Raw genomic sequence first — 113,407 nt, forward strand, 5'->3', positions numbered from 1 at the left:
TTGCAGGCAGAACCTGCAGGCCCAGCAGAGCAGACAGTGCTCTGCTGGCCAGCACAACCTCTCCCTTAGGAGAGTGAAAGCAAGACTGACTCACTACTAACTAACTCCTCATCTCCTTCTCCCTCTAGAGCAGGCATGTCCAAACTGCGGCCCTCCAGCTGTTGAAAAACTACAACTCCAAGCATGCCTGGATAGCTTACTGCTATTAGGGCATGCTGGGAGTTGTAGTTTTGCTACAGCTGGAGGGCCGCAGTTTGGACATGCCTGCTCTAGAGAGAGAATGGACAATCCAGTCCTTTCCCTGCTACTAGCACTGTCAAGTGTTGCTGCCACCTTGTGGTAACCAGGCACATTACATGAAACATAACAATTACATGGAATAAATATGCACATTATCAGAAGATTATGTAAGATACCTGAAATGACAGGAATCAGCACATAGGAAATGTTAGCAAGGTGCCAAAAGGAGTGGTAATGGCACTCTGGGTCATTACAGAGGCTCCCGCCCAGCAGTGTTGCTGGTGACGTCACCGCGGGCTTTAGCACTGCCCTAGCCGTTTTACAGCATAGGGCAGCACTAAAGCCTACCCATTAGTGCCAGTGACGTCACGGGGCTCACTGCTAGGCGGAAGCCTCAGCCTAGCAGTCCCTATAGAGAGCCTGCTACGTCAACGGATCTCCTAAAAATGCCTTTGCTCTGCACTATTTCAGCATTAAATGCTCCGATGCTCATATCAGAGGGGCTGCCTGGATGAAAATGGGGATATGTCCGTGTTCAGCTCTGAACCCGGACAACCCCCTTAAAGGGAATCTGCCACTGTAAAATGCAGTGCAATCTGCAGGCAGCATGCTATAGAGCAGGAGGAGCTGAGCAGACTGATATGTAGTTTTGTGGTCAAAGATTCAGTTAAACGTGTAATTTTTTCATTTAAATTCCTGTTGATGCTGAGTCTAGTGTGCAGTACTAATCAGGGATGGACCATACCTCCCAAGTGTCCCTCTTTTGGACCCATGTCCCTCTGTCCCTCTTTGATCCTTAAATGTCCCTCTTTTTGACCTGGGGAATTAGTGCATAAATGTGCATTAATACTTTCACTAAATTGCTCCTTACTAGACTATCTGTATGGTTTCTACCTGTATATTAGGCCATAACTTCATTATTTGGTGCAATTTGGACCATAAAATATCTATAATCCCATGAATTACTTGCTAATAATTAAATAGATATTGAAGCGCAAGAGAAAAAATTGTCCATGGGGCTCCACTTGCTGTAAAAAAATAAAGGAACTTATACTCACCTAACCGATCCCCGGCTGCTGCAGTTGTGACAAAGTCAGTAATTATGCTTTGGGCGGAGTTAGAGGCGTGGCCTAGCATGAAAAAAAGGGCCGTGATGCGCGCCGCACATATTGTCCCTCTTTGCCATTTTCAAAAGTTTGGAGGTATGGATTGACAGAAATAACACATAATATGCGCAGTCACTGATGGGACAACCCACATTTGCTGAATCTTTTCCCTCAAAACTATAGGGGTCATTTATTAGACAGAAATACGGCTGTATTAGGCGTATTTCTGGCGCAGACTGCGGCGCAAAGGTCCATTGCACTGCAATCTGCGACTTCTCCCCACTCATGCCAGGTCTAAAAAAGTGGACTTGGAAGGGGACTGCCCGGTAGGCCCATCTTATTTACCATTTTCTACACCTGTAAATATAAGACAGCTAGGAAGCGGGCTTACATTTAGACGCGGCAGTGGATCTGCTGAAGTTATGTATAGGCCGGCACCTCTGCATAACTGTGGCGGATCCACTGCCAGCGCAGGGCCCTATTGAGCCTGGTGTCTATAATAAATGCGCCCCTATATATTAGTCTGCTCAGCTCTTCCTGCTCTATAATATGGTGCCTGTAGCTGACATTGCCTGTTCACGGTGACAGGTTCCCTTTAAGTTTTACACTTTATCTGTATAGAAAGTTGCAAAGTGGTACAAATGAATAATGAGCTAATGTAAGAAAACTATTCAATTGGAAACTGTAGGTTGAAAAGACATAAAACACAGGCAACGAAACAGGAAAAGGAAATCAAATTTGCATGTTCACGTTACAGCAAAGTAGAACAATGGGCGCATTATTGTGTTTCCAAATATACCAGAGTATGTGGGGGTGTATGTCATGCTTCAGATAGCGGGCACAACATTCTTCAAAAAAACACTTCAAAATCTTTAGAGTTTGCCTGAGCCTATGTCCTTCTCTCTAAGACCAATATATTTAAATGGGTTGTGCAAGAATAGAGGGGGGGGGGGGGTATAAATCCCCCACTTGGCTGGACCTTTAAAGGGAAGCGTACTTACCTGTTTCTCGGCGCTGGCTTCCCGCTCCTTCTCCTTCAGGCCTGCAATGCTCCGCTTGGTTCCCCCGCTGTAAACACCTGGTTTGGCAATGCCGCAGCTAATCACTTGCCAAAGCGGTTACCAGATCCCTTTAAGTCATGTGACCATTTGTCATGACGTAAGGGGATCCAGTCACCGCCGCAGCCAGTGATTGGCTGCAGGAGATGTCAAACTGGATGTTGACAGTGAGGGGGCCCAGGGGTTAGCACCCTTTCTGATCCTGTGCTCCGCTGCTTGACTAATGAGCTAATCAACTCTCCTATATAGTTTTTCTGCTGACCTAACTTCCTTGCCTGTGCAATTTCATCTCTACAGATCTCACTAGGTCTCTCTAGCGTGTTACAGCCTGTGAGTGAGCTATAATTTGTTTGTCTGCCTGTGTACCGACTGCTACCTGTTTCCTGGTTCTTCTGCCGCTTGACTTGACCTGTGCCTGTTCACCGTACTGATCCTGTGCCACCTGCCCTGACCTTTGGACTGTTTCAGGGACGCACACGAACTCCATCCCAGATCACTGCCTATTTCTTGACTACATGTATTGCCTCTGTGCCACACACCAGTGTCTCTGTTCCGCGTGGGTCAGCAGCCAACCACATGAGAACTATTCCTAGAGATGGCTCCCCTGCAGCGAAGGCCAGGTCCCTTTATAGGGGCTAAAGTGTCAAAACCAGGGGACTGCCAGGATAACGCCTACAGGATTAGCCAAAAGTCAAACTGGCTAGTTGGCACAGTGCATCCACATTCATTGTCCATAACATGTACATTTTATGTACATTCTATTTTCCTCTCTGGGAGCGCCCCCCGTTATTCCTCTGGACCACCATCTCCTCCATTCAGTGGTGTACCGACATGTTAAGTAGCTTCCCTGCTCCCCTCACTGCTGTCATAGTGATCACATAGTGAAGCAGCTCAGACATCTTTCCTTCATTCAGTCCTACTTCTAAATTCATAGAAATATACAGTTACATCTCTCTAGACCAGGCATCCTCAAACTGCGGCCCTCCAGCTGTTGTAAAACTACAACTCCCACCATGCCCTGCTGTAGGCTGATACCTGTAGGCTGTTCGGGCATGCTGGGAGTTGTAGTTTTGCAATAGCTGGAGGGCCGCAGTTTGCGTGGAAAAGGAAATTGTGCAGGCTATATGTGAGGGACTATTTTCTATTCAGTGGACGACTGGGTTAATAAAAGCTAATTGCAGGGCATCCTGCTACCCGCCCACAGAAAAGGAAGAGCGTAAGGGAGTAAAAAAAAAAAAAACTTTAACTCAGAATTTACAATTAGGATATAGATGTATTTTTTTTTTAAACTGGACAACTGAGAACAAGAAGAACGAGCAAGAAAAATTATTCTAGAACAAAATGGTCCAAAATGGAAACCACATTGCAGTACCATAAAAAATACTGCAAGTCAGTGTTTACAAGCAGCTTCTGTGGTTGATGTGGTTTTCCCATAGATATCAATAAGGGAAATAAAAAAAATATATATTAAAATATATATATTGTAGGGATTCGCTCTGGTAAACAGGACAAGCAGTCGCAGTACAGAGGCAAAAAACTGTTTGTAAAGCAAAACTTCAGTGTTTATTCACACATAAGGTATAGCACAAAACACAAGTCACTTTGCTGTCTTGGTGTTTGTTCACACACACAAAAAGTTCATAAAGCAAGAAAGTCACCTTATCTCCTGGGTGTTAGTTCACACCCTGCTGGCAGTTCTGCCTCGTCACATCCATAAGCAGGCTTTAGGAGGCCTGTTTCCCCTACACCCGGGTCTCAGCACTTCAACTTGGCACAAGCCTCAGATCCCAACACAGAGAGATCCCCTCTGCTGATCCCAGCTGTCTTTTAAAGGCAGCTAGGTGTTTCCAAAATCCCGGGCCGGCGCCTGAGATCCAGTCCAGTGTTTGACCCCACCGGGCTGCCAATCAGTCCAGCAGCACACGCTGGGAGGAAAATACCTGTTTTCCCAGACAGTACCCTTCACTGTGTCACTATATACAGTCAGGTCCATAAATATTGGGACATTGACACAATTGTAACATGTTTGGCTCTATACACCACCACAATGGATTGTAAATGAAACAAACAAGATGTGCTTTACCTGCAGACTGTCAGCTTTACCTGCAGACTGTCAGCTTTAATTTGAGGGTATTTACATCCACATCAGGTGAACGGTGCAGGAATTACAACAGTTTGCATATGTGCCTCCTACTTGTTAAGCAACCAAAAATAATGGGACAATTGGCTTCTCAGCTGTTCCATGGCCAGGTGTGTGTTATTCCCTCATTATCCCAATTACAATGAGCAGATAAAAGGTCCAGAGTTCATTTCAAGTGTTCTATTTGCATTTGGAATCTGTTGCTGTCAACTCTCAAGATGAGATCCAAAGAGCTGTCACTATCAGTGAAGCAAGCCATCATTAGGCTGAAGAAAAAAAACAAACCCATCAGAGAGATAGCAAAAACATCAGGCCTGGCCAAAAAAACGCACTGGTGAGCTCAGCAACACCAAAAGACCCGAAAGATCACGGAAAACAACTGTGGTGGATGACCAAAGAATTCTTTCCCTGGTGAAGAAAACACCCTTCACAACAGTTGGCCAGATCAAGAACACTCTCCAGGAGGTAGGTGTATGTGTGTCAAAGTCAACAATCAAGAGAAGACTTCACCAGAGTGAATACAGATGGTTCACCACAAGATGTAAACCATTGGTGAGCTTAAAAAACAGGAAGGCCAGATTAGAGTTTGCCAAACGACATCTAAAAAAGCCTTCACAGTTCTGGAACAACATCCTATGGACAGATGAGACCAAGATCAACTTGTACTAGTGATAGGAAGAGAAGAGTATGGAGAAGGAAAGGAACTGCTCATCAGTGATGGCCAGTTCGCAGTGTTCGCCGACAAACACATGCGATGTGCCATCTTTATTCCCAAGCCCGGCGATGCAGAGGTAAGTCCTTACCTGTGCCTGCGCCGCGAGTCGCTCTGAAACACATGCGGTCACCGGGAGCAGGCAGTTCCGAAGATATGTCTCACCGAGGCCAGAAAGTAGGAGCCAGTAGTGCATATGTCCGCAGCAGTTGCTGATGGACACTTTGGTAGTTAGCATAGCTGTGAAAAGCTAATCCAGGACGGCTCTTACTGGGAGTAGCCATAGTTCTGGGCAGGTGGCTACTCCCCATGGTCCAGGTCGGGTTTTGACGGGTGGAGCTCTGTGTAGCTGTGTGTTTTTGGAGCCGAGTGAAAACCAGAGGATCTCTGCTGGGAGACAAAGGACAAAACAAGGTCCCCATCCACTCCGTGGGGAGTACGGTACTGTGCCCTAATCCTTCCTATGTGATTTGTTCAGATTCGGGACTGAATTGCTTTTTCTTTAAGTGTCGGCTGAAGTAAGCTGTCGCCTGTTGAATTGTGGTGTGCCAACAATAAAAGACATTTATTACTTTGATTTCCACCACTAAAAGGCTACTGTGTATTTATCCAAAGGCTACCATTTGGGAAATCCCTACTATATATATAAATATATATATATATACATACCGTATTTACAAAGCCAGATTTATATGAATTCATATTCAAAGCTTCTTAAAGGGGTTATCCAAGACTATAAAATGCTCCCCCATATGCCGGGCTCCTCACATTGAATATACTTACCCGGGTCCCCGCACCACCGCTGCTGCTTCTCCCTGTTTGCGGATGAAAACATCTGGTTTTGGGGGGAGCAGCCAATGGCAGGCGGTGATGAGGACGAGCCTCCTTAACATCGCGGGTGACACTAGGGAGGCTTGTCCCCGCCTGCCATTGGCTGCTCCCCCGACATCGGAAGCTGCAGCGGCAGTGTGGGGAGCGGGAAGCCAGGTAAGTATATTTATTGTAAGGGGCACGGCATATGGGGGGCATTTTATAGTCTTGGATAACCCCTTTAATGCAGATCACATAGCACAAGTGCTTGATGTCCGCCTCATGCATACAATGGGGGGAAGTGCATGGATTGCAATATGAACCCTTATTGCACTCGGGACAGGCTATCAATATCTGACCATCGGGGGTTCAACATTTCGCACCCCTGTTGCAGCTTGGTCCATTGTGTTATTTTGACACCTACCTCCAGCACCAAAGCTACTTCAGAACAGCAGATCAGTGGGGGTGCGGGTTGTTGGATCCTCGCTGATCAGTTATGGATGGCCTGTCCTGAGGATTGACCATCAGTAGTAAAATCCCCGCCAATCCCTTTAAAAATATTTTAATTTGTTTTAGAATCTACATTTCAGCACTTCTCAATAAGGATCCATTCACACGACCGTATTTTTGGTCCGCATCCAGTCCGAATTTTTTCAAGGATCGGATGCGGATCCGTTCTTTTTATTGGCGCCGCTAAAGATGCGGCTAGCACACCGTGTGCTGTCCACATCCGTATATCTGTTCCATGGCCCCGCATAAAATAGAACATGTCCTGTTCTTGTCTGTTTTGCGGACAGGAACGGGCATTTATAACATAGGGTGGGATCTGTGGATGGGGAAAATGCAGACTGCACACGGCCGTGTCTGTTTTTTGCGGATCTGCGGTTTGAGGCACGCAAAACGGACACGGTCGTGTGAATAGAGCCTTAGTCTCCAGGTCTACCTTCTGTAACAACCAAGAGGTTTATCCCAAGAATTTCGCCACAGAACCCAAAGTAATTTGCAGGACAGCTGCTTTTATTGTATTCTTGGTGTAATCGGAATCAGCTCCTCATTTCCTCAGATCCTGGTGCGACTGTGGTTGAGCTGCAGGGTAAAGAATGGACGAGGGGCAAAGCAGCCGTCTGTGCGTCTTCTCTGTTCTACATGTTCTGGGTCAGTGAAAATGGACCGTGTTTTAGATGATTGGCTTTTAGATGATTTGGTTTTAGATAATCGGGTTTTAGATCATCCTTCAACAAATAGTCGATCGAACTGTCCAAATGCTTCCTTTTCTTCTACGGTGAGCTTGGTTCCTTTGAGCCTAGGGTGTCAGGAGAACAAAGAGATAATCATTGGTTGATAAATTCAATGCATTATTGGCATCATCAGTTTTTAAAACCAGTGCCACCTGTCCTGCAAGACTATGCCCAGGGGTGCACCACCAATGGGGCAAGGTGAGGCGATTGCCTCAGGCAGCACCAAGAGGGGGGCAGCAGAAGGGGTATTATCTGTTTCTGCAGTATGGTATTGGGAAGCACAGTGGGCACAGTACGTGGCGCGGTATTACCCTATATGTTTTGTAGCTCTGTATGTAATGTTTTCCAAGTATGTCTTTGTAGTGTCCCACTAGGTAGGAGTGGGCACTACACAAGGGTTAATTGGGTCCCGTGTTACTTCTGCTCACAAGGGACAGTGATATTATATTTAACTATGCATTTAATGTATTTTTCTATGTGTTATTACATGTGTTTGTTTCCCCTGTGACATGCATAGCAGGCCTATTTGGGTGTAGTGTAGCATCCTAGACACTAGAGGGAGATAGGGAGCCCCTGGTATAAATGTCCAGGCCCAGACAGGGAGGGGTTAGGTCATAGTCAAGAGTCTGTGGAGACAGAAGTGAGAAGGCACCAGCCCGAGATATGCTGAGGGCCTCCTCCTGACATGCAGCTGGATAGTCCTGGTTCCTAGCTGCACCAGGACGCTAGAAGGAGTACAGCCTGCCTGGAGACCAGTAATCCAGCAAACACAGATGAGACACCCCAGTAGTAGGGACGGACCTCCTGGGAGAAGCAAGCTGAGGGGCAGAGGTACTTAAATATAAAGCAAGGGTCAATACTGGAGGAAGATTTACACACCAAGGATTCAAGCCAGCAATTAGGCATCCGGGCCTTGGGATCCAGCCGGCTATAATAGCTGAGGGGATAGAGCAGCATTGTACTGCAGAGCATTAACCGTTTGCCCTCCAAGTAACTTGCAAGATTTATGCCTGCCATATTGTGAAGTGAATCTGCTGGGCATTTGTGCTTCATCATCATCAACTGTAACTGCCTGTACAAAGTTGGACTGTTCTTCCAAAGTAAAGCAACGTTTGGTTTACCATCTGTGTACTCTATTAATCCTCCTGCAAATCGGTGTGCCACCGTTACAGGCACTGGCGTCACGATCCTTAAAGGGACCTTGCCTCAGGCACTCAAAATACCTGCAACATCCAGGGCACCTCATCCACCATCAGGCCTGGTCCCTCCATACAGAGTGTGCCCCAGAGGAACCGTGTCTACCTCTCCTTCACTGCCGCATGCCTGCCCAGGGTTCTCCTCAGAAAAGTGAGTAACCCTCGATTGCCCATAACCGTGACCTCACTATCGCAATACCCTGCAGGTCTGGCGTGCTGCATCTTTAACAGCAGGGCTGGAGGGAAGGGGTTAGGTTAAAAAATTGGCATTGGGGGGTTGGGGCGCCGTTTCAGTTTTCGCCTCAGGCAGCAGAAAGGCTAGGTGCACCCCTGACTATGCCTATGGATGACCTTGCTTCAGTGGGGCAGACAGACATGGTTGTTGACCACCCGTCCTTTATTTATTAGAGGGAACCTGTCACCATAACACTATGTTATAGAGGAGAAGCTGAGCAGACTGATAGATAGTCTTATGGGAAAAGATTCAGTATAACTTGTAATTTATGTATTTAAACCTTCTATTCTGAGGAGTCTTGTGGGGGGTCCTATCAGTGACTGACAGCCATATCTGCAGGACTAAGGACACGGCCACACGGTCAGGTTTCTGCATGCAATTTTGGAAGCCAAAATCAGTAGTGGATCATAAAATCACAGAAAGTGTACAGGACAGATACGAGTGCTGGTTTCACTGTGCACATTATCCTGCCATTATTGCATCATTGCGTGCACCCTCCTTTTATTGTGACATCAGTGCGTACCTTATTCCTGTTCTGTGACATCATGTACATTATCTCTTTACTGTGACATCAGTGTGTACATTATCCTTGTGCTGTGACATCACTGTGTACCTTACTCCTGTTCTGTGACATCACTGTGTACGTGATTCCTGTACTGTGACATCACTGCTTACCTCATCCCTGTACTGTGACATCACTGTGTACGTGATTCCTGTACTGTGACATCACTGTGTACCTTATTCCTGTACTGTGACATCAGTGTGTACATTCTCCTTGTGCTGTGGCATCACTGTGTACGTGATTCCTGTACTGTGACATCACTGCTTACCTTATCCCTGTACTGTGACATCACTGTGTACCTTATTCCTGTTCTGTGACTTCACTGCGTACCTTACTCCTGTTCTGTGACATCACTGTGTACGTGATTCCTGTACTGTGACATCACTGCTTACCTTATTCCTGTACTGTGACATTACTGTGTACATTATCCCTGTACTGTGACATCACTGTGTACCTTATTCCTGTTCTGCGACATCACTGTGTACATTATCCCTGTACAGTGACATCACTGCATTCCTTAGTCCTGTTCTGTGACATCAATGCGTACCTTTTTCCTGTTCTGTGACATGAGTGTGTACATTATCCCTGTACTGTGACATCACTGCGTACCTTATTCCTGTACTGTGACTTCACTACGTACCTTATTCCTGTTCTGTCACATCACTGTGTACATTATCCCTGTGCTGTGGCATCACTGTGTACATTATCCCTGTGCTGTGGCATCACTGTGTACATTATCCCTGTGCTGTGACATCACTGTGTACATTATCCCTGTACTGTGACATCACAGTGTACATTATCCCTGTACTGTGACATCACTGTGTACATTATCCCTGTACTGTGACATCACAGTGTACATTATCCCTGTACTGTGACATCACTGTGTACATTATCCCTGTACTGTGACATCACTGTGTACATTATCCCTGTACTGTGGCATCACTGTGTACATTATCCCTGTGCTGTGACATCACTGTGTACATTATCCCTGTGCTGTGACATCACTGTGTATGTTATTCCTGTAGGTTAGGTAGACCAATTATGAGCTTTTCTGAACTTGTTGATGGAAATTGTCATGGTAAAGTGGGAGTCCATACCAAGTTTTACTATTGGTCCCCATGGTTACTTGTTACTCCCCTGATGAGTAATGTATACATGTACACAAAAAGGGAATCGATAAAAGCTACAGTTCACCTAGTAAAAATCCAGCCTTCATACTGTTATATCTTTAGAAAAAAATAAATAATGAATAGGTGTCAGGATATGGGGACACAAAGTAATTTTTCAAAGTAAAGTTCATTTTTTTAAAGTAGTAAAACATAACAAACTACATAAAGCTGGTATAGCCATAATTGTACTGACCTACTAAATTAAAGGGGTTGTCCAGGTTCAGAGCTGAACCTGGACATCCCTCCATTTTCACCCCGGTTCATGCTCCGATGCTCTCCTTTGCCCTGCGCTAAATTGCACAGGGCAAAGGCATTTTTCTGAGTTCCGGTGACGTACCGGGCTCTCTATGGGGCTGACAGGAACCCCGGTGACGTCACCGGCACTGATGGGCGGGATTTGGCTCTGCCCTAGCCAGTAAAACGGCTAGGGCAGAGCTAAAGCCTGCCCCTCAGAGCCGGTGACGTCACCGAACACACTGCTGGGCGGAAGTTACCGCCCGGCAGTGTGTTATTGAAAACACAAGAGCCCGTGCCCTGCGCGATCTAGCGCAGGGCACTGGAGCGCATCGGAGCATGAGATGCTCCGATGCTAGGCTCAGGGGGGCTGCCGGGGTGAAAATAAGGGTATGTCCGGGTTCAGCTCTGAACCTGGACAACCCCATTAAGTTAACAGGTCACTTTGCATCAGGAACACCATACAAACGAGACCCAAAAACAGCAGAATTCGTTTTTTTCTCTCCATTTAATCCCAATAACAAATTTGTTTTCTACAGTTTCTCAATACAATTGCATAAACCATTAAATTATTTCATAAAAAAATACAACTCGTCCCACAAAAACAACCCCTAATAAGGCTATATCTAGAGATGAGCGAATCGAATCCCACGATCCGAATTTTAGGATAAATTCGATTCGCCTCGAAGCCGAATTTCCTTGTGCTTCGTGTTAGCGAATCGATTTAACTTGAAATAGTGTAAAAAACAAAAAAATTCATACTTGCATCCTCCATTTGCTTGCTCGCGATAACTGCACCGCTGAATGGCAAATATATTTTACTTTTGCCACTAATACATGATAAAAAGGGCTTTAGAACATATAACTGGCCCGCTGAATGGTAAATATATTTTTCTTTTGCCACTAATACATGACAAAAAGGTCTGTAATTTTCGCACTTCACCACACAACAGCTAATAAGCCCTTTTTTCCCCACTATTAGAAGCCAAAAAATACTTTAGAACATATAACTGCACCGCACAAGGGCAAATAAGACATATAAATATTTCCTTATAATAAACCCTGTTAATGGCTGTATCACAGAGCACTTGCACCCCAATAACAAGAACGGTTTGCTGGAATTACAGAGCTGTATAATGGCAATTTGGATCCCCAGTCAGTGCAGTAAGGTGTAATAGGATTGTTACTATTACCCAGGCTGTCACCTCCCCTACTGAAGCCTGTTCTACATAATGCTGTGGAATGATTCCCCTATCCTTTCCCTACACCTTGAATAATCTTTCTCTGCACTTTTAAATCATTTTTTTTAGCACAATGAAGTCTTTCCTAGAACTGTCCCTAGCGCCTGCTGACGTATCTCCCTGCACTAAGTATACTGGAAAATGGCAGAATCCAAGATGGCTGAGGCTAGGACATCACAGGGCTGGCTGGCTGCTGATTGGCTGCATGCATGGCATTGTGGGTGATCCCGTCTTCCCATAGTTCCTTGCTCTATGTCCTCACACGTGCAGCATCAATTTTAGGAAAAAATGTGATTCGTTATCACGAAGCGTGAGGAAATTCGGATTCGATGCAAATTCAATTTTTCCAGAAATTCGGATCGAATTCCACTTCGTCAACTTCGATTCGCTCATCTCTAATGATGATTAATTTGTCCAAACCAGACAACCCATACAACCTCCATATGATATGACATACCATAACTTAGATATAATGAGGGAATGCGTCTATAAAATATGGGGTCTCTAGGTCCACATCATCAAGTCAGGCCTAACAACTGAAATCATAAGTTATAAGTGTGGGGATTCGCTCTGGTAGGCAGGTTAGTGGACGCAGTATAGAGGCAAAGGACCAGGTTGTAAATCACTCTTCAGTGTTTATTCACACTTATACCATAACACCACAGTCACTTTTCAGGCTTGGTGCTTGTTCACACGCAGAAAAACTAAATAAAGTTTACCTGGTATCCTGGGTGTCAGTTCACACCCAGCTAAATGCTCAGCCTCAGAAAGTCCACTTGCAGGCTTTAAGGCGGCCTGCTCACCTGACACATGGTCTTCAGACCTCAGCACATAGATCTCCAGAGCTCCACTGTCAGAGGGAGGTAATCCACACCACCTGACAGTGCTGTCTGGTTTTTATAAGCCTGCCAAGACCCGGCCTGGAACGTGGTGGGTAGTCACCCACCCAGCACTTTGACTACTCCCAGTAAGAGCCGTCCCTGATCAGCTATACAGCTATACTAAATAGCTAGGTGTCAAACAGCAATTGCTGCTAACACATGAAAACTGGCTCTTACTCCACCAAGGCCAGGAACCTTGGTGACACATACCTTACGTCAACGATGGACCTACATAAGCAAGACAAGTTTTCCTTCAATGCTACCTGCCCATAATCAGCAGGTTATCAGGCCATCTTGAGCTCCCAGGATGCATTGCAATAAAGGCTAAAATGTTCTTAGGGCTCATAGAAGAAAGAGCTCAGGAAACGGTGAGCTTCTGCTTTTTGTCCTAATAGGTTGAGGAACACGTCTCACTGACCCCTTCCTTGGCTTTAGTACTTACCAGATAGCAGTAATAATGTTGTTGGTCTTCAGGGCCTCAGCTAGGGCAGAAACTCCAGTTTTACTGAAATCATTGTTAGAAAGTCTAAAATAAATTAAAACAAAAGTAAATTACAATAGCGGAGCAAAGTTTGTGTCAGTGAAGTCCTATATACTAGGACAACATTGAAGGATCAATACTTGCACCCTTGTGCATGCTTCCCAAGTTTGCAGGTGGTAAATTTTGAACAAATAAACCTCACCTCTGGGAACGCTCCAAGACACTTAAGGAAGGGGCTTACTCCGACCCCACCCATTTCACTCAGTTAAAATTTGCAGGGACTGTCCCTAATTTTCAGAGGCACTGGGACTGTTCCCAACTTCGCCTGTGCAACGTGTGCCACATTTATCAACAGGGCACATATGTTCATGGACATGGTCAGTTCTGACTTGGTATTGCATTTTGCCACAAAAATGGCCTTCATAAATAGGGCATTTATGCCGAGCAATGGCACACACAAAAGCCTACCAACCTTTTAAAGAGACCCTCCACCTCAGATCTTCTAGTTCCCAGGTTTCTCTTCTGTCATCCAAGATGGCTGCAGTGCTTTTCAGACTTACTTTACTGTTCATTTGGTAGTCCCAGATACTTTCTGTTGCCTTCACCATGTGAGCAGAGCTGGCCAATCCAAGAGCAGGGCTGAAAAAACAGAAAGTGTCTTGGACTACCAAGTACACAAGTCTGCGTCAGACAGTCTGGCAGAAGTAGACCCGGGAATCTGCAGATCTGAAGCTAAAAAGATGGAAAGAAGGGCACCATTGTTACAGATCAGGGAATGTGAAACCACTGTGCCAACTAACTGGTTTGGCTTTGGGCTAAACCCTAAAGGATGTTCTGGAGTGCCCCTGGTATTCACCCTTTAACCCTTATACAGGGATCAGGACTTCGCTGCAGGGAAGCAACCAGACTGCTACCTCCTGGGATAGTTTCGGTGTAATTAGCAGCTGACCCACTGGGGTCAGGGACTCTGGTGCAAGCACCAGAAGCCCAGAATACAGAGAACGCACAAAAACCTGATATAGTCTGAACAGTCACCAAGACTAGAATGCTGTTTTTTAGAGATCCGACCAATGCACAGTTAATGCAGTCACAAGAAAGACTTGTGGGCAAACTTGTGATGAGGCAATCACTTGGCAGGCAGGCTGGGGACTAGACTGGAGCACAGACAGGGTAGACAGACTGGGTTAAATTAAACATGAACTTGGACTTGAAAGTGCAGGGACACACTGGCAGGATACACACACTTAAAAACACGCTAACGCTGGGTTCACACCTGAGCGTTTTACAGCGCGTTCAAACGCGCTGTAAAACGCTCAACACATGAAAACCAATGCTTCCCTATGGCCCTGGTTCACACTTGAGCGTTTTACAGCGCGTTTGAACACGCTGAAAAACGCCCTACGCTCAAAAGAGTTCTTGAGCTTCTTTGGGGCGTTTTGTCGCGCGTTCCCGTACATAGACTTTCGGGAACGCGCGACAATGGGTGTTCGCTTGTCTCTGTATGCGCGATTGTAAACGCCGGTACAATCGCGCATACAGAGCGCTCCTTTCAGAACGCTCAGGTGTGAACCCAGGGTTACTGGTCATCCGGGAACCTAAAGCTCAGGCACTCTCCGGCTGGAGCTGATGCCTTAAATAACCAGGGAGCCTTAAGAGGGGTTATTAAGACTGGCGTCTAAAACACAGATCTTAATAAATGACCCCCTATGTTCTGTTCATTTCCCCTTAAGGCTGGTCACCGTTGCGCCCCCCCCCCACCCCCCCTTCCCCACCGTCTGCGGATGTTTTGATCCAAGCGACGGGGAGATGCAATGGCGGTCGTGCAGGGATCCGGAGCGACCCGTTTAAGTAATATATGAAGGATGGTGGAAGCCATTATGAATGATAATAGTGTATTATGCATTCTTTGACTGTTCATATAGCCCAGTTTCTGTGTAATGTATATGGGTATCTTTATTTTGTTACATACATATACAGACTTTATTCAGTCAGATAAAGATTTAATATGAGTATCCTGAATTCTTACTTCAATATCTTCAAGGCGTGGTTTTTCTTGAGACTCTCTGCAATTAAAATGGCATCACTATCCTGAAATAAATTTTCATCAAGCCTACAAAAAAACAAAACAAAACAAAAAAACTGCAAATACTGAAAATGTTTCTATTTAACTTGGATTTATAAGGGTCTTCCCAGGCTTTGATATTGATAGCCCAATTCCTGGTACTTCCACCGATCAACAGACTGAAGGGGCCGTGACCCTCCGGCAATAACCATTTCCCATTAATTGTTTTCAAGGCTAAGGCTACATGCAACATGTGCCACGCAACTTTAAGTCGCTGAAAAGTCGTGCACCATTTTTTTTAATGACAGTCAATGGTGTCGCACTGTGACATGCGACATGCTGCAATTGCGCCACGACAGTCGCAAAAAATTCATCCAACTTGGATTTTTGTGCAACTGTCATGTCGAAGTCGCAGCATGTCGTATGTCACAGTACGACACCATTGACTGTCATTACAAAAAGTGTTGCGCGACACATCTCGCAGGGTAGTTGTTCCCTTTTTGTCTTGCGACTTATTGTCACCGTGTAGCCCTAGCCTAAGTGTTGTATATTTTGTATATATTGTGCCTGGTACTGCAGCTGAAGCCTATTCAAGCGAATAAAACTGAGCTGCAATACCAGGCACAGCCACTTCCATATGTTCGGCACTGTGTCTGGTAATCGAAGGGACAAGGTCTTAAAGGGATTTTACAACAGTTTTTTACTGATTACTTATCCTCTGATCGTTGGGGGTCTAACACCCGGAACCTCCACTGATTGAGAAGGCACCGGTGCAATCACGTGACATCGTGTTCATCGGTCACATGACCTAGGCACAGCTCAGACCCATTGAAGTGAATGGGGCTGAGCGAGATACCAAGCGCAACGGCTATACCGCTATACCGGAGAGAATCGGTGGGGGTCGCAGGTGTTGGACCCCCACTGATCAGATACTGGTAACCTATCCAGAGGATAGGTCATCAATAAAGTACACTTGTAAAAAACCCTTTAAAGGGCTTTTCCTGGATTCCTATAATTTTTTACAAATATGCTCAGTGTCTAACCTCATGTATATCTTCCTCATACTTTGGACTTCATGTAAACTAATCGCTCTGGTTTGTTTCCATCCTGTATGTAGAACTTCCTATTTTTGTATTCAACCAAACCCATGATGCATTTCATCTACAGCTCCGCCCCTAACAACACCCAGCTAGTTTATAGCTCCTCCCACCAGAATAGTTACACAGACACTCCCCTATCACTGCTCGGCCCATGGACGTGACATCACAGGAAGTAAGGAAGAGCTGCATGGACATGGTCATGTGACCACAGCCCAGAAAGGTCTAAACAAAACCAAAGAAAACCGCAATAAAGCTGCACATCCAAAATAACTAAAATCCAATATCAGTTTTAGTAGAGAAAGACACAGACACATTACAAATTGTATACAATGAACACGGTGCCGGAAATAATATGACCAGGCACAGACATAGCTCACTCACTAAGTCCATGTAAAATCGGAGGCATACAGCGGTACGGTATGTACCCATAGACTTCTATGGCTGCCAGACTATGGCTCTGTAGAGCTTAGAAGCTTCTGGACATTGCTGGAATGGGATTGTATTAAAAGACCTACCAGAGTTCCTCCAGTACGGTGTTCTTCTCCAGCATGCCAGCCAGGGCCTCTCCTCCCACACTTCCTATCTTGTTGCCCACCAAGCTGGAAAAAAAAAAAGAAAGTCATCCAATACATTAGAAAGAAGCAGAATTACAGAATGATCATGACCTATTTATACGTGGTGTACAGTATCGGGGCATTGCTATTGCAGAGAGAGCTGCGCCCATTGCCCCTAGAGGCTCATTTGCATTTAGTAAAACATCATTTTTCTTAGCAATGCGGGCACATATGGACATAGGACCAACACAGCTGCCAAGCGCACATGTAACAGGTCAGCCAGTGTCCTAGGTACCAATCTGCTGACAGATGCCCTTTAAAGACAGTCCCATTATGACAGTCCCTGCTCTTTTTACTGGGAATACAATATTGTGAACTGATCTTACATGAATGTCCTCTTCTTATCTACAACCATATAATAATACGTACCTGAGCCATATCACAGATTTGTTATCCTGTAGGGCATCGGCGATAGCTTTTGCCCCAATATCGCCAACCTGATTCCCCCAGAGTCTGAAAGTGAAACATTTGATTACTGGTAAATTATATTATTAACCTGAAAACGCCAGCCCCATGGGCCATGGGTCGTCACTTACCCCAGATAGTTTATTGATTGGTTTTCACTTAGCCCGTCTGCTAGTATCTGTCCACCAACATTGGTAATACAGTTATTTCCAAGCCTGAGGGAAAATGGACAGGGTTTTTAAGGTTTCTGCCTTTTATAGCAGCGGTAGAGATGTATCCTGAAGCTCCTGGACCCCAGTGCATGTGCCATTGATAATACTGATGTGGCTTTTGGTTCTCCTTAGGCACCAGGGCTCAGAATGCTACCTTCACACCTCTATAGCTAGACCCTTGAGCTGACGTACCACATTGGACATAGAATACATTGAGAAGAAATGGTGTCATATCTACCAGTGCATTGTAAATACTGCATTACATACTGTTGTCCCTGACCTGGTGGATGAAGACTAGCTGCTCATCATATCTTCCCATAGAATACACATGGAGACAGCAAATTCTGATTTCTAACATTCCCACATTAATTTCAAATTTCTCAGAAGCATCATATACAGTTGCAAGAAAAAGTATGTGAACCCTTTGGAATGATATGGATTTCTGCACAAATTGGTCATAAAATGTGATCTGATCTTCATCTAAGTCACAACAATAGACAATCACAGTCTGCTTAACCTAATAACACACAAAGAATTAAATGTGACCATGTTTTTATTGAACACACCATGTAAACATTCACAGTGCAGGTGGAAAAAGTATGTGAACCCTTGGATTTAATAACTGGTTGAACCTCCTTTGGCAGCAATAACTTCAACCAAACGTTTCCTGTAGTTGCAGACCAGACGTGCACAACGGTCAGGGGTAATTTTTGACCATTCCTCTTTACAGAACTGTTTCAGTTCAGCAATATTCTTGGGATGTCTGGTGTGAATCGCTTTCTTGAGGTCATGCCGCAGCATCTCAATCGGGTTGAGGTCAGGACTCTGACTGGGCCGCTCCAGAAGGCGTATTTTCTTCTGTTTAAGCCATTCTGTTGTTGATTTACTTCTATGCTTTGGGTCGTTGTCCTGTTGCAACATCCATCTTCTGTTGAGCTTCAGCTGGTGGACAGATGGCCTTAAGTTCTCCTGAAAAATGTCTTGATAAACTTGGGAATTCATTTTTCCTTCGATGATAGCAATCCGTCCAGGCCCTGACGCAGCAAAGCAGCCCCAAGCCATGATGCCCCCACCACCATACTTCACAGTTGGGATGAGGTTTTGATGTTGGTGTGCTGTGCCTCTTTTTCTCCACACATAGTGTTGTGTGTTTCTTCCAAACAACTCAACTTTGGTTTCATCTGTCCACAGAATATTTTGCCAGTACTGCTGTGGAACATCCAGGTGCTCTTGTGCAAACTGTAAACGTGCAGCAATATTCTTTTTGGACAGCAGTGGCTTCCTCTGTCGTATCCTCCCATGAAATCCATTCTTGTTTAGTGTTTTACGTATCGTAGATTCACTAACAGGGATGTTAGCATATGCCAGAGACTTTTGTAAGTCTTTAGCTGACACTCTAGGATTCTTCTTCACCTCATTGAGCAGTCTGCGCTGTGCTCTTGCAGTCATCTTTACAGGACGGCCACTCCTAGGGAGAGTAGCAGCAGTGCCGAACTTTCTCCATTTATAGACAATTTGTCTTACCGTGGACTGATGAACAGCAAGGCTTTTGGAGATACTTTTATAACCCTTTCCAGCTTTATGCAAGTCAACAATTCCTAATCGTAGGTCTTCTGAGAGCTCTTTTGTGCGAGGCATCATTCACATCAGGCAATGCTTCTTATGAAAAGCAAACCCAGAACTGGTGTGTGTTTTTTATAGGGCAGGGCAGCTGTAACCAGCACCTCTAATCTCATTGACTGGACTTCAGTTGGCTGACACCTCACTCCAATTAGCTCTTGGAGATGTCATTAGTCTAGGGGTTCACATACTTTTTCCACCTGCACTGTGACTGTTTACATGGTGTGTTCAATAAAAACATGGTAACATTTAATTCTTTGTGTGTTATTAGGTTAAGCAGACTGTGATTGTCTATTGTTGTGACTTAGATGAAGATCAGATAAAGAAGAAAATCCACAGCACTCCTCAGTTCTGGTGAATAAGCTGGTTACTTTATTGGTAACAACAGCATGGGAATAGCAACGTTTCAACCATCTCTGGTCTTTATCAAGCTATGAGATCATATAGTGACATGTGCCTTTAAATAGTGACTCCATGGGTGTGTCTCCCATCAATAGAACAACAAAAATCAACATGTGAGATAACTTAAGTGTTTAAGATTCAGCCTATCAAGTGGCTGGGTGTAGTTAATTAAATCATTAACTTATCATTTATGCATAAAATAACATAATACTTACTGGTGGGGGAGGGACCATATGAAAACCGCACTCAGTCAGGAAGTGAAATTGCGCCAAAAACCGGCATGCTCCAATTCCATATGCGCCTGCGCCGAGTCCCCACATCCACAGGGGGAGGGATTCTAAGGCGGCCAATAGAAAAATCGGGTGCCTATGACGTCTGCTGTTGCCGGGGGCGGGGGGCAGATCCCAGTGAAGGGAATGTCCTCCGGCCGCGGCGCCAATCAGAGCACAGGCGCCGATGACGTCTATTGTTGCTAGGGAGAGTCAGCAGTCCAAAGCAAAGCTAGGATCGCGTCCCCTTCACAGCAACTATATATGCCATACATATAAGCAACTGGGGGAGAACCGGGGTGATGATAGCATATTTAGCCTGAGGATCCCATCTGGCTGGGATCGTTGTTTAGGCAATTCCAGCTGTCACTTGGGTACTCATACTAGGCTGTGGCCCCTACATGGACGTGACCAACACTAGGTTAGCCATCAGTCCCTAGAAGAGGGGCCACAGGCCGACATTCATACATCCCCCATCTGTGTACAGTATAAACCACAGAATTCCTTGAGTGTGTTTACTCTGTGAAGATCAGATCACACTTTATGACCAATTTGTGCAGAAATCAATATCATTCCAAAGGGTTCACATACTTTTTCTTGCAACTGTAGCACACTATACAGAAGTACTGTGCAGTATAGATATAGATAAAGCACTTGGGGTCAGATTTATTACTATTGTATTAGCTGCTGAATCATATCTGTCTCATCTGTCTACTTGTTTCTCTCTGCACTTTCTCCTTTTCCTCCCCCTCCCCTCCCCTCTCCTCTATGGGATGATGTAATATAACCCTTCAGTAAACACTTAGCACGTCTTGGTTTTAACAAGATAGATTTATCACAAATATCAGAGAAAAAGTTAGTTTAATAAAGGGGTGGAAAGAAAAGGATAGCTTATAACGCTAGTACAAGCCATTTTTCTCTCATATGATATATTACAAAGTGCCTTATATTCACCTGTTGTACTGATTTATGAAAAGTTTATGTGAAATGAGAGTGACCATTTAAAAGGGTTGTCCGAGTGTTTGATACTGATGACCTAGCCTCAGAATAGGTCATTAGTATCTGACCGGTAGGCACAGTCGCACTGAGGATCCTTGGGCCTAACAGAGAAAATTATTCTCAGGATCCATCCCCCAGCCAGTCCTTTGCTGTTGTTAGGGTATGACTCCGAGTACCCAGCCAAAATGCTGTTTAAGGAGGCCACGGCACTCCGTTGAGCGCTGCAGCCTTCTCACAGCTTACCAAGCACTGCGCCATCAACTGCATAAAGGCTGTGTTTGGCATCGCTGCTCAGCCCCATTAAAGTGAATGGGACTGAGCTGCTCCTAGACCATGTGACCGATGAGCATGACGTCACTGGCCTATAAACAGGATGCAGCGCTCACCAGAGGGCTGCAGCCTCTTCAAACCGGTGACCGACAGGAGTGCGCGGAATCAGACCCTACCGATCCGATACTGAACGGTCATCATTATGGAAATCTTTAAAGGCTATGTACACCTTTGAAGACAATTTTGTTACTCATTTTTGACTAACAATATTTTTTTCAATTGGCCTTCATTACAAATATTGAGCTGTTCTGTCACAAAGGGTAAACAGTTTTTTAGCTGTGTGACTGGTACTTTCACTTTTATCTAATAAACCTTATCTTTAAACTACTGAGAGGTCATAAACACCTTTTTAAGCCACATTCTTATCCATAAGATAAAAACTGAGCTATAATGAGTGTTTATAAGTTCAGAGAGCGGAGATAAGGAGTCCGTCAGCTCCTGGGCTGTACATCTCAGCTCTGTACAGAAAAAAAGACGCCTTTTTTTTTTTTTTGAAGACCAATTGAAAATAAAATTTTTAGCTGAAAATGAGTACAAGGCAATAATACAAAAAATATCCCCAAAGATGTACATGGCCTTTAAGTATTGAATATCTACTAGAGGTGTGGAATCCAAAAATGTAACTTTTACTAGTAAACACTATAAACATTGAAGGCAGTAATAGTTCCAATACATTTGAACTATAGGTGCCTTCGGGGTTCTTGCTTGGGTCGTGTTTTTAAGCTAGCATTGTTAACCTTTGTATTTGTGTACTGTTGTATTCTTTTTATGTGTTTACTAGTAAAAGTTACAGTTTATGATTCCGCACCTCTGGTTGGTATTTGGTACTGATGTGGGGAGGTTTACAGCTCGCACGGAGAGATTATGTGTTTCTTACTGTCTTTGTTCTTTACCTTAAGGACAGAAAGTTTTGCTTGTGCTTTAACACACGAGCGATGGAATTCATGGATTCATCCGTCAGTCTGTTGTTGAATAACCTAGAACGTTTAGAACTCTCCATTAATAGAATGAAGCAGAGGGGTTCAGCTTTGTTCACACCATGTTTGGTCAACATATAATAAGTTTGTCTAACATAAAAAAAGCCTAAAAAAACAAAACAAAGATATTCTGTTATATAATGTTCCTATATGGGCAGTACGGTGACTCAGTGGTTAACATGGTTGCCTTGAAGCACTGGGGTCCTGGGTTCGAATCCAACCAAAGACAACATCCGATAACGAAGTTGCATCTGCAGAAAAGGCTTTAATTTTCACAGCAGTATTGGAATTGGACCTCCGCTGATTGGTAAAGGGTTACCTTCTTCAATAAGTCACATTTTCTGCTTCATTGAATGGATGGACGTTGGCGTGTCCAGTGAGGGACATCAGAGAAGAAACGCCCTGCAGCCATTGCTGGGAGAACACAAGCTGGTGGTGGCAGCGTTATGGTCTAGGCAATGTTTTTGTGACATTCTCTGGGCCATTCATCCATGTGGAAGCCACTTTCAACTGATTTGGGCATGAATCCATCCCTGCAGTACACCGATACACGCTGATTGTCCTCCCTGGGGCAGATGGGATCTTTCAGCAGGACAATGCGGCATGTCAAACGGCTAGAAATGTCTGACATTGGTTGGAAGAACACGACCAGGACTTTCAAGTACTACCCTGGCCCCCTAATACCCTGGACTTCAACCCAATTGAGCATCTGGGGGACCACCTCGATCATGGTGTTCGCTCTATGCATCCTTCTCCATGAACCCCCATTGCAGTCAAAATGGCTCCAGATCCCTGTGGCAACCTACCAGGACCTTACAGAGTCACTCCCGGCCCGTCTGTCTGCTGTCCACGCTGCACACGGCGGAGCATCCAGAATTGTTATTCCCCATGTAATAACAATTCTGGAGCATCCATTCTTATGGCTTTGTGATGTGTTATTCCTTTATTATTACTGCTATAAGTTATGAATGAATTATTAGCAGTTTGTAATGAAGGTCCAGCTGGGTGTTACCAGTTGGAGTGCCTGTTTCTGCACAGTCTGACACTATCCAATCAGTGCTGCCAGTGCCAGACTGTGCAGGGACACCCCAATAACTGCAAGTAGCCACAGGCATGTTAGGAGTGGTGGCAGGTCCTTTTTAAGTAAACTAATACACGAATAGTTCCTACATGTCAGCCATGGAATCCATTCAGAGAACTTTTCCTGCGCTCTTCTCCATTACGTATGTGTGCTCATGAGTCTTCTCAATGCCAGTTTGCGGACCCAAAGCAGGGAAGCAGGGCTGACAATCGATATAAAAATTACTGATTGGCAGCAGTCTAGTCATGTATTACTGTACCTAACGGTGCTTGCTGGAGGCGACGCATTCCCTTTAATTACTATTACATTGTATATAGCACATTAGTTGTTTTTAATGCTGCCGGCTTCAATGTAAGCTAATGATTCATAATGTCAGTCACATCATTTCACGAATACATACGCAATCTTCTGGAAGTCCGGCCAGTGTAGCGCTTGCTCCATCAGTCTGCAGAGCCCACTGTCAGTAATGTTGTTGTCTCTCAAACTATAAAAAGACAATGTTAAAAAGTTTTTCTCTTACTTTCAGTTTTCATAAGTTTGCCCTAATGAGCCCTCTACAGACTACGGGCGCATTCAGACGACCGTAGTGTTTTGCAATCTGCACATTGCGGATCCTCAAAACACGAATACCGACACGTGTGCATTCTGCAATTTGCGGACCACAAATGGCCGCCACTGTCATAGACAATGCCTATTCTTGACAAGAATAGGACATGCTCTATCTTTTTTGCAGGGCTGCGGAACGGAAGTACAGATGTGGACAGCACACGGGGTGCTGTCCGCATCTTTCGTGGCCACGTTGAAATGAATGTGCGCGCGCCCATTCCGCCAAATTGCAGAACGGATGCGGACTCATTCATACGGTCGTGTGCCCTACTGGTGTGAGATGTCAATGTCATTGCCGTGAAGCTTAGGAAAGATGGCTGCCCCCATAATCATAGACAGAAAAACTAAATGCATATTTACAATCAGAAAATAAAAACACATTAGAAAAAATAATGTTTCATCATCTGGTTTTAGTTATTCTCTGACCTGTTAGATAGGTACATGATGTAATCTGTAATGAAGGTAATCTTCTTACCAGTGACTGTATTTGTGAGTTATAACCTCCCTTCTGATCCTCAGCTGTGTCATGTGACCAACACTGATTTTCTAAATCACATAGCATAACAGACGTCTTCCGCTCTACATGGACGTCGGCAGTTGGCTAAGGGTTAAACACCATTGCAAATAAATGTAGTTGCAGTTGGTGTTTTTACGTCGTCCTCGCCAGTTTCCCAAAATGGGGGCATGGTGAGGGCGGAGTGTTAGTGAGGATCATAGGCCTTGCCACATTTATCATCATTTATGCCAGACATTAATGTAAAGGTCATTGGAATTTCAGTCTGGGAATGATTTCATTTATGATGAGGTCTGTGCCTCCACCACGGGCACAGGCCCTGTTAAGACCAGCGTAGCACACACTAATCTTGATAACTCATGGACGATGGTTCCAAAATTATGACTTCTAAAATAAGACAACAGTGGGCACTTACTATAGAGCCTGGCACTTGTGAAGGCAAGGCATCAACTGCTCAATTCCAATGTCACCAACAGAATTGTGATCCAGCTGTATGCCAACTGGCTTCTTTAAATGCGTCAGGACATAAGCCAATGCTGTGCATTCTGCTGGACCGATCCCACAGTAGGTCATCTTCAAGTGATCAACATCTAGACCTTGCACGGCCTTCTGAGATAACGTGACATCTTGTAATTCATATATACTCTTTATGAGCCAGACGAATTCTGGCATAGCGTGCATGCTTTTATTCTCATCCTTCAAAGCAGGTGGTATGGAACGAAAGTGCTTCTGGATACCTTTGGTCAAACATCTTTTAATTGTTTTACGTTTCTTTGGAAGTTTTATTGGCTGCCATGAAGCAACCAGATTGTTGTAAAGCGCATCGGAGAACAGACCTGCCACAAATGTTGCTGTAATCTGCATGTTCCTAATCTCTATGTTGTGGAGCAAAGGTTTAATTTGTCTATGTAGGATCGGCTGTAGACACAGTTGAGAAATTCTGTGCACCCTTCCACTCGTCGGTTTCCTCTTCCACTTGAACAGCTTGTGGAGTACAGATGAGCCCACGTCATCGTTCATGATCATATACAATGCTGCAAAAAAGCACTGAAACGTAATGTGGATGAATTCATAATATTGGAGTGAAGCCCGCTTTTCATCAGAAAAGTTCCTTGAAAGAACAAGAAACCCTAAGGATAAGTCCTCATCAGCAACCTCTTCCTTAGCAATTTCATGGTAAGAAAATACATAGAGTCCTTGACAGAGACCATTAAGGGCCAGTTTCCCAAGGTGTCTGATCGAATTAACTTTTTCAGAGAGGACATTCTCTGTTACCTTCATCTTTGTTGATGAATGGAGGAGGAAATGTTTAAGCGTGAGAACATACATATCAGTCATGGTCTGCGGCGTTTGGCCACCGCAAGCGATCAGTTGCTTATGGCACTTTGAGACAATCCAGCAGAAGACAGGAATATTGCAAAGTCCATGCAGAGAAGAATTGGCTTTCACCAAGCTGATAATGTCTCTTGCCGTGTCTGGGTTGCTGTGGTGCTTCTTCATAAAAAACTGAATACCTTCTTCGGAAAAACCTTTTAAATGCATTTCTTTCCTTACGTATTTCCTTAGACTTGCGTTCACAGCATCGGGTCTGCTGGTGAGCACTTTTATACAATCTTTCATCAGATTTCCTTGGATGAGGTTGAAAACCAGACCTGCTATACTTGTCGGTTCAGTAGGAGAGCAATGTTTACTGTCATCTGTGAAAGCAAACTTGAACTCATCGAAACCATCGAATGTGATAAGGACTTGCTTTGGATGGTCAAGAATGTACTGGAATATTTGATCCTGGAGTTGATCTGGTGGCCAGCAGCACTGCTCAAACAGAAGTGTAATTAAAGATATTGGCTTGGTAATACAACACAACCTTCTGCAACTGAATGGGAAAACAAAGCTGAAGTTATGGAATCCCTGCTTATTGGCCCAGAGATGTTGGATTTGTTGAAGCAATGTACTTTTACCACTCCCAGCATCTCCGAGGATGAGAACTGTATCGGCATGGTCATTAATCAATCCTTGGGCATTAAATATACTCAGGAGATCCTGGTTTTGGGATCCTGGTATATTGTCAGAGTTGTTTGAATATGTCGGTATCTCCAGAACACTTGGTGTGTAAATGTCCTCCAAACGCATGTTCTCTGACCCATCATAAGTGCTAAGGAACTTGGACTGGGCAGATATTGTGGTCTTCAATTTAGTCTGGTATCCTAAGCAAACTAAACAAGATAAAATAGACAATTTCACTTTTTAATTTCCATATTTCTGTGCGACAAACTGCTCTTGTTTCTCCTCTATTTTAGTGGATCATATAGTGGCACTGTATTTTGGAAAATTTTTGATATGTCATTAAAGACATATCAAACGTTTTGATCGTTGGAGGTCCAGACGTTGAGATCTGTTCTGATCCCTAGAATGAAGAGAGAGAAGCACTCACATAGCCTGTTCGCTCCTCGCTGCAGAAGATGGACTCGATAGAAAGTCTATAGCTCCATTTCCTGCAGTGAGGAGACAGCACGCTATGTGAGCGCTTCTCTCTCCTCATTCTAGCGATCAATGGGGGTCTCAGTGCTTGGACTCCCACCGATCAAAACTGCAAATGAGCCTCTAGGAGCAACGGGGGTGTTGCAGTTACACTTAGTGGCTCTGTTCACTCTGCAACTGCCGCGCCCTCTGATACATGATCACACCTGGCCCTGTCAATCAAAATGCAGAGGCGCAGCAGTTGCAGAGAGAGCAGAGCCTCTAGGTGCAACGGCAACGCCCCCGTTGCTCCTAGAGGCTCATTTGCAAATAATAAAACATAATTTTTCTCCGCAATGTGGACACACATGAACATAGGACCAACACAGATGCTTTCAGCTGGCAAGTGCACATGTAACAGGTCAGCTAGTTTTACAGGTGCAAAGCTGCTGACAGATGCCTTTAGGCCTTAAAGGGTAATTCCCATCTTGGACATTGTGGTGTGCCCCCAATGTCTGATAGGATATACTTAGAAACGAAGCTCACAGAGGGCACATGGCTCAGCTATTTTTGGCACAAACGCGGCCACCGCTCCATTCACTTCTATCGGGCTTATGGAAATAGCCAAGCCAGCCATAAAAATGTATGTAGAGCGGCCACCCATGCATGGTGCACCCTCCAGCACTTTGTGGACTCCTTTCTAAGTATAGGTGTGGGACCTGCACCTATCAGACATTGGGGGCATATTCTGGTAATATGCCCCCTTAAATTGTTTTCCCTTTATTACAGTTACTAGTCAACGCCTATAACAAAATCTAGCACGTATAAATACATGACGGAATACTAATTCTGAGAACAAAAGAGGAAGTCAAGTTCTGTGGAGTATTAAGCAGAAGGATTTATATGAAAGCGCTGGCAGATGTGCTTTTAAGGAAGTCTAAAGGAAGTCTTTTGTTTTATTGTGGCACCAGAATGGGGTTTTCTGGGATCTTCTTGTAGCCGTCTTACTCTTACTTGTACTGTAGCAAAGAGAGGATTTATTTCTAATGTATAAATGTCGGGGCTGGACAGGATGAGGCTATGGTTGGATTTTGGCGATGTAACACACAGCAGTGCGCAGTTGAATTGTGGCCATAGGGAAGGAGGGAGGAACTGATCGAAAACATGTAACTGAAAAGCCCCCATATTGTTCATAAAGACAGAACAGGAGCCTAGAAAACCCCATTAATGAGTCCACTTTAGGGCTTAGCGAATCCATTTATAGGAATCAATTTGTTCATCTGAACGAATCTTACATCTGTGAGGGAGCCTCCCTCTACAGACAATTTTCTAATGTTGGCCGCGGGCACGATAATCTTGCGCATGCGTTGTTACTGTGTGCAAATTATCTGCCTAGTAAACTGTAGGCGTGATTGTGCACACACCTCTAAAATTCGTTTAGCGGCGCATCCAGATTAGTTGACGCAAATTCGTTTTGATATCACCACACCAGCGCATTCGCAGAATATGTGTCCATGTTAATCAGAGTGTCCAGAGCTGTGGAGACGCTCCCTCACAAATGTAAATTCGTTGAGCAAATTTATCCCTACTTTAGGTGTTCTCGCTATTGCATAAATTGTTAGGATCACCACCTGAGTTGCCAACCAAAGTTTTTCTATTTTCTAGACATCTTATTCCAAAATCATGAACAGACAATATTTTTACGGACAAATTGAAAAAACATAATGAATGATAAACTTTCCGTCAGGAGGAAGAGCTGGCTAGACTAGTGAGGAGACAGGTAGAACTTCCATCAGCTCCTGCTCTATAGGGCTTTTGGACCAGAAATCGGCTTGTCTGTGAAGAAGACTGCTCCAGGAAGATGGAAAGATCTAAGGGGCTGCAGAAACCCATCAAGCTATGGCATTTCAGACAGCAGAGTGGCCAGCTACCATGGCTTTACAGACCCTGCTGCTAGGTGAGTGAGAACAAGTTAAGACACTCATCACCATAGCCCAATTCAGGCAAACCTGTAAACCTACATTACATAGTGGACACCTACAGCCTCAGGTGCCAATCTATAGCCATAGTAAAATGGAATCAAGTGTCTTCAATTACCATCTAACCAGCCACCATACCTCATCATCTGGTGACAGAAACTGCACCTTGTTCCTACTAGTTGCTGAATGTACAGCAAGTTATCCTTTGCACTCAGCAAAATAAGACGTTTGATGTTCTCCTATATCTGCCTGATTCCTTCACACTACCTTTTCAATGCATTGACCCCCAGGGAGTGATGACCTAAGCGAGTACTCCATGACACAACATCATCACAGGGCCACTACCACTCCCATCCTCTGCACCAGCTCCTAAGGGGCTCACTCAACTTAAGCTTCTGTTTTTGAGATTCCCAATTTTGGCTAAAAAATGCAACGAATGTGAACTCAACATCATCACAGGGCCACTACCACTCCCATCCTCTGCACCAGCTCCTAAGGGGATCACTCAACTTAAGCTTCTGTTTTTGAGATTCCCAATTTTGGCTAAAAAATGCAACGAATGTGAACTCAACATCATCACAGGGCCACTACCACTCCCATCCTCTGCACCAGCTCCTAAGGGGCTCACTCAACTTAAGCTTCTGTTTTTGAGATTCCCAATTTTGGCTAAAAAATGCAACGAATGTGAACTGTGAAGGCATCATGCCCCCATGCCACCAACCTCTTACTATACCAACAAGAGTACTGTTTTCCTTCACTGTCCAGTGAACTACAGTGGTGTGTGTAGTGTGTTTGCTAAAATCATAAAGTCCACTACTTGTAACAATATTGGTCTTCCATTTCACATATCTCATAAGCAGAGAGCTTCACTTACCATCTGTGACTTGTGCTACTAGCCCATGGCCTAAGTTATAAATGAATTCTATGAAGCATCTTGCAGGTTCATTTCCCTTCAATCTGAGGAGATCAAGAAGTCTTCTTGCCTTTAAAATATTTGAACACGTTATAATAATATAAAGTGTATATTATTAATGCAGAAGCAAAACATTAGCTAAACAAACACTGTACATAACTGAAAAAACAATAACTTTGTCCTCCATTTAGGCAAACCTAAAAGGGTTGTCCCTTTTCACAGTCTCTTCTTGTTATAGAAGGGGTAGCCTTAAATAAGGCTGATTACAGGATGCCCTGCTGTAATAATGTACAGGACAGGCGTGCAGCAACTGTTCAATTCCCTTAGAGCACTACCACAAGAGAAGTGCCTGTGGCATGGGCATAGCCATAGGGTGTGCAGAGGTAGCAGTAGGCGCCAGAACATCAACCATCAACCCTTCTTCTGTGCACTCTTCTAATTGAAATCAGTTGGCTGTCCATGTAATGCATGGGTCCTCCAAATAATTATTTGTAGCTGTTTTCCTGTCACAGACGTACAGAGACATACGGAGGTCCCCGCGACAGAGGGTGACAGAAGATCTGTGAGACTGGAAACATGTGCTTTGTGGATCAATAGACGTCTGTGTTGTTTCTGATACAGGCCACACCTCTAACCTCCAGGTGTTGCTATTGTGGTCATTTAACTTTCTTATTTATAGTTGCTTCTCCCACAATGCTGTGCAGTTTATAGCTTCAGTGGTATCTGTGGTCTGCTGGTGTTTGGTTCTCGGCTGAGTTCCTGTTGCTGCCATAGCTACTGGAAAGTTAAGTGTTTCCTTTCCCTTTTGAATTTTGTTTTGGTTTATCTGTGTGTTGTTTTTCACCTGCCCTTTGTTGTAGGCCTGAGGGAGACTCCTGGTCGTCCTTCCTTTGTGGAGGAACAGGTAGTCTCAGTCCTGTCACTATCGCCAGGGTCTTATACGGTGAGTTAGGACTCTAGGTACTCCTGCTTATGAATTCACTTACCTTTGGGTTCTGTTCATACTGATAGCCAGTCAAGACTGTGACTAGGGATTTGAATAGGAGGTGTCCTTCTTTCTTCCCTAGCTTTCAGGCCTTGCTCCTTTTTCCCTTTCCTTCTTCGTCTGGTGTGGTGTCTCCCTCCTACACACGGGTGTGACATTTCCTCTGTTAGTTTTGAATGGGAGACCCCACTATTAATGCTGAATGATCTAAAGGGGTATTTGAAATGGGTTTTCTAAAACTGGCAACCCATTTGAGCCACGCCTTTGAAGAACCCCCAATGTATTGTTAATACAACAATAGATTGCTAACACTTTTACATAGCTCCCTATAGGTGAAAGAGTAATTAGAAAATTTTCTGCAGACCTGTCAATACATGGGTTGTCTAAGATCGCAATGTTGATGGCCTGTCCTTGTATAGACCACCCATATCAGATCACTGAATGTCCAACTCTTGCCATCCTGGCTGATCAGCTGTTTTAGGGCCCATTCGTGAATGGAATAACAATTCCATAATACATAGAACAGTCACTATTAAATACTATATGAAGTTTAACTTTTTTAGTGTATAGACAAAGGTAAGCAATGTAGAGACTATAATGCTGTCACCAGCACAACAGCCCTTTTAAAAGATTGGTACAGTTAATGTATTGTATTTATCTGTTGTGTAATATTTCTATCTGTTACATGTAATGAGTCCTGATTTACATTCTAAAATAAATAAAAATCATTGTTCAAAAAACAAAATTTGGTAGACCATCAATATTGTAATTTTGGACAACCCCTTTAATTTTAAATTGCCTATACTTTCAACAGATTGCATATTACATGCAATAGTGAATGACTTTTTAAAGAGAGGTATCAAGAAAATAGAAAACAAAGAAAGAAAAAAATGCAAAAATAAAATAATCCAACATGCATATATTATTTTAAGGTAAATTGTGTTAGTGTCAAGTCACCTTTTGTGATGTTGAATATATAGGCAGCTGTATATGCTCAATTTCAATCTGTGTGATACAGCGATGCTCCAAAAGTTGTTGCAAAACAGCATTTATGTAGTTATGGGTCAACTGGACAATTCTTGGTCTTTCCATTTGTAGATACTGAGAAGGTTGAGAGAGGTCTTCTGGAGGCTGTAGACAGAGGTGACCTTCATGAGCAGAATCCTCAACGTCATGTAGAACATCCAAAAACTGTTTACAAGCAGTTTCACCTTTGCAGGTGACAGTGTCCAAGAGGTTCCTAGCCAGAGTGGACAAAGGTTGACCCACAAGACTCAATCCTTCATAGTCTTCCCAGTTAAGGACATTTTGAGAAAGGAGGTGGTCAAGCAAACATTCATATTTCTCCACTAATCCTCCAGTCAACGTAGAGACCAAGTGAGCTCTGTTTGTCTGGACAGTCTGCAGTGAGCTCATTCCACATTCTGATTATGGAGGAATATCATACACCCCATATAGAGGAGAAAGACTTCTAAATAGCCAAAAAAAGAAAAGTTATGGTATAGACTTAGAGATATAAACTTCACATGTCAAGCACCACATTTGTCTGGCTGTCACCAATCTTCACAAACTATCCATCAATTAACAAAGCTATAGTATAAGTTTCCCCCTATAATATGTAAAAAATTTTAACCCTAGAATTTCGTTTTTAAGGGGTTATACAATAGTACAAATGCCCCCACAATGCCCATGCCCCTCCTATAGACGATACTTACCTGGTCCCCGTCAACCCCGTCTCTCCGAATCAAAGAGGATATAAATGTTACACTTGATGCAGGATCTGAACTCACGACCGTTGTGTGTTTTGTGGTCTGCAAATTGCGGAACGGCACGGACAGCCATTAATATAACTGCCTATTCTTGTCCGCAAAACGGACAAGAATAGGACAGGTTATATTTTTTTTTGCGGACCACGGAACGGAGCAACGGATGCGGAAAGCACACTGAGTGCTGTCCACATCTTTTGCGGCCCTATTGAAGTGAATGGGTCTGCATCCAAGCCGCGGCTCGGATGAGGACCAAAACAACGGTCGTGTGCATGAGGCCTTAAACAGATGAATTTACTCATCAGCACTGGACACATTAATTAAAGCTGTCACTCTAGACATTGAAACTCTCAAACAAAAATCTATTGAGACACCTTTGAAACATCCGAATATGTCCAATGCTGATCTTGATTCGATCACTGAATTGTGTAACAACAATAAACTAACCATTGAGCCAGCTGACAAGGGTGGGGCTGTGGTCGTAATGGATACATCCTGGTATATTTTAGAAATTGAGCAACAGTTGAGTGATGTTAATGTCTACAAATGTCTATCACTAGACTAATTAAACAAAAACTGGATGCCTCTAAATTGGGTGGTATTATTGATGCAGACCTTTATAAATTTTTATTGATCACACATCTTAGTATCTTACCTAAGATACATAAGTCACCAGTTAACCCACCAGAACGCCCTATTGTCTTGGGCAGAGGATCAATGTTTTCCAATATTGCCATTTTATTTAGACAAACTCAATTTAGTTTTGCTGTACAATTATTTTGCATTCATGGACCACTTTTATTTGCAGTTGCGTGGGACCGCGATGGGGTCTAACATGGTGCCCACGTATCCAAACATATTTATGGCAGCCATTGAAGAGAGATACGTCTATGTGTCCCACCACTTTAACCAGGTGTTGTGGTGGTGGAGATACATAGACGATATCTTCTTGATTTGGACAGGGGATGAATCTGCTTTGCACAGTTTTCATCACTATCTGAATCTGATTGACTCTGACATCAGTTTTACACTGACATCGTCAACTGAATACGTTCAATTTCTTGACACAACAGTATATTTATCATGTCATAGGTGATAGTTTGAGTACAGACTTACACACTAAGCCTACTGATTGCAACAATTTATTGAGCTATGAAAGTTGCCATCCTAGATCAGCAGTTAATTCTTTACCGTATAGTGAGTTTTTGAGAATTAAGCGCATTGTACAAGACCCAAATAAACTTCCTATCAGATATCAAGAAATGTCACAAACATTTAGACAAAGAGGTTATCCCTCGAAGGTCATACAAAAACATTTGTCCAATGTATTGACCTATCAACATTCAGAGACAGGAAAGACAAGACCCCCTTTATACCCTTACCCTTATATCCGTATACCCTTTGTTTCTACCTTTTCAGAACAAAGTAGTCAGATTAGCAATATTATCAGAAACCACTAGTCAATATTGACCAATAATCTGAAACATATTAAAGAACTAACTATACCTCCACTGATGTCACATCGGCACCCACCTAACTTACGGGATAAACTTGTAAAGGCTGATGTATCTAATAAGGGAATTGTGCAAACCTATATCAGCACGAAGAGATTGAGTTGTTATCCCTGTCTGAGTTGTGTTAATTGCTCATACATGTTAAAAGGCGATACCTTCATCCACCCCATTTTGGGGACACGCTATGACATTCGCCATTTCCTAACCTGTGACAGAATATATGTGATCTATCTTCTTCAGTGCCCTTGTAACCTACTCTATGTTGGAGAAACCACTTGGGACCTGAAGATAAGATTAAATCAACACAGGTACACAATACGTCAGAAAAGACCCTTAGACCCAAGGGGCTTGATACAGAATTCAAATGGGGTCTTTTTGGTTATAATCATTTGGTGCTCTATGGTCTTATGTGGTGGAACCTCTTCATCGAGATACGCTGTGGGATATTATGAATGATGTTATGTTTTTTCTGTCACTATATTATTGTTACTGATTTGTGTTTCTTTATCTTGTAGAAAAGAATTCCTTTGTCTACTTGTTATCTCTATACCATAGTGGTTCCAGTATTGGTTCACCATGATGAATTATTCTCTGGACTTATAGATGGCCAAAATCGGAGTTCCTCCAGGACTGTTCTCCATGGGCATATATTGGACGACAACTTTTTCTTTATTACTGAGTTGAAGTCTAGTTTTGACTAATTGGTGGCCTTTCCACCTTTAACTCTATTATTGTCACGGACGTTCCAGCGACAGGTGGCAGGAGATCGGTGAGACTGGCAACACGTGGTTTGCTCTGACATGTATTCTGTTTGGATCAAATGGCGTCTGTGTTGTTTCTGGTGCTTGCCACACCTTCTTTCCCTAGGTATGGCTATTATGGTAATTTAACCTTCTCTATTTATTGTTGTTTCTCCCACTATGCTATGTGGTTTATAGCTTCAGTTTAAGTTGTGGATAGCTGGTGTGTGGATCTCTGCTGAGTTCCTGGTGCTGCCATAGCCACTAGAAGTTAAGTGTTTTCTTTCCCTTTTGTATTTTGCTTGGGTTATTTTGTGTGTTGCATTTCGCTCTCATTTGTATTAAGGCCTGAGGGAGACTCCTGTTCGTCCTTCATTTTGGAGGAACAGGTTGTCTTTGCCTTATAATAAGTGCAACTTCTCGATCGGTACAGATCACTTTACTGCAGTTATCTGCTTATCTGTCATTCTAATCCTGCCTGTAATGATATCAGCTCTATGTATAGAATAGACAGGATCCACCTTTAACAACAGGTGATTGTGAGAGCTCATCTATTCTTTCCTTGTACAATGACCTCTGCACAGGTCACAGAGCATGCCTAAAAAACTCTCCCATAGAAGTCAATGATGTCCCCTGTTGTCCATTGTGTCTATGGCCCATAGGGCTGCCGTAAAGCAATTTTCTAAATGTAATGCTTTCTAAATGCTGTTAAGAACAGCTCAGGCAAGATGGCCGCCCCTGTAATCATGTTCAGAAAATAGAATAAATAAATCTGCAATCAGAAAATAAAAATATTAGAAAAAATAACCTGTGTTACTATCTGGTTTTAACTGGCAGATAACATTTTTGGTGACACCCAAAAGCTGTGCCAAAAATGCTTGATTTAAAAGGGAAAACCACTTGTTAATTTACACTGCGCTGTTTTTTTTCTCTTGAGGTTTTAAAAAGTCAGACTGGAGTTCCTTGGGCCCACCAGAGGAAATTATTCTTGTGGCCCAACCTTCATATGATCGATCAAGTCTAATAGGTTTTGATTCAAAGACATAGCCAGTGGCAATTTATTGTCTGCAAAGGCAGCTCCAAATGTTTTTTTCTCCTGGACCTTTGGGGCCCACTTAGGTATCAGAGCCTGGGCCCACTGGAGGAACCTCTGGTACTCTGGTGGGCCAGTCCAACGGTGACATGTTCATTCTAGGTGTGCGGATTTTGCACTTCCCGTTGAACTGGGCAAGATGAAAAACCACACCAAAAACGTCAAAAAACACATTAGAATAAAAACTGCATCCTAAAAACCTGTCACGGACGGTGTACAGGAAACAAGGCAAAGCAACATGTATAAACGACTCGCTGGATCCAAAAACTAAGGAACCAAGGGAGACCCCTGCAGGAGACCTGGCACTTTCCCTGGCTGCTCAGCCTATGCAAAGATCCGAATGGTGGAGGTTTGCATATCCACGAACCTTGACTATAAAGCCCTGAGCACCCTACAATAGTGAGGGGACACGACCACCGGCTCCCTACACAAGATACGGAGGGAGTCAGGGTCACCTGGGATCCAGCAAACAGATAATAACAGATAAAGGTACAACACTTAGCTTTGACGCAAACAGGAGGACAGAGTCAGCGTGCACACACACTCCAGGAAGTAGTATAAGCCGCCCAGAAAAGCCTTCTGGGGAAGAATTTAAAGGGAAGCAATTAGTCCAACACATGACAGCTGAGAGAGGCTGACGAGAGGAGGAGCTGAATACCACAACACAGAAACTCAAGGAGGAGGTTCTGAAAGGCCTCTGTCAGAGCTTCTCAGCTGTCTGGTTGTGACAAAACCATGATGAATCCTGAAGCAGATTTCCCATCAGTTTTTTTTTTAGCACACAAAAGACTCTGTGTGAACATACCCTAAGACATTACAGGAGCACGCCCTGACTTCTTTTCTGAAAGAAACTGGATATATATGTGTTTTACGGCCAGAAGACAATACAATCTTATTTGTACACAGAGCTCTGCTGCTTATGTTTTATGTTTTTCTATTAATCATCAACTATACTCTATTATATACTGCTATAAACCAAACAGTTTGTTGCATTATATGAGTCATGTTGAGCAACGATGTGCTAATTATGTATTTTTAAAAACAGGAATATATTATGATGTGGAGTATACATACTTGAAATTTTATTTTATAATTTTTTTTATGTATTTTTAGATTCATTGGATTCTATCCTTGAAATAATTCTTATTTTTGTATATACAGTACAGACCAAAAGTTTGGGGACCCCCTCATCATTCAAAGAGTTTTCTTTATTTTCATGACTATGAAAATTGTAGATTCACACTGAAGGCATCAAAACTATGAATTAACACATGTGGAATTATATACATAACAAACAAGTGTAAAACAACTGAAAATATGTCATATTCTAGGTTCTTCAAAGTAGCCACCTTTTGCTTTGATTACTGCTTTGCACACTCTTGGCATTCTCTTGATGAGCTTCAAGAGGTAGTCACCTGAAATGGTTTTCACTTCACAGGTGTGCCCTGTCAGGTTTAATAAGTGGGATTTCTTGCCTTATAAATGGGGTTGGGACCATCAGTTGCGTTGAGGAGAAGTCAGGTGGATACACAGCTGATAGTCCTACTGAATAGACTGTTAGAATTTGTATTATGGCAAGAAAAAAGCAGCTAAGTAAAGAAAAACGAGTGGCCATCATTACTTTAAGAAATGAAGGTCAGTCAGTCAGCCTAAAAATTGGGAAAACTTTGAAAGTAAGGGCTATTTGACCATGAAGGAGAGTGATGGGGTGCTGCGCCAGATGACCTGGCCTCCACAGTCGCCGGACCTGAACCCAATCGAGATGGTTTGGGGTGAGCTGGACCGCAGAGTGAAGGCAAAAGGGCCAACAAGTGCTAAGCATCTCTGGGAACTCCTTCAAGACTGTTGGAAGACCATTTCAGGTGACTACCTCTTGAAGCTCATCAAGAGAATGCCAAGAGTGTGCAAAGCAGTAATCAAAGCAAAAGGTGGCTACTTTGAAGAACCTAGAATATGACATATTTTCAGTTGTTTCACACTTGTTTGTTATGTATATAATTCCACATGTGTTAATTCATAGTTTTGATGCCTTCATAGTCATGAAAATAAAGAAAACTCTTTGAATGAGAAGGTGTGTCCAAACTTTTGGTCTGTACTGTATATGTGGTATGTTTCCCTGCAATAGCCAGATATTTGAGTGCCCTCCATACCGCTTGTTTTTCTCTAGCATTATCCCTAACATATCCTGATATTTTTTGAAGTGTGGAAGTAAGCTGGAGTACTCGACGGAACACAACCCAAACTCAGGGAAAACATACAAATTCCAAGCATCACAAATAGGCCAAGACTACTTTCACACTTGCGTTGTTAATAACGGTATTGAGATCCGGCAGAGGATCTCAATATCGGAATTAAACGGATCCGTTTTGATTTTGCACATCAGGACGCATCCGTTCTGTTAGGATGCGGTTGTGTGAAATCAAAATTTTAAATACATTGAAAGTCAATGGGTGACAGATCCGTTTTTTTAGGCTGCTAAAAAAACGGATCCGTCACTGTTGACTTACATTGTTTTCAATGACTGATCCGTTTTTTCCAGTTTTTATGACCGTATGTTGCAGCGGTTTTGTGTCCTGTCACACAACGGAATGCTGCCGGAACAGAAGACATCCTGATGCATCCTGGACTGATCTCTTTTCATTCAGAATGCATGAGGACTAAACGGAAACCTTTTTGTCCCGGTATTGAGATCCTCTGCCGGATCTCAATACCAGAAAACAACAGCGCAAGTGTAAAAGTAGTCTAATAATATGTCACAGTTACCCTATCCGGTGCATACCTATACATAGTACAGTTCTTGACCACTGCTTCTGGGCGATTCTTTGACTCATTCACCCCTATAGTTCTAGAATACAAGACGGCAAACATAAAAAAACAAGCCTTCCAGTGGTGCACAATGGAAAAACGTTGTATCCAGAAAATCACAGATATTCTTTTTTAAAACAGTAAAGCCGGCACGATATATATAATTACCGCGCTCTATAAAGTTAATCTGCCATAGTAATAGAAAAATAGAGAAGTTGGGTGCAATGAGATTTCCGTCCGACAGACAGGTTGTAAGTCCTGGAAACCTTGCACGCTTTCACCTTTACACAGACATGATGGTCTTAATTATCTGTGCCCACAATGAAGAATTTCATTACATACCAGAACATCCACAATCCATCTGTTTTTCCCCATAGATACATTTCAGCTACTTCCAAGCTTTCCATCAGAGGCTCGGAGCATTCAGATGAGAGTGGCCCCTCCTGTGTGAGTACACGCTTCCTTTGTTACACACTTCCACTTACTTTTGTACTCCTCCCTGTCTGTGATCACCAGACTCGCTGCTCTTTCCTGCAGGACATATTAGCAGAAGACATGGCTTTTTAACTCACGTGGAAATGTTATGGGTTCATATTATAAGTTGTATCTACTCAATCTGTAGTACTGCATTAACCATAGGACAAATGGTGCACTTGCAGCTTCGGGCAGCAGCGCTGTTGTCAACTCTTCCTCAGGACTCAGAGCTGATCTCTAGGGCTTTCAGGGGCGTTCTGAAAGATCAGGGGCTCAAACCTCAAGCAATATGTCCCCTGTCATCACACAAAATGTATATCCTGTACCTATAGGGGTCATTTATTAAGCTGAAATATGCCTATATCAGGTGTATTTCAGGCGCAGATTGCAGCGCAACAGCGACTTCTCTCCACTCAGGTCTACAAAAGTAGGGGTGGCATGGGTGGCGACTGGGATTGACCGGCAGGCCCGTCTCATTTACCATTTTCTACGCCTGTTTTTGGTGTAGAAAAAGGCCTAAATGTAGGACAACTAGGAAGCCGTCTTACATTTAGAACTGGCGGAGGATTCGCCGAAGTTATGAAGAGGCCTGTGCATTCACTGTCAGCTATAGGGGTTAGTAAGACCGGCATCTAAAACGCCAGTCTTAATAAATGTGCCCCATAGTGTCATTAAATTATAGCACAACTAAATATTATCATACAGGTAATATTACTACCATACAATCACTGTACAAAGACCAATATTACCAATGATACCTCTATACAAGGCAAAAATATTAATGTTACCACCACATGGGGACTGATTAATGCCACCATACTATTACTAAATAAAAACCCCAATACAAAGGCTGGTATTACCTCCATACAATGACCATACAGACTCTGCAGATGATATAACTTATTACAATTAAAACCAATGACTTACGGTTGATGTCTCTTACTCGAGCTGTTCACTTTTCCTATCTTTTCCACTCAGCCCAGACCACCATGATGACTTCTTTCAGCCATGACTTGTCCCTAAAGAGTTTGCAAAACAGTCATCTTTGGCTCTTAGTTTTTTCAGAATTCCCACCACCTTTATCCAACCCACACAAACTCCCCATCTTGCTGCTACCCCAATTTTTGATACTGGTCCGGTTGCCCCTATTATTGTACCTATTGTGTTGCACAGTGCCCACAAATAATGTACATGTTTATTGTGTGGGAGCAGAAAGCAGCTGATATCACTGTTTGGGGCAGTTGTTATTACCCCTTTTCTGCCCCACAATAGTAATGGTCCACTCTTTGCCCCCACACAATAAAAATGCTCCTTTTTGTGCTGTCTAATATGTAACAGTGCTCTCTAATAGGTAATACTGTTCCCATATGTTACTTTGTCCCTTCATCGCTAATAGTGTTCCCTCTTGGTTTATAATACCCCCTCACCTTTTCTAGTATGCCCTCATTGTTAGTAATGTCCTCTCTACATTATTGGGCCCCCTTTACTTTTATAGTGCCCCTTCTCCTCTTATAGCACCTAGTCACCTTTCATATTGCCTCCTCTCCTTTTATAGTGCTTCCTCTCCTTTTATAGTGTCTCCCTTTTATAGTACTCCTCTCCCTATATAGTGCCCCTTCATAAAAATAACTGTTTAATCACCTTATCTCAATTGGATGAACCCCCTTCCAGCCTCTGGAGCCAGCCACCTGGCACAGGTGCAGATGCACAGGGCAGTGACTTATTTGCAACCCCTGTGTCACCGCCAGATCTCTGAGAAGTTCTGACAGACGTTTTTCAGTACCTCCTGCATGATGTTCTTTTGTTTTGGTTTCGCTTTGACATCTCTTCTCCCTCTTCCAGCTGTCATCTATTAGCAGTGATTGCCTCCCTTTATATCCCCTCCCATACTGCCTCACTTTGCGGTTTATACTACTTCCTGGATTGTGCTCACTGCTAGAAGTTTGCTACTGCTGGTTTCTCAGATAAGTCTATCCCTTTATTTGTGTTTTCCTGTTGGCTTGATTCTAGGTGACCCTGACTCCCTCCGTATTAAGTGCAGGGAGCCGGTGGTCGTGTCCCCTCACTATTATAGGGTTTTCAGGTGTCACTCAGTCTAGGTACGTGGACATGCAACTTTCTATCACAGAGATCTTTGCATGGGCTGAGCAGTCAGGGAGAGCTATAGGGCTTTAATAGGGCTCACCCTTTTGTTCCTTAGTTTGGGATCAAGTCAGTCAGATCTTTATTTGTTACTTCTTGTTTTCTGCAACACCATCCGTGACATTATAAACCGCCAAAACCGTCTTAAGCATGGATCCGGTTTCAGCCTTGATTGACCGCATGCAGGGTCTTTCACTGGAGGTAGCAGATCTCCGGAAAACTGTCTCTCAGTTTGAGGTGACCGTTTCTGCTTGCATTCATGGAATTAGTTCTGAGCCTAAAATCTCGCTTCCGGATACGTTCTCCGGGGGTAGTGAGAATTTTGTTCGTTTTAGAGAGGCTTGCAAACTCCATTTTCGCCTATTTCCCTATTCCTCTGGTGATGAGGAGCGGAGGGTGGGGATCATCATCTCGCTACTCAGGGATAACGCTCAGTCCTGGGCCTTTTCGCTGCCGGTGGGGGCACGGCCCCTCCGTTCAGTGGATGAATTTTCTTTAGCCCTGGGTCAGATATATGATGATCCGGATCGTATTGCTCTGGCTGAATCTAAACTGCGTCTTTTATGCCAGGGTAAACAGTCCGCAGAGATATACTGTTCAGAATTTCTGAGATGGGCAGCTGATACTGGTTGGAATGATGCTGCACTCCGAAGTCAATTTTGCCATGGTCTTTCAGAGGGATTGAAAGATGCATTTGCCTTTCATGAGAGACCTACCTCCTTGGAGTCTGCCATGTCTCGGGCTGTTCGTATTGACAGGCGTCTTAGAGAGAGAGGAGAGATCACTCCTCCCTGTCATACTCAGTCCAAGGACAGTGGGGTGGTCTCATTCAGTGCGCAGAAGCCTCAGTCTCTCTCAATCCTCTCTGAGCAGGAGCCCATGCAGCTGGGTTTGCTTGCCTCTAATAATAGAGGATTCAGCTCTCAGAGGAGGGTTTGTTTCTGTTGTGGAGGTATAAATCATTTGGCAAATGTTTGTCCCTCTAGGAGATTCAGGGAGTTTTTTGAGGGTAATAAAGAAAAAGTCCTCTAAAAACGTTCCATCTGTTACTATTGGCAAGGTTGATGTGGAAATTGAAGGTTTTCCGTTTGCTTGTAGTTCCTGTTTTGAGTGGTGTTCAGGAGCTGCCCCCTCACCGGGAGTATGATTGCCCTATTAATCTCATTCCAGGCGCCAAGCTGCCTAAATCTCGTTTATACAATCTCTCCCAACCTGAAAGGGTCGCTATGTGTACTTATATCTCTGAGAGCCTGAGAAAGGGACACATACGACCCTCGAAGTCACCTGTTGCCGCTGGTTTTTTTTTTGTCAAGAAAAAAGATGGTTCTTTAAGACCATGTCTGGATTTCAGGGAGCTGAACAGTATCGCAATTCGTGACCCTTATCCGCTTCCTCTGATCCCGGATCTCTTTAACCAGATTGTTGGGGCTAAATTTTTTTTCCAAGTTGGATTTGAGAGGGGCATACAACCTGGTCAGGGTCAGAGAAGGGGACGAATGGAAGACGGCCTTCAATACCCCTGAGGGCCATTTTGAGAATTTGGTTTTGCCTTTTGGTTTGATGAATGCTCCAGCCGTCTTCCAACATTTTGTGAACAGTATTTTTTATCATTTAATGGGGAAATTTGTACTAGTGTACCTAGATGACATTTAGATTTTTTCTCCTGATTTCAAGACTCATAGGGACCACCTACGTCAGGTTTTGCTCATTCTGCGGGAGAATAAATTGTACGCTAAACTGGAAAAATGTGTGTTTGCGGTTCCAGAAATTCAACTTCTGGGTTTTCTTCTCTCTGCTTCTGGTTTTCGCATGGACCCCGAGAAGGTCCGCGCTGTGCTTGATTGGGAGCTTCCTGAGAATCAGAAGGCGCTGATGCGTTTTTGGGGTTTTGCCAATTATTACAGGAAGTTCATTTTGAATTATTCCTCTGTTGTTAAGCCACTCACTGATATGACTAAAAAGGGGGTAGATTTTTCCTCTTGGTCGGTAGATGCGCGTAAGGCCTTTTATAGTATTAAAGAGAGTTTTGCTTCCGCTCCCATCTTGATACAACCTGATATCTCTCTGCCTTTCATTGTTGAGGTGGACGCCTCTGAGGTGGGTGTGGGTGCGGTCTTGTCTCAGGGTCCCTCTCCTGCCAAATGGCGACCGTGTGCCTTTTTCTCGAAGAAACTCTCCTCCGCAGAGAGAAATTACGATGTGGGAGATAGGGAGTTGTTGGCCATCAAGTTAGCTTTTGAGGAATGGCGCCATTGGCTAGAGGGAGCCAGACACCCTATTACCGTGTTTACCGACCATAAGAATCTGGCCTACTTGGAGTCAGCCAAGTGTCTGAACCCGAGACAGGCCAGATGGTCTTTGTTCTTTTCAAGGTTTAATTTTGTTGTCACGTTCCGCCATGGGGTTAAGAATGTGAAGGCGGATGCCCTGTCACGTTGTTTTCCGGGAGGGGGGAACTTTGAAGACCCGGGTCCCATTTTGGCTGAAGGGGTGGTTGTCTCTCCTCTTTATCCTGAATTGGAGGCAGAGGTTCAGGCAGCCCAGGCAGAGGCTCCTGATCTTTGTCCTCCTGGGAGGTTGTTTGTGCCTCTCGCTTTACGACATAAGGTTTTTAAGGAGCACCACGATACTGTCCTTGCTGGGCACCCGGGGGGTAGAGCCACAGTGGATCTCATAGTACCACCAGTGGTAATAAGGCTCCCTACAGTGCCCTCAGTACTAATAAAGCCCTCCTATAGGGCATCCCTAATAGAAATAAGGCCAATCTATAAGGCACTCCTATGGAGCCCTCAGTAGTAATGCTGGAAAGCGCCTGACTGTATAGGGAGGGTGCTTAGGGACTGATGGTCCTCCCCCCCCCCCCTTTTCCCCTTAGGGGCATTCAGGAATCTGGCCCCGTCTCAGTAATGGTTAAGTAGGTTGCAGATTAGGGTCATTGAGGGTTAATCCCTGGGGATCCTCCTTAGACAGGATGGGGGCGGTGCAGGAAATCCTGAAGGTCACATATACCTCCTCTCTGTCCTGGTCACTTCCTCTTGCAAGTGGAAGCAGATTGGTATGTACATACCCCTTTGCTCTGTCCACACCAGGAGTCCACAGGTGGTTCTGCCCTTTTGGCTGCTTCCTGGTGAGTTACATGAGGAGGGGAGGGTTAGCTGTGCTCTGTTAGAGCAGCCTGAGCTCTACCCTGCCATCCTCCTCCCCTGTGCCTGCTTCTGGGGCTTTGTGGAGCTGCTGCTGCTGCGGTATGCATGCGGCTCCAGCGCTTCAGCGAAGGTCCGGCGGTCTGCTCGCCGTTCCTCCTAATCCCCCTCCCCCCGACTCTTATTATCCCCCAGCTTCCCGCGTGTGTGCGCCGTTTCTTTCGACCCATCCTGTGATGTCTGTGGCGCTGCGCTGTGTCTCTGCCCCCCCCCCCCTTCCCAGCTTCTGTTCCATGGCGTTAGGGCTAAGCATGACGGGCGGGATTGTTTGTCTCCCTGGTAATGTAGGGCAGTATGGGGTCCTCACCTCTCCCCCTGCTGCTTTGGACGGCCTTCTTTAGCTCCCATGGCGCAAGCTAGGTTGCTTCGCCTAGCCCAGCCCCCTTCCCCTGCAGCGTTTACCGGGTCCCGTACTGGGCACCGCTGGGCAGGCGAGTTTTTTATATGTGGTGCTTGTTTTAGCTTCCCCCAGTCTCCTGTCCAGTATTATAGATTAACCCCTCGCGCTTGCCATGTCCGATTGTGGTGCACCTGTGCCTATGGCTTCTCAGGGGTATTCCTACGGTCCCAGCTTTGCGATCAGAGCCCCTTCCGTACTATGAGACTCTCTGGGTCTTATTTGTAGTCTATTATGGCGACCCCCCCCCTCCTTCCCCCCTTCACGCAGGCACAGGTGCGGTTTTTTCTTCCCTTAGGTTGCCTGGAGGCATGGCCATAATGGATTCCACATGCGCCAGTCCCGTTGCCGTTCCTGAGTTTCAGGGAGAAGTGGGCGCTCCAGATCCTCAGGTGGCGCTTATCATCGTCTTTAGGACGGATGTCAGGCGCATCGGAGGAGTCTGGTTATACAATCACCGTTTCGAGGCTGTTGCCTGACCGTCACTCCAGGGCTCGGCCTGGTCGCTGCAGCCCGTACCCGCTCCTTTGGAGGTTCCGTCCCTCTCTGTGACTGGTGAGTACTGCGGGGAGGATGGTTCTTGTGCAGAGTTAGAATCACTGGTAGAGGCGGTGTCCCTGCCTTAATACAAATAAAATAATACAAATATAAAAAAAATTAAAAATCTCGATGGCCGCTCAATGGCTTCAGGGTGGGTTTACAGAGCCTGTAGGTTACCCGCACATATTTTCCTGGAGATTGGGCAACTCTGGTGCAGCCCTGAACAACAGGATATCATTAGCATATATGGAGGTTTTCTCTGTTTATACGATAAAATAAAGAATAAAAAAGATAATTACTAGCCGAATTAATATATTATAGGCATTAAAATATACAGAGGGTATTAAATAAAAAAAATAAAAATAAAAAAAAGATAAATAAATGGAACTGGGTGTATATGTATATATCTAGGTATTATAAAAAAAAAAAAAAAGAACATTAAAAAAATTAAAATAAAACGGGATTAAAAAGAATGAAATGATACTAATAATAAATGATTTAACAATGTAATTTTATGGATATAAAAAAAATTTAAAAAATTGAATATATATTACGATGTATAACAAAAAAATATATAAAAATATAATGAAAAGAATGAATAAATACATATGTAAATACATAATCAGGTTTGATCAATGTATATATTTATTATGTATGTTTATATTCTCCTGCATGAGAAGCCTTGCTTCTATCTTGTGTCTTGTTTATTGGCTAGCCTTTTTTGCGGATGTTGTTCAGGATAGATCAGTCCTGCCGGGTGTTCTCCCAATTTCCCTTTCAGCATGGAGTGTAGTAGTTTAAAAAAAAAAAAAAAAAAGATAATAATAATAATAAAGTAGTACTGTCTGTTATGCTCCTATCTGCGGGCACTAGGCCGTGTGTATATAAAAAATAAAAATTAAATATGAGCGTTTTATTTGGGCTTTCAATTATGAAATACAGGGCATGGTTAGTACGTATATACGGAGGCGAGATGCAGTAGTAGTAATTAGTGTTGATCACGAATATTCGGATTGCGAATTTTAATCGCGAATATCGGCACTTCGAGAATTCGCGAATATTTCGAATATCGCAAAATATATTCGTAATTCGAATGTTCGATGTTCGAATGCGAATTTTATGCGAATTTTCGCAATCAAGTAATAATGCCTGGAGATCATGAATTCGCAAATTCTCGAATACATGGCGAATATTCGTCCAAAATATTAGCGAAATATCGCGAATTCGAAAATTGCCCCTGCCGCTCATCACTAGTAGTAATCCCTCTAGCATTCAGCTCTATAGCCCGTGGCTATGGACCTTCCTTTAATGTTAATGGTTGTGAGTTCATATCATCACAGCCGCAATTACGGTTTTCTATTTCTGCTGTCTATGGTACTGGTCCGCCGGCCCAAGGTTCCGTTGGTTTGGTTGGTACCTAGTCCAGCTGGGTTGGTTGCCAGTAGGGCGGTATTAGTATACTGGTGCCGCATGGTTTGTACGATGCAGGGCTGCCCCTTGTGGAGTGGATATTGTGGGATCAGTAGTCGCAGGTATAACTAAATGGTCAGCCAGGAGCGGATAACCAGGTCCGTTAGTAGACATCGCTCAGGGGAGAGCCTTGATACAACACCATTCATGGAGTTACACAGTTAAACTGCAGCCTTGATCTAAGTTTTGATGCGCGTCAGACCCACTGACGGGTCCTCTTGAGAGCACTTCACAGGTCGGCATGGTGACCCTTCAAGCATTATTTTCATTGTACGGTGGGCGATACCGGTATAGTTAGGGAGTATTTAGTTTGGATAGCCATGTCCCGTCTCATTCAGCCTTCTGTTCTGACTGAGTGATATTTTCTCCACGGTGTTTGTCTCTTCATTCAAGGCCGCACTGCGCAGGGGGTTGTTATTCCAGAATTTTTGTATGGGGTAATAGTACTTGGGATTGGGGTCCGTCTATACATGTCGATCCAGTTAATATAAAGGGGTGGGTACCTCCCCTCCGCCTGGTTTCGGTCCAGCTGGTCAGTTCGTTTGGTATTCTGTAATGACTTCACACATGGTGGGGCTCCAATTGTTTTTCCCTTTAGGTTAGGTTTCCCCCAGGCGGTTTGACAATTTGTGGGTGATTCGGGCCGGCGCCCGGGGGGGTGTGGACCCGGACGGGTTTGTTCGGGTACGGTAAAATGGAATAAATCTGGTTGCATTTATTATCTATGCTAGCCTGAATAGGAAAAACCCTGTTCTCTTTATAGAGCTTTGAGGCTACAATTCTGATTACTCCTACTGGGAAACAGCTTTTATCATCTCCACTGGGACTCACGCATATGATATGGGCTTATTACACTAGGACTTTAATTGTGGACTTTAATTGTGTGAAACATCTAGGTCTCCAGAAGAATCGAGTATTTATCAATTAAGGATATTGTTTTGTTAGTTGCTTTTTAATTTTATGCGTGTATCTTACCTTCTCCAGAGCAAGGGGTGGCTCTCTTCGTCCAGAGCACCTAGCGTGATCACTCACAGTGAGCCATCAGTTTACTCTTTCCAAGTGCACTATGGTTTGAGAATTTACCTTGGTCTTTAGAAAAAAATAAAATAAAATAATAATAATAATAATAAATGATAACAAAAAAGAAAATACTTTTGGGTGAAATATAACTATTCTGTGTCTAGTTGTGCGATCCTCTTTTGCGTGTTGTGGCTCGGGCTAATAGTTTTTTCTTTCAGATTTGTGGCGTTTGGCGGTTCGATGGCTGGCTTTCGTATACCTTCTGTGCGGTGTGGTGAGAGGAACGGAGGCTGGTGGACGCTCTTTGGTTTTTCGAGAGGTGGAAGTCTTTTGGACAGGGATCCTGGAATTCAGGTGGTCATAACTCCTTCTGGAGGTGGTTGGTATACAGTTCCGCCGGAGGCGCGGTGATGCTGGTGACCCGCGCTGTGGTAATGCGCCTTTGTCCATTCCAGAGCTCTGGACCTCATGTGTCCTGACATATGGTTATCCCTTTCTCATCCACCTCCTCAGGCAGAGAGTCCATAGTCTCACTGCTCTTGCTGTAAATAATCCTCCTCTATGTTGTGAAAATACATTCTTACCTCCGGACGCAGAGAATGTTCCCCTTGTCACAGTCACAGTCCTGGGGATGAACAGATGGTGGGAGCAATCTGTCAGGGTCCTGTAGTTTCCTCATTCCAGTCATTACTTTAGTTGCCCTCCTCTGGACCCTCTCTAGTTCTGGACCCTCTCTAGTTCTGCTGGGAAACAGAACTGTACACAGTACTCCATGTGTGGTCTGCCTAGTGATTTGGAAAGGGGCTGGACTATGCTCTCATCACAGGCTTTATTGGCCTTGGTTTTTAATGGGACCTGATGGTGTCTTCCTTTTGGGTGTTGATTTGGACAATTCCTTTTCTCGCCTGTACGTGAGCTAAAACAGACTCGGTTCTGCTGGGTGGTGGTCGGAGCCCCGTTGGGAGAACGGGCCTCCTCCGTGGCGGCATTTGAGTACAGCGGAGATATGGTGGTAGCAGATGGAGTAACTGCCCGCTGGGAGTCCAGCGGTTGGCAGACAGCTCTGATGATTACGGTTTAACTTGCCCGCTGGGAGTCCAGCCTTTGGCATACCGTTCCGATATTATGGTTTATTAAAATTTGCCGCTTTAATAAAGAAGCTGTGGCCGATCACCATCCAGCAATAAAGTGATACAGTTGTCGGTGTCTTTTGTTATGGGTCAAGGGGGTATAGGGGCCAAGGGTGAGTTAAAGGTGGTATCCCCTCCCCCTGTTTCCCTGGATACCAGCAGTCTGGAAAGCGCCTGACTGTATAGGGAGGGTGCTTAGGGACTGATGGTCCTCCCCCCCCCCCCCCTTTTCCCCTTAGGGGCATTCAGGAATCTGGCCCCGTCTCAGTAATGGTTAAGTAGGTTGCAGATTAGGGTCATTGAGGGTTAATCCCTGGGGATCCTCCTTAGACAGGATGGGGGCGGTGCAGGAAATCCTGAAGGTCACATATACCTCCTCTCTGTCCTGGTCACTTCCTCTTGCAAGTGGAAGCAGATTGGCCCTCCCTCCCTCCCTTTGCGGTTGTTGTTGGGAGGCGGGTCGAAGTGCACGGTTCTGGTCAGTTATGGATACTTGGTTATTCTGTTTTGTTTTTTCTATTCTTAAGAGACCCTGTTGGGAGTCCAGCAGTTTTGGATATTGCTCCGATGATTACGGCTTTGGAGAGCTGCGAATTTTGGTCGAGTTTATGAAGTCACAGCTGGCGGCATTTGAGTACAGCGGAGATATGGTGGTAGCAGATGGAGTAACTGCCCGCTGGGAGTCCAGCGGTTGGCAGACAGCTCTGATGATTACGGTTTAACTTGCCCGCTGGGAGTCCAGCCTTTGGCATACCGTTCCGATATTATGGTTTATTAAAATTTGCCGCTTTAATAAAGAAGCTGTGGCCGATCACCATCCAGCAATAAAGTGATACAGTTGTCGGTGTCTTTTGTTATGGGTCAAGGGGGTATAGGGGCCAAGGGTGAGTTAAAGGTGGTATCCCCTCCCCCTGTTTCCCTGGATACCAGCAGTCCTGCCACCACTGCCCACAGTATTTATAATGTTCCCTGCAGTACCCCCTGTAATTATAATACCTTCTGCCGTACCCTTGGAGTTAAAATCTTCTCTGTAGTGCCCCCATAAATTATAATGCCCGTCCTCTCCCTACAGTCTTCTATGCAATACAGTCCCATGTATATAACATCACTCCTCTCCCTACAGTCTTCTATACCATGCAGTCCCATTTAAATAACACCAGTCCTCTCCCACCAGTCTTCTATACCATGCAGTCCCATGTAAATAACACTAGTCCTCTCCCACCAGTCTTCTATATGATACAGTCCTATGTAAATAACCTCTCTTCCTTACAGTCTTCTATAACATACAGTCCCATGTAAAATAACACCAGTCATCTCCCCCAATGTTCTATGACATACAGTCCCATGTAAATAACACCCCTCTCCTCCCTTCAGCCCCTCTAACATACAGTCCCAGTTAAATAACATATTTTCCTCCCACTAAGCAGGGAGGAGGTTTAATACTGGAGAACCACATCTCCCAGCATTTCTCTGGCACTTACATTCATTACATGGCCTCACAGGTCTCCACTGCTGAGTGCTGCCTTTTTCTGAACTGGTCACATTATGGTGACCTCATCACGGGTCCTACCACCACTTCAAGTGTTAAAAAGATCACATGTCTATGATGTCATCGCAGGTCCTTCAGCCATGGAGTATAGGCAGAACAGGCATCAGATTCACGATAAGTCCTAATCAGGCCCCCCCACCAGCATCCCAAGGTGACCAGGTTACTCTGGCATAGGAAGGGAGTGAAAAAATAATAAAATAAAAAAAATACCTCTGCTGGCACTGGGAAGGGCCCCCTTTGTCTCTGGGACCCTGCTGCACAGGTGGTATGTCCGCCCCTGGCTATGGTTAAACAGATGTAGAGTATCCTCAAGAATTTAAACTAACAAGGTCAATAGAACACACTTACTTAAACATAAAGGGAAAGTGAGGATAGGAGAATGGGAGGGAGAAAAACCCTTCCTGGGTCCACAAGCTCCTCCACAACCAGTCATGGTCCAGAATACAGGGGGTCAGTTGTGTGAGAATTTCCTATATCATTTCCAAGGTTCCCAAACCTCAGAGAACCAGGAAGACTTCCTAGTCTCCCAACTCGCTGTTTGCTCCATGTGATATATACTGTACCATCACATTTCAACAAGCATTGAGAAATGGGGGATGCTTTATCAGACTTCCAAGGAGAAGCGTCCAGGATCCGAGCTGCCGCCAGTAAACGTATAATCCGAGCCTGTTTTGGTCAGTTACATTTCACTTGACCGGTCAAACCCAAGAGACAGAGCCGTGGGATCATTGAAACGTTACAGACCTACAGTAGGAGATCACACCACAAATTCATAAGGGAACATTGCCACCAGATGTGCATAAAAGTAGCTGTAGAAGAGTTAGATCTCCACCAGATTGGGTTCCTTTCTGCAAGAAGAACATGTAATCTCTGCAAAGTGTAATACCAGCAGGTGAGAACTTTGCATAGGTTTTCCTGTAGTCTCACACATCTAGAAAATGTTGGGTGTCATAGACAATAACTGCGTAACCTCCCTGACGGAGAAGGACATATCCAATTTTGAATGGACTACAAAGTTATTTTTCGAATATTAGGACATTTCGCTAGGATGTATTATAATCATGGGGGTATGGCACACTTTTAGCTTGCACAGAGGCACTCCCTCCATGCAGGGAACTGCCACATAATGCTGATAGGCACATTCAGTATGTATTATTACACAGACAGTCGGCGTGTGTGTATCACCATATAAAGGGGGTAGATCAGACATCTTCTGGTTGTTGTGCTGCCTCTCTGTAAACGATTTACACAATGGATATCTTCTCTAGGACGGCTGGCACTGGCAGAACATTTTGTTACGGCTGTAAAAAAAAGATTTAAGCGCTTGGTAAACACCCATGTCAAAATAAAAGGGAACAAGCGCCACCACTTCCTCCTTTTGCAAGGTTTCAAGTCTGCAGCTTACAGACCATTCCGGCTGCTCCGAGAGGCAGCACACCCAACCATGTCACCTCCGAGATCTGGTAACGACTTATGAATATCAATGTGACTTTCCCTTGCAAAAGGTAGGTGCCGCATCATGTCATCCTACCTGATGTTGTGTGGTAGGTATCGCTATTAACCCCCTAAATCATAGTTTTAGGTAGCATGTTACTACTAGTATAGGGTCGGTAGCAGAGTCAAGTGATTCATCAGTTCCTAGAATTAAAGTGTTTTCTCTGAATTTTCCTAAAGTGAATCTCAAAACTGAAAAATCAGTTTTCTTAACTTTTTTTGTAATGTGTAGGGGCAGTGATACTGACCATTTTTGTAATATACTTTAATTGCTGAAATCGTACATTTCTATTAGAAAAATAGCTCTAAAATGGCCAATTTTGAGCCTAAGGCTACTTTCACACTAGCGTTTTTGCTGGATCCGGCAGGGTTCAGCAAAAACGCTTCTGTTACTGATGATACAACCGTCTGCATCTGTTATGAACGGATTCGGTTGTATTATCTTTAACATAGCAAGGACGGATTAAAAGTCAATGGGGGACGGATCCGTTTTCTATTGTGTCAGATTATGTCAGAGAAAAGGGATCTGTTCCCATTGACTTGCATTGTGGGTCATGCCGGATCCGTCTTGCTCCGCAACCCAGGACGGAAAGAAAACCGCAGCATGCTGCGGTTTGCTCTCCGGTCTGGGAACGCAACTAAATGGAACGGAATGCATTTTGGATAATTCCGTTCTGTTCAGTTTAGTTTTGTCCCCATTGACAATGAATGGGGACAAAGCGGAAGCGTTTTTCTCCGATATTGAGCCCCTATGATGGATCTCAATACCGGAAAACTAAATTGCTGGTGTGAAAGTAGCCTAAGAAATGCTCCTCTGTCTTCTGTTTACATAACTGTGGAGACTTGCTCAGTACTAATCGTGTTATGTAAACAGAAGACAGAGGAGCGTTGCTAAGGCTCAAAATGGGCCACTTTAGAGCCATTTTTCTAGAAGAAATGTACAATTTCAGTAATTAAAGTATATTACAAAAATGGTCAAAATCACTGTCTCTACATATTACACACATAAAAAAAAATGAATCACAGTTACACTTAAAGCAACTGAATGGCTGTCAAATTAGGCTACTTTCACACTAGCGGCAGGACGGATCTGACAGGCTGTTCACCCGCATGTCCGACTTTTTAGTCCAGCGGCCTCTCACCGCGCACTGCCGTGCTGCACCGCAGCTCCGCCCCTGTCCCCCATTATAGTCAATGGGGACGGAGCGGCAGTCCGGCGGCACGGCAAAATAGCGGCAGGACGCATCCGACAGGGTGAACAGCCTGTCGGATCCTTCCTGCCGCTAGTGTGAAATTACCCTTAGTGAACTGGCAAAATTAGTTTGATGCGTGCACCATATTTTGTTTTTGTTTTACTAAAGGCCGCAAATAGTAGTGTTAGGACTGCAATTTATTTATGACACCCTGTAAACTGCAAACATGGTGCAAAGTTGCCGATTAGTTATACGTCCTTTAGGGCTCGTGCACACGAATGTGTGGCGGCCGTTCCGTGCATTGGGCACCGCAATTCGCCGCAGACGGCAACTTGAATGGGTCCGTAATCCATCCACACCGCAAAAAAATACAACATGTTCTATTTTTTGCCCTGCGGAAGCACAGAGAGAAACCCCATGGAAGCACTCCGCAGTGCTTCTGTGGGGTTCCATGCCTCAGTTCCACACCGGACCTTCCTGACTGCGGACCCATTCAAGTGAATGGGTCTACATCCATGATGCGGTGCAAAAACAGCAGGGGGCTCGCATATTGTGGACCCGGCCGGCATATTGTGGTGTAACTATAGGGGTCGCAGCGGTCGCAGTTGCGACCGGGCCCCTAAGCCGGGGGGGCTGGGAGGGCCCCCCTTGTCAGTGGTGCTGTATATTTTCCTTAATAAGATGCAATGCATCTTATAAGAGAAATACTAGTGAGTGCTTCCATTATGGAAGCACTCACTTGTCTGCAGGAGGGGGAGAGAAGCGGTGTGAGCGCTGTACAGTACTTACCCCTCCTCCTGCTCGCTCTTCCTGGGGCCTGCGCTGCTGTGTCCTGACTGCGCACTCTGACCTGACGCTGCAGGAGGTCAGCTGACAGCAGCGCGGGCCCTGAGAAGAGATATGAGCCGGGAAGACAGCCTGACTCGGAGAGGAGCGGCAGAGCAGGAGAGGTAAGTTTGTTTATTTTATAGTCTGATGTGAGGTCCGATTTGTGGTCTCAAGGGTCTGAGCATGCTCGCTCCACACTAATAACCACCACTGTTCTCAAAAACCCAGTAGTGAATTTTCTAAGTAATTTCTGTGTTATGTTTTTCTTCTATTTTTACTCTTTAATTTCGAATTACTCTTATTCTCTGTTGTGATTCTTTTTTGCTCCTGTTGTGAATGTGATTGCTGCTGTTATGCCGACATTTCCCCACTGAGGGACCATAAAGGGATTTTCTATTCTATTCTATAAACATACTGGTGGTTTCATGAGTGGGGTTCCTTTACGAACCATGTTAATTACATTAGGAATATATTCAGATGCAGCCATCATGTCGCAGCTCTTTGGAGAACAGAAACAAAATTACGGCATTTTGCCACATTTTTGGCAAGAAAATAAAAACCAACATGACTGCTGACACCGACGTGTGAATATACCCTAAGAAGAAGTCTACTTATTTAGATGCATTATTCTGCACACGTTAAAGGTGTCACCCCAAAAAATTGTTTCTGCCAGATTAGCGACACGTTAAAAGTATATGTGTTATATCTCTGGGATTGCGTAGAAATATAGCAGCAGGATCTGTGTAGAGGAGAAGGGTCAGATCCTCCATTTCTATCTTATCTTTATCTTTAAAGGTCTGACAAAGAGGACCCTTTTTGGGTGGGAAGGAGATGTGAATAAGGGAGACGAGCAGTGAGGAGAAGAGACATGCCGCATCTTTATGTACTAACTGTTCACTGAGCGCGGATCAAAACTGTTTAGCGACACATATTACTTTTTTATTTAGATATTTTTTTTTTCTGAACAGGGTTATGGGGGCGGCCATTTTCCCTGAGCTGTTCCTAACAGCATAGAGAGAGATGCTTTACAGCAGCCACCATGGGTCATAGACACAATGGACAGAAGGGGGCTCATTGACCTCTATAGGAAAGATTTATAGACAGGAGGGAGCAGATAAAAGGATGGAATAGATAAGCTGTTATACTATACATATATATATATATATATATATGTGTGTAATTCTAACTGGGATGATAATGAGATGACTGCTGAAAAGTGATCTGCACAATCTGCACAGACCAAGAAATGGCATTTATTATTAGACAGTGATCAGCGTGAAAACTGCAGGATTTTATGTTTCTCTTTTAACACCCATATTAATATAAAGAATAAATAAATAACATCACCAAAAATTCATAATTCTTTAACATAAAACATTGGGGGTCATTTATTATCTTTTTTACACCACATTTATGTCAGAGGTGTTTTGTGGCAAAATCTGTGACAGTGGTGAAAAAAGGGAGCATGGCGTGGGCGGGGAAGAGGGTAGGCTGGCAGGCCCGCCTCATTCATCATTTTCCACGCCAGTTTTTGCTGTGGAAAATGATCTTGCTGTACACCAAGGTAGCCGGCGTAGATAAAAGCATGTCGCACTGCCGGCAGCTGCAAGCGCCAAACTTATGTAGAGGCACCTTGGTGCATCCACTGGCAGCACACAGGGGTTAAGACTGGCATATAAATGGCCTGTCTTAATAAATGTCTCCCGTGGTTTAAAACCAGTAGGTAATTTTCTGATGACACTTTCCCCTTAATGGTAAAGATTTGGGCTCAAATGTGATGTCATCTCGTCGAAGTGCTAGCTCTCACTTTTCTTGTCTGATTGAAGTCTTTAGCTTTCCCTCTTCCTCTCTATACAGCTCAAACCACCATGATGACGTCTTCCATAGCCCCTGAAAACAATGATGCCAGATGGATAGAGGTTTGAACTGTAATGGTGGCCCAGCCCATAACAGTGCTCCACACAAGTATACTGTCCCCTTTAGATCTCACGTAGAACTAGTGCCCACTTTAGGTCCCACACAATAATAGTGCTGCATTTTAGGACCCATACAGTTTAAACGGCTGCAGCAGTGATACACCCATATCCGATCACTGGCCTAAGCAGTCATGCCATGTACTGCAGATGCCAGTGAGTGGCTGCAGCAGTCACGTGCAGTATCCGGTCATGTCATTACTGCAGCCAGAAAGATAAGGACATGGCTGCAGCGACTGGGAGGACCTGAGCACTGGCAATGGAGCAGAGGGGTTTTGAGATAGTAACTATAACTTGTTTCATTTTTTTAAGCCCTTCCCTGCCATTTACGTTGGAATAAAAACCGCATCCAGAAACCAATCCTGAAGTGGATTGTGCATCAGTATTTCTTTTTTCTGTTCAGTACATACAAAGCTCAGTGTAAACTATGTCTCAAATTTTAATACCATTAACTGGAAAACAAATAAAAGTCAGGAGGAAGCAACAAAAGCTGCAAAACTAGTCATAAAGGTTACTCGTCAGATTTACATCACAGACAATAAACTTTGTGTTCCTGTTTGTCCTATATGCAATAAACTTGAATGACAAACCTGAACTTACCACCATCTGTTGGGCTTGTTGTGGTCCCTTGTGTACTAATCCTATTTCTCCACAGGTCAACACATATCTATGTTCAGAACTTGCTTAACCCCTTAAGGACTCGGCCCTATTTCACCTTAAGGACTTGGCCATTTTTTGCAAATCTGACCAGTGTCACTTTAAGTGCTGATAACTTTAAAAACGCTTTGCCTTATCCAGGCCATTCTGAGATTGTTTTTTTCGTCACATATTGTACTTCATGACACTGGTAAAATGAAGTCAAAAATAATAATTTTTATTTATAAAAAAAATACCAAATTTACCAAAAATTTGTAAAAAAATTGCACATTTCCAAGTTTTAATTTCTCTGCTTCTATAATACATAGTAATACCTCCAAAATCAGTTTTTACTTTACATTCCCCATATGTCTACTTCATGTTTGGATCATTTTGGGAATGATATTTAATTTTTTGGGGGTGTTACAAGGCTTAGAAGTTTAGAAGCAAATCTTGAAATATTTCTGGAATTTTCAAAAACCCAATTTTTAGGGACCAGTTCAGGTCTGAAGTCACTTTGCGAGGCTTACATAATAGAAACCACCCAAAAATGACCCCATTCTATAAACTACACCCCTCAAGGTATTCAAAACTGATTTTACTAACTTTGTTAACCCTTTAGGTGTTCCACAACAATTAATGGAAAATAGAGATACAATTTCAAAATTTCACTTTTTTGGCAGATTTTCAATTTTAATAATTTTTTTTCAGTTACAAAACAAGGGTTAACAGCCAAACCAAACTCAATATTTATGGCCCTGATTCTGTAGTTTACAGAAACACCTCATATGTGGTCGTAAACCGCTGTACGGGCCCACGACAGGGCACAGAAGAAAAGGAATGCCATACGGTTTTTGGAAGGCAGGTTTTGCTGGACTGTTTTTTTTTACACCATGTCCCATTTGAAGCCCCCTGATGCACCCCTAGAGTATAAACTCCAAAAAAGTGACCCCATTTTAGAAACTATGGGATAGGGTGGCAGTTTTGTTGGTACTAGTTTAGGGTAAATATGATTTTTGGTTGCTCTATATTACACTTTTTGTAAGGCAAGGTAACAAGAAATTGCTGTTTTGGCACCGTTTTTATTTTTTGTTATTTACAAAATTCATCTGACAGGTTAGATCATGTGGTATTTTTATAGACCAGGTTGTCACGGATGTGGCGATACCTAATATGTATATATTTTTTTTTATTTATGTAAGTTTTACACAATGATTTCTTTTTTTAAACCAAAAAATCATGTTTTAGTGTTTCCATAGTCTGAGAGCCATAATTTTTTAAGTTGTTGGGCGATTACCTTGGGTAGGGTATGATTTTTGCGGGATGAGATGACGGTTTTATTAGCACTATTTTGGGGTGCGTGTGACTTTTTGATCGCTTGCTGTTGTACTTTTTGTGATGTAAGGTGTAAAATGGTTTAATTAGCACAGTTTTTATTTTTAATTTTTTACGGTATTCATCTGAGGGGTTAGGTCTTGTGATATGTTTATAGAGCCGGTCGATACGGACGCGGCGATATCTAATATGTCAACAGGCTCGTCACCGGAAGGCAGCGCAGATGCCTAAGGAAGGCATCGCGCTGCCTTCCATGCCATCGGGTCCCCCCTACAGCCGCATGGGGACCCGATGGCACCTCCAATCACCACTGCCGCATAAGGTAAAAGCCGCAAACCGCAGGTCTGAATTGACCTGCAGTTTGCGGCGATCGCCGACACGGGGCGGTCACGGGACCCGCTCCCCAGCGTTGTAACAGGATGCCCGCTGATTGATTTCAGGGGACATCCTGTTCCGATTAACCCCCGCAGCACCGCAATCTAGTTTTAAACTTAGGACGTACCGATACGCCTTGGGTCCTTAAGGACTCGGCAAACATGGCGTACCGGTACGTCCTAAGTCCTTAAGGGGTTAAAGGGGTTATCCCATGACTAATGTAAAAAGTGAAAATCAGACATCAAATAGTACATGACAACCTCTTTCGAACAAAGCTAGAACCAGCCCTGTACCTCACATGGATCCAGAAATCTCCACATTCTTTGCTCTGCTAGATTTAAATCAAGCTGACAGCTCAAGGGAGGTGTCTTTTCTGCTGTAGCTAAAGAGGCGTGTCCATGCTCTGCCTATCACAGCTCAGGAGGCAGTGGAAGGATGAAACTGAGCATGTGCGGCCATCTCAGTGAGCAGGTCAAAGAAATAAGAAAAGAAACAAACAGCAGGTGGCGCTATACAGATACATTTTATTTAATAACTTAGTGGCTATGCTAAATTTTTAAATACATGCAATTACAAAAGTATTCAGATCCAGGTGCTGGTTTGAAACTGTAGAATATTTTTGGTGGGACAACCCCTTTAAATGGCAGATTTTATAAGAACTAGGATCATTCTCTTACCTCAGATCAGTCAACATTATCAACATTGCAACCTAAGCTTAATTTAGCATTGTCCATGACATATCTGAAAACCATTTTGTCTTCAATTCAGGATCCTTCAGATAAGGTGTCTACATAATACTCAGTTTGCCAACCTTGACAGAAGAAGCATAAAGTTCTGATTATCAAAAGGAAGGAACAAATGAAGTTCTGGAAGTGAAAAGCACACATTTGTAAGTCTCTTAGATAAGGAAAATACAGCATGAATGAATGCTCCTTGGAAAACGGTGAAATACCTGATTCACCAACCTTACCAGAAGAAGCAGAACATTCCGAAGAGAAATCAAGTGTGATAGATGGGGCTGAAACTCCACAAAGTGGAAGCTACTCAGATACATGTGTTTCGTACAAGGATAATATGAATGCTGAAGGCTCCCAAGAAGAGGGTGAGCTAATAAGTGATTTGCCAACCTTACCAGAAGAAGCAGAACATTCCCAGAATAAAACTAATGACAACCCTTCAGGTAAGCAAATTAGCTTTCAGTATATTCTTTATTCAGTTCATTACTTTTATCTAAGGTTACGACCACGCGGTCGGATCTTCTGATGCAGTTTTGGAAGCCAAAATCAGGAGTGGATCATAAAAAGAGAGAAAGCATAAAGGGCAGATACGACCGCAATTATTATTTTTTTATTCACTCCTGGTTTTGGCTTCCTGGCTGACAAATGGCAGCAGCCCACACTTGTATTTCGTAAGTATATACTGTACACTCACTAGGTAAAAACCTACGTATATACAGTGCATATACCATAAATTTACGCAGATATAAGTGAACCTGATTCATCTTGAATTTCCCAAAACTTCAAGGTTCCATCAAATTCTAATCTTTTGAAATTCGATTCGGACAAACCGCTCAAAATGACATATGCCATTTTACGGATCAGAAGACAGAAAAGCAGGGAAAATGAAGAAAGAGGATCACATGACCTTGGGTGGTGCCCTAGCCGATGGACTTGCCCATAATGTCTTACAGTCAGCTAATCAGGAGGGATGATATTGACATATATCATAGGCACTATATAAAATCCCAACCAGGGAAGCCATGTGTATTCCGGGCTTGTAGATTGATGTGACAGGATGTGAGCATAGTTAGACATGCAATACAGCCAATTTAGGGTCAGATAGGGACAGTTTTAGGGAAGATATAGCTAGTTAGTTAGATTTAATTAATCAACAGAGAAAGGTTTTAGCTAGGGGTGGGACAGGGTCAGACTCGGTGTAGTGTTCTAGTCTCTGTCACTGGGCTGCAGCCATTCACATCGGTATTTAAAGCTACAGTACTCATTTTTTTCCTAATCAGTCCAATTGTATCCATTTTCAGTTCGCCTATTTTACCATGACAGTTTCAAGTGCAAGATTGGTTTTATTAACCGCAACCAAGAATTCTGATAACGTTGAGAAATCCTTCTCTTCTGGTTGGTGTCCCCCACGCCCAGGGATTTATTCATATCCTGCACAGATATTGTATCAGGATTTTAATTGCCTTTATTCTAAACCTTGACGTTGGGTTGACCTTTTTTACTGCCATGTTGGATTGTAGATATTTATCCAATGTGTTATCTTTATCAAGAATATCTGGCCATGGGGACTGAAAGACCTCTCACCCTCTCTTCTCCCATACTTTATCCTCAAATGTTTCTTTCTCCTCCTTTTTTCTTACCATACTCAACTTTGCTTTTATCGTTTGCTTGTTTGAAAGTCAGGAGAAGGAAAGAGAATGAGGTGATGGGTGTCGCATTTACACAAGTCAGGTCTGCATATGAATACACAAAGTAGAAAAAGGCTCCAGCACCAGAAGGACGTAGTGAAAAATCCCGGTCTTTATTTTTGTCACCACAATACAGGTGCAACCAGCAACAGTGATACTGAGACCCGCTTATCCCCACGATCTACGCGTTTCGAACAGTGTTGTTCTTAGTCATGATCTGAGGGGTCTGGCGTGTACCGGGCTGAAATAAGGTTCACCCCCGAGACATCCGCCCATAAGGGAGGGATCTCAAAAACTAGGGCAAGCCAAAAATCAGTCCGGTAAACGCGAGACACCTGTGCAAACGAATTCACCTGTGACATATAAGAATCTACATACCCCACAGTGTTACAACATATGATACAACGTATATACAATATAGAATAAAAATAGTTTTTGAGATCCCTCCCTTATGGGCGGATGTCTCGGGGGTGAACCTTATTTCAGCCCGGTACACGCCAGACCCCTCAGATCATGACTAAGAACAACACTGTTCGAAACGCGTAGATCGTGGGGATAAGCGGGTCTCAGTGTCACTGTTGCTGGTTGCACCTGTATTGTGGTGACAAAAATAAAGACCGGGATTTTTCACTACGTCCTGGTGCCGGAGCCTTTTTCTACTTTGTGTATTTACCTTTGGACTGGCTTGAGTCCGCCCCGTGCACCGTCACACAGGATCGGAAGGTGAGCTGGCTACAATGTTTTCTACTATATACTGCATATGAATACTCATTCCCAATAATTGCCTCACTCCTTGGCCGTATAAACGGGCCTATATAGTTATTCAACAAATATTGATATAGAAGTTCCAGAAATGTGACCCCAGTCCTCCCAGTTTGCTTTGCCCAGTACCTGTATAATCTCTACTATTAACTTTGAATGCAGCCTGCTTATTTTCTGTTTCTTTTGGTTTGTTCACCCTTTGCTATTGTATCCAATGGCACAGATAGTTATAGCCAGGGCAGTATGGACGCCTGGTATGGCACAATAACCCTTGTATTGGCTTCCACCAGGGATCCTTATATTAGCCCCCTCACTGCCTGAGATCACCAAGGATATTGGAATTAACCCCCTCACTCACCATTGTTCACTAGGTATGCTGACAATTAACCTATCCTTACCCTAAACCACCAATGATACTAAGATTAACCCTCTTCACTTCCCAGGACCACAAGGTACACTGACATGAACATCTTCCCTGCCCTAGACCACCAGGGATCCTAACATTAGTCCTTCACTGTCCTAGGATTTCTGTGGTGCCCCGAAACATAACCATACCTTTTTGTGAAAATCTGGTCCACTAATCCTTAAAAATGGGGCCATGTTGTTTATTGCACCATCATTCCTCCAGTAACTGCCTCCCCTTTTGTTTACTTGACAGTCCCTGAGATTTCAGAGCCAATAGTGATGGCACAGAGTACGCCAGGTGCACCAAACAGGGCAGCCATGCCCACTGTGCACTGAAAACATTATTCACCTAAAAATAAAAAAGAAGCATTTTTCCCTGAGAAGGGTATGGCTATACTAACGGGTCTTTACTAGGGATGAATGAATTGATTCTAACAAATGGATTATTCTCATCAGTAGGCCTTCTTTACCTGTAGGGGGCTATCCTTGCAGGTGAAGAAGCAACCACCTGCCCCAAGATTGCCAGCCCTCACAATTTCCTTCCTGCTCTGATTAGCAGAGCAAGGGCAGAGGCGCCAGAGACGCAGTGCCTGGACTTCTGGTGTCCCCAAAACTTCCATGCCTCCCACCAGGTGAACTGAAGACAGTATCTAATATCTATTATTTTCATGTATGTTTTATTTTTAGGGGGGACTTCTGCACGTCACCATCACCTCATGACTACAAGAGAACTTCAGGTTTACTGGAAGAAAGAGAAACACGAATCAAAACCAGTCAAACTCCTTTTCCAGATCCACTCCACCCGCATAGCTGAGGATTTTCTTTCCAAGTTTGTGGTAAGGCAAACTAAGTAAATAATCATGTACGAGTACGACCATAAAGAAGGGACAGCCACTGTTTTCGGTGCAGGGGACACATGATAGCAAGGCTTAGTTAAAGGAGTTTTGTGACCTACAAATATTAATGACCTATCCTCTTGGTCAGGGGTTTAGCGACCTTCGGCACTCCAGCTGCTGTGAAACTACAACTCCCAGCATACACACTTGCTAAGCTGTTCTTTTATAGAAGGGAATTAAGCATTCTGGGAGTTGTAGTTCCAGAACAGCTGGAGTGCCGGAAGTTGCTGATCCCTGCCCTAGGTCATCAGTATCAGATTGGTGTGGCTCGGACACCCGGCACCCCTACCAATCTACTGTTTCGATTTGCCACATCACCGGAGGTTAAAGGGATTGTGCCACTAATATAAATGTATTCCGACCAACAGATATTGCTGTTATATCACTTTCCCCAAACACCACCATTTATCGAACCTGCCCTATTCTAAAGTTAGGCTACTTTCACACTTGCGGCAGGACAGATCCGACAGGCTGTTCACCCTGTCGGATCCGTCCTTCCGCTATTTCGCCGTGCCGCCCGGACCGCCACTCCGTCCCCATTGACTATAATAGGGACGGGGGCGGAGCTCCAGCGCAGTATGGCAGTGCGCGGCGAAAGGCCGCCGGACTAAAAGTCCTGCATGTCCGACTTTTTAGTCCGGCAGCCTCTCACCGCAAACTGCCATACTGCGCTGGAGCTCCGCCCCGTCCCCATTATAGTCAATGGGGACGGAGCGGCAGTCCGGCGGCACAGCAAAATAGTGGAAGGACGGACCCGACAGGGTGAACAGCCTGTCGGACCCGTCCTGCCGCAAGTGTGAAAGTAGCCTTATCAGCCTACCATTGCACCTTGTGGCAAAACCGTTTTGATTTCAGTTGCTGTTGGCAATGTCCTGTAGTAGAGCCTTGTAATACAGGACGCACATGCTCATAACGCTTCTTTTCCTTCTCTTCAATGACCACTACTCTATGGGCAATTTTAGTTGCATGCCCCTTTTAATGTGCATGCACTTGTCAGACTACGCCGACCCTGCCCCTATTAAATCAGTCTCCTGATCGCAAGTAAGGCCTATCGTCAGGATAGGTCATCAGTATCTGATCGAGGGGGGTCCGATAACCTGTTTGAGAAAGCAGCAGAGATTGCAGTAGCCTTTTTCCTGGGCCAGTAACGACACGTTCATCGCGTCCTTAGTGCATCATGGCGTAAATGCAGCTCAACCCCATGGAAGTGAATGGGGCTGAGCTGCGATAGGAATCACAGTCGCTATACAATGGATGGCGCTGTGCTTGGCGAGCACTGACAAGGCTGCGGTGCTCATAGGAGCTGGGACCTGCACCTGTCTCCTAAACTGGGCCCCGAAAGTGGTGGAGGGCGCACTGTGCGTGTGCAGCTGCCCTCCATTTATTTCTATGGGGCTACCAAAAATAGCCGTCGGGCCCTAAAAGTGAATAGGAGCGGTGGCCGGTCATATTCGGTGCACTTCCATTCACTTCTATGGAGAGAGCACGGTGGTGGCCAGACCAGAGTCCTTCAGCCACCACTTTGGTCCGCTCCGTTCTCGATTTACTGTAGGTGCGGGTTCCAGAATATCCTAGCGAGACAAACCCTTCATAGTCACATTGTAGCCTCACTCATCTACAAGGTAATGGCCAGAGAAATTTCCAATTACTACTTGGTCTTCCTACTGATGTTGCCATGGGATGTAATAGGGCAGATATGGCGAACCTTTAACAGACTGAATGCCCAAACTGTAACCCAAAACCCACATATTTAATCTGAATACTAGAGTCCGATATAGTATATCTTCCACGTACTTTATCATTTAGCTATAATAGTCTGCCTACATTCATAGTATGTGAATGGCAGGAAAAGTTTAAGGCATATTGGTATACCATAGACATTTTCCAGGGTGCAGGTGCCCACAGAGAGGGCTCTGAGTGCCGCAGGTTCGCCACCACTGTAATCTGGGTGTTAGTTCATCTTTGCCGACTGTGTTGACAGGGGCGTTCACATAGAATAGTGACACCAAGCCGCTGTAAGTGGAAAGTACAATCGAAAGCTCTTTTTATATCCCAGTCCTGGAATTCCATACAAGATTTCCACATTTTTGAGGACTTCCATACACAAAGTAATTTGCAACGCATGCTCTATAATTTGTAGTGAAATTCAGGGCAAAATCTGCAATGTTTCTTGTCCACCACAAACAACAAAAGTAAACTCCAACGCCAAAGTGTGTTCCACAGATCGATACTGCACGTACCTTGCTTGTATACAAAAAATTTCAAGAAAGAGTAACAGTATCCAGCAGCTAGAGATCTTCACATCGGAGCTTTTAAACTAGAATCCAATCAAAGCATGTGGTTACAGACAGTCAAAACTTTACACAAGTCTTGTCCTTATTCATAGCTCCGATGTGAAGGTCTCTAGACACTGGACATTGTTACTCTTTCTTGATGCATTGATATGCTGTAGGTTGGCATGCTGCAGACTTCAAATCCACACTGCTGGTCAATTTTTGCATAGGTTCCTCACAGCTTCAGATTTTACGCCCATGTGGATATAACCTTGTGTTTGGTGATTACTTAAACATTCAGGTCTTTGGAACAATTAGAGAGAGATGTGTCGGATAGTATTCTAGTGGTTGAGACCAATTTCAATTTGCATATAATTGTAATATTGACTTTCTGGATCTGCGTTCCTCTGAGATTCGGTCCGTTTCTTGTTATATTCCACCGAACTGAACCAATACCTCTTTACAGATGTACCAGATCGTAATAATTAAAACAGGAAGTTTTGATGGAAAGAAGGTCTTCATCGAGAGAAGATACTCTGACTTTGAACGTCTTCACAGAAATTTACTAAAAGGCTTTAGGGAAGAAATGGAAGATATCGTATTTCCGAAAAAGGTCCTACTGGGAAATCTCACCGAAGAGATGATCAACAAAAGGATGATGGCCCTTAAAAATTATCTTGAAGAATTATATGCTCTAAAATGTGTAAGAAGGTCCCAGAAATATATTGAGTTTTTCATTCAGCCAGAACTGGAAGAAGGATACAGCTGTATACGAGGAGGACAGTACAATACTGCTACAGGTATCTTCCAACAAGTTGTCTATCTTCAAGAAAAGTTGGTTGAACATTGTCCTAAGTTATTGGTGCCATCTCTGTGCGCGTTCGTTGTATGCTATAGAGATATGAATCAATCAGAAATGGCTTACGAGGTTGGGATGCAAGCCCTTGAACTTCTTGAGAAGCACACCACACACAGATATTATATGCCATTACTAGATACTTTGGTTTCATTGGCTTATAAAACAGGCAAAGACTACATGACTTTACGGGAAAAGATGAAAACAAATGAAATGAAGGAGAGAAGAACATTTGACTTTGAAATGCTTACACTAAAGGAGCTTGTGGTGCAAGAGCATGTTAAAGATTAAGCCCACATGAATCAAATTCCAAGAAATTAATGTAAAAAAAAAAATAATTGAAATTTTATAAAAATACAAGCAGTTTTCTCACTGGGCACAGAGCCTCTTAAAGAGGACCTTTCACTAGGATAAAACATCTAAACTAACTATACAGACATGGAGAGCGGCGCCCAGGGATCTCCCTGCACTTACTATTATACCTGGGCGCTGCTCTGTTCTCCCGGTATAGCCTCCGGTATCTTCATAGTTAGGCTCCACCCAGGGGAACCTGCCGGCGTCTCATTCTCCTATGCTGTAGCGCTGGCCAATCACAGCGCTCAGCTCATAGCCTGAGAGGCTTTTTTTTCTCTCAGGCTATGAGCTGAGCGCTGTGATTGGCCAGCGCTACAGCATGGGAGAATGAGACGCCGGCAGGTTCCCCTGGGTGGAGCCCAACTATGAAGATACCGGAGGCTACAGGGGAGCACCCAGGAATTTTGTCTAGGGGGGGTCCGAAAGGCAAAAAAATGTGGCATGTGTAGTGCGCTGTGCTAATTCAATTTTTCAAAGCCCCCTTTATATTTAAAACTGCAGGGACGGGGTGTAGTGTGTTCCGCTGATTCTTTTACTTGGCGATTCTAAAAGCTCTGTAGGAAAATAACAATGCGGCGCGCATTGTAGATATGCCGTGCAACACGGTGGCATGGCTTTTAGGCCACAAAGCTAACAAAGTTACAAAAACTTTATCGAATGGAGGGTACTGTCTCTTTAAAGGACTGCACAATATAATGTACAAAACAGTACGGCTGTAACCTTTACACAGTTATGGTTTTGCAGGACACAATAAAACACTTTAATAAGCGGGAGGAGGAATGCCTTACTTGACTTAATACTGTGTCTCTTGCTTAACACAGAGGGAGTGCACAGAGTGTTCCTGAAGGGGTTAAATTGAAGGAATAGGTGATTCAGCAGGCCTCAGAGCAGCCATTTCCTACCTTTTACACTCACAGTCCTCTTTTACTTAAGCAATGACTCCCAAAGTCAGCTCACAGACTTTCCTCCCGACATATAAATGTCATGGTAGAATACCATTGCTTTTGTAACACCCAATAGTGGTGTTACAATTTCTTCACCCTGCTACTGATTGCTACCAATAATGTCATCTATGTATTTGTTCCAGGTCCTCCTAAATTGTGCATTTCTAATGGTGTTATGAATCTGTTTTGTACATGCAATGTGTCTGGTTCACCAGCAGGTGGCGGATATAGCGGAGTTATCTTTAGATAGAATGGAACTTACCATTCCATTCTCACCCATTTTGGGCAGAAGTGAGCTAGTCCCATTTCCTACCCAGGAACGGGCAGCAGGAAGCGTCTAGGGAGTCTAAGCCAGGGCAGCGTCAGAGTTAGGCTACTTTCACACTAGCGTTTCACGGATCCGCTTGAACGGCATTTCAAACGGATCCGTCAATAAACTGACTAAACGGAGCCAAACGGAAGCAATTCAGGCGGATCCGTTTGTACGGATCCGTCTGTATTACGGATCCGTTTGTCACGTTGGTTTCCGTTTTGTCATCCGTTTAGCGGATCCGTTTTGAAAGGAAAAGCATCTCTAGGTTCCATCTTCATGTATTGAGATCTATAGGGTTGTAATGCTCCTATATTTCTCCATGGCTATCTTGTTGAAGTTCCAAAGCTGGTCCGACTTTGATAATGGACCACACCTTTCGGACTCTTGTACGCGACTACATGCACTTATAAAGATGTATAGTGTTCGTTAGCGGGCCATATGTCCCTGATCGTCATTGATAATACGTACAGGAGTACAGAGCATCATGATGCTGACCATGTTGTGCCGCAAACTGGGCTATTGTCCTGCACTCATATGATCTATTAGTGCAAGACTATATCCCCGCGGGCAGCTCAACTTGCACAGGATGATTGTATACTATGATGCTGTGTACTCTCGTGTGCACGATCAATGCCACTATGGGACATATGGCCCGCTCACGGACCATATGTCTCTTGTGGCATACAGTCGTGTGCAAGAGGCCTTAAAGGGGTTTTCTCATCTCATACAATGGGGGCATACCACTTTAATGATATACCTACATTGTCTTATAGGCACGGGTCCCACGGCTGGTACCCTCACATATATTGAGAACGAAGCTAAGAAAGTAGATGAGGTCGCACTGCGCTGCCGCCCTCCATCCATTTCTATAGTTGAGGCGGGGATTAGCGTTTGGCGGTGGACATACCATGGGAAATGTGTCCTACAGCAACTGTGCTCCCCGCTCCGTTCTCAATATAGGTGCGGGTCCTACCAATGTTACCCACACCTATCAGACAATGGGGGCATATTCAAGTGAAATCCCCCCATTGTCTATGTGAATACCCCTTTAAAAACTCTATGTCCCTTGCGTGTCCCTTGTGGTAATCACACTAGTTATTTTAGCGTCATCGGGAAATCATTAAACGTTAAAATCACAATTAATGAATTCCTGATGATGCTGACAGACCGTGACTCCCACAAGGGCTCATATGAAAGGGCACAAGATTGAACAATGAACAAGCATTTGCTTGCTCATGTGCCAATCATAGGTTCTACGATCAATAAAGAGCCAAAATTTAGCTCATTATTGATGGTCAAGTTTTAATGGATCTTACGACATTGGCACTAATGCTGTTTTGATATAAAAACTACCAAGGGTGTTGTAATAAACGCACAGTAGTGAGACTAGGGTAGTTTTTATTTCAACACAGCTCGAGTGCCAATGTTCCCTGTACAGGACAATAAAAAGACAGACACAGTACAGTAAAGTAAAACATTATATTTTTTTTTTTTTCTGTTAATAAATAAATAAAATATAAACTTTTTTTTTTTTTTATAACTGTTCATAATAACTTGCAGGGGAGGTGGACTGTCGTGGACTTGCGCTGGGGCTGGCAATGGTAGCCCCCCTGTCCTGGCGAGCCACTGTGGGTAAACTACGGGCCATAGGAAAGGATGCAGGGCGTAATTGAGGGGTGTGGAGAAAGGAAGGGTCTGAGGAGGAGGAGGGGACCCGAGCATGTGTAGAGGTGGAGGGAGTTTGAAAAGAAGTAGGAGGAAAAGGGGCAGGAGAAGAAAAAGAAGAAGAAGGAAACACATGCTCGGGGGGGTGGGAAGGGAAAGGTTGGCGGTACTGGCCACTGCTGTGGGATGGGGGTAGGTGTGGGATGGGGGGTAGGTGTGGGATGGGGGTGGGGGTTGGGGGCGGTGCATGATTTCCCATGACCCGTTCTCTACCATGATTTTAAACTGATGTAACTGCTCGGGCGTCATTGAGTCCATCAAACCGATCATGTTTAGCCCATAATGGTAGTTTGGGCTGCGTTGATGCGCCGACTCCGCCCCTTCCCAGCGGCGAATCAAGTCAGCACCAAACTCCATTTGATGTCGGGCAAAACCTTCTAGAGCGTCGGAAACGACCTCTACAAGGTTTGCATAATCGGCTCGACTTGGCCTACCAGATCTCTGCCCGCTCACCAGGGCTCTTAAATTTTGACGGAAACCTAAGAGCCTCTTGAGCGGAGGGACCCGGTAGGGGACCCAGATTATCCTGAGCCGATGCATCAGGGACAGGAGGGCTGGCGCTGGCGATCTGTACTGGTTCCGCCTCAGGAGGTTGGTCAGGCTCCCGAGTGCTGCTGGCACTTCTGTAGAAAAAAAAAAGGAAAGTTAGGAATTGTTCTTTAAATAAAACATCCATGTTCTATGCTATGTCTACCGTATAGCATAGGGGGCTGTCCAAAACAGGGGAGCCAAACGCTCCACTGTCTCAGACAGCCCCTTACACTCAGACGGAGAGAACAGTGGTCCATCTGACTGTGGGGGGCTGTCCAAAACAGGGGAGCCAAACGCTCCACTGTCTCAGACAGCCCCTTACACTCAGACGGAGAGAACAGTTGTCCATCTGACTGTGGGGGGCTGTCCAAAACAGGGGAGCCAAACGCTCTGCTGTCTCAGACAGCCCCTTACACTCAGACGGAGAGAACAGTGGTCCATCTGACTGTGGGGGGCTGTCCAAAACAGGGGAGCCAAACGCTACCCTGTCTCAGACAGCCCCTTACACTCAGACGGAGAGAACAGTTGTCCATCTGACTGTGGGGGGCTGTCCAAAACAGGGGAGCCAAACGCTCCGCTGTCTCAGACAGCCCCTAACACTCAGATGGAGAGAACAGTGGTCCATCTGACTGTGGGGGGCTGTCCAAAACAGGGGAGCCAAACGCTACCCTGTCTCAGAAAGCCCCTTACACTCAGACGGAGAGAACAGTTGTCCATCTGACTGTGGGGGGCTGTCCAAAACAGGGGAGCCAAACGCTCCGCTGTCTCAGACAGCCCCTAACACTCAGATGGAGAGAACAGTGGTCCATCTGACTGTGGGGGGCTGTCCAAAACAGGGGAGCCAAACGCTACCCTGTCTCAGACAGCCCCTTACACTCAGACGGAGAGAACAGTTGTCCATCTGACTGTGGGGGGCTGTCCAAAACAGGGGAGCCAAACGCTCCGCTGTCTCAGACAGCCCCTAACACTCAGATGGAGAGAACAGTGGTCCATCTGACTGTGGGGGCTGTCCAAAACAGGGGAGCCAAACGCTACCCTGTCTCAGACAGCCCCTTACACTCAGACGGAGAGAACAGTTGTCCATCTGACTGTGGGGGGCTGTCCAAAACAGGGCAGCCAAACGCTCCGCTGTCTCAGACAGCCCCTAACACTCAGATGGAGAGAACAGTGGTCCATCTGACTGTGGGGGGCTGTCCAAAACAGGGGAGCCAAACGCTACCCTGTCTCAGACAGCCCCTTACACTCAGACGGAGAGAACAGTTGTCCATCTGACTGTGGGGGGCTGTCCAAAACAGGGGAGCCAAACGCTCTGCTGTCTCAGACAGCCCCTTACACTCAGACGGAGAGAACAGTGGTCCATCTGACTGTGGGGGGCTGTCCAAAACAGGGGAGCCAAACGCTACCCTGTCTCAGACAGCCCCTTACACTCAGACGGAGAGAACAGTTGTCCATCTGACTGTGGGGGGCTGTCCAAAACAGGGGAGCCAAACGCTCTGCTGTCTCAGACAGCCCCTTACACTCAGACGGAGAGAACAGTGGTCCATCTGACTGTGGGGGGCTGTCCAAAACAGGGGAGCCAAACGCTACCCTGTCTCAGACAGCCCCTTACACTCAGACGGAGAGAACAGTTGTCCATCTGACTGTGGGGGGCTGTCTAAAACAGGGGAGCCAAACGCTACCCTGTCTCGGACAGCCCCTTTACAATTTATTTTTTAAACAGTTGTTATAAATATTTACCTTTTTGATGCCATAGCCTTTCGTAGGAACCCCAGGGCCGCCGTATGGATGTATGTGGCCCCTGAGGTTCCTCCGGAGCCACCCGGGGCCTGACCCTCCTTGTTATAATCCCTCCTGAAGCGGTCCCGGATAGATCGCCAACGCGTTATAACCAGTTTGACTATGGAAAAAAACAATAAAAACTAAAATCAGCATGATGAAAGGAAAACAAGAATATTTTAATTTATTAAAATGCATATTGTTTTACTTACCATATTTCTCCTGAGCCGCCGCATCTAGATCCCCCCAGGTCTCTAAAACTTCTGCAGAGATGTCCCTCCAGAGCCGCTGGGTATGGCAATGATCGGCGTGGTGGCGGTCGGCGTGGTCCCATAACGCTGGACGCACCTCCACCAGTCGGATGAGGAGCAGGTTATCGATGCTCGGCACCCCGAACTCCTCATCCTCCCTGGTGGAGCCTAGGGAACCCTGAAAAAAAAGGAAATACAAAATTTAATGTAAATCCTAATACAAAATGCTAATTAAAACTACTAAATTCAATACTTACACGTCTACGACCGCCACGATCATTCCCGCGGACTCTGGAGGCGACTGGGGGATCCTCGCTGGCGGCTCTAGGTGCAGATTGCTAATACAAATAAAAATTTTTTTAGAAGACCGTACTTAAACCAATTTTTAAGAAATCTATATATATATATACTTACTTCTTGACAGCCCCGGTCCGTGCTTGGTCCACCTCCCCTGGACGCTGGTGAGCTGGCCCCGACAGCCACTTCCGGAGAGCCCTCCGCTGAAGATGATGAAGAAATCTATAATAAGAGCACATACTGATTAATGCAACGAATCAAACAGTAAAAAGTCCAAGTGTTGATTTTATACTTACGGGCCACTGGATACGGCGGCGCCTTCTGGGTGGGTTACGCCAGTCTATCTTCTTTGATGACATCTGTACGCAACAGAATACCAGACAAAATGCAGATAACGTTAAAGGAACTTGTAGAGCACTATTTCCTCATATATCAACATTTTTTTAGTTTTTTTTTTATACTTACTTTTTAAAATATCGATATGGGCTTCCCCACCGCAGATGTCTTTTTTTTTTTTTTTCTTTTTTGGAACGACCCTAGTAATAAAATAATTTAAAAAATTAATCCGACAGAAGCCATAATCCCCCCAAGTTACATAAACACCCCGAGAGACAGCAGCCCCGCACAATGACATCAGGCCCCCAGTTCCAAACAACTCTCCCACAGTGCCCTCAGCCCCCCCAATGCCAGCAGCCCCCAACAGTTCCAGTCACAAACACCCCCGCACTGCCAGAAGCACCGCACAGTTCCAGCCACAAAAAACCCTGCAGTTCCATCCAGAAGCACCGCACAGTTCCAGCCACAAACACCCCTGCAATGCCAGCAAACCGCACAGTTCCAGCCACAAACACCCCCGCAGTGCCAGCAGACAAAGTTCTAGCCACAAACACCCCCGCAGTGCCAGCAAACCGCACAGTTCCAGCCACAAACACCCCCGCAGTGCCAGCAAACCGCACAGTTCCAGCCACAAACACCCCCGCAGTGCCAGCAAACCGCACTGTTCCAGCCACAAACACCCCCGCAGTGCCAGCAAACCGCACAGTTCCAGCCACAAACACCCCCGCAGTGCCAGCAAACCGCACTGTTCCAGCCACAAACACCCCCGCAGTGCCAGCAGCAACCACAGTTCCAGCCACACGCGCCCTCCCCCCGGTGCCAGAAGCCCCCCATAAAGGCAGCCCACACCACCAGTGCCAGCGGCTCCCATTGTTCCAGACACACACACCCCTTCCCAAGTGCCAGCAGCCCCCCCACCCTAGAAATAGAGAGAGAGATAGATAGATAGATGGATAGATAGTAAAAAAAGAGAGATAGACAAACAGACAAAACTTCATACACTTACCAGTCTCACCAAGTCGATTATCCAAAATGGCCGACGATGAGGGGAGGGACAGATGAGGGGGAGGGACAGGAAGTTACTGGGCATGCGCAGAAACATGAACGTTTTCGAACGGATCCGTGTCAAAGCGGAGCCATGACAGACGGATCCGTCCCCATTGACTTCCATTGTAACTATGAACGGATCCGTACGCCTCCGCACGGCCAGGCGGACACCAAAACGCTGCATGCTGCGTTCGGGTGTCCGCCTGCTGAGCGGAACGGAGGCCAAACGCTGCCAGACTAATGCATTCTGAGCGGATCCGCATCCATTCAGAATGCATTGGGGCCGTACGGATCCGTTCGTGGCCGCTTGGAAGAGCCTTCAAACGGATCCTTCAAGCGGACAACCGAGCGCTAGTGTGAAAGTAGCCTTAGACATACCATGATGTAGCAGCTAGGTAGCCCCCCCCCCCCCCTTCTGCAGGAGGAGTCCCTCCAGAGGGAAGCAGCTCATAGAGAACCATGATTCCTTGCATATTTACTTACAGAGTGTCACGGGGGGGGGGGGTCAATAGCCAAGGCACCCCACTCCACGGATACTAGAATGGTCCAAAACTCCAGCTGCCAGAATAGAGCCAAGCTCAGCACAGCAGAGTTTAAAGGGGACCTGTCACCGGAATTTTGGGTATAGAGCTGAGGACATGGGTTGCTAGGTGGCCGCTAGCACATCCGCAATACCCAGTCCCCATAGCTCTGTGTGCTTTTATTGTGTAAAAAAAACGATTTGATACATATGCAAATTAACCTGAGATGAGTCCTGTCCCTGACTCATCTCACGTACAGGACTCATCTCAGGTTAATTTGCATATGTATTAAATCAGTTTTTTTACACAATAAAAGCACACAGAGCTATGGGGACTGGGTACTGCAGATGTGCTAGCGGCCATCTAGCAACCCATGTCCTCAGCTCTATACACAAAATCCTGGTGACAGTTTCCCTTTAAGTTTGCCTGCCAGTTTATGCCAAAGCCTGCTGGAACCAAGAGAAAGTCTAAATATTGTCTGGATGCAAGTTGATTCAAGTAAACTTGAACTTTATAAAAGTCTGGACTTTACTATTTTTCCACCTCCACCATTACTCTCCCTTTTATTGCTTCAGAGCCAAACCTTGGGGAGCGCCATAACACACATAGAGATTATTAAGGCCGCACCACACCACTCAGCATTCCTATAAACTTAAAGGGAACCTGTCACCCAAAAATCGCCTATTAAGCTGTTTACAGTACCTTATAGTGCTGTATACTCGTTTCTTGATGCACTTTTTGTTCGTTTTCCCGCATGTCTGCTCATTCAGAAATCGATGTTATATTCAGCTGCTGCCCCGTGCTTCAAGTCAGGCTTGAAGTCACGGGGGCAGCGGCCTCGGCGTCTTACATGGCCCTCTCCCCGCCCCCTGCCTCTGTTACTGACAGCCGAACTCCGAATCCGGGACCGCGCTCAACGGCCGCATGCGCAGTAAAGGGCGGCAGGAGCGCGGTCCCGGCTGCCGCGCGTACTACGCGCCGTCTTACTTTCGCCGCACTGCGCATGCGCCCGACATCCTGTATCAAACGCGCCCGCGCCCAGATGCCGGGCGCGGGCGCGTTTGATACAGGATGTCGGGCGCATGCGCAGTGCGGCGAAAGTAAGACGGCGCGTAGTACGCGCGGCAGCCGGGACCGCGCTCCTGCCGCCCTTTACTGCGCATGCGGCCGTTGAGCGCGGTCCCGGATTCGGAGTTCGGCTGTCAGTAACAGAGGCAGGGGGCGGGGAGAGGGCCATGTAAGACGCCGAGGCCGCTGCCCCCGTGACTTCAAGCCTGACTTGAAGCACGGGGCAGCAGCTGAATATAACATCGATTTCTGAATGAGCAGACATGCGGGAAAACGAACAAAAAGTGCATCAAGAAACGAGTATACAGCACTATAAGGTACTGTAAACAGCTTAATAGGCGATTTTTGGGTGACAGGTTCCCTTTAAGACACAATCAACCCTGGGGGGCAGTGCATTGCGCATTGCCTCTAATGTAATAATCAAATCCTGCGTGGGCCTGCGCTTAGACCGGAGTCCTCCTGAATCAAATCCTGGGTGGGCCTGTGCTGACATCGGAGTCCTTCTCCTGCGCACTGGCCATCTGGAAACCATTAACACTGGCATGGGCTGATGCTGCCTCTGCACATAGTCCTTAACAAAAAGGCAAAGTAGGAAAAAGAGATGAACCGTAAAATTGGGGGAGAAAGTGGGGACACAGCAAACTGGGCAATAAAAAATTTGCATGGGAACACACTCACAATTACCAGAAGTATAGGATATGCAACTGCAGCAAGCCCCTGAGAAACTGGAGCAGAGGACGGGAGGGGTAGTGGCCCTGATGATGATGTGTCATAGTATACGCCCTCAGGCTGTCACCCCCTGGGGTTGGTGCATTAAAGGAGGAGCACCTTGCGTTCCCTCGTGGCACTCCATGTAGTCAGGGCTTCTGTCTGATGGTAGTTTTGCGGTGGCCTTGATGCTAAATGTCTATGTGGTTGAAAGGCAAGACTTGTAATAGAAATGCAATGACCAGCATGTTGTATTGGGAGAGTCAGTAACCAGGCCAGATTGAGCGTAAAAATTCTCTATTTACTGTGCACCAAATAGGAGTTGTAGTACATTCAGCAATTGTGTATCTGTACAAATTCAAATTCTCCCTAGATGCCCAAGCATGAGCTAAGCAAATAGTTTGCAGCAATCGACCCCTGAGTACTCTTTTTCTTGCTATAGTCTCAAATACTAGGATTTCTGGCTAGCAACTGTAATCCGTCACAATGTTCACAATTTGCACGGTGGCATGCGGTTCCAATAAAACAACTGGCTAAATCTTACCTAAAGTTTGCAGGGTGTCTGAACTCATTATCTCTCCATTGCAGCAGGGCCTGAGAATGCTGTACGCTGATCAACTCGCTGACTAAAATGTTGTAGCTCTTGAATCCAGTAATCTAGGTCGCATCGGGTGTCTCAACTTGTTTCCCCGAAGCAGCAGCAAAGTCTGTAATGCTCTTTGCTGGTTACCTTGCTGCCTCTCACACTGTAGCCATGAAAATTCTGCTAAATCTTCTCTCTGTCTCTGATGGTAGTGGAGGACACACATGGATCTATTAGTCTCAGGAAGCTTTGAAGCTGAACGCCTGTCAAGAGGGGCATATACCATTTGCTCCCTGCCTTCTCCAGGCCCTTCCTCACACTCAGTACTCCTCACACAGCTAGAATCTTCTCTTGGAACTAGAGAGAGGGGCCAGCCAACACCCTTAGCACCAGAGAGAGCTGGTCCAGAATTGTTAACAATGGCCATCCCTGTCTCATAGGTGTGTCCAGGGGTGCACCACCAATAAGGCCAGGTAAGGCAATCGCCTGAGGCAGCACCAGGTAGGGTCAAAAGAGAAGGGCAGCAGAAGGGAAGGAGTTAAGTTAAGAAATTGGCATGGGGGGGGGGGGGAGGCTAGGTACATCCCTGCGTTTGTCACATAACATAGCCGTGTATAACATAAAATGACAATACAGTGCATTACCAAACAAATGCAGATACCCCTTCTCCAGGAGAAGAGGGCTGAGGAGGTATCATGTGGGCCACCTTCAGCATGTTGCCCTGGTCTTTCAGTACTACCAAAACATAGTCGCTGGTGCGGGCACCTACTCAGTGACAGGCTACGGCCGTGAAGGACGCTTGCCTGCTGCCGGCTTTACTCACTGCGCCTGCGCCGAACACTAAACGGGACGGTGCAGGCGCAGGATTTGCACGGCTGGAGGAGACCAACGATGCCCGGCCCTGTCAATCGACTGTAGCAGGGCGTGTACAGAGGTGAGAGAACGGAGCCTCTAGGTGAAGGAGCAACGACCCCCCCCCTGCACCTAGAGTCTCGTTTACATGTAATAAAAGTTATTTTTTCTCAATACCTGGGTCACGTAGTGAGATGGGACTAAGATAGTGATGTTCAGCTGACATTAGCACATCGCTCATGTCAGCCAGCATAATACCCTTTAAGTGTGCCTGCATCTCCCCCATGTACTTCTTTAATATGCTCTATTAACCTAGGTGACCCTATTCCTGCCTCAATAGACTTCATGTGCTCTCTGAATCTCACATATAAACATCGCATGGTCTTTCCCACTGTCCACATTTAAAATTCCCTTCTGGGATTCCCTTTTCTAACCAATTGTCTTTCTTGCTCTCAAATCTACTTATCATTAATATTATTATTTATTATTAAAGCGCCATTCATTCCATAGCGCTGTACATGTGATACTTCTCACTATCTTATCTTTGATGGTTCTACTTCTTCTAAAACTGACAAGGGGAGGATTTTTAGTTTTTTTCTTTTAAATGTTCATCATGAGCTAATACTGTATATGCCAGTTGTTAAAAAAAAGCCTTATTTATGCTTAAAGCCATTGGTGTATATTTAAAGGAAAATACTGCTCTATCCATCTTTCTTCTGTTCTCTATCCTGTTCTTACTTCCTTGTTCTTCTCTTTTTATTGCTCTCAAAAGGGAGTTATCTTTCATTTGCTCAGGGTAACCGCCTCTCCAATAATCTCCTCTTCAGTTCTTTAGATCGTTCAACGAAGTCTGTGTCCTTACTCGCTATTCTTTTTAATCTTGTAAATTGCCCGTATGGTACCTCTTCCTTTACATGGTAAGGGTCCATTCACACGTCCGTAATTTGGGTCCGCATTTGTTCCGCAATTTGCGGACCCATTCCCTTTCAATGGGGCTGGAACGGATGTGAATCCGCATTTGTGGGATCCGCATCAGTTTTTTCAGGATCCGCTTTTTTTCGGTATCCGCAATTCCGTTCCTAAAAAAAATAGAACATGTCCTATTCTTGTCCGCAATTGCTGACCACAAAAGGCATTTTGTATTATAGTGTCTGTGATGTGCGGTCAACAAATTGCAAATCGTACATTGAAGGCGTCCGTGTTTTGCGGATCCGCAATTTGCAGATCCGCAAAACACTTACGGACGTGTGAATGGACCCTAAGGGTGGGAGCTCCTGAAGTGCAAGAGGGAATTTGTGGCGGTCAGTTTTCTATACACCTTAGTAACTGGTGTCCCTTCTTGTACACTTACTTTTACATCCAAAAATTCCAATGCCCTTGAATCTATTTTACTAGTAAATCTCATATTAATGATGTTTGGAGTGTTCAAATACTCCACAAAGTCCTCAAACAACATGAATATGAGATTTACTAGTATACAGAACTATTGGAGCAATGAATGGGGAGATCTCTGGTCCTATGTGAGGCACGGGGCTGGTTCTAGCTTTGTCAGAAAGATATTGTCATGTACTACACAATATTATTTTTTAGAATAATTATAGGACAACCCCTAGGACAACTAGAAATAAAGTTAAAAAGTTACATTTATTATAATAACATTGAAAACAGAAGACACAGAATTCATACCATGGAAATGAATCTACATAGAACCAATTAAAGAGTAGGAGGACATCTGGTGGATAAACATTGTAATGACACCAAGACCTATAGTACATAAGTTACACGGAAAGTAAATTCCCACCCTTAATGTATTTAGAACCAAGCCACTATCACAACACATTAGCCTACAGTAATACTACCACAGTGGGTGAAAGGGTATCTAAAAATACCAACTGCCCAAACCTCCAATTGAAAGGGCCATATGGCAACCTGCGCGGCAATGTGTATATCAGTAACCAGTTTCCAGTTGATCTCTCTTTACTAAAGTGCAGAACAGGTGTAGCAGTACATCCAACAGTAACAAGGCACAGTTCCAAGAAGATCACAGTGCAATTCCAATAGCAACATATGGACAGCATCTGGAGAAGGTTGTAGTACTCCTTCACTCTGTCTCTCTCTAAAGTCTCTGTAAATTCCCATTCTGATGGGTGCTGGCCAAAATGTCTCTAAATGAGTAAAGGTGCACACCTGCACAGTTAGACTTTCTACTTACTAACCAGGTGGCGAAACCAGGTCTATCTCCTAGCAACCTAAGGGGATGCGCCAAGGTGTTAACTCTAAACTGTCCATACAGAGCTATTAGGTATACAAAGACAGTAAATCACAACATTTAACATAACAACATAACATTACAACCATTCCCCTTTTGTAGCGACCCTGTTCCGGGGTACTTTAGACACATCTCTGTTACATTTGCAATAGATCATAAAAACCTAGGAAGTATTCATTTTCACAGAATCTATAAACATATATAAAAAAAAAAATTTAAGTGGGACCCTATAGGTGCCAGATAATGTATGGCATCAGGTTTTGGGTATTTGATAATTTAGCTGAGAATCTGTAAAACTGACTTAAAAAATTCCCCTCATGATAAATTGTTAGTTTCAGTTTTTCAATGATAAGCAGACATTTAAGACTAGCCTTTTAATAAGGGCTCATTCAGACGGGCACAATTTTGCGGAACGGGTGCGGAACCATTCATTTCAATGGAGCCGCAAAAGATGCGAACATCACACAGTGTGCTGTCCTCATCTGTGGTTCCGTTTTGTGGCCCTGCAAAAACAGATAGAGAATGTCCTATTCTTGTCTGCAATCACGGACAAGAATAGGCATTTTCTATTATAGTTGCGGCCATGTGCGGAGCGTAAATTGCCACAAAGCCGGTATCCGTGTTTTACGGATCCCCGATTTGAACTAGCGCTGGATGTGCCGAAGTTATGGAGAGCTTAGGAATAATTTGATTCGCAACTAAAACTAACAAATTTCCTCGCACTTTGTGGTAACAAATAGTTTTTTTCCTAAAATGGTGGCAACATGTGTTACTAAGTGAAAGTAAAAAGCTCGGGAACATGAGATCATCCGTAATGCCGTGCAGACAGCCAATCAGCAGCTAGCCAGCCCCTGTGATGTCATAGCCCTTTAAAAGCCTCATCCTATGTGTTCTCTTCCATTTGAGCTGAGCATTGGGAGAGTCGTCACAAGCGCTAGGGACAGTTTTGCTAAAAGCTTTTAATTGTGAAATATTGGATAGGGACAGTGTAGGTAGATCACAGGGAGAGTTTTAACATACTGTAGGGAGAACGTAGGGAGACTGCAGGAACAGTGCAGGGGCTGTAATCTGAAGCTGAAGGGATCCATAAGAGACAGGAATGGTTGACTCTGTCTTCAACATCATCTCAACTGATATCAGACACCTACAGCGAGGAGTCTGTGGGTTCCTCTGACACCACACTTGGCATGGCCCAGGAACAAGCTCTGCGCCCTCACCTGTTCTGAACCTGCCTCTTTCCTTTGATATTACAGAGGACAGTCAGCAGGTACTGCCCAGCCAAGATTTGGAGGAGAGGTCCGCTGCTTCCTCCAGTAGGTGGGTAAATATCAACGATGAGGGTTGCGTGGAAGCTGGTGTTGCGAGAGGTCATTGAAACGGCCATGAGTCTGGTGAGGGTGACATACGGTAAGTGACGAGCAGACAGTAGTGGATGATGCAGCAGAAGGTGGGCCAGTGCTTCAGCCTTTTGGTGTTTGGTACAGTTCATGGCAGCGCCGACTTGTGGAGCTGTAACTATGGTCAAGGACCATATAAGTTTTTTATAGCCCTCTGGGTAAATGTGCTTCCTGCACAGGCACACCAGAAACTTGGCCAGATGATGGCAATGTCGTCTCTGCATTCTCATACTGTGATTCTGGCGCCAATGTTTTTCTCTGCCTGCTCATCCTCCATCTTGTCCTTAGCCTCCACTGTAGGCACAGTTCTGAGTGGTCCTCCAGCATACCACCTATGCAGAGCACGGTGGTGTCCCGCTGTTTTGCCTTGAATGGGGTCACACCAGGAAGGAACTGCTTCATGTCATCAACCAAGAAATATAATCCTGGCCATCTCCTTGCCAACTGAAGATTGGTCAGTGATAAGGGGTTTATCTGCTCAAGCAACAGAAAAGGAGCTGAAGGGCGATTAGGAAGACCAGGAAGATGACCCTTACACACAGTGGCAGTATGCGGTGGAGATGGAGTCCCTCTGATTCCATTGTGCAAATTGACAGATGTATGCTTGTTGAGTTGCTTGTGTAGGAACAGCTGCATTATCACCATTCGGCAGAGGAATGACTACTGGCTCTCCACAATGTTAGACCCTCACTATCAGGCTAAAATGGGGGCCTATGTTCCACCTTCTGAGAGGGCTGATAAACTCAACTGCTATCGAGACATCCTATGTAGTTGGTTGGTTTCTGCCTATGTGTGCCATCACCCATCCTCACAAAGGTCTGACCAGGAGGACCCTCTGCGCTCACGTTCCACTGCCATGACTTCTAGAGGAGGGGTAGGGGTGGGAGCAGGAGCAGCACCAGCTCCATCAACAACAATTTGAGTCTAGAGCCTGATGAGCACATTTCTTCACCCGCGTACTGAAGAAACCAGCCAGGAGCAGCAGCAATACATGGAGCAGAACCTGAACCAGCAGTAATGTGGCATCAGAGCAGGTGTTTAGTATGGTGGGGGGCATAATCACCCCAGAGAACTCGCCTTTCAACAGGAAATCTTGAGAAATGAACCTTTCTAAAGATGAATCAGGTGTGAATCAGCCAGGATTTCCACACACTGGTGCCTGATGCATCAGACTACAGGGTGGGCCATTTATATGGATACACCTTAATAAAATGGGAATGGTTGGTGATATTAACTTCCTGTTTGTGGCACATTAGTATATGTGAGGGGGGGGGAAAAACTTTTCAAGATGGGTGGTGACCATGGCGGCCATTTTGAATCCAACTTGTTTTTTCAATAGGAAGAAGGTCATGTGACACATCAAACTTATTGGGAATTTCACAAGGAAAACAATGGTGTGCTTGGTTTTAACGTAACTTTATTCTTTCATGAGTTATTTACAAGTTTCTGACCACTTATAAAATGTGTTCAATGTGCTGCCCATTGTGTTGGATTGTCAATGCAACCCTCTTCTCCCACTCTTCACACACTGATGATGTGTTTCCCTCTTTATGCACTGAAGCTGGCACATTCCCTGAGTTTTTCCAGCAAGATGGTGCACCACCACATTATGGGTGTCAGGTCCGAGCATTCCTAGATGAACTGTTTCCTGGAAAGTGGATTGGTCGTCGTGGGCCAGTTGAATGGCCCCCAAGGTCTCCCGATCTGACCCCCTTAGACTTTTATTGTTGGGGTCATCTGTAGGCAATTGTCTATGCTGTGAAGATACGAGATGTGCAGCACCTGAAACTACGGATACTGGAAGCCTGTGCTAGCATTTCTCCTGCGGTGTTGCTATCAGTGTGTGAAGAGTGGCCACTATACTGATGCAGCCACCCACCTGAGGCCTCTGCTGCCTTCTTCTCCTACTACCACCATCTTGTGCTGTTACTGACTCCTCATGCTGTTGCCACTCTGTGACTGGACCACTATGCTGATTTTTAATGCCGTTGTCACCCTCCCCACTCTGATACTGGGCCACTACCGTATTTTCCGCCGTATAAGACGCACTTTTCCCCCCCAAAAGTGGGGGGAAAATAGCAGTGCGTCTTATACGGCGAATGTAGCCGATTTTGCCTAGTTTTCAATGATACACCCGCCGCAATGCCGTGCGGCGGGTGTATCAGCTGTGAGGGAGGAGGGGCTGGGGGCGGCATCTGCATTTATAATGGCAGGGGGCCCGTGCAGTGACTATTCTACTACACGGGCCCCGCTTACTGTATAATCATATCCCTAATAGTTAATTGTGTGCATATAAAGGAATAATGAGCGATAATGATGAGCGCTATTACTTACAATTAGAAGCGCTCGCCGTTCGGAGCAGAGAGGAGGCAGGAGGCAGGCCGGGAGGACGGGCGCTGGCAGTGTGAGTCATACGTCACGAGCCTGCGCCGCCCACTTTATGAATGAAGCAGGCGGCGTGGGCGCATGACGGATGACTCACACTGCCAGCGCCCGTCCTCCCGGCCTGCCTCCTCCCTCCTCTCTGCTCCGAACGGCGAGCGCTTCTAATTGTAAGTAATAGCGCTCATCATTACCGCTCATTATGCTTTTACATGCACACAATTAACTATTAGGGATATGATTATACAGTAAGCGGGGCCCGTGTAGTAGAATAGTCACTGCACGGGCCCGCTGTCATTATAAATGCAGATGCGACCCCCACCCCCATTATAAAAGCAAATGCGACCCCCACACTTATGGAGGGGATCTGTGGATGACACATAGCATAAGATGCTATATATGTGTCATCCACAGATCCCCCCCATAACTGTCATACACAGATCCTCATAACAGTGCCATCCAGAGAGGATCCCCCATAAGTGTCACCCACAGATCCCCCATAACAGTGCTTCACTCACAGATCCCCCATAACAGTGCGTCACTCACAGATCCCCCATAACAGTGCGTCACTCATAGATCCCCCATAACAGTGCGTCACTCACAGATCCCCCATAACAGTGCGTCACCCACAGATCTCCCATAACAGTGCGTCACCCACAGATCCCCCATAACAGTGCGTCACCCACAGATCCCCCATAACAGTGCGTCACCCACAGATCCCCTATAACAACAGATCCCCCATAACAGTGTGTCATCCACAGATCCTCCATAACAGTGCGTCACCCACAGACCACAATTAGTTCAAAAGCGCACCTTTTGGTTCAAAATATTTTTTTTCTTATTTTCCTCCTCAAAAACCTAGGTGCGTCCTATGGGCCGGTGCGTTATATAGGGCGAAAAATACGGTATGTTGATTCCTTATGCTGTTGCCACCAGACTTATTTTACCTTTCTTATCTGTCAGAAGAACCGAAAAATGCAAAACACAACGGCGCATCCATAAGGCCTCGATCAGACGGTCAGTATTTTGTATCAGGATTTGATCATTATTTGGAAGCCAAAAGCAGGAGTGGGTCCAAACACAGAAGACATGCAAATATTTCCTTCACATGTCATCTGTGTTTTGGATCCATTCCTGTTTTTACCTTACAAATACTGATCCATTACTGACCAAAATGGAAAAATAAACAGTGGCGTCAAAACAACCTTACTGCTGACCACCTCTACACTCTGTTACTGGGCCACTACGGCTAACGGCTAACTGAGCGGCTAACAAAATAGGTTATCTATCACTCTACGTGGAAGCAGCAGACGGTGTAAAATGAGACAGCTCTTTCCCATTTTAGTAGAATCAGTGGCTAACAGAACAGGTTATCTCGCATTCTATGAATAGCAGACGGTGTAAAATGAGACAGTGCTTTCACTCTATAGTAGAATCTTTTTTTTTTTTTTTTTTTTTTTTACTTTTGCAAACATTTTAATGAAAAACAAAAAATGGTATAACGTTTAACAATAAAGTCTAACAATTCAAATACAAAGATTTTCACTCTTCTCCAGAACAATAAATAACTTAACTTAAACTTTTTATATAAGTAGGGGGGCTAAAGAGGACTGGCATCCTCTTCTAAAATTCTGTTTAGGCCAGGGACAAACTTCAGAAGCCTTTTCTGAAAACTTGTGTTTTTTTTCCTGGGTAAAGAGACAAAGGTACTCTGCTCCTTGGGCATCTCCCAGTTCGTAGCAGGACTTGTACACTTAACACTCGAGCTGCGAGTTAGTGGAGACTTGTAAGGCTTGATTGTGCTTTTGTTGAGAACGGTGTGAATATCATCTGTAGAGTTGGAGCTGAAGTAGCAGGTCTGATAGACCGCGTCCTCGTTATCCTCGGCTGTGCTCAGGCAGCTTGCGCTGCTGCATATACTTCCAGTAGCCAGGGTACTGGGGAGTGGATCTTTGGTACATTGTGGAACTGTCCCGTAAATGTATGACCTGATGGATTCCAAGGTGTCATAAACACTGGGGTCCTTTACAACAATGCCATGTAACAGTCTCTGCTCCTGCACCATTAGTGAGCGATGTTCTTCCCATTTCTCATATAATGTTTGCTTTAGATACTGTAGTCTGGCCTCCAGTACAGCTTTTTGGATGGCAGAACCATAGACCGTCTCCAGCCTGATTTTATTTCCAGATGCTTTACTCAGTTCGACAATGTCTTTGTGCCTGACTCCTTCCATGTTGAGGCCATTTACACCAGCAATTATATCACCAATTTTCAACCCACACCACGCGGCAGGACTTCCTTTGTGTACCCGACAGACAAACATGAACATTTCCACAGTGTTTTTGTCCTTGTGATGTAGTTTGTACGTCTGAATCTCAAATCCAAATGTTTCACAATCTTCTTTTTCTAAAGTGACTGTTTTCCTGTGATACTCTGATGCCTGGCTTACGTTCTTCCAACCCATTGGAGATCCTTCCTTAGCCCTGGGAAGGGTCCCGCCGGGGACCACCAGAGCCTTGGACATGTCACCGCTCCTATAGCTGCTTAGCGCCATGTCTCTCTCCCGGTATGGCAGTGTCTAAGCTCCAGACACCAAACCTCTATAGTAGAATCTTTGATCACTTCACGGTTAACTACATTAGGCTACTTTCACACTCGCGTTTGGTGAGGATCCGTCATGGATCTGCTCAAACGCATCCGTTTAGATAATACAACCACATGCATCCGTTCAGAACGGATCCGTTTGTATTATCTTTAACATAGCCAAAACAGATCTGTCTTGAACACCATTGAAAGTCAGTGGGGGACGGATCCCTTTTCTTTTGTGCCAGATTGTGTCAGTGAAAACTGATCCGTCCCAATTGACTTGCATTGTGTGTCAGGATGGATCCGTTTGGCTCAGTTTCGTCAGACGGAAACCCAAGGGGACTGGAGGTGGAACGGAGCCAAACTTATCCAAAGTGATGCATTCTGAGCAGATCCTTATCCATTCAGAATGTATTAAGGGCAAAACTGATCCGTTTTGGACTGCTGGAAGGATCCCTGAATGGATCTCATAAACGGAAACCAAAACACCAGTGTGAAAGTAGCCTTATACCTGATGCTAACATAGACCTGTAAGGCTGAGTTCACTATTCAGTTATTTGGTCAGTTAATCCTATGAGTGAAGTGTTAACTGAGCCTAATAGTGACGCACAATCTTTCTACAGCTAACAGAAGTGTTTCAAAAGTATGTGTTTGCACTGGCACAACATGGCTTAAAAGAACCCTTTTTTCTCCACTACTTTATTGGTGCTGCTTCCACCGGATCGCGACATTAACCCCCCTCCTCCACCAAGCCCCGATCCTACAGCATCAGCAGTGACTCCCCCAATGTGAAAAACCTCAGCCTGAGTCGACATCAGCGTGAGGCCCACAGGTGAGTATAAATAGGGCCGTTAATCAGCCTCCCCTCCCACAAATGCGGCAAATGAATTGGCCTATTACTTTTTTTATACGTCTCTAAGCTCTGATTAGGGTTCAATTTGAGGTCTGATAGGGTTCAAATCAGAGGCCTGATGGGGGTCCTATCTAAGGTCTGATGGGGGTCTAATCTGAGGTCTGCTGGGGTGGGATCTGAGGTCTAATGGGGATCCTATCTAAGGTCTTATGGGGTCTGATCTGAGGCTGATGGAGGTCTGATCTGAGGCTGATGGGAGTACGATCTGAGACTGATGGGTGTCTGGTGTGACTGGTTGATGGGGGTCTGATGTGAGACTGATGGGGTCTAATCTGAGGCTGATGGTGGTCTGATCTGAGGTTGTATAAGGGTCTGAGCTGAGGGCTGATGGTGTCTGAGCTGAAGCTATTGGATGGGTCTGATCTGAGGCTGATGGAGGCTGGGGGTCTGGTTGGAGGAAAACATTTTTTTTTATTTTTCTCCTCCAAATCTTAGATGCGTATTATAGTCCAAAAATACAGTATATATACATATGCATATAATGTGTGTGTATGGTTTTATCTGTATATAGGTACCTATTGTCACCCTGATTTTGAACTATTATCTACAGTAATACTGTACATGCCGTCTCCCGTCTCTCTTCCTGGTTGCTGTTGCTTTGCCATAGACATAGCAGCAGCGAGCAGGAATAGAGACGGCATGTGCACACTGCAGTTCCTTCTCTTCATACAGCTGATCTGTGTGGATGTCGGGTGTTGGATTTCATCGATTTGATATTAATGACTGATCCTGAACCTGGAAAACCCTGTTAAGCACAAATTGAGGTCTGATACAGAGGTCTGATTGGGTCTGGTCTGAGGACTAATACAGCTTGGGGGACAGATGGTGGTCTGATCTTAGGCAGGGGCGGACTGGGAGCTTAAAGTGGTCCTGGAGAAAATACTAAAAGTGGCCCTGTTTTGTAGTCGGGTCCAAATTGATGGAAGGCAGGGCCAGCAATACCATATTATGGCACATTATACCACATCAATAGAGCCAAATACCACAGTCTATCACAAAATATTGTCCCCATCAGCCCAAAATACATCCTCAAAAATTCCACTGACCAGCTGTGAGGAGGGCTCAGGTGGCCCCTTGGGCATCGGCCCACCGGGAAATTTCCCTGTAAGATCTATGGCCAATCCGCCCCTGATCTTAGGTCTGAGGAGGAATGGGGGTCTGATACAGAGATCTGATGAAAACTTTTTCTTATTTCCATCCTCTATATCTAAGTTGTGTCTTATGGTCTAGTGCATCCTATAGTCCAAAAAATGTTGCAAATACAGGATCACTTTTACTGTCAAAGTTGTTTGCTTTAACCCCTTCATGACATTTGCTGTGCATAAAGATGTTGTACGCTTTAGAACAGAGGGAGTGCAAAAGCCGCCGGAAGCCTGATGCTTCACACAGCAGAAACCTGAGTCTAATGTCTCTGATGTTCGATTTAACCCATCGATCAACAGAGCCATTTATTCCCTGTGAAAGTCTTGGTTCCTCTGAAGTCTTGGTTCCTCTGCCAGAGACCTGCCTGCGTTTTCTCTGTGACTGAAAACAAGTTCCATTCATTTGAGTGGGGCAGCAAGCACACAGATTTCTGAAAGTTCAATTCTAATGATTGGAACTGAATCTCAGCCACGGACGTTTCTGCAACAAAATCCAAAGCCACATGGTCAGGCTTCTTGATGCAGTTTTTGATAGCTAAAACCAGGTGAGGATCATAAACGGGGAGGAAACATTAGGGGAAGATACTTCTCAGCTTTTTTGGATCAGCTCCTGGTTTTAGCTTCCAAAACAACATGAAAAACACCTGAATATGCAGCAGCACCCTAACCTCAATTCTGTCAGAATCTCCTTACTGTAACTACTAATTAGCGAATCATGTGTAGTGCCGTGGAGCTGGGGTACTGTGAAGTCTGGACATTTGTGGACATTTGCCTATTTCCTCTATGCAAAGTTATACATTTCACTTGAAAGGGTTAACTTGCACTGTTTAATACTGTGTAACTGCATATGTATGTTGTGATATATATCTTCTTCATTTGCACTGTATTTGCATGGCTCTGTGGAAAGGGATAATGAATACTGAGAGACTTTTGGGACTTTGATTGAGAAGCTAGTAATTTTCCACAGCTGCCATAGAGTTTAACCACTTCACATCTGGGCCATTTGCCCCCTTCCTGACCAGGCCTAATTTTGAAAATCTGACATATCTCACTTTACGTGGTAATAACTTTGGAACGCTTTTACTTATCCAAGCCATTCAGAGATTGTTTTCTTGTGACACATAGTACTTCATGCTGGTCATAAATTTGAGTCAATATATTTCACCTTAATTTATGAAAAAATCCCAAATTTACCAAAAATGTTGAAAAATTAGCAATTTTCAAAATTTCAATTTCTCTGCTTTTAAAACAGAAAGTGATACCTGATAAAATATTTATAACTTAACATTCCCCATTTGTCTACTTTATGTTGGCATCATTTTGGAAATGTCATTTTATTGTTTTAGGATGTTAGAAGGCTTAGAAGTTTAGAAGCAATTCACTTTGTGGGGCCTACATAGTGTATACCCCCATAAATGACCCCATTGTAGAAACTACACCCCCTAAAGTTACTTAAAACCTATTTTACAAACTTTGTTAACCCTTTAGGCGTTCCACAAGAATTAAAGGAAAATTGAGATCACATTTTTAAATTTCACTTTTTTGGCAGATTTTCCATTTCAATCCAAATTTTTCTTTAACACATCGATGGTTAACAGCCAAACAAAACTCAATATTTATTACCTAGATTCTGCGGTTTACAGAAACACCCCACATGTGGTCATAAACTGCTGTATGGGCACACGGCAGGGCGCAGAACAAAAGGAGTGCCACATGGTTTTTAGATGCCATGTCCCATTTCAAGCCCCCCTGATGCACCCTTACAGTAGAAATTGCCAAAAAGTGACCCCATTTTGGAAACTAGGGGATAAGGTGCCAGTTTTATTGGTACTATTTTTGGGTACATATGAATTTTTGATCATTCATTATAACACTTTATGGGGCAAGGTGACCAAATTTTTTTTTGTTTTAGCACAGTTTTTATCTATTTATTTATTTATTTTCACAGCGTTCACCTGAGGGGTTCGGTCTAGTGATATTTTTATAGAGCAGATCGTTACAGACGTGGCGATACTTAATATGTATACTTTTTCTTATTTATTTAAGTTTTACACAATTTTAAACAAAAAAAAATATGTTTTAATGTGTCCATGTTCTGAGATCTATAGTTTTTTTTATTTTTTGAGCGATTTTCTTATGTAGAAGCTCATTTTTTCCAGGATGAGGTGACGGTTTTATTGGTACTATTTTGTGGGACATATGCCTTTTTGATCATTTGGTGTTGCACTATTTGTGATGTAAGGTGACAAAAATGGCTTTTTTTGACAGTTTTTTAATTTTTTTTTTTACGGTGTTCACCCGAGGTGTTAGGTCATGTGATATTTTTATAGAGCTGGTTATTACGGACGCGGAGAGAGCTATTGTTTTTTTATTTATTGAGAGATTTTCTTATGTAGGGGCTCATTTTTTCCAGGATGAGGTGACAGTTTTATTGGTACCATTTTATGGGACATACACCTTTTTGATCACTTGGTGTTGCACTTTTTGTGATTTAAGGTGACAAAAATGGCTTTTTTTGAAACAGTTTTTATTTTTTATGGTGTTCAACCGAGGGGTTAGGTCATGTGATATTTTTATAGAGTTGGTTGTTACAGACACGGAGATACCTAATATGTATACTTTTTTTATTTATTCACTTTAACACAATAATAGCATTTTTGAAACCCAAAAAATTATGTTTTAGTGTCTCCATGTTCTGAGAGCTATAGTATTTTTTAAGCGATTTTCTTATGTAGGGGCAAATTTTTTGCGGAATGAGGTGACTGTTTTATTGATACCATTTTGTGGGACATACGCCTCTTTGATCACTTGGTGTTGCACTTTTTATGATGTAAGGTGACAAAAATTGCTTTGAAAAGTGTTTATCGGACTGGGACACATCATTTGATATATTTATAGAGCCGACCGTCACGGACGCGGCAATACCAAATATGTCTATTTTATTAAATTTTTCTATTTTTAACTTTTTTTTTTAATTCCTTACTTGGGGAATTTTTTTTTTTACATGTTTTTACATGTGAAACCTTTTTTTTTATTGATTTTTTTAACACTTTATTTTTGTATTTTTTATTTTACACTTTTCGTCCCCCGCATATAAGACCTCTGGGGGACATTTAACTTCACTTTTTTTTTTCACTGTTGATTTCTCCTGTAACTGGGGCTGACATAGTAGCCCCAGTTACAGGGGAAATACACCCCCCAGAGAGGCTGTACAGCGCTGTACAGCCTCAGTGCAGGGCTGATCGAGGTCTCTGTAAGACCTCACAGCTCCTGCACTCTCGCGGCCCCGGCGATCACATGACCGCTGGGCCGGAACAGGAAGCGCATAGCGCTTCCTGCACTGTATACACAGCGCTCGCTGAGCACTGAGTATACAGCGATCTAGAAGGCAGGGACACCTGGGCACTGTCCCTGCCTTCTCTAAGGGTTGCCCTGCTGTCACTGACAGAGGGCAACCCGAGCTGCAGTTTCTGAATAGACGTTCAGGAACGTCCATTCAGAAATATAGAACCACCTCCCGGACGTTTTTAGTCTATGGGCGGACAGGAGGTGTTTAAAAAAGAGTATGCTTTGGAGGGGAAAAGCCAAACTTGTTTACCACCAAAACCAGCCGGACTGACCATTTGAATGTCTGGTTTTAGCTCTGTTGTTATGTCTGGAAACTTGTTTTTGAATGGAAAACCTGCTGTGTCATTGCCGTTGAGTATCATTGAAGCTCTAATGTACGTCTATGCCAGGCGGGAGTGGTAACTTTGTAACTGTTTGTGCTGTGTTTCTCCACTCCACCCTCCCACTAGAAGGTTTCAATCTAGCTAGAAATGGTCTATAAGGAGAGCAGTCAGAGCCCCAAGTGTTCTGCAGTTAGGGACCAGTGCTTGGAGGGGAAGACTCTGCCAGCCTACATGAGTGACCAGAAGAAGACGCTGAGACGGGGATACGCTGCCACAGACCATGGATCACCAGCCTTTGTCCAGGATACCAGCCTTCTGAGAGAGAAATGGACACTGTAGCTCTAGCCTTTCCTCAGCATCAAACCCTTCTTCTGCCAGGGAGGAGACTGGAGAAGCCAGCCCTGTGCCTCACCTGTATTGTTTTGCACCTGAATTCCTCCAGTGAAGAAGCACATTGGTTACTGCAGACCCTAACGCTCTGGATTTATTTTCCATTGGGGAGCACCACTCCTTACCATCCTTTCCGGAGAGCAGGAACACGTGGTGACATCTCCCTGGTATCCGGGGGACCCAGTGTAACGTTGGGGCCACCCGAAACCCGGTCACTGCACATGGTGTGTATATGCTATATATGTGTGTGTGTATATGCTATATATGTGTGTGTGTATATGCTGTATATATCTGTGTATATACTGTATATTTGTGGGTAATGCGTAGGCCATTAAGCGCTTCACTTACCATTGCTATATAAGATAGCATTACCTGTAGCGAAAATTCTTTGCTGAGGTCTGCAGTAAATTTTAAATATGCTAATTATGTTTGAATGTACTTTTTTCTGAATTTGACCATGGGGTTTACATTTTGCATTGCAAATACAATATCCCATATGTAGTATTTCCAATTGTTTGTTATATTTTGTATAAATGTATGTAAAGGTATCGGTGGCATTAGGAATGGAACATTCTATTCCTCCCCTCTTGGTAGGAGTGGATAGTCCTACTTCCTGCCAGGAGGGGGAGCTCTTGAGAGTTCTATGGAGAATGAGCATGGCAAGTCTGGAGTAAGGTAGCACATCCATCTGCTCCCGCTCCATGGGCCTTTGGGAGTAGAGATACAGCTTGTCTGTGAGGACTACTACTCTAGGGAGACTGCATTGTCCCAGGCCACCAGATGATCTAAGAGCCATAGAATACCAAGTCAGAAGAGTGATCAGGACTACAGCTGTACAGACTCCACTGCAGATGAAGGGATAACAAGTTAAGACACCTATCACCACAGTGCAGGACAGGCACACTCAAAAGCCAGCATATTATGGGTGGACACCTATAGCTACAAGAACCAGCTTATTGCTGTTGGCAAAGGGAAATCAGTAGAGAAAGAAGGACTACTCTAGAGTGCTATTGTCTGACATCTTGCCTGCCACCTTACCTCATCATCTGGAGATAAGGAAATTGCCCCTTGTACAGATGACAGCTGGATGTACGGTAACTCATTCTTTTCAATTAGTAAAGAAAATTTTTTGTTATTCTTCTATGTCTGCCTGATCCTTTAACATGACCTTTTCACAGCCCTGAACCCCAGGGAGTGATGGTCTAAGAGAGTATACAGTGACAACTCATCTCATCAGGGCCACTACCACTCCCATCCTCTGCACTGGCTCCTGAAGGGCTTGCTGCACAAAGGGTAAAATCCAAAGCAAAATTCTGTGACAAATGGGACTTTTTCTCTCCAGAAATGACTTTTCTGATGTAGACATTTTGGCAGCAGAGAGGTTAGGTACACCCCGGATCGGGGGAGAAGCAAATGAAACGCTTTCACCCTCAGAATCCTGATGTTTTGTATCTTCACATGTATACCAGTTTTCATCCTACAATGTAAAGGGGCAATAAAAACAGAAGATGATGTTATCATTCTCCTCCATTAACTTAAGGTCTATTTACTAGAGACGTTAGGGCAGCAGATTGTCGGGGAAATAAGCGTTTCTTCCTTATAATCTGCTGCTGGCTGATGGAGAAGACCTCTGCAGCGATTACCTCCATTGTATGGGGTTCTTATGAGTGCTCGTTAGCGATTATCTTTAGGATTCTTGGCTCGTGTAAAGGGCCCTTTAGCCGTGCATGATGTCACGTCAAACCTTACTTATCATTTATTATACATTTTCTCCTAAAGTTATGCATAGATATAATAAAGACAAACTCACTATAGATTTTAATATTTATTAATTCATGAAAGATCTTACAATCATGTAAATAAAGACTTTAGATAAAGTCACTTTCTATAGAAAGGAGCAGAAGATGATGATCCGCTCTTCAGGGGAAGGAGCTGCTTTGTATCTTAGCAGCTTCCTTCTGTCACATCCAGTAGGTGAAGGAGCTGCTTTATATCTTAGCAGCTTCCTTCTGTCACGTCCAGTAGGTGAAGGAGCTGCTTTATATTATAGCAGCTTCCTTCTGTCACATCCGGTAGGTGAAGGATCTGCTTTCTATCTTTGCAGGTTCCTTCTGTCTCTGCCACCACATTGTAGATGGTTACATAGCAAGTATGGCTGAAAGAAGTCCTTCAATTTCAACCTTTAATTACTTGCTATGATGATCCAGAGGAAGGCGAAAAACCCCTGAGGAATATTAGTTGTCCTCATATAAGGGGAAAAAATTCCTCCCTGACCCCAAATATGGCGATCGGAATGAAACCCTGGATTGTTGGTGCTCCAATCTACGTGGATGTTCAGTGGTGGACACTCGGTAGGTTTGTCAAATCCGGTTAAAGGGAAAGTCCGGTTGAGCTGTCTTGTCCAGTGTTTGCTGTAAGAAGACAGATATACATGTCTAGATCAGTATCTCATGGGATAAACACATTCCACATCATGTAATCTTTACAGGGACAATCTAAGGGATATACTTACAATGTCCAGTAGGAATGGTGGGTGAGTTATGGAGACAGTGTAATGATGATCAGTCATGGAGGTAAGCTGGAGGTCACAGTCCAGGCTGGAGACTTTGTAATAAGCATAATGCCCTAACAACAACAAAAATAAACCATGAGCAAAGTTGCTCTTATTGTCCTATGACCATCTATATGACCAATGCATTAATTGTCTTCTCAGTTGGCATGAAAACTTATGGGAAATAGCTTATCTTCACTCTCTACTCACCTGCCATGGTAGCATCTATATGTGGTGGTCGATATTGGCTCATCCATGGTACAGGAGCTGCTTCATGGTGTCAGGTAGGTTGTGGAAAGGAACAGGAATTCATAGATAGAGAATACGTATGGATTTCTGGTTTGACTTAGTCATCCACCAGCTTTATTCACAGACCAGTTACTTTTATTTCTTTCTGAATGGACTCATAGCTAATACTTTGTCCATCCAAGTTTGGTTCTGCATGATGACAGGATGATATTGTCTTGACCACTCTGGACACACAAAGCTGAATTGGTTGAAGATCTTTTGGTGTTTAGATCTTATTATGTTTGGCATTTCAGCATATTCCAGAGTTTGGTTAATATTTAGGTCAATAGGAGCTGCCATCATGGTCGCTGGTGGTGCCATTCTCCTGGCTTCCACATCTTCCCATTTGATGTCTGCAAAAAATGGATGTTTTTTTATGTCTCCCTTCACTCCTAGCCGCTGGAACTGATTTTTACACAGCAGCCCTTGTAAAAGGTTGTCTGCTTCAGGAGTCAGAGACGAATTTCGGTAGACTGGAGGACAGTTGAGGACAGAATGCTCAATTTCTATTTGATGTTTTCCAGGAAAAGGACCCCTTCTTGTGTAGAGTTTGCATAGAATCACGCCAATTGCTAAATAATCTACCCCTCGTCCATGTGAGTTGCCGTTCACCAGTTCTGGGGCTGCGAATCCTGGTGTACCTATGCACCTCTTTGAGGGACCCTGATGCACACCCATTGCTGCTATGCCAAAGTCTGTTATTTTGACATGGCCGTCTACTGTCAAAAGGATGTTACCTGGCTTTAGGTCCCGATGTAGAATGTCTTTGTTGTGCAGGAACTCTGTGCCACAGACCACTTCTGCCAAGATGAATCGTATTGTGGCAGTGTCAAGAGGAAAGATCTTTCTCATAAAAACAAACAGGTCTCCTCTGGTGGCCAATTCCATGACGTAATAGACAAAGTTTAGGGTGTGAAAGGCAGCCAGGCCGTGAATCAGGTATGGACTTTCATGGGATAGTTTTAAGACATGGCGTTCTACAAAACTGTATCCACTCTCCGTTAAATCCCGTTTATTTGAAACTTTGATGGCAACGCATTCTTGGCGGATGATATCTCTTGCCAAGTAGACTTGACCAAAGCTTCCTGCTCCCAGTTTCAGATGGAAAGTAAAGGACTCTAATGAAAGGGGTACTGTGGCAGATGGTTCCTCGCCAGACTGGTCAGGTTCCTCTAAGCAGATGCCACTTTTGGTGGTTTTCACGTTAGGGCTACTGCTGCTCTGAGAAGATTTGGTAGATCTGCTTAGCTCCTCTGGTGTTTCCAGTTCTAGAGAGCTGTCATTAGTGGTTGAGTCTTTCTCAGATCTATCATCTTTTCTCTTTTCATTGACCGTCATGCTTTTATTTTCCCCCTTATCTTCCTCATTTTTCTTCCCTTTACATGTTACTTTGGCTGTTTGTAGGAAACAGAGAAAACCTGCATTATGTATATATATAGATATATATATATTTCATTCCTATCCCATAGCAAAACACATAATAGGTGGTCACAACATGGAACATAAATTTCACATTATATTCACAAAGTATAAAACTCTAAGGCCCCTTGCAGATGAGCGAGTATTCCGTGATGCGAACGCATTGCGCCCGCACTGAATCCGGACCCATTCATTTCAATGGTTCTGTGTACATGAGCGTTGTTTTTCACGTATCACTTGTGCGTTGTGTGAAAATCGAAGCATGTTCTATATTCTGCGTTTTTCACGCAACGCTGGCCGCATAGAAGTGAATGTTTGTAAACCTTCAGTTTTTCATCACGCCCGTGCAACATGCATTAAATCGCATTGCACACGCGCAATAAAAACTGAACAACTGAACGTGATTGCATACAAAACTGAATGAACTTGCTTGCGAAATCGCAATTTTTTCACTGAACGCATCTGCAACGCATCCGGACCTAATCCATCCACGCTCGTCTGCAAGGGGCCTAAGCCCTAAATAAAATCATTAATACCTTTTGGATTTATTATGCCCTTAACAGGCCTATTTGTCTTTGGTTACAGACTAAGGGGGAAATTTATCATTTCCCGATTTGGTGTTTAGAAGTTGCAAACCGGGTTTTGTGAATTTTTACATGCCATTGCGAATAGTTGTCATTGTAACTGCCATGTTTATGCCGCCTCAACAATTTTGAAAAGGGGATATGGTGTGGAAGGAGCCACTGACTCAGACATATTCATCATCATTTATGCTAGAAATTGGTATAAATGATGACTCCAATGCATGGCAGCTATGAGGTGAAGCAAATTTCACTCTGGTGCACAAACTGCTGGAGGAGGCATTTTATTTTCGACTATGCTGGCACCTCATCATAAATTAAATGCCTCCTCTGGAGTAGCAGGCCCTATGACAACCAGTGTAGCACATGCTGTTCTTGATAAATCAGGGCCTATGTTTGTATTCAAACAGTGGTTGAGTTTATGTTGGTGCACCATGAAGATCTCCCAGATATGTTGGGAGCTGCTTGGAACATATGGGAAACGTAAAGCACAAACATTTTGTGAATGCATCCTAACTTATCATAAACTGTACAGCTTCTGAGCCATTTCCATGAACATTCCTATAATGATTTCCTACCTCTGATTTCACTGGGGCCTGGGATTTCACAAGGACTTATCGGTTCTTTGATGAGGCTTGTCCTCCTCCTTTTTAACCCAGCAATTCTCGCCAATGATTTCTGTAGGCGTCTTAGCAGCGAAATCTTATGGCTTTTCTTGGGTCGCTTTGCATTCTCCAGTCCCTCTTCTCCATCTTCCTTGTTATTTCCATCCTCATTTTGCAGTTCTTCTCCATCCTGTCCACCATAATACTGGACGTACAGATCTTCCATGCTGTGGATCAGGTCATGAATATGATGGTATTCTGCTAGCATTTCAGCTTCATATTGTTGTTCTTTATCCTGTCCACCATAGTACTGGATGTAGACCTCTTCCATGTTGTGGATCAGGTCATGAATCTGATGGTATTCTGCTAGCATTTCAGCTTCATATTGTTGTTCTTTATCCTGTCCACCATAGTACTGGATGTAGAGTTCTTCCATGTTGTGGATCAGGTCATGAATCTGATGGTATTCTGCTAGCATTTCCTGTTCCACTAAATTGTCTGACACCAGTTCTGTCTCCTTGTCATCGGCCATGATGTTTTGATTTACCTCCATCTTTTTCTTCTCTTTAGGTGATACATTGACTGTGAAGAAGAAATATATAGATATAGGGCAAGAAGTCACATCAGAAAACCAAAAAGTTATTTTATACAAAAAAAAAAACAGGTTCAGGTCAAAAACACAGAATAGGAGGAAATCTTTTCATTACACCTGATCTCTGAGTAGGCTTCACTACAGGGTTTGGCTCACAATAACTAAGGGTGGGTTCTCACTAGCTTTATGCCATTCCGTTATAGGTTCCGTTTATAACGGACTGGCCAGACGGAATGCAAAACGGAAGCCTTTAGGAGGCATTCCATTTTGCTCCATCCTAACAGAAGTCTATGGACAAGCATCACGTATCCGTCTTGCTTCCGTTATGCAGGATGGAAGAAAAAAGTCCTGTCGGCAGTACTTTTTTTCCGTTCTGCATAACGGAAACCAGACAGATCTGTTATGCTTGCCCATAGACTTCTATTAGGACGGAGCAAAACAGAATGCCTCTTAAAGACTTCCGTTTTGCATTACGTCTGGCCATTCCGTTATATTCCATTATAAACGGAACCTATAATGGAATGGCATAATGCTAGTGTGAACCCATCCTTATGGGAATAACTGACCAAATAACCAAAGTGTGAACTCAGCCTAAGGAATGACTGGACAGACGCTTTGGGAACTTGACAGATGAAGGTCTAACCCGAGAACTGAAAGGGGTTTCACCCTGAGGACTACACCTGCTCACATGTTCTAATAGGTCATGAGTTGTTCTAATGATGATTTGACTTTAAAGAGGACCATTCTCCACTTCCAACATATCTGTTTTACTAAATAATTGTATTTCCCATGAAAACTCTGGAGCTTCTGTTCTCATGGCTCTATGTTTTGTAATTTTTGTTATTCCTATAAAGTTTATGGATACATTAAAGTGATATGTACAAAAAACTGACATATCAACAGTGACAAAAGGGAAAATGTCCTGTAACCATGTTCTGGGCAGTGGTTTCCTTTCCCACCAGGCCTTTGAAGGCTGAGGTGGAGGCTGAGCATCAGAAGGAGATTCCCAAACTCTCCACCTAAATAAGAGGCAGGGTTATATATTTCTGGGCTGTTGTGTAATCTGCCCCCACCCTAAATCCACCCACATTGTTATAAAACTTACAATACTGGGTTATACTGGTCGGATTCTATAGACCATATTTACTACGACATGTTACCGGTGCTCTTTAGAAACTGGAGTAAATGAAGTGAAGTTGCCCGTAGCAACCAATCAGGTGGCTTTAACCCCTTAGGGACACAGCCTTTTTACACCTTAGGACCAGGCCATTTTTTGAAAATCTGACCAGTGTCACTTTAAGTGCTGATAACTTTAAAACGCTTTGACTTATCCAGGCCATTCTGAGATTGTTTTTTCGTCACATATTGTACTTCATGACACTGGTAAAATAAAGTTAAAAAAATATTTTTTTTTGCATAAAAAAAAGTCAAATTTACCAAAAATTGGGAAAAATTTGCAAATTTCAAAGTTTCAGTTTCTCTACTTCTGTAATACATAGTAATACCCCCAAAAATTGTGATGACTTAACATTCCCCATATGTCTACTTCATGTTTGAATTATTTTGGGAATGATATTTTATTTTTTGGGGATGTTACAAGGCTTAGAAGTTTAGAAGCAAATCTTGAAATTTTTCAGAAATTTACAAAAACCCAATTTTTAGGGACGAGTTCAGGTCTGAAGTCACTTTGCGAGGCTTACATAATAGAAACCACCCAAAAATGACCCCATTCTATAAACTACACCCCTCAAGGTATTCAAAACTGATTTTACAAACTTTGTTAACCCTTTAGGTGTTGCACAAGAGTTATTGGCAAATGGGGATGAAATTTGAGAATTTCCTTTTATTGCCTAATTTTCCATTTTAACCCATTTTTTCCACTAACAAAGCAAGGGTTAACAGTCAAACAAGACTGTATCTTTATTGCCCTGACTCTGCCGTTTACAGAAACACCCCATATGTGGCCGTAAACTACTGTACGGCCACACAGCGGGGCGTAGAGTGAAAGGTGCGCCGTATGGTTTTTGGAAGCCAGATTTTGCTGGACTGGTTTTTTGACACCATGTCCCATTTGAAGCCCCCTGATGCACCCCTAGAGTAGAAACTCCATAAAAGTGACCCCATCTAAGAAACTACACCCCTCAAGGTATTCAAAACTGATTTTACAAACTTTGTTAACCCTTTAGGTGTTGCACAAGAGTTATTGGCAAATGGGGATGAAATTTGAGAATTTCCTTTTATTGCCTAATTTTCCATTTTAACCCATTTTTTCCACTAACAAAGCAAGGGTTAACAGTCAAACAAGACTGTATCTTTATTGCCCTGACTCTGCCGTTTACAGAAACACCCCATATGTGGCCGTAAACTACTGTACGGCCACACAGCGGGGCGTAGAGTGAAAGGTGCGCCGTATGGTTTTTGGAAGCCAGATTTTGCTGGACTGGTTTTTTGACACCATGTCCCATTTGAAGCCCCCTGATGCACCCCTAGAGTAGAAACTCCATAAAAGTGACCCCATCTAAGAAACTACACCCCTCAAGGTATTCAAAACTGATTTTACAAACTTTGTTAACCCTTTAGGTGTTGCACAAGAGTTATTGGCAAATGGGGATGAAATTTGAGAATTTCATTTTTTTGCCTAATTTTCCATTTTAACCCATTTTTTCCACTAACAAAGCAAGGGTTAACAGCCAAACAAGACTGTATCTTTATTGCCCTGACTCTTCCGTTTACAGAAACACGCCATATGTGGCCGTAAACTACTGTACGGCCACACAGCGGGGCGTAGAGTGAAAGGTGCGCCGTATGGTTTTTGGAAGCCAGATTTTGCTGGACTGGTTTTTTGACACCATGTCCCATTTGAAGCCCCCTGATGCACCCCTAGAGTAGAAACTCCATAAAAGTGACCCCATCTAAGAAACTACACCCCTCAAGGTATTCAAAACTGATTTTACAAACTTTGTTAACCCTTTAGGTGTTGCACAAGATTTAATAGAAAATAGAGATACAATTTCAAAATTTCACTTTTTTGGCAGATTTTCCATTTTAATATTTTTTTTCCAGTTACAAAGCAAGGGTTAACAGCCAAACAAAACTCATTATTTCTGGCCCTGATTCTGTAGTTTACAGAAACACCTCATATGTGGTTGTAAACTGCTGTACGGGCACACGGCAGGGCGCAGAAGGAAAGGAATGCCATACGGTTTTTGGAAGGCAGATTTTGCTGGACTGGTTTTTTTGACACCATGTCCCATTTGAAGCCCCCCTGATGCACCCCTAGAGTAGAAACTCCATAAAAGTGACCCCATCTAAGAAACTACACCCCTCAAGGTATTCAAAACTGATTTTACAAACTTTGTTAACCCTTTAGGTGTTGCACAAGATTTAATAGAAAATAGAGATACAATTTCAAAATTTCACTTTTTTGGCAGATTTTCCATTTTAATATTTTTTTTCCAGTTACAAAGCAAGGGTTAACAGCCAAACAAAACTCATTATTTCTGGCCCTGATTCTGTAGTTTACAGAAACACCTCATATGTGGTTGTAAACTGCTGTACGGGCACACGGCAGGGCGCAGAAGGAAAGGAATGCCATACGGTTTTTGGAAGGCAGATTTTGCTGGACTGGTTTTTTTGACACCATGTCCCATTTGAAGCCCCCCTGATGCACCCCTAGAGTAGAAACTCCATAAAAGTGACCCCATCTAAGAAACTACACCCCTCAAGGTATTCAAAACTGATTTTACAAACTTTGTTAACCCTTTAGGTGTTGCACAAGATTTAATAGAAAATAGAGATACAATTTCAAAATTTCACTTTTTTGGCAGATTTTCCATTTTAATATTTTTTTTCCAGTTACAAAGCAAGGGTTAACAGCCAAACAAAACTCATTATTTCTGGCCCTGATTCTGTAGTTTACAGAAACACCTCATATGTGGTCGTAAACTGCTGTACGGGCACACGGCAGGGCGCAGAAGGAAAGGAATGCCATACGGTTTTTGGAAGGCAGATTTTGCTGGACTGGTTTTTTTGACACCATGTCCCATTTGAAGCCCCCCTGATGGACCCCTAGAGTAGAAACTCCAAAAAAGTGACCCCATTTTAGAAACTACGGGATAGGGTGGCAGTTTTGTTGGTACAAGTTTAGGGTACATATGATTTTTGGTTGCTCTATATTACACTTTTTGTGCGGCAAGGTAACAAGAAATTGCTTTTTTGGCACCGTTTTTTTTTTTTTGTTATTTACACCATTCATCTGACAGGTTAGATCATGTGGTAATTTTATAGAGCAGGTTGTCACGGACGCGGTGATACCCAATATGTATACAATTTTTTTTATTTATGTACGTTTTACACAATAATTTCATTTTTAAAACAAAAAAAATGTTTTAGTGTCTCCATAGTCTAAGAGCCATAGTTTTTTTAAATTTTTGGGCGATTATCTTAAGTAGGGTCTCATTTTTTGTGGGATGAGATGACGGTTTGATTGGCACTATTTTGGGGTGCACATGACTTTTTGATTGCTTGCTATTACACTTTTTGTGACGGAAGATGACAAAAAATGGCTTTTTTTAGACCGTTTTTATTTTTATTTTTTTACGGTGGTCATCTGAGGGGTTAGGTCATGTGATATTTTTATAGAGCCGGTGAATACGGACGCGGCGATACCTAATATGTATACTTTTTTTTATTTATGTAAGTTTTACACAATGATTTCATTTTTGAAACAAAAGAAATCATGTTTTAGTGTTTCCATAGTGTAAGAGCCATAACTTTTTCAGTTTTTGGGCGATTATCTTGGGTAGGGTATGATTTTTGCGGGATGAGATAACGGTTTGATTGTTACAATTTTGGCATAGATGCGACTTTTTTGATCACTTTTATTACCTTTTTTGGGAAGTAAGGTGGGCAAAATTCCAATTTCATCATAGTTTTTAATTTTTTATTTTTATGGCGTTCACCGTTCGGGTAAAGTAACATTACCGTTTTATAGATCAGGTCGTTACGGACGCGGCGATACCAAACATGTGTAGGGAATTTTATTTCTTTCATTTTTAATCAGTGATAAATGTGTTTTTTGATTTTTACTTTATTTTTCACTTTTTTCACTTTTTTTTTGACCCAGACCCACTTGGTTCTTGAAGATCCAGTGGGTCTGATGTCTACATAATACAGTACAGTACAATATATAGTACTATACTGTATTTTACACTTTGTCTGAACAGATCTATGCCTTTCAGCATAGATCTGTTCAGCACCATGGACAGCAGGACGCCTGAGCAGGCGTCCTGTTGTCATGGGAACCTTCCCCGTCTGCTCAGTAGTGGCCAGAGCTGCGCAGACGGGGAAGGGTAAGGACGGGGCTCTGGGGGGGCTGTCTGGGGGCTCTCTCCCTCTCCATTCGGGGGACTGCAAAGGCACAGCAGCCCCCCGATGGGAGAGGGAGGGAGCTCCCTCTTACTGTTAACCTTTTCCATACAGCGGTCCGTACGGACCGCTGTATGGAAAGGGTTAAACGGCTGACATCGCATCACCGATGTCAGCCGTTTATACCAGGGTGCCAGCAATGTGCTGGCACCCTGGTATACCCACTAGACGCCAACGATTACGCAATGGGAGGCGGGCGGGGGATCGCGATCCCGCCTACCGCACCGCCCGCCTCCCGCACCGCCCGCACCGCCCGCAACCCTCCCCCTGCACCTCCCACCGTGCCCAAATAACTCAGGGGTGCAGGGGGAGGAATACTGGACAACGTTTTGAAACCTAAAGTTTCTGATCCCCGCGGTCAGGGACCGCGGGGATCATAAACTGCAGATATCGCAGCAAACCGCAGGTCTGAATTGACCTGCGGTTTGCCGCGATCGCCGACATGGGGGGGTCACGGGACCCCCGCGCGCATTTAGCCTAGGTGCCTGCTCAATGATTTGAGCAGGCACCGGGTTCCGATCACTGCCAGCCGCACGGCAGTGATCGAAAATGCACAGGGCGTACATGTACGCCCTGTGTCCTTAAGTACCAGGGCACAAGGGCGTACCTGTACGCCCTGTGTCCTTAAGGGGTTAAAGAGATAAGAGCTGGAATCTGATTGGTTGCTATCGGCAGCTCCTCCACTATTCATTCCACCAGTTTTGATATTTCTCACGATATCTCTATGACTTGATCCCTATGGGATGCTTTTGTCAGTAACATGGGGTACTATGACAAAAAGGTACACGATGTCCTCCTACCTGTGCTGTCCACCATATTGATGTGGCTGGGTCCCGGGAGTTCATCTAAACTTCTCTTTTCTTGGATGGAAGTTCTTCTCCTCCTATGCCCAGCAATCCTTGCCCAGGTTTTCTGGCAGGCGCGCTAAGAACCGGTTCTTTCTTGGTTTCTCAGCTTTACCTGGCTTCTCCTGGACATCATCACCACCATTCTTTTCTTCCTCCTTCTTCTCTCCTTCATCTAAATGTTTTCTCTTCTTTTTTGCCTTCATTTTTTGGCAAAGGCAAAAGAATCGAAGATAAAATCCGCAAGGGATGGCGCTCACAAGTGTCTTCGCTGGCTGCAGCAAGTGAATGCAAAGATTCTTACCTGTGCAGCTGCCTAGGTAGCCACTGTGATGTCACCAGCCATTGTGATGTCATCGACCAAACATGGTGCCTTTTCTGAACACACCATCAGCCTTTGTGATGTCATCGACCAAATATGGTGCCTTTTCTAAACACATCACCAGCAATTGTGATGTCATCAACCATATAAGGCACTTCTTCTAAACACATTTAGGGTCATTTATTAAACTGGTATAAAGTACAACTGGCTTAGTTGCCCATAGCAATACATTGATACATCTCCATTATACAGCTATAAACTTTCTGATTCCCTTAACACATCACATGATAATACTGGCTATCTTCAGTCACCACTAGAGGGCGCTCCATATGAATTTATACACTTTCTACTTTATATGATACAGTTTATTACAGTGTAATGATAGTACAGTAGTAATCATGGTGATACCAATTTGTATGGGACAAGCCAGCGCTGTACGGGAATGATGATTTTAAGTAGCTGTACTATCATGAATGTTGGATTCCTTTTTAAGTTGCAAAACGACATAATTTATTAATAAAGTGTATTACAAAAAATATTTTGGGGCTATTTAGAAGAGTTTAAAAGCAACTTTTATAAAAGTTTAGTTACTCTTCAGTTATTTCATTTCAAGTCAAGACATTGAACAAAGGGGGTCATTTATTAAACAGAAATACGCCAGTCTTAATAAATGTGCCTCAAAGTCTTTATTTCAAGTCAGGACACTGAACAAATTCCAAAAATCATCTATATGAGAAAGAAAAAGGAAAAATGCCAATATTCTACACACCAATATTTTTATTGCAAAGTCGGCCAGGAGAGAGAACATATCCAGCAACCCATATGTTCGTCCATTGTTATAACCAATCTGTTAGAGGTCTGGGTGAGGTCAGCATACAATTGTCTCTGGATTTGACCATTTTTGGTCTGGAACAGTCTGAATTTGCTGTGATTGTCTCTGTAAATTAGAGACAGATCCTGTAAATTTGGAACTGTTGGTTACTATGTACCACCACTGACACTGTCATACAATGAACATCCTGTCATCAGTTATGTCCGGACTCTGCTAGCACCTCCTTGTCAACTCTCCCAGAACATCCTGGAGGTTCCTGGAAGAGGAAGATCTCTTGGACTTCTGGAAGGGTTGGAAAATCTCCCGGGACAATCATGGAGGAATGCTTTCTCCCAAAAAGACAGCCCTTCATGTATTGTAACTGCATGTCTCCCAACTGTCCCAGAAATGGCGGGACACTTGACAGTCCTGGATTTTAGTCACTATCTCCCATCCCTGGACGGCTGTGGCCTAATCCCACAGTTCAACTGTATCTGCATCCTGAGGTAAAGCAGAAAACTGTCAGCTCCCTGGTTTAACCATTAGCCAGCCTGTGTGCTTCCCCAGCAGGCAGGCAGTATACAGTGAGGCAATACTTCTATAAGGAAGAGGGGGGCTAAGGGGGCAGCCCTAGTAAGGGGGCACTAATGGGGCAGTACTACTGTTAAGGGATACCAAAGGGGCAGCACTTACTGTGAAGGGGCATTAAGGGGCAGCACTTTTATAAGGGCAGTACTAAGGGGGCAGCATTATTGTGATTGGGGCACTAAAGGGGCTTTCCACTGTGATGGGGCACTAAGGGGAAATAACCACTGTGTGGGAGCATATAGGTTACAGGGCCATGTTGGGCATGTATAGATAGACATGGGGAGGTTAGAGGCGTTTTTACTTAAAGGGAACCTGTCACCAGTTTTATGGTGTCCTAACTAAGGGCAACATAAAAAAGTGACTGATTCTCTTAGCAAAATGCTGGCTCACTTTCTTCAATTGACGCAGTCAATCTGCCAACATCTTGTATTGAAAAGCTCCAGCTGATAATGATGAGTCATGAATATTTATGAGCTCCTGACTCTCCCCGCCCACCTGCTGCTGAATGACAGTTTTTTTTTCCATATGAATCAGCAGCAGGTGGGCAGGGGAGTGGCTATATCTCAAAATTAAATATACCCTGGACTCAATGACATCACGCTGGACTCAAATCAGCTCCTTACCACACGTGGTGACATCTCCCTGGTATCCGGGGGACCCAGTGTAACGTTGGGGCCACCCGAAACCCGGTCACTGCACATGGTGTGTATATGCTATATATGTGTGTGTGTGTATATGCTGTATATGTGTGTGTGTGTGTGTGTATATATACTGTATATTTGTGGGTATATGCTGTATATGTGTGTGTATATGCTGTATATATCTGTGTATATACTGTATATTTGTGGGTACTGCGTAGGCCATTAAGCGCTTCACTTACCATTGCTATATAAGATAGCATTACCTGTAGTGAAAATTCTTTGCTGAGGTCTGCAGTAAATTTTAAATATGCTAATTATGTTCGAATGTACTTTTTTCTGAATTTGACCATGGGGTTTACATTTTGCATTGCAAATACAATATCCCATATGTAGTATTTCCAATTGTTTGTTATATTTTGTATAAATGTATGTAAAGGTATCGGTGGCATTAGGAATGGAACATTCTATTCCTCCCCTCTTGGTAGGAGTGGATAGTCCTACTTCCTGCCAGGAGGGGGAGCTCTTGAGAGTTCTATGGAGAATGAGCATGGCAAGTCTGGAGTAAGGGAGCACATCCATCTGCTCCCGCTCCATGGCCCTTTGGGAGTAGAGATACACCTTGTCTGTGAGGACTACTACTCTAGGGAGACTGCATTGTCCCAGGCCACCAGATGATCTAAGAGCCATAGCATACCAAGTCAGAAGAGTGATCAGGACTACAGCTGTACAGACTCCACTGCAGATGAAGGGATAACAAGTTAAGACACCTATCACCACAGTGCAGGACAGGCACACTCAAAAGCCAGCATATTATGGGTGGACACCTATAGCTACAAGAACCAGCTTATTGCTGTTGGCAAAGGGAAATCAGTAGAGAAAGAAGGACTACTCTAGAGTGCTATTGTCTGACATCTTGCCTGCCACCTTACCTCATCATCTGGAGATAGAGAAATTGCCCCTTGTACAGATGACAGCTGGATGTACGGTAACTCATTCTTTGCACTTAGTAAAGAAAAACTTTTGTTATTCTTCTATGTCTGCCTGATCCTTTAACATGACCTTTTCACAGCCCTGAACCCCAGGGAGTGATGGTCTAAGAGAGTATACAGTGACAACTCATCTCATCAGGGCCACTACCACTCCCATCCTCTGCACTGGCTCCTGAAGGGCTTGCTGCACAAAGGGTAAAATCCAAAGCAAAATTCTGTGACAAATGGGACTTTTTCTCTCCAGAAATGACTTTTCTGATGTAGACATTTTGGCAGCAGAGAGGTTAGGTACACCCCTGATCGGGGGAGAAGCAAATGAAACGCTTTCACCCTCAGAATCCTGATGTTTTGTATCTTCACATTTATACCAGTTTTCATCCTACAATGTAAAGGGGCAATAAAAACAGAAGATGATGTTATCATTCTCCTCCATTAACTTAAGGTCTATTTACTAGAGACGTTAGGGCAGCAGATTGTCAGGGAAATAAGCGTTTCTTCCTTATAATCTGCTGCTGGCTGATGGAGAAGACCTCTGCAGTGATTACCTCCATTGTATGGGGTTCTTATGAGTGCTCGTTAGCGATTATCTTTAGGATTCTTGGCTCGAGTAAAGGGCCCTTTAGCCGTGCATGATGTCACGTCAAACCTTGCTTATCATTTATTATACATTTTCTCTTAAAGTTATGCATAGATATAATAAAGACAAACTCACTATAGATTTTAATATTTATTAATTCATGAAAGATCTTACAATCATGTAAATAAAGACTTTAGATAAAGTCACTTTCTATAGAAAGGAGCAGAAGATGATGATCCGCTCTTCAGGGGAAGGAGCTGCTTTGTATCTTAGCAGCTTCCTTCTGTCACATCCAGTAGGTGAAGGAGCTGCTTTATATTATAGCAGCTTCCTTCTGTCACATCCGGTAGGTGAAGGATCTGCTTTCTATCTTTGCAGGTTCCTTCTGTCTCTGCCACCACATTGTAGATGGTTACATAGCAAGTATGGCTGAAAGAAGTCCTTCAATTTCAACCTTTAATTACTTGCTATGATGATCCAGAGGAAGGCGAAAAACCCCTGAGGAATATTAGTTGTCCTCATGTAAGGGGAAAAAATTCCTCCCTGACCCCAAATATGGCGATCGGAATGAAACCCTGGATTGTTGGTGCTCCAATCTACGTGGATGTTCAGTGGTGGACACTCGGTAGGTTTGTCAAATCCGGTTAAAGGGAAAGTCCGGTTGAGTTGTCTTGTCCAGTGTTTGCTGTAAGAAGACAGATATACATGTCTAGATCAGTATCTCATGGGATAAACACATTCCACATCATGTAATCTTTACAGGGACAATCTAAGGGATATACTTACAATGTCCAGTAGGAATGGTGGGTGAGTTATGGAGACAGTGTAATGATGATCAGTCATGGAGGTAAGCTGGAGGTCACAGTCCAGGCTGGAGACTTTGTAATAAGCATAATGCCCTAACAACAACAAAAATAAACCATGAGCAAAGTTGCTCTTATTGTCCTATGACCATCTATATGACCAATGCATTAATTGTCTTCTCAGTTGGCATGAAAACTTATGGGAAATAGCTTATCTTCACTCTCTACTCACCTGCCATGGTAGCATCTATATGTGGTGGTCGATATTGGCTCATCCATGGTACAGGAGCTGCTTCATGGTGTCAGGTAGGTTGTGGAAAGGAACAGGAATTCATAGATAGAGAATACGTATGGATTTCTGTTTTGACTTAGTCATCCACCAGCTTTATTCACAGACCAGTTACTTTTATTTCTTTCTGAATGGACTCATAGCTAATACTTTGTCCATCCAAGTTTGGTTCTGCATGATGACAGGATGATATTGTCCTTGACCACTCTGGACACACAAAGCTGAATTGGTTGAAGATCTTTTGGTGTTTAGATCTTATTATGTTTGGCATTTCAGCATATTCCAGAGTTTGGTTAATATTTAGGTCAATAGGAGCTGCCATCATGGTCGCTGGTGGTGCCATTCTCCTGGCTTCCACATCTTCCCATTTGATGTCTGCAAAAAATGGATGTTTTTTTATGTCTCCCTTCACTCCTAGCCGCTGGAACTGATTTTTACACAGCAGCCCTTGTAAAAGGTTGTCTGCTTCAGGAGTCAGAGACGAATTTCGGTAGACTGGAGGACAGTTGAGGACAGAATGCTCAATTTCTATTTGATGTTTTCCAGGAAAAGGACCCCTTCTTGTGTAGAGTTTGCATAGAATCACGCCAATTGCAAAATAATCTACCCCTCGTCCATGTGAGTTGCCGTTCACCAGTTCTGGGGCTGCGAATCCTGGTGTACCTATGCACCTCTTTGAGGGACCCTGATGCACACCCATTGCTGCTATGCCAAAGTCTGTTATTTTGACATGGCCGTCTACTGTCAAAAGGATGTTACCTGGCTTTAGGTCCCGATGTAGAATGTCTTTGTTGTGCAGGAACTCTGTGCCACAGACCACTTCTGCCAAGATGAATCGTATTGTGGCAGTGTCAAGAGGCAAGATCTTTCTCATAAAAACAAACAGGTCTCCTCTGGGGGCCAATTCCATGACATAATAGACAAAGTTTAGGGTGTGAAAGGCAGCCAGGCCGTGAATCAGGTATGGACTTTCATGGGATAGTTTTAAGACATGGCGTTCTACAAAACTGTATCCACTCTCCGTTAAATCCCGTTTATTTGAAACTTTGATGGCAACGCATTCTTGGCGGATGATATCTCTTGCCAAGTAGACTTGACCAAAGCTTCCTGCTCCCAGTTTCAGATGGAAAGTAAAGGACTCTAATGAAAGGGGTACTGTGGCAGATGGTTCCTCGCCAGACTGGTCAGGTTCCTCTAAGCAGATGCCACTTTTGGTGGTTTTCACGTTAGGGCTACTGCTGCTCTGAGAGGATTTGGTAGATCTGCTGAGCTCCTCTGGTGTTTCCAGTTCTAGAGAGCTGTCATTAGTGGTTGAGTCTTTCTCAGATCTATCATCTTTTCTCTTTTCATTGACCGTCATGCTTTTATTTTCCCCCTTATCTTCCTCATTTTTCTTCCCTTTACATGTTACTTTGGCTGTTTGTAGGAAACAGAGAAAACCTGCATTATATATATATATATATATATATATATATATATATATATATATATATTTCATTCCTATCCCATAGCAAAACACATAATAGGTGGTCACAACATGGAACATAAATTTCACATTATATTCACAAAGTATAAAACTCTAAGGCCCCTTGCAGATGAGCGAGTATTCCGTGATGCGAACGCATTGCGCCCGCACTGAATCCGGACCCATTCATTTCAATGGTTCTGTGTACATGAGCGTTGTTTTTCACGTATCACTTGTGCGTTGTGTGAAAATCGAAGCATGTTCTATATTCTGCGTTTTTCACGCAACGCTAGCCGCATAGAAGTGAATGTTTGTAAACCTTCAGTTTTTCATCACGCCCGTGCAACATGCATTAAATCGCATTGCACCCGCGCAATAAAAACTGAACAACTGAACGCGATTGCATACAAAACTGAATGAACTTGCTTGCGAAATCGCACATTTTTCACTGAACGCATCTGCAACGCATCCGGACCTAATCCATCCACGCTCGTCTGCAAGGGGCCTAAGCCCTAAATAAAATCATTAATACCTTTTGGATTTATTATGCCCTTAACAGGCCTATTTGTCTTTGGTTACAGACTAAGGGGGAAATTTATCATTTCCCGATTTGGTGTTTAGAAGTTGCAAACCGGGTTTTGTGAATTTTTACATGCCATTGCGAATAGTTGTCATTGTAACTGCCATGTTTATGCCGCCTCAACAATTTTGAAAAGGGGATATGGTGTGGAAGAAGCCACTGACTCAAACATATTCATCATCATTTATGCTAGAAATTGGTATAAATGATGACTCCAATGCATGGCAGCTATGAGGTGAAGCAAATTTCACTCTGGTGCACAAACTGCTGGAGGAGGCATTTTATTTTCGACTATGCTGGCACCTCATCATAAATTAAATGCCTCCTCTGGAATAGCAGGCCATATGACAACCAGTGTAGCACATGCTGTTCTTGATAAATCAGGGCCTATGTTTGTATTCAAACAGTGGTTGAGTTTATGTTGGTGCACCATGAAGATCTCCCAGATATGTTGGGAGCTGCTTGGAACATATGGGAAACGTAAAGCACAAACATTTTGTGAATGCATCCTAACTTATCATAAACTGTACAGCTTCTGAGCCATTTCCATGAACATTCCTATAATGATTTCCTACCTCTGATTTCACTGGGGCCTGGGATTTCACAAGGACTTATCGGTTCTTTGATGGGGCTTGTCCTCCTCCTTTTTAACCCAGCAATTCTCGCCAATGATTTCTGTAGGCGTCTTAGCAGCGAAATCTTATGGCTTTTCTTGGGTCGCTTTGCATTCTCCAGTCCCTCTTCTCCATCTTCCTTGTTATTTCCATCCTCATTTTGCAGTTCTTCTCCATCCTGTCCACCATAATACTGGACGTACAGATCTTCCATGCTGTGGATCAGGTCATGAATATGATGGTATTCTGCTAGCATTTCAGCTTCATATTGTTGTTCTTTATCCTGTCCACCATAGTACTGGATGTAGACCTCTTCCATGTTGTGGATCAGGTCATGAATCTGATGGTATTCTGCTAGCATTTCAGCTTCATATTGTTGTTCTTTATCCTGTCCACCATAGTACTGGATGTAGAGTTCTTCCATGTTGTGGATCAGGTCATGAATCTGATGGTATTCTGCTAGCATTTCCTGTTCCACTAAATTGTCTGACACCAGTTCTGTCTCCTTGTCATCGGCCATGATGTTTTGATTTACCTCCATCTTTTTCTTCTCTTTAGGTGATACATTGACTGTGAAGAAGAAATATATAGATATAGGGCAAGAAGTCACATCAGAAAACCAAAAAGTTATTTTATACAAAAAAAAAAACAGGTTCAGGTCAAAAACACAGAATAGGAGGAAATCTTTTCATTACACCTGATCTCTGAGTAGGCTTCACTACAGGGTTTGGCTCACAATAACTAAGGGTGGGTTCTCACTAGCTTTATGCCATTCCGTTATAGGTTCCGTTTATAACGGACTGGCCAGACGGAATGCAAAACGGAAGCCTTTAGGAGGCATTCCGTTTTGCTCCATCCTAACAGAAGTCTATGGACAAGCATCACGTATCCGTCTTGCTTCCGTTATGCAGGATGGAAAAAAAAAGTCCTGTCGGCAGTACTTTTTTTCCGTTCTGCATAACGGAAACCAGACAGATCTGTTATGCTTGCCCATAGACTTCTATTAGGACGGAGCAAAACAGAATGCCACTTAAAGACTTCCGTTTTGCATTACGTCTGGCCATTCCGTTATATTCCATTATAAACGGAACCTATAATGGAATGGCATAATGCTAGTGTGAACCCATCCTTATGGGAATAACTGACCAAATAACCAAAGTGTGAACTCAGCCTAAGGAATGACTGGACAGACGCTTTGGGAACTTGACAGATGAAGGTCTAACCCGAGAACTGAAAGGGGTT

The 113,407-nt window shown here is 44.1% G+C and overlaps 3 protein-coding genes across 9 annotated transcripts; 1 reads left to right on the forward strand and 2 right to left on the reverse strand.

Moving 5' to 3' along the window:
• Positions 1-7,062: 7,062 nt before the first annotated feature.
• NOD2 (nucleotide binding oligomerization domain containing 2) lies at positions 7,063-39,209 on the reverse strand. Of its 5 annotated transcripts, XM_044270196.1 has the most exons (13): positions 39,089-39,198; positions 38,721-38,786; positions 31,786-32,299; positions 29,805-29,913; positions 24,910-26,707; positions 23,775-23,858; positions 22,210-22,293; positions 17,616-17,699; positions 17,449-17,532; positions 16,981-17,064; positions 15,330-15,413; positions 13,265-13,348; positions 7,063-7,369 (listed from the first exon to the last, which is right to left on the reverse strand). In XM_044270196.1, exons 3-13 carry the CDS (start codon positions 32,242-32,244, stop codon positions 7,294-7,296), a joined length of 3,030 nt encoding a protein of 1,009 aa, XP_044126131.1. In that variant the 5' UTR covers positions 32,245-32,299; positions 38,721-38,786; positions 39,089-39,198; the 3' UTR covers positions 7,063-7,293. The 5 variants fall into 5 exon arrangements, 3 of the variants coding, with proteins under 3 accessions (XP_044126131.1, XP_044126130.1, XP_044126132.1); XM_044270195.1 differs by lacking the exon at positions 38,721-38,786 and having other exon boundaries at positions 39,089-39,209; XR_006386923.1 differs by lacking the exon at positions 38,721-38,786 and having other exon boundaries at positions 7,349-7,369; positions 15,330-15,366; positions 39,089-39,209.
• Positions 39,210-45,394: 6,185 nt separating this feature from the next.
• SNX20 (sorting nexin 20) lies at positions 45,395-66,632 on the forward strand. Of its 3 annotated transcripts, none has more exons than XM_044270921.1 (4): positions 45,395-45,517; positions 59,274-59,685; positions 62,785-62,933; positions 65,733-66,632. In XM_044270921.1, exons 2-4 carry the CDS (start codon positions 59,424-59,426, stop codon positions 66,411-66,413), a joined length of 1,092 nt encoding a protein of 363 aa, XP_044126856.1. In that variant the 5' UTR covers positions 45,395-45,517; positions 59,274-59,423; the 3' UTR covers positions 66,414-66,632. The 3 variants fall into 3 exon arrangements, with proteins under 3 accessions (XP_044126856.1, XP_044126854.1, XP_044126855.1); XM_044270919.1 differs by lacking the exon at positions 45,395-45,517 and adding an exon at positions 52,047-52,176; XM_044270920.1 differs by lacking the exon at positions 45,395-45,517 and adding an exon at positions 52,094-52,215.
• Positions 66,633-85,076: 18,444 nt separating this feature from the next.
• Positions 85,077-86,030, reverse strand: LOC122920087 (protein TAMALIN-like). The gene has a single exon (XM_044269297.1). It carries the CDS (start codon positions 86,028-86,030, stop codon positions 85,077-85,079), a length of 954 nt encoding a protein of 317 aa, XP_044125232.1.
• Between the last annotated feature and the right edge of the window lie 27,377 nt (positions 86,031-113,407).

This window comes from Bufo gargarizans, chromosome 10 (assembly GCF_014858855.1).
Source record: "Bufo gargarizans isolate SCDJY-AF-19 chromosome 10, ASM1485885v1, whole genome shotgun sequence".
In the NCBI taxonomy this organism is placed as follows: domain Eukaryota; kingdom Metazoa; phylum Chordata; class Amphibia; order Anura; family Bufonidae; genus Bufo; species Bufo gargarizans.

Coding starts and splice junctions, on each gene's coding strand:
- NOD2 (XM_044270195.1), bottom strand. CDS start 32,244: ATGAGCTCACTGCAGACTGTCCAGACAAACAGAGCTCACTTGGTCTCT. Junction 23,859..24,909: donor CACAAGTGCCAGGCTCTATA/GTAAGTGCCCAC, acceptor GTCTTTTTATAG/TTTGAGAGACAACAACATTA. Junction 7,370..13,264: donor AACATTATTACTGCTATCTG/GTAAGTACTAAA, acceptor CTGACACCCTAG/GCTCAAAGGAACCAAGCTCA.
- SNX20 (XM_044270921.1), top strand. CDS start 59,424: ATGAATGAATGCTCCTTGGAAAACGGTGAAATACCTGATTCACCAACC. Junction 59,686..62,784: donor AACTAATGACAACCCTTCAG/GTAAGCAAATTA, acceptor TTTTATTTTTAG/GGGGGACTTCTGCACGTCAC. Junction 62,934..65,732: donor ATTTTCTTTCCAAGTTTGTG/GTAAGGCAAACT, acceptor ACCTCTTTACAG/ATGTACCAGATCGTAATAAT.
- LOC122920087 (XM_044269297.1), bottom strand. CDS start 86,030: ATGGCGCTAAGCAGCTATAGGAGCGGTGACATGTCCAAGGCTCTGGTG.